The 144,179-nt window shown below is 38.3% G+C and overlaps 3 protein-coding genes, 1 long non-coding RNA gene and 1 pseudogene across 7 annotated transcripts; 4 read left to right on the forward strand and 1 right to left on the reverse strand.

Moving 5' to 3' along the window:
- Positions 1–1,809, forward strand: part of LOC100934938 — a 2,635-nt pseudogene extending 826 nt beyond the window's left edge.
- Positions 1,810–18,204: 16,395 nt separating this feature from the next.
- On the forward strand, positions 18,205–56,553 carry TPM4 (tropomyosin 4). Of its 4 annotated transcripts, none has more exons than XM_031947949.1 (9): positions 18,205–18,411; positions 28,923–29,048; positions 38,373–38,506; positions 42,373–42,490; positions 43,139–43,209; positions 44,424–44,499; positions 47,726–47,788; positions 47,866–47,935; positions 49,344–49,429. In XM_031947949.1, the coding sequence occupies exons 1-9, from the start codon at positions 18,298–18,300 to the stop codon at positions 49,424–49,426; spliced, it is 855 nt and encodes a 284-aa protein (XP_031803809.1). In that variant the 5' UTR covers positions 18,205–18,297; the 3' UTR covers positions 49,427–49,429. The 4 variants fall into 4 exon arrangements, with proteins under 4 accessions (XP_031803809.1, XP_003761041.1, XP_031803811.1 ...); XM_003760993.4 differs by lacking the exon at positions 49,344–49,429 and adding an exon at positions 54,911–56,553 and having other exon boundaries at positions 18,210–18,411; XM_031947951.1 differs by lacking the exons at positions 18,205–18,411; positions 28,923–29,048 and adding an exon at positions 29,098–29,782.
- Positions 56,554–64,470: 7,917 nt separating this feature from the next.
- On the forward strand, positions 64,471–93,712 carry RAB8A (RAB8A, member RAS oncogene family). The gene is given in 9 exon segments (XM_031947952.1): positions 64,471–64,734; positions 64,737–65,009; positions 67,562–67,622; positions 69,282–69,342; positions 70,612–70,689; positions 81,948–82,037; positions 88,374–88,439; positions 90,389–90,439; positions 91,278–93,712. Coding segments are annotated over 9 exon segments (840 nt in total). The 5' UTR covers positions 64,471–64,667; the 3' UTR covers positions 91,371–93,712.
- Positions 93,713–99,279: 5,567 nt separating this feature from the next.
- On the reverse strand, positions 99,280–104,753 carry LOC116420780. The gene is made up of 3 exons (XR_004231229.1): positions 104,450–104,753; positions 102,785–102,856; positions 99,280–99,433 (listed from the first exon to the last, which is right to left on the reverse strand). It is a non-coding gene; the product is annotated as an uncharacterized LOC116420780 (long non-coding RNA).
- Positions 104,754–112,355: 7,602 nt separating this feature from the next.
- HSH2D (hematopoietic SH2 domain containing) lies at positions 112,356–118,006 on the forward strand. The gene is made up of 4 exons (XM_031948195.1): positions 112,356–112,489; positions 114,664–114,753; positions 117,736–117,901; positions 117,992–118,006. Exons 1-4 carry the CDS (start codon positions 112,395–112,397, stop codon positions 118,004–118,006), a joined length of 366 nt encoding a protein of 121 aa, XP_031804055.1. The 5' UTR covers positions 112,356–112,394.
- Positions 118,007–144,179: the final 26,173 nt, after the last annotated feature.

The raw sequence follows: 144,179 nt of genomic DNA on the forward strand, positions 1-144,179 counted from the left end.
CTCTTAATGACCCCATGTTACACATCAATACTGTTTATGTAGCTTTCTTGGCAAAGATACTGGACTGATTTGCCATTTCCTTCTCCAGTGGATTAAGGCAAGAAGTGGTAAAGTGATTTGCCCAGGATCACACAGCCAAAGTCGAATTTGAATTCAGGTTTTCCAGTCCTATCCCCTGAGCCACAGAGCTGCCTTCCACGTTGAGCGTACCCTATATCTCTTATAGTAAAGTAAAATCTAAACCCTCTGTTTGATAAAGACTTCACAACTTGACCTAAGCATACCTAAGCAGCATCATATATCACTCTCCTTCTTACATTCTACATCCAGCCAAATCGACCTTCCCTTTCATCAAAGCTCTCATTTTCCCCTCTGCATCTACACTGACCTGGAATGCTCTCTCTCTTTACCTTTGCCTCATAGAATCACTTACTTCTTTTAGCACCATGTTCTACATCTTTTACACAAAGGTTTCCCTGAACCCAAAGCTTCAAGAGTCCTGCCTCTTAAACACCTACATTTACTTTTATTCATCCTTATAGATATATATGAACAACAAAAATATATTTATCATTTAAATGTATTTAAATGAATATATTCATAAACATTATGAATAATTTATTTCCCCTAAAACAATATAAATTTCTTTGAGAACAAGGACTGTTCATTTCTTGGTTTTGTGTCCCAGTGGCTGGCACATAGTAGGTGCTTAATAAATGTTTATTGATTGAATGAAATTGATTGATTTATTGAAACTTAATGAATTAAAATTGATATCTCATCCATGAGTACCTTTTTCAATTAAATGTTTTAAATTCTTTTTTCATCTCTTCCCACATGTACTTCCCAATACACCTATAGAAGGAAGAAATCATTCTAGAATCTCTGAGTTCATTCTCCTGGGCCTTTCAGACCAACCAGAACAGGAGAGGCTCCTGTTCCTGCTATTCCTGTTTATGTACCTGCTCGGCAACCTGCTCATCATACTGGCCATCAGGATTGACTCTCACCTCCACACTCCCATGTACTTCTTCCTTAGCAACTTGTCCCTGGCTGACATCTGCTTCACATCCACCACGATACCCAAAATGCTGGCAAATCATGTATCTGGGAATAAGGTGATTCCATACTCTGAGTGTCTAACACAAGTGTACTTCTTCATCTGGTTCGCTGGGATAGACAGTTTCCTCCTCGCCGCCATGGCTTATGACCGCTATGTGGCTATCTGTGTCCCACTACCCTACAACACAATCATGACTCCCAGGGTCTGCACACTTCTGTTCACAGTATCCTAGTTCTCAACCTCCGTTAATTCTCTAACCCACACCACCTTGCTGACCCGACTCTCCTTTTGTGGCCACAATGAAATCCCTCATTTCTTCTGTGACCTCAGTCCCCTGCTGAAGTTAGCCTGCTCAGACACCTTCATCAATAACCTGATGGTCTACAGTGGGAGTCCTGCTGATCACCAGCCCATTCATCAGCATCCTGATCTCCTACACTCGCATTTTCATGGCTGTGCTGAGGATCCCATCTGTGGGTGGGAGGTGGAAAGCTTTCTCCACCTGCAATTCTCACCTTGTTTGGTGTCTCTGTTCTATGGAACACTCATCCGAGTGTACTTCAACCCCATATCTACCCACACAACCCAAAAAGATACAGCAGCAGCTGTGATGTATACAGTGGTCACCTCCATGCTGAACCCTTTCATCTACAGCCTTTCATCTACATCTACAGTTCCTTAGGAACAAGGACATGAAAAAAGCCTTGATGATGCTCATCACCTGGAAACCAGGCCTTGCTCTGTGATTATGGGACATCTCCCTGGGCTTGGACACTTGTGTCTCAGACAATAACCCCAGTGATGTGAGAGGTTTGCAGTGAGTCTTTCACATCAGATGAAGTTAATCTGTTCCCTCTTGACCTGTACAGGACACAGCATGATATTAGGGAAACCATATTAAACTAAAGCCTTGGGTTCCAATTCTAACACTTCCTACTCATGTGACCCTGAGAAAATCAGTTAATTTTTCCAGGCCTCAGTTTCCTAATTTATAATTTATAAAACATATATAATTATATAAAAAGTAAAAATTTGTATAAAACTTTATAAAGGCTTAATCTGATTCTATGATCATTCAGTCACTGCTTATGGGATTTGGGGAAAGCTGTCTAGATTTCCATTTCATAGAATCATGAAGGAACATCAGATATCCCCTAGTCTAAGACCTTTTTTGTGACACAGACCTTCATGGGCAGTCTGAGAATACCTATAGTTTCCTTTTCAGAATAACTTTGTTACATTCATAATTGAAGAAAATACTAAATTTCAATTAAAAATTATAGTGAAAATAAAAAGTTTTTTTTCCTATCCAAGTTCATGGACCTCCCCCCCTCAAAAAAAAAAAAATCTTCTGATCTAGTCCAACCTCTAACTCAATAAGAATTCCCTGACAAATGGTTATAAAACACACCCTCCCAAATGAATTTCTTCATCTATAAAATCGTGAATCCAATTTAACATATATTAAGTATTAATAAATGATTTTTGTATGAATCAATAAGCATTATGTGCAAAGCTCTTTGATAAGCTCCAACAATACAAAACACATATGAAATCATATACAACCCCTTCCTTTAAGGAACTTATAGTGTAATAGAAGGAGTGAGATATGTCCACAAATAACTATGATACTTATAATAGGTTCAGATGTGCTAAAAATACAATGACCCCTGAGAGATTCAAGGAGGGAAGCATAATTCTAGCAAGGGTAATGGGGAAGCCTCTTGGAAGAAGAAGGATTTCAGCTGGGGTTTCAAGGTAGAAAAGATTTCAAAGAGTGGGAAATGATGCAGGGAGTCTATCCCAGGTAAGGGACGGGGAGGGGATCACTATGTGCAAATACAGAGATTTAGAAGTTGGCAGGACAAGTGCAGGGAGTGGCAAGAAGTTCAGTTTAATTGTAATAAAGAATAAGTAAGAATAAGAATAAAAAGCACTGTGAGTTGAGGCTGGAAAGGCAGATGGGGGAGCTTTTGCTTTTGTTGCCTTTGATCACAGGAAGATATTAATTACATTATTATATGTTGATGGGTCCCATGGAGACCAACGTTAATACTGTCTTTTTAAACTGATTTAGTGACAGGAGCAATTTTAGGACCCCTGTGCTTGAATTCAAGCCATTTATAAATCATATGACCTCTGCCAAAATACTTTCCTCTCAAGGAGCCTCAGTTCCCTCATCTGTAAAATGAGAGTGGTATTTCTTGTACCAATTACTTCACAGAGCTATTTTAAAGTGCTTCATTTAAAATTCAAAGTTCTGCAGAAATGTGAGTTATTATTCCCACTTAGGGACTACTTCAGAATTCCCAATTAGGTGCCTCAGGTTTCTCTATGCTATGTTCTCCCATTACCTTGCCCTTTTTCACTGGACAGCTGAACCTTATCCCCAGAGCCCCAGGAGGAGAAATCTGACCATCTGAATCTTAAGAAATGCCTTTGTGAATCTGTCTGGCCATCTCAGTCATTGCCCCCTGACTTAGTGAAAAGTGAGAGGAAACAAGCTGGGCTCTCCTAATAACTGGGGTTCCTCACTTAGGGAGCCAGACTCAGGAAGAGGAAGCCTACTAGAGATAGGGTCTGGAAAGTGGGAGGTCTCTGACTTGGCTCAACCTTCAATTTTAGCTTCCTTGGTCTGTGCCCTCCTTGCAACACTCATTAGCTCAATCAGGAATCAGATTCTACCTCAGAGAATTCCCAGGACATTCATCTTTCTCCAGGCCAGGCTTGACCATACAAGGCCATGGAGTGAACATGGGCCATTTCCTGTGGGAGGGATCCCATTTCCAGTATATTTCTGCCCGGGCTGTTCATCGACTTGGGTTTCAAGATAGCCAGTGAGTCATAGCTCTGGAGATCTCTAAACCAGTCTGGCAAAGGCTGGCTTCAGGACCCTCCTCCCTGCTGATACCTTCACCTTCCCACTCTCACAGACCTCATCCTACCTATAGCTATTCTGAATCTTGCAATGGCCACTCCAGGAGGCTACAGAGTATGGAATAGTGGATAGTTTGACTACAAATTCACTGTGTCAACTTGGGTAAACAACTCCCCTTCTCCTGGCCTTCCCATTGCTAAAATGGAGAAGATAATCAGCTTCACATGATTGTAGTGAATATGTGGTAAATATCAAATGAGATAAAGCAAGTGTCAAAGACCCTTGTAACAGAGCATTATACAATTATATAATATTATAGAATTATACAATTCTGAAGTACTATTATATCAAAACCTTTACTTTTGTCTCCTCTTCTAGGATTGTGCTCCAGCACCAGACTTACCTGAGTTCTGTCTTTTGCAGTCCAAAGGTTGTTCAATTTGGCAGAGAAAATAGAGGCAAAATAAGTGATCAAAGCTGCCTTCTCTTTTTGTCAGTTATTATGGTCCTATCCCTATCCCCATTCACGATATTATTTTTTAATTTGATCCCAACTTATCCCCCAATTCTACCAAGATGGGGAGGAAGACCCTTCTTGTTATTATCTTCCCTTATTATCTTCAGTTCCTTCTGAACTTTGGTATCCCTGATACTGGGGGAAGGGGGAAGAGAGGTAAGAGGGGGCAGGAAATTAAGGTAAGTGACTTGCCCAAGATCATCTAGCTAATAAGTATCAAGTGTGTAAGAATTCAAGTTCAGGGCTGGTCCTCTATACACTGAGCTGCTCCCCACACACATAAATTGGAGTCAAGTGACTTGCCCAAAGCCACACAGCTAGTAAGTGTTAAATCTCTGAGGACAGATTTGAACTCAGTTCCTCCTGACTCCAGAGCCAGTGTGCTATCCACTGCACATCTAACTGCCCCACACTATTCTTACAATGGTAGTCATGCTTTTGCTTTGATTCTCCATTACCTACCATTGCTGAAATCTTCTATATGTGTATATTCGGTTATTTTTCTATGCTTCCACATCAGCATCTTTTTATCTGTTTCCTTTTTCAAGTTTAAAATTTCATTCTGAGTCTTCCACCCTTCCTGGGTAGACTACCTCTGCAGAATTTTGGCCCAAGGTGTTAACGGCCAGAACTCTGAACTTGAAACAAAGGATTCCTACAAGGTGCTAAGTCAGTGGAATTGATAGAGACAATAGTTATCTATTTAACATGGTTCAGTATGGTTGATTTAATCTTACAATACATAATGGTTTCCTAATGATATAATGATTGGTTTATACTCAGTATAGACCATATAAGCGAGAAGCCTCAGTCAGGATTCATTCAGAAAGATTCAGAAGGCAGAGAAGACAGGCAGGAGCTCAAGCTCTCAGAACCAAGGAGAGAGATAGGCCTTTAAGAAAGCTAACTGGGCCCCAGGAAAGGAGACAGACTTTGAAAGAGATAATAAAAGATTTGGACTTTAACCCCTGGTGATTCTTGTGGTGATTAATGAACTGAAACGAAGACTGCTCCCAGAGACCCCAAGAAAACCAAACCCGAAAACAATATACCAAGGGATCTTACTTATTCTTCCTCTGAAATCTTTGAAATCTGCTTTCTCAAAATCTAAAGTACAGGTCAGATAATTCATTCCAAAATCTTTCTTCTCTTCCATCATAAATTCTAAAAGGGAGTGGCCAATTTCTCTTAAGGATCCCATAATTTTTGCACCCCAGCAACTAATTCCTCCCTATTGGTGAGAATCAAATGATAATAGAATTCTCCTTTTTGATTCTTGCACCTTTTTAACTAATTAAATTCTCATTGAGCTAAGCCAAGAAGCTATTATTTATTCTCTTCTGCTTTTAACAGAGAGATAAAGAGCTGCAAAAGATGTCTAAATAATTAAAATCCGACATCACTCTGATAGCAGACCCTAAGACAGAATATTACAAGGAGAAGTAACCTCAGAGCAAAAAATTGTGAGAGCTGGGAGATTCTTAGAACATAGAATGTCAGAGCTGAAAAGAACCTTAGAACATAGAAAATCAAAGTTGGTAGGGATTACACTGTCAGACATTTAGAACTGCAAAGGAAGCATCCATCAACTCTACCTCTACCTCTCACTACAAAATTAAAAAAATATATAGTCATGGTGAAATTGAGTGATTTGCCAACAATCCCACTGTAAGTATATGAGGCAACATTTAATCCCAGACCTTTCTTAGAATATTCAATGTCAGAGATAGGAGAGATGTCTAGTACTATCTGCCATCCCAACATCATTTTATAAATAATAAAAGAGCCTCATATACAAGAGGTGTCTTGCCTGGAATCAAACAACCAGTTAATGGTATATTGGGAGGAACCTTGATCCCCAAGAATCTTTCCATTACATCAGGTTTCCCCAAAGTACCAGCTGTTTAAACTTGGGCATGAAGCAGGGATCTTTAGAGTCTAGGCCCCTGCCAATTCTGTTTTCTTTCCAAGATAACTAATAAGTCTGCTTTTGGACTGTTCTAATTTGCATTTGGGTGTTCCAAGCCCAAGCTCTACTTAGCTCCAATGCTAATGATTCATTGTGGGGAGGAACATGTTTGCACTTCTCATATTAATAGAATGAGTTAATACCTGGGTATAGGTTCATTCGTTCATTTTAGCTAAAAAACTCCCATTGACCTACCTAAACTGAGACCAGTTCTTGAGCCATTGTACATGACACTGATTTCCTTTCACTCAAGAAATTTGGCAATGGGAAGCAGTTCACCCACTAACTTTCATGAGAGATAGTCATAAAGGAAAACCCTACCCCATTAACATCATTCTATTGGAATGATAGATAGCATTAATGATAATTCATGATTATATAAAATAGTAGGATTCAGAGTTAGAAGAGAGATTCAGCTCACCTAATCAAACTCCCTCATTTTACAAAGGAGAAATTAAGGACCAAAAAGAAAGGACTTAGCTAAGATCACACAGTAAGATTCAAATTCAGGTCATGTCACTATAGATAATCATAATGAATTATAATAATGTGATAATAATAATATGATAATAATGGTTATGGTGATTATTATTATTATTGATATAGAACTTTCATGTTTACAAAGTTTACTTTATTTCTATGGTCTCATTTAATCCTAACAACAATCCTGTGAAGGAGGTGCTACCATTATCCCCAATTTTTCAGATTAGGACACTGAGATTCAAAGATAAGAAATGATTTACCCAATTCACAGAGCTAGTCAATGTCTGAGATGAGATTCAAACCTGGGTCTTCCTGACTTGGAATCCAGTACTCTCCACTGTATCAACACATAGCGATTTTAAGACCAGTCTCTTTATCTGCGAAAATGAAGAGGCTGGGTTACATCACCACTGGAATTTCTTTCCACTCTAAATCTATAATCTTATGATCCTAAGATTCACAAACTACTTTTCTCACAACAATTCTGTGAAGTAGAACATAGGTAGATATCCCTACCCAGATCTCCTCTTACCAGGGCAGCATGGAGAATTATTATAAATGCATATGATTTGGAACTGGAAGGGATCTATTCCAATCCCTTCCACCACCACCACCTCGTTGCCACTTTGCATCTGATGAAACTTAAGTCATAAAGGACTAAACTATTTATCCATGGTCCCACAGGTAGCAAAAGGTCTGGGATTTGAATCCAGTTGCTTTGACTGCAAATGTAGTAAGTATTCTATACCTTGCAAGGTCACTCTCCCAGTGACTTCCTTCTCTTCCTTCATTCCTCCCCACAACTGTCAATTCTCATTTCTACAGAAGATCCACACAAAATTCCTAAAGTTGGAAAGGACATTGAGTGGCCATCTAGTCCCAAACATGCCTGAAAGGTTTTCCCACTATAACATACCTGACAAGTGAACATTCAGAGACATTTGTCATTCAGCCACACTGGATAGCAATTCATTTATTCTCCAAAAGATGCCTTGGTCTTTTTATACCTTGTTGGCAGCTGGAAATGAAAGTCTGGAGTTAGGGGAAAACTCAGGTTTAAAAATGTAAACCTAATAGAAATTTAAGCTATCTTAGTGAATGAGATTGCCAAAGGAGAAATAACATTAACTAACATATAATACTTTAAGGTTTGCAAAACATTTTATAAATATTATCTCATTTTATCTTCACAATGATCTTGGGTGGAAAGTGCTAAATTATCATCCCCATTTTACAGATAGGTAACTGAGACAATCAATGGTTGCATGACTTGTCAAGGGTCACACAATTGGAAAATAATATAAGTAGAATTGGAACTCAGCTCTTCCTGACTCTTAGAACCAACACTTCAGTCCCTGTACTACCTAGCTTCCAGATGCTAGGCTAGGTACTGGAGATACAGATACAAAGAATGAAGAATTCCTTACTTTCAAGAAGCTTACATTATCTTAGAAGTATCATGCACATATATAAATATATAGAGTAAGTGCACAGTGCCCCAAAAGTTTTGGTTCACTTGTGCAACTAAATTAAATGCAAAAAAAGCACAAGCTAGTTAAATAGTGTAAAAAAAGATCATGTAAGAAAAAGAAACAAGACAAGACTTAAAAACAACACTCACATTATGGATTCAAGAGAACCAGAGAAGACTGAGTAATGATTTAAAAAGTGAGAACACCCAAAAAGGGTCTCTGTCAGTATCTGTGAAGCCAAGGGAACAAAAAATATGCAAAAAAAAAGGACTGATAAAATGAATGAATTGTGTGATTCAGAAATGGTGAGCGGTCACCAATTAATAAAAAATGCTAGAGAGATCTAAGCAAAGCAAAATTTATTATATGTTCTCAGGAGAAGGGAGACTGTTCATCAGTCAAGGAAGCACCTCCTGTGGGCAGGGTTAATACTTTAATCCCTAAGGCAAATTCCCCCTCCCACCACTGACCCTCATCTTTATTGGCTGAGGGATTCACATTCTAAGCTCGGGAACTACTCAAGAAATTGAACTTGACCATTAAATACATAGTTACCCATATTTGACTGAAATAGGGAGAAAATGATGTCATGGGAGTATAGCAGGAAGGGGACTTAAGTATGCCCTTGGATCAATGCTCAAAGTCCTTCAGGCCTACTCAAAATCTGAAGTAGATGAAACCTTACTCGATTTTCACAACTGTTTTGAAAGATCTCACCTCATCTCGTTCAGAATGAATGAACAATCACTTATTAAGACTGCAACATATACCAGGCATTCCTTTAAGTGCTGGGAACATAAATACAAAAGAGAAATCCATGTCCTCCAGGAGCTGACATTCTAATGAGAGAAACAATGCATATGAGGGAATGATGTCCAAGGGAGAAAATTTTTGAATGGGTTAGCTGATAAACTTTTGATTAATAGATCTTTTCCAAAAGCAATAATGGTATTGATTACTGTATCCAGAAGAAAAGGAAAGAATGAGCAAAATGATAAAATAGATGGCAAATTTTTCCAGGTAGATGGCTGGAGGGAATATGAAATATGATCTGCAGTGGAGACAGTTAGGTATAATGAGCTGGGTAAATTTGCGCTCACCTCCTTACAAATCTACTCTTCTCAACTTCCAGGATAGACATTTTAGCAATGAATAGATTAGCAATTCAGGGAACTGAAGACAGACATACATGGTTTTTGGAGATCTGGTCTAAAAAGTACTGTGGCAAATGTTTAAGAGAGGTAAAAGATGTAGAGGACTGAGGGAAAGTTACTGAATTTAGTGGGTTATAAAGTCATTGGGGAATTCAAAAGAGAAGTTTCATGAGCCACAGAGATAAAGAAAGCCCACTAGTAATGAAAAATGGACACATTGATGGTTTAAAAAAAAAAAAAAAACCCTTCCCAACAATTTGGTAGTGAAAGGGAATAACAATAAAGAAAAGAAAAAGGAGAAGCTCAAGGTTAGAGGAAGATCTTAGCAAAGCCTTTTTAGAATGTGTAAAAACTAGCCTGACAGAGGGGAAAAGAGCCCTTAGAAAGGGTGAGATTAAAGACACAAGTAAAAAAAAAAAAGCCCAGCCTGCCAAGAAAAATGGGAGGATCCCCTCATTTGCTGCCACACCCAAAGACTTTGGGATCTTTCCACATGACTTGCAGCTGAAACTTTTATAATGTTATCTTCTCCTATTAGATCTGAAGTTTCTTTAAACCAGGGACTGCCTTGCTTTGCTATTTATATCCACTGCATGTAGCACAATTTTTGGCACATAGTAAGTGCTTAATAAATGATTTTTCATTCCTCTAAAAAATCTTTCTAAGGAAAACTATTGTATTTTCAAAGTCAATTCGGTTCAACAGGTATTTATCAATTATATACTTTGTGCTAGGCACTGTGCTTGATAGTAAGGGATATTATAATGATAGTCACAATAATACAATTATCATCTTGAGATCTACAAAGCACAAAATAAAGCCATGTCTGCACTAAAGAAGTATATTCTATTAGGGATGCACAATATACAAACAGATAAATAGACATATAGTAATTTGTGGAAAAAGAGAACTCTAAAAAACAGAAAGATCAGGAAAAGTTTCCCAAAGGACATTGTGACACATTAACTAAGCTGTGAAAAAAACCAGAGATGCTAAGAAGTCAAAATCAGGAGGAGTATATTTCAGGTATGGGAGACAGCCTGAACAGAAACAGAGAAAAGGAACATAAAATGTTGAATTCAGGGAATTATCTATATGAAAGTCTGGCTGCAACATACACTACATGAAGGGAAGAAATATAAAGGAAGCCTGGGATAGTAGACTGGAGCCAGACTGTGAAGGGCTTTGAATGCCAAATAGAGGCATTTGTATTTTATCCATGAGTCAATATGGAGGTGCTGTAAATTCTTTTAGGAGGGACAATGGCCAGATCTGCATTTTAGGAAGATCATATTTACACTCATGTGGGAAATGGGTTTAAAGAAGCAGATTCTGAATCTGGGAATTCCATTTTTAAAAATCTAATAATATAGGCAAGAGGCAAGAGAGTCTGAACTAGAATGGTGGCTGTATGAAGGAAGGGCGAGGTAGGAATGGATACTAGAGAAGTTGTAGAGAAAGAAGGAACAATACTTGGTAAATGATTCGATATGGAAGGGTTAAGATTAGAAAGAAATATTGAAGGTTGGGAATTCCAAGGTTCAAGTGAATGGAAGGGGCAGGAAGCAATAGATTTTGAGTGGAAAGGGACTTTCAAGGTCATTGATTCCAATACCCTCATTTTGTAGATGAAATAACTGAGGTCTCAGGACAGTCCCAGGGCTTGTGCTTCAGCCTCCAGCAACCACAAAGGTGGACGATGGAATGAATCTCTCTCCTTGGCTCTGAGAGCTTGAGCTCCCGCCTCCAGTCCTCTGGCTTCTCTGGCTCTGAATGAATCTGCCTCTGCATCCCAACTTATACGCTCTACACTAAGTGTAAACCAATCATTATATCTCTAGGAAACCATTATTTTTTGTAAGATTAAATCAATCATACTGAACTTTAGAGAACTATTAATCACCATGCTAAACTAGATAACCATTGTCTCATCAATTCCACTGAATTAGCATTTTGTAAGAATCCTTGTTTTAAGTACAGAGTTCTGGCCCATAACAAATAGTTAGGGAAAGATTGAAGATTAGATAGAAATAGGAGAATTATTAAAGCTTCCAAAGAAGCAAAGATTTAGGATGAAGAGCCCAAGTAAAAAGTCTGTCCTTTTGGTCTATCCCCTTATCAAAGACTGGATTAAAGAAAGAGGAATGAAGGATATTATTGAGAGGTTCTGGTATGCAGAATTAGGGAGAAGAAGAAACTCACATCTAATAGTTTTTATTTTCTCAGTATAATAGGGGGTGAGGTCCTCCATTGAGGATTCTATAGAAGGCCTGAAGAGAGATGCGACAATTTGCAATAGGATGCTAGGAGAGTACAGTAGAATTAATTAGCGACAAATAAAAGAATTGCTAGACAGCAAAAAAATCCAGTTGAGATGAGAGAGCTGCAATGGACCTAGACATCATAGTTGCTCCTCCCACAACATTCAGCAACATACCTGTAGAAGTAAACAATGCATGTTGTTAGGGATGCCATGGTATGCATAGCATGACAATGGGAGATGAAGGAGACAGAGGATTCACTCACAGAGGACAGTGTAAAGTCACACAGGCTAACTATAGATTCAAGATCATGAAGGGAAGAAGGAGAGTACAGAATGGGGATGACAGGGGAGTCAGAAAGATCATGAAGAGAAGAAGGAGAGTACAGAATAGAGATGACAGGGGAGTCAGAAAAGAATGAATGAAGGTTGAGATCAGGATAAAGAATAGATTTAAGAGGATCAAGACAGAGATAGGAAGGATAGGAGGTTGTGGTTGGGGGAAACAATTTCAGAGTTCTGAAGCAGGGAGGAAGAAAACTTAAAGGAAATGGTCATAGTGATCCTTGCTTGTGGCTGGGATGGAGTCATTCATTAAACATTTATTAACTATGTGTCAGACACCATGCTAGATAGAGCAAAAATATAGAAATATAGATATAGAAATAATATAAGTATAGATATAGAAAGAAAAGGTATAAGACAGATCTTGCCCTCAAGGAACTTAGGACTCACAATCTAATGGGCAAAGACTGCACATAGAAAAAAAAAATTTTTTTTAAGCTAAAAGAGGATGGTTGGGAAAAGAAGCTAGGTTGGGGTCATAATGAAGGATTATAGAGAGAGTGGAAAATAATGAAGTGAATCTCCTAGACTTATTCTTTTAATGGTGGAGGAACAGAGAGGAGTTCTCTGATGTCCATTCTAGAGCTTCTCCACATTTCAGAGAAATACATTTCAGAATTGAGGTCATCTTGCAGGATGGTCAGTTATGGGAGATTAGGAATTTCAGGATAGCAGGCAGGTGGAAAATAATGAAGTGAATGCCCTGGACATCTTCTTTAAATGGGGGCAGAGCTTTCTTAGGTTCACTTTTCACTCTCTCCAGTGAGAGAGATGGCATGAAAGTGCAGATCATAGGAAATGAAGAAGTTGATCAACTTGGAGGCTAGAGTGTTCAAAAGGACATCAATTTGTATATTAAAGTCCTAAAGAATCATGTCAAAGATTGACACAGAAAGAAAGAAATTGAGCCAAGTGATAAATCACTTGAAACCGAAGGGAGAACCACCTAAGAGTTAGTCAAATACTATAACTAAAAAAACAAAACAAAACAAACAAAAAAAAAAAACCTCACATTCTTCTTGTGAGGAAGATAGGCATTAATAAGCATTTCCCCAACTCCACATGGATAAGAGAACCCCAGAGCAGTTAACCTGACCCCACCCAATAAATCAATGGCAGAATTGAGAATGGAAGGGACTTAGTAGACCTTGCATATTCTTGTGCAATAATCTAACCTTGGGATCATTCACTGCTGCTGTAGGAGGGTAAACATAGAACTCCTGATTTCTTTCTTTTTTTGGTTGTTTGTTTAAACATTATGGTTAGAAGAGAGAAAAGCAGTTTTTTAAGAAAATATTTTCAGCAAGGTTGGAAGTCTGGGCTTGTCCCAAAAGACCTCCCACCAAGAGAAATCTGAACTAGGATACAAAACTAGCATGACATTGCCTAGGCAGATTATAATCCAAAAAAAGATGGAATAGGAGGGGTTTTAAGCCAAAAAAAGTAGAGTGGGGAACTGGAGGGAGCAGGAGAAGATTGGCATAGGAGCCAAGCAAAAAGACTGGTACCAAGGGTATTAGGGAAGATTCAAGTTTTCAGACAAATCAAGAAGGTAAAAAAAAAAAAAAAAAAAAACAGAAAAGACAGAGCAAGGCAGGATGTATGGACAATGACATTGAGTCAAAGCTGACAGAAAGTTTGGATTACTCTGAAGAATCCAAAGCCTTATTCCCAGTTTGTATTTGGAGTTGAAAGGGATCTAAAAGACCATCTAGGCCAGCTCCCTCACTTTATGGGGGGGGGGGGGGGGGGGGGGGGGGGGGGGTAATTGGAGTTAAGTGACTTGTCTAGAGTTACATAGCTAGTAAATGTTAAAGAGTCTAGGGCCACATTTGAATTCAAGTTTTCCTGAATTCAGGGCTATCCATTCTGCCATCTAGCTGCCCCTCTCTCATTTTTCATATGAAGCTTCTGAGACCCTGAGACTTTCCCCCCTGAACGAGAGGAACTTGTTTGAGTTCACAATAAGTAACTGAATCAAGATTTGAACTCAGACCTTCTGACTCAAAATACATCACTGTGTTTCCACTCTATCAATTTGTAGAGATTAAAAAAAAAAATCAGTGGCACAGTAGAACAACAAGAAAGGCAGAAGATATAAAATGAATGGATCCCAACTCTAATAAATCACAAAGAAAGGTAACCTGAGTGAAATAATAACCACCTTGTCATAAGTTCAAGGCAGAACTAGTAAGCAAAAATCAAATCATCTAAAATGTTATAGAAAAAGAGAGAACGTCAGGGCTGGTTTGAACATTAATGATCATCTAGTCACATCTTATTCTCCTCTATCACCTCCTTCAGTTCAGAAAGAGGAAAGAGACCCTGAGAGACTCTGAGACCGAGAGAAAGGAATAAATTTCTGCCCAGCATTCCAAGAGTTTTGCTGTTTACACAAGCCCATGCTATCACACAGTAGCATTTAGCCTAGAAGTTGTTACTTGCCCTTCTTTCTCAGAGGTCCATAATATCAGGGAGGTGATGTCATGACATGCAAGTGTATTGGATTTAAGCTAGGGAGGGTTGTGCAGAGTCATCTACTTCACTTTCCCCTCCAGAGCCATCTGGATATATGACCAGATATAGACCAAGATGACTGGAGATGGCCTTGGATGAAATGGGATACCATGGCCTTTTTAAACTAAAGTCTTTAACAGATCTCACTTTGACTGAGGCACCACCCATTCAATGATTATGGCTAGGTAGCAATTGAGGCAAATAATCTCCTGTTTTACCTAGGCTTAAAAAAAAATCTAAATAAAAAAATAAATGAATCTGGGAGGGGAAGACCCTCAGGACTTTTGACCAAAGCAAATGACCAAACGGGCCTAGGATTTGTTGGTGACCAATGAGAATCAAATTGTATTTTTTTGTTTTAAGACCTGGTCCTTAAAAAAGAAATCCAGCCAATAAACCCCAAGATATCTTGGGAAGGCAGCTAGATGGCTCAGTGGTCAGTGCTGAGCTTAGAGTCAGGAAAACCTGAGTTCAAATCCAATCTTAGACTTATTAGCTGTGTGACCTGGGCAAGTCATTTAATCTCCATTTGCCTTAATCCACTGGAGAAGAAAATGGCAAACCACTTCAGTACCTTTGCCAAGAAAACTCCATGGACAACAAAGCATGGTATGCTCTCCTGAGTCCTGAAGAATTGGACAAGACTCAAACAGCTGAACACAATGTAGAGGCCGCCAAGTGGCGCCATGGTACACTGAATGCTGGGCCTGGAGTCAGGAAGATTCATCTTCATGAGTTCAAATCTGGCCTCATATACTTACTAGCTATGAGGCCCTGGACAAGTCACTTAACCTTGTTTGCCTCAGTTTCCTCATCTGTAAAATGAACTAGAGAAAGAAATGGCAAACCACTCCAGTATCTCTGCCAGGAAAATCCCAAATGTGGTCACAAAGAGTCAGACATGACTGAAAACAACTGAACAGCAATAAATAATGGGCTACCTTGAGAGGCAATGAACTAAATGTTATTGAAGATCTTCAGACAGAGGTTAGAAAATAACTTGTCAAGAATATTATAAGATACAATCATCTTTTTATTGTACTACATTATGGAAATGCTTATTTTATTCCATACATTAAAAATAAAATTGGGGGGAAAGGGCAGGTAGATGATACAGTAGATAGAGCACTGCTCCTTAAGTCAGGAATACCCGAGTTCAAATCAGGCCTCAGACACTTAATACTTACTAGCTGTGTGATGTTGAGCAAGTCATTTAGCCCCAATTGCCTCAAAAATTTTTAATAATAATTTATTTTAAAAAATATTATAGGAAGAATTTCTGCGATGAGTATCCATTGGATTGATCTGCTTGAGGGTCACAGGGATGAATGAACAACAGTGGTGGGATCATAATTTAGTACTATAAGGATCCTTAGGAGTCATCTAATTTAATCCCTAATTTCATTGATAAGTAAAATAAGATCCAGAAATTTATCCACAATCCTTCAGGGACTTAGTAGCAAAACCAAGATTCAAAACCAGGTCCTCTGATTCCAAATCTACTACTCTTCTTGCCACGAACTCCTTAAATTCCACTGAGATAAATATAGATTCATTGACAGGAATTGAGCTTTTATTAATCAACAACTAACTACAATGGACTAGATGCTGGCATGACAGTGACCCTGCTTTTCTCCATTTCCTCATATAAAAAATGAGCTGGAGAAGGAAATAGCAAATCTCTCTAGCCTCTTTGCCAAGAAAACTCCAAAAACGGTCAAGAAAGGTCAAACTCAACTGAAAACGACTAAACAATAAAACCCTCAAACCCCAACTGAAAATGAACTCCCCAGGTTCTAAGATTCTGTAAATCAATTGTTAAAAAACAAAACAAAACAAAATCCTATACAAACACACACACACACACACACACACACACACAAAATCACTGTGTCAGGAGTACCAAAAATTGAAATAATCCCTACCCCCAAGGAGTTTACCTTCTAGCAGAGAAGAGAAATGTATACAAAAATACATGTGGCATAAATATAAAATAGGGTGAAAATTTTGGAACACAGGGTTTTGCAAGGGTGAATGTTGAAAATTATCTATATGTATTTTGAAAAATAAAAAGTTATTATAATAATTACATATAATAATATAAATTATAATACTATATTATTATATTCTAACATATACATTATTACTGAATATAATAATATAGTGTAAGTGATAATAAACAAATATAAAGTAAATAAATATGAATATATATGCCAAATAGTTCAATACAGAGATATTTGAGAGATTTGGGAAAGATATTAGCAGTTAGGGATATCAGTGAAGGCTTCCCATAGGAGGTGGTAAATGAACTCTATCACTTTGTTATTGGAGATACCATTTGGTTCTTCTCTCACCCCTTAATCACCAAGTACTATTATTTTAAGTTTTCTATTTAGTTTTGGGAAATTCTGCTTACTTCTTTCTTCCATCTTACTTAACTTTATTATATCTTCTAGAGACATTTTAATCCAATCATGCTTTTTGTGGCTGCTGGTTTTCAATAACAATGGATCCACTACCAGATCCTAACATCAAACTCAAACCTTTTCATCAGTCATAGCAATATGAGAGAGTCCTGGAAGGTATGGTTGTAAGGGGGAAAACACAGAGGGAAATGGAGACACCCCAATCAGGGGCCTAAAATCCATTTCAAACTCTTTTAACAACTCATTACACCCATTCTGAAAGGGCAATAACTAAAGTCACAGGTAGGTAGATTTCACTAGTAAGTAGATTTGGATTAATATGAAGAACTTCCTAACAGTTAGTTGTCCCAAAGTGAAATGAGCTGCCTTAAAAGACAGTGAATTCCTCAGCACTAGAGATGTTCAAACAGAGACTAGATGACCATTTGTTGGGATTTATTGGGCAGAGAAAAACCTGGACTAGGTAATTGGTCTTTGAAATCCCTTCAATTTCTAGGCCTCTACTACTCTGTGGATTATCTAGAACAGGGGTCTTAATCTTTTGATGTCATAACCCTCTTGCAGTTTAGCAAATCATAAAGATTTCTTCAAAGAATATTTGTTGCCTAAATTCATAATGGAAAAAAAAATGTTAAATTTCATTTACAGGTTCATGAAAATAAAGCTTTCTCTTTGTTTCCTGTCCAAATTCAATTGTGAATCTTGTTACAAACCTCTAGTTTGGAAAGAGATTCTCCCTTTTACCATCCAGCCAGTAGGAGAGTCTTAGGCCTGTCTCCTGCCTGGGATCATGCCAGACTCACTTCTCCAGTTCCTTGGGATAGATGGGTAACTAATGAGCTTTGTTCCCATCTCTGTATTCATGTGTCAACACTCCTGAGTCTGTCAGATGGTTAAAAATGGAAACAAGTTGTTTGCCTTTTTTTTTCCTTTAAGAAAACCTAACTATCCAAATAAGGAGAGGGTAGCCGGCTGAAGCTTCAGTCTGGGAACTGGAGCCAATTTGTTCCTTAGAAAGGCTAGGAGGAAAGTAGTTACTCGGCCCTGGGGACTTGGGCAGCCTCCAGGCTTCCCAGGAAGGGGCCTGGGAGGTTAAAAACCCCCTCCTGCTGCTGCCAGCTTGCACTTGGTCTCCTGGTCTCCAGAAGCTAGTCAGTCGGACTTCTCTCCTTTGCTATTTTGCACTCAGAGGCAACCAGTCCATCCTACCACCATGGAAGCCATTAAGAAAAAGATGCAGATGCTGAAGCTGGACAAGGAGAATGCCATTGACCGAGCTGAGCAAGCAGAAGCAGACAAGAAGGCAGCAGAGGACAAGTGTAAGCAGGTGAGCCTTGGGGCTGGGTAGCCCAGAGAGCACAATATGCAGGCCCAGGAGAACAGAGCTATAACCTGTCCCTACTGTTGACTTGCTATATGATTTGGGCAAAAACACTTGCCAGCTTTTGTCCCCAGTAAGGCAAAGGGTTCTGGGACTTCTTGTCTCTGTCCTAGATCCCTTGGGCAGCTGGTCTGGCAAAGCCTCCCCAGAATCATATTTGCAAATACATAAAATCAAATACAAAGGATTATAAAGAAATCCAAACTTATCAAAATTAAAAATAAAAAATAAGATCGTGGGCCATGGGGTTAAAAACCACTGGGGAGTCCCTAAATACCTAATATTCTATTCTATTGTTTTCATCTATTCTCTTCTCTTGATGAGGAATCCAGTTAACATTACCCAGATCCATCCCTCTTCCCTTCTTCCACTCCCCAAGATAAAGATTCCTTGTGCCTTTCTGCTGTTGTCAAGGAGAATTAGCTCAAGTTAAGCTGTCTGCTGTAGCAAGGGAAGGCTCATATTCTTGTTACAATGTGTCTGGTAGATGGCATGTATGTGTATTTGCAGAATCAGGTCCAAGTATGAATGTTACAAACTGTAACTTTGTAGTGAAATACAATGGCTTTATGTCTGGAAGCTAGAGGTGCATTCATAACTTCCTATTAATTTTTATATGGAGGTATATGTGTGTATGTTAATCTCTTAATTTTTTCATCAGAATGCAAGCATAGCTGTGGTTTTGTGTACAGAGTATATATTTTCTTGTATATACCTATGGCTCTGTGGATGGAAATTTGGGGAGGAAGTAAATTAAAGGAGTATATGTGTAACATAATCATTTCATCTTGTTCTCTCACCTCCTATACAACAATATTGTGACTTTGTATATAGGATGTATGTGTGTGAGTATGTGGTTATATACCTATAATTTTCATAAGATGACATATGGTGGGGAAATTGAGTGCTCTATGTAAATGCGGGAATATGTGTAGCCAGGTTTGTGTGGGGAGGGGATGTGTTCCCACCTGAGTGTGAAAATATGATTGGGTATACAGGAGTATATATAAGAGTATAAATTTCCGATGGTATATATGTGTCCGTGTGTGAGACTGTATACTTGTGGCTTTGTATATAAAGGTATACATCCCTGTGACGGTATATATATGTATACCCATAACCTTAAATATTAGGAATGTGTTCAGCATTTGTGTTTGTGCGGGACAGAGAGTGGGAATTGATTGAATATATATATGAGGCTGATCTAGGAGTATACATATGGATATATATGAGACTGTTGATAGTTGTGATTTTGTGTATAAGATTGTATGTATGTATGTATGATTTCAACCTACCTCGTCATATTTCTATGCAATAAAACAATGACTTTTAGAATAAACTGTGTGGACATAACTGTGAGTATGTGTATGTCCTTGTGATTTTATCTATGTGGTGAGAGTGAGATTGAATGTATACTTGTTACTATATATGGCAGTTTTGTGTGACTATGTGTCACATAGTCACACAAAACTGCCATATATACATATATATGTGTGTATATATATATGTATATATATATATATGAGTTTTGTGTGTAAGGATGTACATGTGTATGATTAATATGTGTATATCTGTAATCTTGTATACTGAAAATGTGCCTTGGATGTATGTGTGTGTGTGTATATATATATATATATATATATATGCAACTACATAGGAAAGAGGGATTGACCATACTTATAACTCTATGGGAGTGTATGTGGATACATATCTCTATGTGTGAGTGTTTATAAGGCTATGATTTTATATATACTGTAAATTTGGGTATAGTGCTATATATATAGCTCTGTATATGTTTATATTGTATATGGAATTAGTGTAAGTGAGCTGTGTGTGTGCCTGTGACCTTGTACACTGGAAGTGTGTGTATATGTATGTGTATGTGTGTGTGCACATTCATACTCTAAACTTTTTGTAAGAAAGTTGTACATAAGTATATATCCAGAAATGTGTATGAATATATGTTGGAAATTAGATTTTGTATGGGCAGCTAAGTGGCTTAGATAGAGCACCGGACCTGACGTCAGGATGACTTGAGTTCTCAGATACTTAACGCTGCCTAGCTGTGTGACCCTCGGCAAGTCACTTAATCCCAATTATCAAAGAAAAGAAAAGAAAAGAAAGAAAGAAAAAGAAAGAAAGAAAGAAAGAAAGAAAGAAAGAAAGAAAGAAAGAAAGAAAGAAAGAAAGAAAGAAAGAAAGAGAAAGAAAGAAATTAGATTGTATACCTGTGACTTTGTGTTAAGTTGTATATGTGTGTGTGTACCCTAATCACCTCTCATTCAATAGCCTTCTGATTGGTCTCCCTATCTCAATTTCTTCTGCATTCTAATCCATTCTCCATTCAGCATCCAGAATGATTTTCCCAGAGTGAAAGTCTGACCATGTCATATTCACCGGTTCCCTATAACCTCCAGGATCAAATATAAAATCTTCAGTCTGACATTTAACGTTCTTCACAACCCAACTTTTTTATATTATTCTCATTCTTATATTCTACTCCTATATTCTATAGTCCAACCATAGTGACCTGCTTTCTGTTCCTCGTACACAATATTCCATCCCCTGCCTTGGTGTCTTGGTGTCCCCATGCCTAATATGCCTTTCTGGTTCACTTCTGTATTTTAGCTTCTCTTGACTCTGGCAAGAGTCAGTTCAACTCCCACCCTCTACACACACACACACATACACACACACACACACACACACACACACACACACACAACTGGTATTTTCCCTCAGAGATTACCTTCCATCTACTTTCTCAAAAGAGTAATAAATCTTGTACATACCTAGTCAGATATAGATATATGTTATCTCCCTCATTAGAATGTAAGCTTGAAACAAAAAATTTTTCCCCTTTCTTTGTATCTTCAGGGCTTAACGCAGGTTCTGATACATGGTAAGCACTTAATAAATTTTTTCCGATTATGTGAGCAATAGAGTCACTTGTCTGTGACTGGATATTTGGAGTACATGAATGTATTTATGTGTGTGCAAATATATACATATATATGTGTGTGTGTGTGTATGTATATGTACACACACTCATGCATGTACATATATACTTGTGACCTTGTATAGAGAAGTGTGGAGAATATTAGCACCAACAAAGATGGCACAGGATGTTGAAGCTGGGAGGACCCTTACAACTCAGAAAGTCAGATCTGGGAGAGCCCTTAGAAGTCAATGTCAGACCTAAGAGGGCCCTTAGAACCCAGAATGTCAGAGATGAGAGGGCCCTTCAAACCAAAATGCCAGAGTTAGGAGGATCCTTAAAACTGAGAATGTCAGAGCTGGGAGGACCCTGAGAACCCAGAATATTAGAGATAGGAAGGCCCTTAAAACACAGAATGTCAGAGCTAAGAGGAACCTTAGAACCCAGGATGTCAGAGCTGGGAGGGCCCTTAGAATCTAGAATATCAGAACTGAGAAGACACTTAAAAAACTCAGAATGTCAGAACTTGGAGGGTCTTTAGAACTCAGGATGTCAGAATTTGAAAGGGCTTTCAATACAATTCAATCAACAAGTTACCCATTAAGCACCTACTGTGTGAAAGGGCTTCCATGAAGGTCCTCATAATGATCTGGAAGTCACTTGAGGTTCACCAAGACTCTTTTGCAACAAAACACAAATGCTAGCAGGTTCTATCATGCTACTAGTCTAATTAAATTTAGTTAAAATGAGTGGGACTGAGCAGCCCTGTATTGACTGCAAAGTGACAAGTGTTTCAGCTGTAGCAACTCCCCAACATCAGTCTCTAAGTCAGAGAGAGGCTACAGTCTTCATTGGTGGAAGGAATATTCCTGACCAAAGTGGGGAGGGGGGGAGGGGACAGGGGGAGGGAAATGAAGAGTCATCGAGATCCGTATACTCTCAGCAGGAAGCTCCTTGGCTTCAAGTAATTGACAGTAATAATAAAAAGTAAATTTTTTTTTTTTTTTTTTTTTTTTTTTTTAGAGCTTCTAAGGCTTAAGTGAGGCAATGTGGGACAGTGGCTAGAGCAGGACCACCTGGCTTCAAATTCTACCTCTGATGCATTCTGGCTACAGGACTTGGGGTCACTTGCCCCCTCAGTCTCCTAAGCTGCAGAGAAAATGTCAACATGTGTTAGCAGGGAAGATTTCCTCACCCACGAGTTTCCTAATACCGATGAAATCACAGGCTCAGCCCCTCACCTTTGAACGTTCACAAAATAAACACCTGGATTACTTAAAGCTCTCTAGATGGCGCAATGTATAAAGAATAGCATTTTGCCTATATCACGGCGAGGCCTCTAGGTGGCACAATTGATAGAAAATTAGACATGGAATCTGAACCACCTAAATTTGAATTCTGCTTCTGACACTGAGGAACTAACTATGTGATCCTGGACAAGTCACTTAACACTGTCTCAGTTTCCTTATCTATAAAATCGAGATGATAGTAATTATATTATATATCATATCAGAGTATGTTATATGTTATATCATACTACAAGCGATTATGTGTGTTATGTTATACTATGCTGTGCTATGTCATGTCACATAACATCATATAATGTCATTTTATATCAAATTATATCATATTAACTTGTATGATATTGTGGTGTGATGTAATGCGCTATGACATGACATGATATGATATGATCTCATGCTATATGACATAATGATACTATATAACAATGTATTGTTATTATTTGCCAAATCACTCCACTCCACCTCCCTGATATCATGGTCCTCTTCCAGAACGAAGGACAAACAACAGCAACAATATTGTTACTAAACTATCTCTGATTCCCACAACAATTCAGAGGTAGATACTATTTATTTCCCCATTTTCCAGATGAGGTAACAAGCCTGAAATGAGTAAAGTGACTTGGCCAGGGAGTGTCTGAAGTAAGATGTAAATCCTCCTGATAGCCAGGTCCAGCTCTCGCTCCACCACTCTGCCACTCAGAGGCCTAATAGGAAGGATACTAATTACCCAAAATAAGTACCACAAAGTAGGGAGGAACAAGAGCCGGGGAGAGGAGCAGAAGAAGTGCTTTAAGAGAAGGAAGAGAGCCCTTTTGGCTGAGGACTTGGAGGAGACAGTGAAGGCAGACTTTGATCAGTGGCATCTGAGCTGAGCCTTGAAGAGAAGGGTTTAGTCTCTGGCATTCTAGCCCAGGGTGACAGGCCAAGGGAATGCACTGAGGTGTGAGGAAGCAACATGAGATCAGGCCAACAGCTCGCTGTCCAGTTTGTGTTGGGAACATAGAGTTCGGGAAAGAGAAAAGTGAAAGATAAGCCTAGAAAGGTAGGTGGGGGCCAGATGGAGAGGGGCCCTCAATGCAGAGGAATCCATGTGTTATCTTCTGGTTAATGAGAAGCCACTGAAGATTTTTTGGTTTGGTTTTGTTGTTTGGAGAGGGTTAAGGGAGTGAAGGGGGAAGACAGTGTTGCACAGTTTGCTCAAATCTATGTCTTAATTATCTGATTTTGGCAGCTGTGAAAAAATAGGACTGGAAAGAAGAGAGACAAGAGATAGAGAAAAGGAGTGACAGAAAAAGACAAAAAGAGAAAGAGAGACAGAGACAAAGACAGACAGAGAGAGAAAGAGAGAGAGAGAAGGAGGAAGAGAGAGAGAGAGAGAGAGAGAGAGAGAGAGAGAGAGAGAGAGAGAGGAGACAAAGAGAGATAGAGATACACAAAGAGAGACAGAGAAAGAGAGGAGAGGAGACAAGAGATGGAGAGAGACAAACAGGCAGAAGAGAAGAGAAGAAGAAATGGAGACAGAAACAGAGACACAGAGAAGACGAGAGAAAGAAAGATTTGAAGCAGCTAAGAAGCCAACTAGTCCAAATCTTACAGGCAGCTCCAGATCACTTTACAATCCACTATCTCATCTGACCCATATAATAAACCTTTGAAGCTGATAGGTGAGAAATCCAGTGAGATAAAACATATAAAATATTTTCCAAATAGGGCATTATATGCACATCAACTATCATCATCATCATCAATATCCTCATTTTACATGAAAAAAACTGAAACCCATTCATTTAGCTTTTATACATAACTTGTTAATCAAAAGATTTTTTTTTTTTGATGTATTTACTACTTCCCAACAAAGAAACTCCCAAAGTACCATCTAGGACAAACACAGCTACACAAACTCTGCCCACATACAATGCATTTAGATGAAAATTTCTCAAGTTGCTCTGCCCTCAGAATTCATTCTCTTGCTGCCATCTGGTGATGAGGCTCTTAGAACTGAGCCATGTTGACCACTGGACAACAAGTACACAATTTCTCATACTTTCTCATACTTAAAATGGGCTCATACTTAAAGCTCTTTCACTTACTTCTGTGATTTTAGGCAAATCACTTAATCTCTATGAGCCTCAGTTTTCTCATCTTTAAAATGAGCTAACATCCCTTCCAAGCCTCTAAATCTCTGATCCTACAAAGCCTTTCCATCTTGGTGGGACTTCTTCTCAGATAGATTCACTGTTAAGAGCTCAAAGACACCTCACTTCCTACTGAATCACTACAGGATAAAAGTAGATTCTAGAATTGTAGCCTTAGATTTGGAAAAGACTTCAGAGGCCATTTAGTTTATTTTTTTTTAATTATTTTATAGATAAGAAAACTGAGGCATGAAGAGAAATGATTTTTTTTAAGCTCACACTGTTAAAATGGTAGATACTTAATACACATTGAATGAATGAATACCAGTTTTTCTCTAGGGCACCTACTTTTCTTCTCTGTGAAAGGGATATAATATCAACAAGAAAGAATAATAATAATAAACATTAGCACATATGACAAGCGATAGATTGAGGATTACAATCTGAACCCTTTGATTCCAAATGCAGGACTCTTTCCATTGGGTCATGCTGATTTCAATATGTCATTATTAATGTTCCAGATTCTTCCTTTGTTGGTTGATCAAGTAAATCCAATCTGATGTTGTGAAGATATTATCAATTGAATGTCAAGTTTCAGTTTATCTTTAAATATGCCTCATTTCTCACAGATAATTGTCTTGACTCTCATGCCAACCTGGGAGAATCAGAATAATATTTTTTGAAGCTTTTTTTTTTTTTTTTTTTTTCCTGAGGCAATTTTGGTTAAGTGACTTGCCCAGGGTCACACAGCTAGTAAGTGTTAAATGTCTGAGGTCAAATTTGAACTCAGGTCCTCCTGACTTCAGGGCTGGTGCTCTATCCACTGCACCACCTAAGCTGCCCCCAGAGTAATATTTTTTGAGTTATAATCAAGTCAGTTTCTTTAAGGACTCATATTTGTAGCTTTAGGCTCAACTAAAATGAAAGAGATAAGAAAAGAAAAAATATTATTTCTGTCTTCAGAGAGCTTACATTTATTAATAATGATGATCATGGAGATAATAATAATGATAACAGTTTACACATGAGACAAGTGCTTAATTTATCTGAGCCTCAGTTTCTTCATCTGAAAAGAGAGTCAGACTAGATGACTTAGGTCCATTCCAGTTCTATCTAGTTCCAGATCTTTCATTTTATGACATGATACATTCATCCCTTTCCTTTCTGTCTTCATGTCTATTCGTGTCCCTCTTTCTTTTTTTTTTCTTTTAATCATGTCCCTCTTTCAAACTCTAACTTAAGTATCACTACCTCTATGGAGTCTTCTACTATTACCCCTAACTCCTCCTTCCCTCCAAAAAAAAAAGTCACTCCAAATTACCCTTAGAGATAGAACTACCAATTCTAGATCTTGAGTACACACAACACGATTAGTGTGCTCATTTTTACCTTAGATTCAAATGCACTTGAAATCAGAAGGTCTGAGTTCAAATTCTGATGCTAAGATTTACTGGACATCACTGGACATTACTGGGATCTAAATGTAGGCCCTCTGACTTCCAGTCCAATGACTTCCCATCCATTGTACTTCCCAATACACTACAAGATTTAGAACTGGAAGGAATTTTTTTAAGTAACAGCTTTTTATTTTCAAAATATATGCAAAGATAGTTTTCAACATTCATCCTGGCAAAATGTTATGTTCCAAATTTTTCTCCTCCCCCTCCCCCCATCCTCTCCCTTAGTCAGCAAGCAATCCAATATGTGCAAGGAATTTTTGAGATCATCCTCATCCAACTTTCTCATTTGACAAATACAGAAACTGAGGACCAGGAAAGTTAAAGTGAGCTGCCTAAAATCAAATTCTGCACTAGGACGGTTATTTGGCCAGATGCTCTGCCTAACTAGGGATGGGTTAAATCACTCCCTGCCCAAAGTGCTGAATGTAGGAATAAGACCAAGGCATTCAGCTGAAACTGCTGGTCCAAAGCCGGGACCAAGGCCAGGCCACTTTATCAGCCAAACACAAACGTGATCCTGGAAATTCCTCAGAGCAAAGACCTCTCACAAAGGCAACATAAACAGACTTGAGGCAGAACACAACCAGACAGACCCCACAGACGCAGAACCTTAGATTCCATTAGTGCCAGTCGAGCTGGCTCCAGGAGGAGAGAATTAACCTGGCTGACAGCCATACAGAAACCCGCATGTTTCCATTCATTGATTCATTCATTCACTCGACAAACATTGAATGAAGGTAGAGGCAGGGGCATCCCAGAGCTCGGGGAAAGAACACTAGGACTTTAGTTTGAATGCTAACTCTCCCCCTACTGACTGGATCAAGCAAGTCCATTCTCCTTTCAGACCTCAGAAGTTGATCTCGAAAGGTCTAACTTTCTAAGCCAATTCTAACATTCTATATTCTAAGGCACATTTCAGTTCTAGAATTTTTTTTCAAGAGTTCTCCCAGGTCTGACAATATGAGTGAGGGAGAAAGAAGAGGGGACTTGAACTCTAGGTCTTTGGGAGGAATAGCATGGAAAGCAGAAAGGCCTTCTCCTAGGTGCTCTGGGGTGTTTTCTGCAAGGGAAAGGCCTTTTGCTAGCAAAAAAGGAGAGTTTTATCTGGGGAAGAATATGAGAGTGGGTGGGAAGAGACATCTATGCTGTGCTGTTGTTTCTTTTTTTTCCCCCTAAAGAAAGAAAAGGCCCATCTTCTTCATGTTTTCAAGGGGGAAGAAAGAAGGCTGATGTGGACAGAGTGGTCGCAAATGGGGAGAGGGGAGAGTAAGGGCAGTATAATGACTAGGAAGGAATGAGTTTCTACTATGTACATTTGGGGAGACACTGTCCAGCTTGTACTAGATTTGGTTATTTGTATTTCTAAGAGAGAGGAAAAAGATGACATTATACATGTTTGTGGGAAAACATAAGAGATTAGAAAAGAAAGGGTCTGAATTGTCATTATTAAGGAAGACAGTATGGAGGATACAGAAGAGCAGGATATAGGGCATTATGGGAAGTTAGTTGGAGAGACACTGGGCTGTGGGGGAGTAAGAGAAAGGGAGGGTCTCGATAAGGATATGTATGTGGATTTGACATAAGACACTGTGTCCTGAAAAGCTCAGGCTGGCTCAGACTATACATCTTCTAGGGATAAAGCCCCCTCTTAAAGGGGAAGGAACTCACTGTTTTGTGGTTGAATAAATACCACAAATTGGTTACTCTCCTATGTGTCTTCATCAGCAGACTATGCAGCTCCTTCATCCTTAAAAGGCCACTTCTTCCAGGAAGCTTTCCCTGGCCAACCCATTCCAATAACCCTCTCCTCGGGCTTTCTATAATGCTAACAGTCTCCATCAGTCTGGTTCCTAATTTAAATGGCATTTGCATTGTTTTCTTCATCTTTTCTGCATGCCTTAACTCTTCCATGAGACTCTGAGCTTCTTTGGGCAACAATTGTATCTCCTCCTCACATCTCCCCAATGGGGATAAATGCATGCCTGGACACCAAAGATGCACAAATTGCATTCCCTGATGATATGCTCTTTTCTCTTTGCCTGGGCTCCTCCTCTTTAGTGTAATTTCTTTTAAGTGTATTCCAGAGGTATATGAGAACAAATCAGGGAGACATATGTGGAATAAACCTATCCCTGGCTCTTAATGATTAAGGGCATTGGGTATAATGGGATGGGAGGAGGAAAGAGACAGTAGGAAGGACCCTTCCCACATTTCTGTAAAGGCCTTCTGTTCTCCCTAATCTGACCTTAGCTTTAGACTGTGTTGGTAATTATAGGATAGAGGCACAGTTGGTGAAACAAGCATGAGGGGTTGAGAGATAAGGGTGATGTTGAAGTCTAGATAGAAGAGACTGTAGGGGTCCGAAGGGTGGTAAAGGTAATGGGTTGGGAGGAGATTAGTTAAGGGCCGGGGAACGTATGGTGTAAGGGTAATGAGGGATGGGAGTGTGTTGTAGGGTGGAGGGGGGGACCAGGGGAGGTTTGGGGGGGTGAGTTCTGTGTGGAATTTAGGGAAGGGGTATGACAGAGGATGCAGGTGAGGACTGGGGGACGGATTTGCTGATCGACAGAAAGGAAAGATGCTCTAGTGAGTATACTCATTTTTGTTTTGCCCATGACCACAGGTGGAAGAAGAACTGGTGATCCTGCAGAAGAAGCTAAAGGGAACAGAGGATGAGCTGGACAAGTACTCTGAAGACCTTAAGGACGCTCAGGAGAAGCTAGAGCTGACCGACAAGAAGGCGACCGATGTATGTGCGCTACCAGGCGTCCCCCGTTCCCCGATCCCTCCCCCAGGCTCTTGCTGCGCAGGGTTGCCCCCTGGCGGATGAGGAACCGAAGCCACCTCGCTGTGGCCAGCTTTCGGCCCCACGGTGAGGGGCGGCGTGGTCACATCCCTCCAGTCCTGGGGGAGCCGGGCTGGACCAGCCAGGCTGGAGCAGGCCGGAGACCTCGGCGCCCCCAGCCTCGGCCCACCTCGCCCCGCCCCATCTCACTGCGGCCACCCCGCTTCCCTCCGCCCAAGGGCGGGCTCCGAGGCCGGGGGAGGAGCCCCGCTGCAATCTTTCTCCTAATAAGTCCCGAAAAGGGGCATTTTCCAAGCAGCTGCGGCCAGCGGTGCTTACGTCACTGACCCTCCCCCAGCTGTGCTGACGTCACCGCCCCCAGCCGCGGTGACCTCATCCATCCCCCCCACCGTAAAGCCGCCCGGCAGCAATAGGGGTGGGAAGGAGGCGGGGGCTCCGGGACCAGGGCGGCGGCTCCTTTCCCTAGTGCAGACCAGCGGCGCCAGTCCCGCCAGCCCCAACGCTCCCAGGCCGCCCTGCCCTGTGCCCCGAATCCCCTAGTCCCCATGGCCGGCCTCAACTCTCTGGAGGCGGTGAAAAGGAAAATCCAGGCGCTGCAGCAGCAGGCGGATGAGGCGGAGGACCGAGCCCAGAGCCTGCAGCGGGAGCTGGACGGCGAGCGAGAGCAGCGGGAGAAAGTGAGACCCCCCCAGCCCCAACCCCTGTTCCTACCCCCATCCCTCCATCCTTCTCCCTCTGCTCTTGTCTTTGCCCCAACCCCAGCCTAAGTCTCTCTCCGAGGCCCTCCGCCTCGCCTCTCCGCTCTGCCCGTCCTCCTTTCATTCCCCTTCTCTCCTCCATTCTTTCTCTGCTCCTCCCTCCCTTCCTGTTTCAGACCCTCCTTTCTCACTGCCTTTCTACTCATTCCGCTCTCCCTCCATCTCTGATCTCTGCTATCTCAGCTCTCCTCTCCTTCCATCCTTCTCTGCTCTCTTCTCTCTCCATCTCCCTATATTTTCTCTCCATTTCTCCTGCTTTTCTTCCCTTCATTCTCTCTGTCTTTCCTCCATCTCCCTTTGCGCTCTCTCCATTTCTCTCCTCTCCTCTCTTTCATTCTCTCTCTGCCCTCTCTCCAACTTCCTTTGCACTCTCCATTCCTCTGCTTTTCTCCCCTTCTTTTATCTTTCTACCTCCTCCATCTCCCTTTCTCTCCATCTCTCTGCTCTCCTCCCCTTCATTCTCTCCTTGCTTTCCATCTCTTTTCTGCTCTCCCTCCATGTCTCTTCTCTCGACTTTGCCTTTCTCCAGTCCCCCCCTTTCCTCCCACTAACTCTTTTCCCTCCCCCTTCCCATTTTCCTGCCCTGTACAGTCTATTCCCGTCCTCCCTCCCCCCCCTTCCTCCTCTCTCTTCCCCTCTCTGACTCTCCCTCCCTCTTCCTGTCTCCCTCTCTTTCCTTTCACTCCCCTTATCCCAATTGCCTCCCCCCACTTCTCCCCGCCCTTCCCGTTCCCGCTCTCTCCTCCCGCTCTGTCTCTCTCTGTCTCTCTCTCTCTCTCCCTCTCTCCTCTCCCGCTCCCTCTGAAGGCTGGAGGTGGTTCCTGCCGGGAGGTAGCCCGCCTGCCCTCCAGGACTGTGTATCTCAGGAGCCCCGTCTGCCGTCTGCCTGGCTCCTTCTCCAGCTCTGTTTCCGCCTCTCTTTGGCCTTCCTTCTGCCTCTGTCCAGGACCCACAGTTGGTCACCTCAAGATCCAACAGGAGTTTTAACCACTGATTTGTGAGGTCACTCATCCCAGTGACCCCCTGAGCACATTCCTCCCATTCACCTCCCTCCACTTAAATATACTGCATCCCTGAGCTGGGAAATGTGCAGAACTAATAATCCCAGGTTTGGGGAGGAGGGGAGAACTCTCACTAGAAATTAATCTAAAAGCTAATTGCCTTGAGTACAGGGAATCAAGGGCCAAGGTAGGAGGGGATGGACAAAGAGAAGTAGGGCTTGACCAAGTGAGGGAGAATAGGGCCAAGGGAAGAGGAAAGGGACAAAGAGACATAGGATTTGATCAGGTGAGGAGGGGGAAGGGCTTGGGGGTTGGGGAGTGGAGAGGGCCTAGGGGAGAGGAAAGGGACAAAGAGAAGTAGGCATTAAACAAGTGAGGTGGAATAGGGCTAAAGGGGGAGGGGAGAGATAAGGTTGATCAGGTGAGGTTGGAAAAGGCCTAGGGGAGAGGAAAGGGACAAAGAGAAGTAAGGCTTAAATAAGTGAGGGGGAATAGGGGCAAGGAGGGAGGGGAGGAACAAGGAGAAGTAGGGCTTAACCAGATGAGGGGGGAAAAGGGCCTAGGGAGGGGATAGACTAAGAGAAATAGGGTATCTTCTCTAGGACCACTGGATCCCAGGTAGTAGGGTATGGGGGGCAACAGACTGGACTGGGAAAAATTCCGGATTTGCAAGTCAAAAGATTTGTGTTGGAAGTCCCAGCTCTGACATTTTCTGATATCTGACTGTGGGCAATTCACTTCAATTTTTTGCACCTGTCTCTTTTGTAAATGTATATGCAAGGTTGTTATGGCAAACTTGAGAGAGATGAATTAATACAGCAATCTAAGGTGGAAAGTCACAGGGACCTAAGGGCCTTCTGATCTATCTCCCTTTGTCTCCCTGTCTGCCTGGAAAAACCCTTATCCAACTCTGGGCCCTCCTTCCTCCCCACTACCACTCCACCCCCAACACACACAGGAGGTGAGACACCACCTGGGAAAAATCCAGGTGCCACCACCGGATGCAGAGCAGTTGACTCAAAGGCTGTCATTCTTCCCTCTGACTCAGAACTAGCCTGGGTGTGTCCCAAAGCACTGATCTCCTCCCCACAGAGGGGACACCCGCCTAGTTTTACCTGATTGGTTTCAGATTCATATTGTGTAGAGGGGAGACACGAGTCCACCCAATGCATATGGCAAAACCTAACAGTCCCAAAGTATCTTTTCATTTCAGACATAACTGGACTAGGAACAGGGGGTAAACACTTAAGGCTTTGCACACATGCACTATAGCCAAGCTGGAAGGCAAGCAAGATCACCTGAAAGTCTTGGGATAATGAGGACACTGAGGTCTAAGGATATTAAATGACTTTCCCAATGTCACACAGAAAGTAGTCAGAAATCAGAGGCCATCCAATCTAACCCATTGGTTTTATGAATCGGGAAAATGAACTTTTTACAGATTAGGTTAAGTGACTTGTCCAGAGCTTCACATGCTAAGCAAATGGCTAAAACAAGTCTCCATTTCAGACCCTTGGACTCCACATCCAGGACTTTTTTCACTGTGTTCACCTAGATTACCTTTATTGCTGTCCCCTGGATAAGGGTGATGCTTATCTTCTTAGCCCCTGTTTCTAGTGTTTCCCCCTTGATCTCTCTTGGGGGCTTTTTTCCTGACCCACCAGTCTTTTTTCCTCCATTCCCTTTTGTTCTTCCCTGCTACCTTCTATCTGCAACCATATTCCACCCTGTAGGAGCAGTTGCCAGAAGTTCCCTACTCTCTCAAGGAAGAATCACTATAGATTTCTGACACACACCTCCCAGGTTTTGGCAGGACATTAAGTTAGGAGTGAAGACCTGGATTCTATCCCTGGCTGTGCCACGAATAGGCTATGTCACTTCTTGCAAAGGTTGCAATTTTCCTTTTTTCAGTTCCTTCTCTATAAACAGACAGAGTATCTTGGACTAGATGATCTCTGAAGTCCTTTCCAATATTAATATTCCCAGCCAAATGTATATGCAATGCTCTTTCCACAAATTGGACAAGGATCTGGGTCTGGATTCTGATTATCAGGCTCTGAATTTATTTCTGTTCTTTTTCTAACCATGTGGTCTTGGGAAAATAATTTAGTCACCATAGACCTAAATATCTTCCTTTACAAAATAAGATATTTGTAGAAATGGACCTTTCCCACACTAAATCTGTGATTGTAGAATTCTAATCATGCTTTTATCTTTGACTTTATGTCTCTTTGATACATAAGGATTCTTTTAGTCTTGATATTCTGATTCTTACTTCACGATTCTTTTTCAAGGGAAACCCCCCTCCCCCAATTCCATCTGGGAAGTAGAGGTCCTCCTAACCTTATTTTCAAATTAGGTCTTTGAAAACCATGGTATTTGGGGAATTCCATTCAACTATCATTTATTCAGGACAGTGTCCAAGACAGCACAAGAGGGTTACAAAGATGAAAAGGGAATTGTCTATGTTCTCTGGAGCTAATTATCTAACAAGGTACTTGATACTGACACAAATAACTTTCATACGAATTAAAAAATGGCTAAACCCATAAGAATTTAGTGCAGTGCCTAGCCCAGAAAAGGCACTTTAGAAATGCTTGTAGATTAATTGATAGGAGAGAATCCAAAATGCAACCTGGGGGATTCAAGAAGGAAGGGAATCCTTTCTAGCAAAGGTAATCAAAGAAGACTTCATGAAGGGCGAATGTGTATACTGGGCCTTGAAGGTACAGAAAATTTTCAGAAAGGATAAAATAAGCCAGACAATTTATTCCAGACATGAGGGAGGGACCACATGTGTGACTGAACTTAGTGGAGAAGAGTAATGTGAGCTGAGACTGGAAAGGCAGGTGGGAGTCAGCATACAGATGCCACTGGAGCTTAGCTGCCAGGGAAGGTGTTAATTGAATTATTAACTCTTAGCAAGCTCAAAGAAAATAAAAGGAGAGAATTTTTGAGTGCCTTTTCTAGATTGGTGAGGTAGCAGAAACACCAGGCTGGGAGGGAGGAAGCTTAGCATTGAGATCCAGGGTCAGTTTTTTTTTTCACCTCAGCTTCATCATTTCCACAAATTCTTCAATGGCTTTGCCATCTCATTGATGTAAGTACTAGACTGAAATCCAGAAGAAGCAGCAAAATGTGATAGCAAGAATACTAAACTTTGAGTTTTAGAACCTGAGTTCAAACTCCTGAATATGTTGAAATTTTCTAGCCCTGAGTATCTTTTTGTGCAAAATGGGAGAGAGGCGTTGGGTGAGATTACCTCTAAAGCTATGTTCCCTCCAATGACTTTTCATCCTATGTCACTCTTTGTCTCTTAAATCCTTCAATCTAAGCCCTCTCAGCTGTAAAACAGATAAAAATACAAAATTTAAAAAAAGAGAGAGAGAATTATTGTTAGGCAACTCAGTATTCCTATTTTGGTCTTAATTAAAGCATCAACTATTAGGCACCCCTCTTTATGCTGCCCTGGGGACATTTAGAAACATGTTTTCAGTCTGAAAACAGTAGCAGAGTTGGACTTTTCCCACCACATTCAACCATCTTAAATCTCCTGAGTCCTGTTTCCTCTGTGATCTCATAGCAAGTCATTCCTTCAGCTGTAGAAGGATGACTTTTGCCGAAAATGGCCTTATGCTTAAAAGCCAAGAGACAGGGATGGAAGGAAGGATATTTTTGGAAAGTTGATGACTTTTGAAAACTTCATGCAAAAGCAGCCCACAGTGGGGAGGAGATAAAACTTGGAGGTTTCTGGGAAAATATAGCTGAACCCCAAGCAGGGGGAAAAAAATCCATTCTGGCATCAACTAGAAAAGTGGAGAGTCAAACATTCTGCAGACACTGCATCCAGACAGCTGGTTTCATTTAGATTTTTGTGTGATTAGCCGACATCTTCCTGTTACTTTACCACTTGGATTTAGTGAGCCTCTTTTACCATATAAGGAAAATCCTCTGTAGAATGTGGAAGGCTTTGATTGCAGGAAGAGGTGGAGTCCAAGAAATTACTAGCAGTGAGTGACTAAAAGTGATTGGGGGGGAATTTTTCTTAAGTCTACATCTCTGAGAGACCATTGCTGGCTTGTTGAAAAGAGTTCAATTGAAGAATTTTCTTTACTAGTAAGAATTTGCTTTTTAAGTCTTGATTAATTCTAAGAAAGAAAGGGAGAGAGCTCTACCTCAACTACCCCCTAAGAAGACAAGAATTTGATGCTCCATAATTTAATAGAGCAGAAGCAGTTCCTTAAAACAGATGTTTAGTCATTTTAGTGAAATCTTTCTTCAGATCAGTGATTGGTAGAAATTGAAAATCAGAAAAAACTATCAAAATACCATCTTTCTCTGCTAATTCTGAGTTGTGTCTGGCAACAGTTATCCCCTGCCTTGTTTATTTCTCAGGGATTCAGTTTTCCCTCTATTGAGCAGCCAAACCCCATGGTTAAAAAATGCTTCTTGATAGCCACAGCAAACACACAAACACACACAATCTTTTCCCTCAATAGTCTATTCCTATACTTCCAGATTTTGCTTTTTGAAATAGTTTCTTTCCCTGGATTTCCATGCCCCGCCCTAACTTGGAGCTACATTGTAATACCTATCTTTTCTTCTATTCAAGGCACAGTTACAGTGGCTAAAGGGCTAGACTCCAAGTTGGGAAAGTCTAGATTTAAACCCCATTTAAGACATTTATTACCTGGTTGTCTCTGGAGAATTCACTTAACTTTTCTCAGCCTCAACTTCCTCATTTGCAAAATAGAATTATCAGTAACACTTATTGTTGTTGTGAGAATCAAATAAGATAAAGCATATAAGGCCATTAATTCATTACCAGTAAATGGACAATTAGGGTAATCCCCATTGGCCTCAATCCATCCCTAAAACCCTGGGCCCAGAAAATACAGTAGTTGGGGGACCAGAATTCTAGGACTGGCTTTGTTGCTAAGTGATGATCTCCATTAGTTGCTGGGACCAAAAAAAAATTTTAACTTCCAGGAGCCAACCTTCTTCTGTTGAACACTGCCACATTTAGCTTGGTCGGTCCAGTTTTTCAGTGCAACCTATGTTGGAAGCCCATTACCTTGGTAGTCCCTAATTAGAGAAGTTTAAGTCTGATGGCATTGTCTTCAGGAGCTCAGAGTCATTTTAGTGCAATGAGGAAGATTTAAAAGAAGACTTTTGTGAAAGAACTGAGGCTAAATATATATAGTTGACTAATTAAAGTCCATACTAACAAGACACATGGTTCTAAGTTAGCTACTTTTGGATTCTGTGCCTCAGTTTCTCTGTTGTTAAAACAGGGAGGCTAATACTTGCCCTAACTGACCAGAAGTTCAGATTTCTATCTCTAATATTCTCTATTCTAAGGTATCTTCCATACCTGAGAATTTCATAATCCTTTTCAGGTCAAACACCCTCTGTGCTAAGATCTTGGGCAAATAGTGTGTAGTAGACAGATCACTAGCCTGAATCAGCAGTCTGGAGTTCATGGCCTGGCCCTCCCACTTAGTATCTATGTAATTTGGAGAATGTCACTTTCTCTTTTCAAACCTTAGTTTCCTCTTCTATAAAATTGGGGGAAGTGTGGGAGAGACCATGATACTTGCACTGTAACATTCCTTACATCTTTGGTAGCTGTGTGACTCAGTTTCCTCATCTGTAAAATGAGCTGAAGTAGGAAATGGCAAACCATTCCAGGATCTCTGCCGAGAAAACCCCAATGGGGTCACAGAGTCAGACACAACTGAACAATATCACAGCATCGTTTTAGTGGCTAAATGAGATGCTAGAGAGAAGACACTCTTTAAAAGCCTACACAATTTTAAAACATCTTGACATAGAGGTGGCTCTGGCTCCTTCAAGCCAATGCCAGTTAAGGACAAACTCTGCTGGTTCTTGCCAAGTTTCAAGAACAGACCCAGCAACAATTTGTACTTCACTGGCTTATAACCAGAAGGCTAGCCACAAAGCAAGCCAAAAAGTCTAGAATAGGCTTCCATGGAGCCAGTGTCCACATTAGCTTCTATTAGCCTCCTCCTTTCCTTTCCCCTTTCTCCTCCTACTTCTCATAGGGTGGGAAAAGTTTCTATTTCAAACTAAATATGTATAATATTCCCTCTTTGAGCTAAATCCAATGAGATTAAAGTTCCGAGCAATGTTCATCCTCGTCATCCACACTAATAAACAGAAGAACAATCCTATTGAGATCTAGATCATAGATCTAAAGCTAGGAGATACCCAGAGGTCCTGAATTTTTTAAGTGAGAAAACTGAGATATAAGGAGGGGACCTAGAAATAGTGACATAACCAGGATTTGAATCTAGATCTGACTCCCAATCCCATCATCTTTCCTGCCTTCTATACCATTCTAACACAGACTTAAAGTTGGAAAGGAAAGGCCATTTGGGCCAACTCCCTCATTTTACTAATGGAAAAACAAGCCCAGGAAGAGAAAGGGATTTATTTGTCCATCATCACATAGGTGGAAAACCTCAGAGGTGAGAATTGAACCCGAAGGTTTTCTGACCCCCAAACCATCTTCTTTTCCCTTGTACTATTCTGCTCTTATACCTTTGCTGCTCCTAATCCAAGGGGAAGGGAAAAGTAAAGGGTGCTTATATTTTATCATTTCTGGTCACATTGTGGCCTTTCTTAACTCCTACCCCTAGGATATTAATTAATGTTCTTCTCTCCCCTTCCCTACCAGAATTACTCTGAGTAATGAAGGCAAGACCTGTTTTGTTCTGGTTTTTATATGAGTCCCTAACATAGTGTTTGGCTGCATGGGTGCTTAATAAATACTTAGTAATTATGATTGAATTGAAGACAAATTGAAATAAAGAAGGAAAGGGATAAAAAAAAGTTTTGTTTCCTTTATACATAAGCATAAGGAATCTCTGATCTTCTAAGTAGACAAAAGCAAAGTAGGCACCCTCATCCAAGACTCTGCACAGATGCATCTGGTCTGGGCTAGGGGGCCTGGTCCTAGAATGCCTGTGCTCTCGAGGAACCTTACAGCCAGCCCTGAGACAGTTGCTGACTTTTGATTTTCAGGGAAGTCTCTGGAAGATCTTAAGTTCACACTGTGTAATTCCCTTGTGGATTCCCAGAGATAACAGCTGGTCTTTAAAAGAGCACAAAGCTTTCTTGTCCATTCCCTAACACCTGGCGACTCCCTTCTGTAACATCATAGGAGGGGAATATTTATTTGTTCTAGGATCATAATATATATAAAGTACTTTGCAAGCCTTAAAATGCAGCATCACCATACGCTATTATCATTATAGACAGGAAGAGCAAGAGTTGATCCTACTATTTCCCCCATGCCCCACTCTTGAGCACTTCTGGATCTCCCAGTAGGCAACCCCCTCTCTCTAGGAGTCTGGTCAGCAGAAACAGAAATAGACTTACTGAGTTATCTCAAAAGTGGTTGCTGAAATTGAATCCCAGTCTGTGGATGGTGTTTTTGTTTTGATTTTTTTTCTTAACCCAAGTGTTTAATGTCCACTGTATAGGCTGAAGGAGATGTGGCAGCCCTGAATCGACGGATCCAGCTAGTTGAGGAAGAGCTGGACCGGGCCCAAGAACGTCTGGCTACAGCCCTGCAGAAACTGGAGGAGGCAGAAAAGGCAGCTGATGAGAGTGAAAGGTAGGACTCTCCCAGCCTGTGACAAGAAAGAAAGTCCAGGGTCGGGGTGGGGCTCCCCACAAAGGGAAAGAGGAGAAGAAAGTGAATGAAAGGCATGCTGCTATTGAGTTGGCTCCATAGTTGTAAACTGTTGCCAATGTTCACTGGAAAAACTTCAGTATAAAAAAAATTTCTACTGTTCTGCAACATCCACTTTTCTTCCTGGAATTCTTATAGTTTGTAATCTTATATGTAATGTAATTGCAGAAGGAGAGAAGGTGCAGTTTTAGAATATATGAAATCAGAGTCATAGAAATGAAATGAAAGGGATTTCACAGGTCATCTTGGCCACTTCCTGCCACAAATCACAAATTGTCCCTACCATATTCCCCCACAAAGAGGAACTTTTGGGAGGATCTTACTACTTCCCAAGGCAACTTATTCCATTTTAAAGCAGGTCTGATTGTTTGGAAGTTCTTCCTTAAAATTATTGAATCTCTAAGGCCATCTGACCTTATCCCTTTTCTGACCTATGAATCATAACAGCACAACCCCCTGGCAAAACCTCGAGTGGTAGGGAATTGATTCTTCTTTACTGTGGCATCCGGGGTCCGCATTAACTTTAGATCTATGATCCTGAGGCAACCCTCTATTGTTGGATAGATCTCATTGATGGAAGTTTTTCTTTTTATTTGGCCAAAAAGTTCCCAGCAAATAGATGTCATTACAAAATCTGGAAGGAACTTTAAAGGTCCCTCAGATGAGTCCTCTCATTTTACAGAGTTAAATGACTTGCCTAAGGCCACACAGTTAGTAAGTGCCAATAGCAGGATTTGAATCCGTTCCCAAATAACTCCAAATTCAGGGTTATAATCTCTGCCTACTCTGTCAGGCATCTATTCCATCATTCTCCCTTCTCATTTTACACGTGAGAAAATTGAGGTCCAGAAATTAGTATCTCTACTATGTTCCCATACCTAGAAAATGGCAGACTCGAACCTGGGTCTGATGATTCCAAGTCCAGTATTATTTCAATCATTCCATGCTTTTGGTCTTATTTCTGCCCACCAAAGCCAAGCAAAATGAGCCTAATTCTTCCTTTAATTGGAGGAAAAAAGCCATATACAAATGATTATGAATAGCCCTTTGGCAATTTGTGACAGCCAATTGGAGAAGACATATGCTAATTCCCATTAATAATTTCTCATTTGATAAAGTCTAAGTAGCTCCTGTTTCCTTCCAATGTGGGCAGCCATCGCCATTCAGCAGCACCCTGTGTAGTTGGCAGGGAGTCGAGGGGCTGAGCCTGAATTATGTTGTGTGACTCACTTAAGGAAAAACCTTTGTCATGTTAAACGGGTTCCTTATATAATGACAATGTCAGCCTTGCTACCTCAGCCTTGTAGAGAGAGGATGGCTCAAGTCTGAAATCCAGAAACAAAAATGTTCATCACTAGGACTCTGGTCTGCCTGATAAACTGGAAAGCTTTCACATCTGATTTCTCTGCTGTGACAAAAAGAATCCCAATCTGACATTACAAATTGGATCTCTCCCTGGGTGGGATCCCAGAGAAACTAAGGACCCATGCCAGGAATGGACATCCATGTCATTGTTCTTCAAAGACTGAATTCTTAAGAGAATTCTTAAAAATTCCTATTTTATGACGAGGGAACTGAGAGAGAGGCATCAGATGGGAGTTCATCCCAAGGGTTCTGATTCCTAATCCAAAGCTCTTTCTACAACAATACAGCTAGCTCCTCCCAGTTGAAGGATATAGGGAAAATGTCTCTCACACTTAGGTACCCAGTATATTTAGTCTAATAAGAAATATTCTCAAAAGGTAGGTGAGGTAGACTTGGATCTTGGATCTAGAAGACCTGGGTCCCTGTGGTTGTGCTTCTACAATTGTCAGTTTCCTCATCTGTAATATCAGAATAATATTTGGATAACTTGTCCCAGGAATGATTTTTCCAGCAGATAGTAAGTAGCTAGATGGCATGGTAGAATGCCAGAGCTGGAGACTAGAAGACCAGAATTCAAATATCAGAAGCCTCTAATATTAGCTGTGTGATCCTAGGCAACTCATTTAACCCATTTGCCTCAGTTTCCTCAACTGTGAAAGGGGGATGATAAGAATAGCAATAGATTGTTATGAGGGGAAAAAATGAGACATTTATAAAACACAGCACAGGACCTGGCATGTAGTAGATGCTTAATAAATGCTATCTCCTTCCTTCCCATAAATGGGTATCCTGCTTAATTTGTGTCATAAAAGAGACTGAAGTTTTTCTATTGCTCTAAAGCCCATCTTCTAGAAAATTTTGAACATATCAATCTACCAAAAACCTTAACCAGGAAATCAACTTCTTGATACTTTGATATTAGAGAAATAATATGGCATATTAACACCACTAATCCTTAGTCTCCACATCAGTAAAATGGAGACATTAATACTTTTAGGACATCCCTTATAGGTTTACTATAAAGTTTATATGATGAAATGTATGTGAAGCAATTTGAAAATTTTAAAAGAGCTATGTGTCAGCTATTAAATTTATAGTAATAATATGGCTAATGGCAGTGGACAATAATTTTTTTTAAGTATAATGCCACACAAGCATGTTGTTTTATTTTTTTTATTTGATTTTTATTAGCCCAGCATATAGCCTGATTTTTTTTTTTTCAAAGCTGTGGGCTCATGGCTGAAAGGTAATTTTGCATATGGCCCTAAATCAATATAGGAGAAGAGAAAGGGCCCTTCAATTGATAGAAGAGAGTAGACTTGTAATCCCAATGCTACTGCTGATTTCCTGTGTGATAATAAATTGGCCACTTCCTATTCTGCCCTCCGTTTCCTCATTTTCCAAAGCTGGAAAAGTACATACAGCTGGAATAGTATTAGCAGTGAGGGATCATAGAGCTTTTGCTGGGTTCCCTACATGGGCCAGTTGAAAGGACACTAATTTTGAAATCAGTGGACCTGGGTTCAAATCTTGTCTCTGACTGACATTACCTCCATGATTTGGGGTAAGTCAGTTAATCTCTCTTAGGCTCAGTTTTTCTCTTTTGCAATATGAAGAACGAGGTGGATTCCATTACTTGGTCTCCTCCTGTTATTAAATCATAAATGCTGGAACTGATGATTTCTAAGGCCACTCCTGACTCTAACATTCTATGGTCACAGGTTTCCTTCTGGCTTCCATGTCTAAAGTGGTGAGCTGGGAATAAGGAAAGCTTGCCTTCAGACTCTGCTTCTGATACTTAACTGGCCATATGTCCATGGGCAGTCACTTATTTCATCTCGCCCTCAACTGGAAGTATGATCCGGTGTTGTCAGATCCCTTCTGCTCAAACATAGAGTCATGAGGTCACTTCCAGCCCTTATGTTCTGCTCTTCCAACTCTACATTCTAAAGTCCTTTGTGGCTATAACATTTTAGGTTTTACATTCCAAGGTTCCTTCCAACTCAAACTTTCTGATTTAAGGATGCACCCCTAGCTCTGACATCTGACACCCTGGGTTCTAAGGGCCTTCCCAGCTCTGACCTCCTGGATTCTAAGGGCCTTCCCAGCTCTAACCTCCTGGGTTCTAAGGGACCTCCCAGCTCTGACCTCCTGGTTCTAAGGGCCTTCCTTCCCAGCTCTAACCTCCTGGGTTCTAAGGGTCCTCCCAGCTCTGACCTCCTGGTTCTAAGGGCCTTCCCAGCCCTGACGTCCTGTGTTCTAAGAGTTCTCCCACCTCGGATACTTGAATTTTAAAGGCCCTGCTATTTGTGCTCTACCATATTAAAATTGAGTTAGTGCATTTCTGGGCCTGGGCTATTATTTGAAATGATCATGTAATGAAAAGGCCTGGACAAAGAGGAGTCTCTGTTGGCTCTCTGCAGAGGAATGAAGGTGATTGAGAACCGGGCAATGAAGGATGAAGAGAAAATGGAAATTCAGGAGATGCAATTGAAGGAAGCCAAGCATATCGCAGAGGAAGCTGATCGTAAATATGAGGAGGTAAGGCTTGGGGACAGTGTCACAGGAAATGGAGGAAATGAAACTGTTGATAGAAAGAACCTGAAGGGTCCTTCCTAAAAGGAAGCTCTTGGTGAGCTGAATCAGCCCCTTATGTTTTCATGTTTGTTTGTCCAAAGATAGTTATTTGGATACAAGCCATTTCCACAAGAGGCTTCCAACAGCTGGCAATTAGGGGAGTGCTGGAGTAAAGCCACCAAAGTGGCCATTTGGTTCTGGTGTTTAGAGAACTGGGTGATTCCATTTTCTAGTTTATAGCTAGTGATTATAGCATCTTCTAAATAAAACCTATTATGAAGGATCTGAAGGGCTTTTGTTGAGTTTCCCATGCGTGATTCAGTGGAAAGTGCTAGTTCTGAACTCAGAGGATCTGGATTCAAATCTTGCCTCTGACACATACTAGCTTTTTAGCCCTCTGCAGGTCACTTAACTCTCTGTATCCCCCAGGAAATTCTCTAAGACTAAGTTATAAACAGGGCCATGATTTTTTAAACTATATTTTAGTGATAACTACAACAAAACTCTATTGTCTTCTTAGCCACTTAAGGAAATTGTGAAAATGTATCTAGGAAAATAGGCAGGTGCCGGCATAGGGGAGGAGAAGCCCAAACCTTGGTTCTGTCTTTGCAGGTAGCCCGTAAGTTGGTCATCCTTGAGGGTGAGCTGGAACGAGCAGAAGAGCGTGCTGAGGTGTCAGAGCTGTAAGTACCAGAGCCTTGGGAGTCCCGGAATGTGGGCAGACACAGGCCATGGCTGAGGTCTGGGTGCTTCTAAGTGAGCTCTTTGTCCACAGTGAACAGATATGTTCTAGAACAGGGCCTTGAGGGGCCCGCAGTCCCGATGTTTATCCACTTCTAAGCCGAGGTCACCTACCCCATAGGCAATTCCCTCACCCCACCCTACCCCTTTACAGAACCCTATACTGCTACTAGGAAATGACGCAATATCAAGATTGGGATCCAGGAGGCATGTTGTTAATTGTAGTCTACGTGGCTGGCTGTGCTTATTAACCTGACAGGACCAGCCCACATGTTGATTCTACTGAAAAAGATTGAGAAATAAGGGATAAAGAATATAGACTAGCCCCCAAGAGAGCCTAGTTTCTTTAATGAAGAGCCAGGCAGCTCTACCTTTCCCCTAAGACACTATCTATGGAGAGCTGCTGATCCAGGTCCAGCTTATGAGAGGCAGCTTCTCTGTTATTCTTGGTGTCTTTAAGGGAAGCAGGAAACTAGATCCAGATCTAGCCAGCTCAAAAAAAAAAAAAAAAAAAAAACTCCCTACCTCAGATAAGAATGTGAGCCAAGTACAGGATCTTAAATAAATGGAAATCGGTTTTCATTAATTTATCCCAATTTTCTCTGCCTTCTCCAAACTACCTGATCCATATTTCTGATCATTGTCTTTCAATGGACTTTTTACGTTCTTGCATCTCGCTTGAGTCCCAGTTAGTGGATGGGATTCATCAGTCCTGATTTCACAATGCCTGGGCAGCCTCTCAGCCCCACCCTTGGCAAGAGCCCAGAAATTCTTAAAAGGGGGAGGAGGAAGCCCTGCAAATACTCCTGGGTCTGCCACGCCTTTGCATGGTATGGCACAGTTTTGATAAGTGTGTAGCAAATATGTCTCAGGAAACCCATTTTTTAAAAAAGGAAAGAAAGAAAATCCTCCAGCTAGTAGCTGAGTTTGTGGCTGGTGGCTGGTCTGTCAGGGCCTTGACCACAAGAGTGTTCCCCTGGATGAGGAAGACCCTTGAATAGATATAAATAAGTTTTTATAAAGTACCTACTACAGGCTGGGCATTGAGCTAGGCACTGGAATACAAAGACAAAAAGAAGCAAGTTCCTGCCCTAAAAGAGCTTGTGTTCTTTCTCTGGAGCCAGTCTCATCAGTTTCTGCTTCTCTCTTTGTGCAGTAAGTGTGGCGATCTGGAAGAGGAGCTGAAAAATGTCACCAACAACCTGAAATCCTTGGAGGCTGCATCTGAGAAGGTCAGGGGGTCCACTAGTTTCCAGTGGGGGATTAGCTGAACCTTGTTTACTCTGTGGTTAGAGAAACATTTAGGATCAAAGAATAGGACAAAGTCTTAGAAACTATCTTGCCAGATCAGCTTAGGTGGGGCAGTAGGTAGAACAATGGCCCTCGGAGCTGCGATCAAATCCAGCCTGGACACTTAACACTTAGTAGCTGTGGGACCCTGGGCCAGTCACTTAAACCTGGCTACAAAGAAAAAGAAGAGAGAGAAATAGAAAAAGAGAGAAAGAAAAAGAAACACACAAAGAGACAGACAGACAGACAGAGAGAAAGGAAGCAAAGAAGGAGAAAGTGCACCTTACCCTGAGCATGCTTCTGGTTCCCGTTCTAATGGGATTTTCATTTTCTTCTCTATTCTATCCCTTGTAAAGGAGGGTAATCTGGAACTTCCATGGTCTGGATTTATAATGCCGTCTTCTATTGCCATTAAACCTGACAAAAAATATTTTTGGAAGGAAGAAATTTAATAACTGGATATAGACATATGTACATACATGGTCCACTAAAGTAACCTCATTCTCAGAATCCAGTTATTAAATTTTTATTGTGAGCATTTGCTCCTCAAAAATTATCTAAAGATTCTTCTCAAGGGTATTAAGCTAGATAGTTATAAAGCCAGGACTGTACCAATATCTTATCTCTCAAATGAAGCCTTGTCAATCAAATCTCAGGTAGTTTAATAGGGGCAAGTTGGAGGGAGCTTCTTTTAATGTTCTTTTTCTTTTACAAAGAAATTCTTCCTTCCAAAAATATTTTTTTTCTGTCTGGTTTAATTAAATATTGATTAAATATATAGAGCATTGTGCAAAGCACAAAGTTTGGATGAAAGTAGGTTCCTGGCCTCATGAAGTTATAGCGTAGGAAGAGGATAAAAAATAGAGAGAATAAACACATGATGACTACAGTAGACACAAATTGTGTTCCATGAAGTGCAAGAGACAAGGTCTTAGAAAATGTGGAATAGGGACATAGATCAGTGAGGCTTCAGGTAGGTGGTAGCATTAAAATATGGATCAGAATTCCGGCAGGCAAAGAGGAAGAAAGTCCTTCCAGACCTAAAGAATAATGTGAGCAAAGGCACAAAACCAGGCAAATGTAAAGAATGTTCAGGTGGATTATCGTCCAGTTTGCCTGAAATGTAGTGTAATTAAAAGCGAGTAGATTTCAAGGAATCTTAAAGCCTGAGATTATGGAGAGCTTCGAACGCAAAGTTTGAACTGTATTCAATAGACAACAAGGAGCCACTGGAAATTTATGAGCAGTAGAGTGAGGTTATCAGATTCATACATAAAAATTAGTCTGGAGGCAAGTAAAGGATGGATTGGATGGGACTGGGGGTTGGGAGAGAAGAGTATCGGGGTGGATAGAGCAGCAGATAGATAGAGCTCAGATGCAATCTCAGACACTTAATATCTGTGTGATCCTGGTGAAGTCACACAACCTTGTTTGTCTCAGTTTCCTCATCCGTAAAATGAGCTGGAGAAGGAAATAACAAACTATGCCAGTATCTCTAATAAGAAAACTGCAAATGGGGCCATGACTGCTCAACAAGCGAGAGTAGAGACAGAAAGAATTGACAAAAGGCTCATGCAGTGATTCGAGCAAATGAGAATGAGAACCTGTGCCAGGGTAGTAACTTTGGGGACTGAGAGGAGGAGGCATATTTGAGAGCTATTACAAAGGTGGATCGGCAGAACTTGGTGACTGATTGGGTAAAAGAAATGAAGGAGAGAGATTAGAGTCAGAGATAATCCCAAGGTCACAAACATGGGAGCCAGAGGTGAATAGTGGTGCCATGGAGAGAAGTGGTAAAATCAGAAGGACAGGGTTAGGTTAAAAGGCATATATACATATATGGCATGCTTATTAAATTTATAGATGACATGAAACTGGGAGATAACTAGCACACTGGATGACAGAAGGAACATTGTAAAAGATCTTAATACCAGGCCAAATGTAATAAAATTTAAATGTATTTACTAGGAACCAATAAGTCAAGCTCCCAAGAACAGTTTAGAGGAGATATAACTAGATAGCAGTTCATCTGAAAAAAAAAAAAAAAAACAAACGAAAAATCTGGGGGATTTAGTAAACTCCAAATTCTTTAGTCAACAGTCAATATGATGGCCAAGAAAGTGAACAATGGGGGCTGCATTAAAAGAGGTATCAGCTGTAGAACAAAAGAGTTGAAAGTGCCATAAGTACGGTCATTGGGTGCATTGGGTTCCTATCTGGGAGTCTCATTTTAGGAATGCCATTGCTAAGTTGGACAGAGTCCAAAGGAGGGTCACCAGAATGGGGAAGCAACCTAGGTTCATACCACATGAGGCTTAGTTGAAGAAACTGGGGGTGTTTAGCCTGGAGAAGACTTGGGTTCTTCAGGTCCTCAGGCTTTCACGTGGAAGAGGGATTAGATTTATTCTGCTCCATCCACAATGGCAAAAGGAACCAGGGGTGAAAATTTCAAGGAGGCAGATCTAGGAGGAGAACTTTGTGGTTCCTCCTTTGTAGGAGGAACACTTTCCTGACCATGGGTGCTATCCAGATGTGGAATAGGCCGTCTTAAAAGATGGTAGGCTTGTCTTACAGGGAGCCTTGCATGGTACTTTTTCAAATAAGATATAGAAGGGACTCATTGATTAGACTAGATGGCTCCTCAAGTCTGCAGGGGTATTTTGTGACTCAAGATGATGAATATAAAGTACCTTGCAAACCTTAAAGCACTCTATAAATGCCAGTTACTATTATTATTGTTAGCCTGCAGTTCCCAGGCCTCTAGTTCGGGGATGACTTTATTTCTGAACTTTTCTATTGTCCTCTTGCTGAACTCAAGCAGTGCTTAAAGAATAATGCAAGAGTAGTAGTCAATATTTAACAACTGGGCTCTTTAAGGGGATAAAAATGTATGCTTACATTTTTAACTTGTATCTGCATTGTTAACACTTTAAGCCTAAAAAAATCAACAAAACAAAAATCAAGATCTAAATTGTAGTGATTACTGATTTCTGAAGTATAAACTCTCACACTGAAAATTTAACAATTCTAGCAGGTTAGAGCCACCTCTAGCACTAAGTCTCTACAAGTTTGGTTCAGAGGCTAGTCTCTGCATGGAATAAGGAAACTATCTCTTTCTCTCACCATTTTGAAATCATATTGAGGTGTTCTTTTTTTTTTTTTTTACAGTATTCTGAAAAAGAGGATAAATATGAAGAAGAAATCAAGCTTCTGTCTGACAAACTTAAAGAGGTCAGTTTGCTCATAACAGTGACTTATTTTTTCTCCCTGTGCTGGCTTTAGTTGCAATGGATTTTTCTTTTCCCTAGGCTGAGACCCGAGCTGAGTTTGCAGAAAGAACTGTTGCAAAACTGGAAAAGACCATTGATGACCTGGAAGGTATGACATGTTCGTGTAAATATGTTCCCATCCCTCTCACTAGAAGATTAGCAGGAGGTCCTCAGAGAAATTGCATTTTCCTCATAAAGATCTTAATAGGCTGCCATTAAGTAGCTACCAAATTAAGGCTTCTCTGCTAGGTTATGTTCTGGTTCTGCCTAGATGACCTTGGGTGAATTTCACTGCCTTTCTGTGACCTTCCGTTTCCCCATCTATCAAATAAGAGATGAACTAGAGCAAGGATTCTTAACTTTCTGTCATAGACCCCTTTGGCAGTCAGTCTGATGAAACATGAACACTTTTTCATTATAACATTTTTAAATTAATAAAATAAGAATATATGACATTACAAAGAAAAATAATTACATTGAAACACAATTATCAAAAAAAAAATTTTTTTTTTTGATAAATTCATGAATTCCAGGTTAAAAACCCCTGGCTTAGAAGATCTCTAAGGTCTAAAAGAGATTGCATAATTGAAAACAGATTTCTTGGAAATTTTAATTTAAATTTTTCAATAATAACTTAACTAGTGTTTATATAATATGTGCCAGCACTGTACTAAGCATGCAAATACTTTATTCAAGGGTGCTTTGTATTTATGATATGAATGTACGTAGTTATATTTGTATGTGTGTGTGTATACATATATGAATATATTTATATATCTTTTTAAAGCTCATAGTACTTGTTAAAACCATTCCATTTTACAAGTGAAAAAATTGGGGTAGAGAATTAAGACCTTACTTAAATATGAATAAGAGAGTTAGAATAGCTTTGCCAGTATCTAAGTGACTTAGGATCTAACTTTTCCCATTTTAAAGAAAGATGCTGGACTAGGTGATCTTCCAGGTCCAGCTTTAGCATTTACTTGTCCCCATTCACCTTTACCATGGGCTGCTTTATTCAGAGCAGGTTCAGAGAACTTAGACTCTAAAGAAATGATAGCTAATATATATACTATTTGACAAGGAAGATGACCTATATTGATATGTTATTATACAATATGCATATAATATATAATAATTATATAATTATTATGTCTTAAAGTATATTCTATATTCAATATTATATAAAATATAGTATACATGTAATATTTAATAATTGGATGAAATGGTGCCATTAGAAATTTGGGAAGGTGAAGTTTGTCTCCCTGAGAGATCTAAGTGTTTGAATCATGTGGAACACTAAATAATGTTCCAGTGACCAAATCCTCCATTCAACTTTAAGCAAGTTAGACATTATTTCATGAACTTTGGTTTTTCTTTCACTTTCTCTCATTTATACGTTTTCCTCACTTTTTTTTTTCTCCCATTGCTCATCTGTTATCGCTTTCTTCCAACCCCTGCATTCTCTCCCTTGCATTCCTTCCCCCTGTTCGTTCTCCACCGGTCCCTGTGTTCGGCAGATGAGCTGTATGCTCAGAAACTGAAATACAAAGCGATCAGTGAGGAGCTGGACCACGCACTCAACGACATGACCTCTCTCTAAAAGGCATTTCCTCTCTGTCTCTACCATCCTGCCTCCTGTCCTACTTAGCCTGGATTTGGCCCCTTCACTGTGATCAGGGTTCTTAGGGGGTTTCTAGCCTTTACCATCTTTACTTTGCTCACTTACATCATCCTCCAGTAACCATGTCTATAAAGGCCTATTAAAATAAAGACAAGCAGTCTGAATCTGTAAGCTTTCTTCTTTCTTTCCCATTTTCCCACTTGCTACTTTTTGCACCATCCCCAGGGACCCTCTTTCCATGCTTACACGCATGGAAATTTGACATCTTAGAGAAGGGCTGTTGTGATACGGGAGCCACTGTCCAGTGGCTGCTGGAGGTCTTAACTCAGACCTGTAGAATGGATCTCTTCATGTGAGAGGAGAATGATGATACAAGAAGACTGAGAGGTAGTTGCATTGTCTCACCTCTCTTCTCTTCCCTCTTGCCTCCAATTTATTTCATTCCCAATCCACAAGGAACATAGCAGGTGTTGATCTTGTGAGATGTCATGGAGGCAAAGTTTCAAACGGAGAAGAGGACTATAGTCAGAACAGGCATTTAAGTCTCTCATCAGTCTCCTGGCTCAACCCTTTGATGTGTTGGCCCATTTAATTACCCTGACTAAAAAAGTCTTACCAGGTATCTTCTCCCTTTCCTTCCCATGGGTTACTGAAGGAACTCTGGAAGGATCCTACTCACGCACAGCTCTCAATTGCTGCTGCTTCCTTATTTCTTATGTTTCCTCTGTCCCACTTTTGGGCACCAAAGGGCTCTTTTCAGATTCATTTCTCTGAAAGTTGATTTAATAAAACCAACAATTTCCATTTAGATTTAAACTTTCAAGTTTACAAAGCACTTTCCTGATTTTGGAATAATATACTAATTAAAGCCATATTTGCACAAGTCCCTAAACACAGAATTTTGCTAGGGTTCAGCCATTATGGTGATATAGTTAGATGACAATTATAAGAGTAACTTTTATTTCTATAATGTTTTTAATAGTAGCAATGGTGTTTTCCTCACAGCATCCCTGTGATGTTGGTATAATGTCAGGTAGCATCATCCCTGTGGTATATAGATGAGGAAACAGCTATAGTGATGAAAGGACTTGGTTAAGGATAAACAAGTTTATACGAAGCTTCTTTTTAAGGATAGTATTAGGGACTGGATCTGTGATTTCAATGGTATGGGAAACTCCCAGCTGAAGGCATTCCCTCAGCTAGTGCAAGTGAGTACCATCTCTACAACTGAATTGCCTAAAGCACTAAGAGTTTTTGACCCCCCCTCCAAAACCTGGATATGTCAGAGTTGAAGCTTAAGCCCAAGGCTTCCTGGCTTCAAGGCCAGTCTTCCATATCCACTATTCTCTCTCTTTTTTTTAATAATTGCTTTTTATTTTCAAAATATATGCAAAGGTAGTTTTCAACATTCACCCTTGAAAACCTTGTGTTCCAAATTTTTCTCCCTCCGTTCCCCCACCTCCTTCCCCTAGACAAGTAACTCAATATATATTAAACATGTATCCACTATTCTCTATTTACCTCTTCTTTCTTTTTAAATGTATAAGAATTTGCTGTAATTTTTCCAAATCCTACAGTAGGCTTTCTTAAATTTTTTTCTACTTATAACCCCTTTTTGCCCAATAAATTTTTATGTGACCCTAGTTGTATATATAAAATAAATATGTGAGAACCAATCATTTACTGATGATAAATCATAATTTGACAGCCTCCATATGGGGTCCAGACCCACAGTTTAAGAAGATGGGTTCTAGAGGCTTCAGATATATTAATTGGGAAGAAAGGAGACACCACAAAAGCAGGACCATTTTAACTTTAAGCTGGTGGTGCTATGCAGAATTGTAACTAAGATAGGGCAATGGGTTTTTGTTCTTAAAATCTAGAGGATAGTATTTGGAGTCCTGGATGATTTAAAAAAAAAAAAAAAAACACCTGAACTAAGTGCTAGTTAGCAAAACAAATTGGTTAAAATAGGAAATTAGCAGGTGGCCTATACTTCCTCTGCTACTGTCCCTGGTATACTCCTCCCAGTCTCATCCCCACCCTTTCCTTTCCCAACCCCCAGCAGTGACATAGCAGAATTTTAGAGACCCTTCTCTTGCCCCGACATTAATTTAGGGTATGTTTGATGTTTTATGCCCCCAGGGATAAAGTTGCTTTTGTGAGTACTGTACGACTTGGAGTCCAAGGGCCTTTTGAATCTCAGCTATCTTTTTTATTCACCTGTGTAACTAAGCATGTCACTTCCTCTGACCATCTCAGTTCTCACATTAGTTATATGAAAGATTTGGGCTAGACTATCTAAGGCTGCTTCCAGTTCTAACTTGCACAATTCTGACCCTGGAGGTAGATTGTTCTTGGATAGAGAGCTTGTATTCTAAGTTCTACATTTTAGTTTCATTTCATTTGTTTTTCTTCATCTTTTATTCATGCACACTTTTAGTAAAAGGCACTGCACAAATCTTAATTGATAATGAAGTATAAATCCTGCTTTTAGTCTTGGTTAGGTTGGCAGAACTTCCTAAATTAAGACTCCAGTGAGATTTACCTATTCATTTTCTGGCCCCTAGAGAAAAAAAATTGGGAAGGGAACCAATAAAATGTATGCTGGAAATTAAGGGATGATTCTTTCTGGGGGATGACAATGTTCTTTGGGGAGGGGGAGTAATGTGGCTTTCTCTTTCCATTGACTCTTAAGGAATTAGATTGTCCTCTGTGTTTCTAAGCCCTATAAATTCAAAGAACCACTTAGATAAACTAGGATGGCTCTCATTTCTGTGCTGATTTGTAGTTTACAAGGTCCTTTACTCATAGTATCTTCAAAAGGTAGGGACCACAGAGAGAATTAGCCTCAACATGCACAAGCGGAAACTTGAGGCTTAGAGATATTACTTAGCACAAAACTAGTCACATAGCAGGGCTGGAATTCAAATCCAGGCTTTTGGCTGCAAGCTTCTTCCATATCACAAGACTGAGAAGCCTCCCCTTATTCTTTTGACAGTCTGCCAAGACTGACTTGGAGACAGAAGGACTGAGTCTGAGTCCTGATTTTGTGACCTTAGGCTAATGTCCTCATTTGTCAGGTTAGACTTTAAGGTCCTATCCAGCTTGTGTAGCAAAAGCCATTTTTCCCTGTCTGAATATCAGTTTCTTCTGTAAAATGGAGTAAATATATTTGTCTCACAGGGTGGGGTTTAGGAAAGTGCTTTGTCAACCTTAAAGTGCTATAGAAAGTGAATTTCACCCAGATTCTATTATGTTTCTTTCTCTTCTCCCAAACACCATCTTAGCTCCAGTTGCTTTTTCCTGGTAACCATTTTCTTTCATTCTAACCCTTAACACACATTCTACCCATTCCCATCATATATATGTATATTTGGATAAGTTAACGAACAGGATGGGTTTGGTTGCTGTTTTTTCTCATATGAATTCAAGTAGAACCAGCCCAGCCCTTCTCACATATTTGTCCTCCATCTTTTTGGACATCTGTAAATGCTACTCTTTAAATAATTGTGCAGCCACACCTGGCCAATCACTTTGCAGAATTCAACATCTGGAAGTACTTCCTTAAAAAAAAAAAAAAAACAACTATATTTTAGGGAGTCTGCAACAACTGAACCCTGTTTCAAATTTCAGAACTAGTTCTAACAAAAATACTTTCTAATCTAATTAAAGATGTGTTAGTATCAGTCATTCTCACAATTTGTAAAAGTTAATCATCTAAAAAGATAGGACATTCAATTTAATTCAACCAACATTTACTATGTGGAAGATTCTATGCTTGGCATTGGGAATACAAAGATGGGGGGAAAAGCCCAGTATCTGCCCTCAAGAACCTTATAGTCATTTATGAGAACTATAAAAATAACTAATACAAGGCACAATTCATTTGGGCAAACTTTTATTAAGTATCCATAGTGTGCAAGAATTGATAATTAAGTACATAGGCAGGAGTTAGAGAATTGACATGAGACTTAAAGAGAAAAAAAGAAGTCACTAAGAAATGGAAGATCAAAAAAGCTTTCCTGGAGGAGCCCATTGAGGAAAGGACACATGCAGAGATAGTGGCCGAAGTCAACTATCATACCATGGTCAAACCATGGAATCACCCAACATAGTAGCGTCGTAACTATCAAGTTAGAAAGGACCTTTGAGATTATCTAGTTCTGTTCCCTCATTTTACATGAAAAATTGAGACCCAAAAAGGAAAGTGACATGCCCAGCAAGTACAAATTATAAGAAGCAGAACCAAAATCCAGAGCCATTCCCTTGACTTCAAATCCAGTTGTCTATTCCAGTAGTCTACATAGTCTTTGCAAAGTTCTCCAAATCCCTGATGACTCAACTTTTTAAGTAACCTTTAGTTGAGAGCATTGTCAAAAGACTTTGGAAAGTCTAAATAGTTGTAATAAAAAAAATTCTCTTCTCCCAACTTTTAAGTCAGATCTTTTTTTTTTCTGCAATGTGCCTCCATTCTTTCAGCACTAGAATTTCTTTTGCCCATGTTCTTTCTGTCCTCTTTTCCAAACCATTGTTTTATCTCTTCCTGCTTATTCTAACACAGCACTAAATGGAAATCCTTGGACTTTTCTTTTTCATTTGTGTCACCAAATTAGGACTTTAGTAAAATGACTAAGGTATAATTAAAAGTGAAGTCATCGCATTGCTTTATTTGGGGGAGAAGTAGGAGAGAGAGGAGGTTGATTGTATTTAGTTTGCCCAGTAGATTATATTTAGTTTGTTCAGTAGCTGACCCTTCTGTGGTGTAGAGGAGACTCTGTCCACTGGAGCCTATATTAATGGATCTGGTCTTACCCAAGCTGGAAAGGCTTTCAGAATGAGATGGATGAGAGATTCTGAGCCTGTCACCAGATGACCAGCCTCAGTAAGCATGGAAAGGCTCATTTATTACCAGATGGCTAACTATCAAGTGTTGGGAGGGTTTTGTTGGATTTTGGGGTTTTTTGACCATAACTTGCAAAGACTGTCTATTTAGATGTGAAGGGGCTATTGTGTGGGAGGAGATTTTTAAAACAATGAAATCATGCATCTTTTTAGTATTGAACAGTAGAACTCATACATAAAAGTGTGATTTGTATATCTGTTCAGTGGAGAAAATTTGCAATTGTCATCTCTAGGACCATTTTCAGTACTCAAAAGAAAAAAAAAAAATTACAGGATTGTGCTTCTCAGTTGGAAGAAGTAACAAATATTGCCTGCAAAAAATGTATTTAACATTGTGCCTGGGAGGATCAGGCACAAGTTTGAAATCACACAAGTAATAAGTTATCTAACAAAAGTGCAATCTGGCAATGAAAGAGATGTAGTTAGCATAAGTTTTGTTAAGTTAATTAACAGCAACTATGATTTCCCATGTAGGTCTTTTGGTAAGCTTGGGTGGGTTTATTTTTTTTTTTTAATGTGTTTTAACCTTTTTTCCCCCCTACTCTTAATCCTGATTAGAAAAACTTGCCCAGGCCAAAGAAGAGAACGTGGGCTTACATCAGACACTGGATCAGACATTAAATGAACTTAACTGTATATGAATCAAAAAAGAAGAATTTTGTTTGCCAGAAACTCAAGATCTCCGTGTTGTTGTCCCCTTCCTTTGTAAGAAGTTTTCTCTCTTATTGCATCTTTTCTTTACTGGAAATGTCAATCAAATTATGATTACCCCTCTAATATTTGTTATCAGAGAGGCTTTGGGCACAGTTAAATCTAGTTCCTTTTTTCAAATGGCACACTAAAGCTTTTAGTTAGCTTTTTTTTTTTTATCCTTAAATTGCATTTTTTTTTTCCTTAGGCTGGCAGGGTATTTAACTTAGGCCAAAATCTCCAAGATTGAGGGCATTCTGTTACACTCTAGGCAATAACAGGGAACCCAACTGAGCTACTGGATCGTGCTTCAATTGATTTAAGAACACAAGCTTTCTATGTCACCCTGAGCCATTTTACAGAAGGGCAGGGACATCTCATAAAATGGGCGGGGACTTTCCATCCACAGTGAAAAGGTTGCTTTAGGAAGTCATAAACCACAAAGAATGGCCTAATTATTGTGGCCGTTCCTCCCACTCCATACTTTGGGGCAAACATCCTCTGAACAGTCACTGAGAAAATACTTTTTCAACAACATCTAGATTTTTTTTCTGGATGAATACTTGAGGTTCTGTTTTTATATTGGTCCAAATATAGATGACTTGTATAAAAACCCAAATGTAGCTTATAATTTCTATTACTTTCAGTGTATACCTAGATTTTTTTTTTTTTTTTTGCTTTAAAAGAGATCTCATTTTAAAATTTTAGGTGAGATCAGCCCATATTTGGACCAATATAGTACTTTGCCAACTTCTCTTATTTAGGAGTTGACTTCTGCAAAGCAACTGAACGTTTTATTCCAAATAAGGAACAATATTTGTTCTCTTCCCTGATTCTGTATGGCTGAACATCTGTAACAAAATCAGCCAGCAACGTAGTGGAATTTAATATGGCAGCCTGTCTTCCTGATGGTCTAGCATGGTATTGCTTCCTATCATTGATTCCAGCCTTTTTCCATGCTACTTTCTGTGTCCATGAATCTTCTGGCTAGAAAGACAAGACGAAAGGAGCCTCGTTGTCACTAAAGGAAAAACAAAATTTGAATTGTTTTGATTTTCTCATAGACTGACATTGTATGACAAATGGAAGATTCTTTTTCTTCTATTCCAGAGGGATTTTAATCCCTATTTTGGGACCAACTTAATAAAGACCAAAAACCTGATTTAACTGGATTCAGAGAATCAAATAGGCAGTACCTATTGTTGTTGGTAAATGGTTACCTTGTGTACAGCTCAGTACTAAAACATTCCTTATTCCACAGCAGTGTGGAACAGATATGAAGACTCAAGTTTACAGTTGTGATTAAAAATTACCCTGCTTCTAGCATATAATCCCAGTCCAGATTCCTATTTATTAAGCATCACACTACCCAGAAACACACTAGGAAATGTGAAGCTGAATGAAACCAATGCTTTTCATTTAGATCTTTACCAAATGTATCATATTATTGTAATAGTATCACCTTTTTCTAGCTTTGGTCAAATAAATTTTTACATAAACTTTTGAGTTTTTGAATGTGGTGTGGTGTGTGAATATGTATGTAATGGGGGGAGATATAGAAATACCAAATTCTTAAATTGTCAATGGTATACTCATAAATGGAAACATCTGTGATCCACTTTTTGTCATGTAAGAGCCATCTCAGGTAAGTGGCCACTGAAAACTAATACACAAGAAGGCTTTTTTATGTGTAGATCCTATAAATTAATAGATTACCACTCTGCCTTAATCATTTGGAATTTTCTCCTTACTCTGTACTACCAAAACATCAAAATGGCCAGCTACAATATATATTGCTTCATCTCTTCCCAAAAAAATTTTGAAAAGCCTTCCAAGTGTAGGGTTCTAAGATAGCTACAAAGAAAACATGATCTCTAATAGAGTTTATATTCTGGTAGAGGAGAAAGACCTAAATACAAATAGTAATACAAGGTAATATGTAATACAGATGAAAATAAGGGTAAGAAAAGAATTCAGAGGAGGGAGAAAACCCTTTCAATGGAACATATCAAATTCCAGCTCTTACAAAGAGTTGTGATCTTTCATGTAACTGGTTTATAAATGAAAATAGGCAGAGCCACTAAAAGTTTACTGGAATTTAAGTTGGTCTGGAGAATGCATTCCATTTCAATTCAACAAAAATACCTCTCCTCTGTGAAAGGCATACCTAACACATGTGATAACAGTCAAGGCAAAAAGATCTTGACAGATTATAAAATTGGCCAAATTAAGAAGATAAAATTTAATCGAACTACATGGAAAATATTCCACTAAAGATTTAAAAAATCAACTTTACAAACAAGTACAATATAGGGAAAGCATGACCAAGTAGCAATTTATCTGAGAAAGATCTCTGGATATTTTTTCATGGGCTGCAAGCTCACCATGAGTCAACACTGATATGGCAGTAAACCAATGTAATTTTAGACTGCATTAAGAGACTTAATGGCCAAATAGCCCCAAAAAGAGATGAAAATTCACCTCCCTTCTTTGCAAAGGTGGGGACACGATGAATGTAGGATGTTGGGATTTTTTTATTGTTAAAAGAGATGGCTTTTTGAAAAGAGGAGAAGGAAGAGAATCATTAAGTATAGATGATATAAAAACTAAAGATACCAGTACCTAAAAAGAATACTCTCTTTGTGAATATGAGACTGGGTGTGGAACATTCCATATCTCAGGCTTGATTGATGTATTTGTTTTGTTAACTAGTTTTTTTTTTTTTTTCCTCTTTTATTCTTTATTTTAGGGGATGTTTTCTGGGAGGGAGAAAAAAAAGGAGGGACAAATTGGGGAATTACAGGCTATGTAAAAACAATATGTCAATAAATATGTTTAAAAGAGATAGGCAGTTGTCCGGGACTCTGGAGGTGATTATAGAAATCGACAATTATTAAGCATTTACTGCATACTTTAGACAGAACACATCTAGAGTATTGTGTGCCATTCTTGTGTCACATTTTAGGAAGGGCATTGGTAAGTTCCAGAAAAGAAATAGATTTTTAAAAACCCTGAAATCATGCATTATGAGGACTGGTTGAAGAAAATGATGGTATTTATCCTGGAGAAGACTACAGGATCAGGTTAAGAACAGAAAATCCAGAATGATTCCATGTTCAAAATTTAACAGAAGCAAGCAAGTTGAAGAGGAAAGTATATGAGTCCATTTTAGTCATGTTAAAAGTTATCTTCAACATCTAAAGTCCAGTAGGCAGATAACAAGTTCAAGAGAGACTTGAGCTTCCCAACCAACAGAACTTCTTAAAGCAAAAGTAGATTGGGATGCTTTGGGTAATACAGTGAATTTCCTAAAAGTTTCACAAAGCAAAACTAGATTGGGATACCTTGGGTAACATAGTAGGTGAGTTCTCTAGAGCTCAAAGTGTTCTAACGATTACCACTTTCCAGCAAAGTAGTACATGAAAAAGAAACCAGTACATGTTGGCCTAGGCAAACCCTGGATTCCTTTCCAAACTCAAGATTCCAGGATTCTGGGCAGTTTCTTTATCTGCATTTTCCCTTCATCTCCATTTCCCATAGTGCTTTGAAGAAAGTAAGCCTGCATTCATTGTCTGTTAAATAAATATCTGCACACCTATTTTCTGGTACTCTTTCTTCCTAGCACTTAAACCTTGTCTCCTAAAACAACCCTTCTTCCATGCCCCTTTTCTCACTGTCTTCTATGTCTGTAATGATCTCACTTTCTCCTTGATTCACTGAATTCCTATGGATCGATTATTATTCCTTTAGTGCTTACCATGTGCCAAGCACTAGAAAATAACACTGGTATAGTTCCTATTCTCAAGATGATACTGGAAGAGAAAGTAAATCTGGTGACTGCTCACAGCCCCACTCTCACTTAAATCCAATTTATTTGCACTGCCACCATGTACCAAGCACTAGAAAATAATAATGATACAGTTTCTATTCTCAAGTAGCTTATATTATATTGAAGAGAATATATAAGTATATAAAATTGGGTCCTCAGTTTGGCAAGATGATTGCCAAAGTATCCCAATAGCTTTTTGGTTATCCCTGCCTTCTACACACCTCATGTATGGGTTCAGTTACTACAGTAGTTTTTGCAAACCTCATTCCTCCTCAAACATCTCAGGGAATCTTTCCTCACCCTCTCTTAGCTGCCACATATTTAACTGAGAAAAAAAAAAAAAAAAAACTATGCTTTTCTCCCCCTTCATCTCACATCCCTCAGATGCCTTCTGCCATTATCTACTCTATTCTTGTCTCATATGAAAAAGTGACCCTTCTTGCCAAGGTAAATGCCTCTATGTACACAAATGATTCCATTCCATTTTACCTTCTCCAGCAGATACCCTCTATCCTTATGCTCACTAATTTTCAGTCTCTATTGGCTGCTTCCCTGCTGCCTATAAACATACCTATATCTTAGCTATTCTGAAAAAAAAACTTTTAAAGTACTTTATCTGTCCCTCCTTCCTACTTATCATCCCATCTCTGCTCCCTTTTGTGGCTAATGTCCTTGAGAAGGCTATCTATTACTGATGCCTTCATTTCCTTTCTTCTCTTCTAACTCTGTAATCTGGTTTCCCATATCACTTGACTGCAACAGCTCTCTCCAAAGATAATGATCACATCATGCCTACTAAACATAGTTATCCCCAAAGGTTCTACTAACTCTCTTTTGCTTGGTGATCAGCTGCTATGGGTTCAGTTGTCATCTCTGTGCAGAAGATTCTCATATTTATTCAGTCCTAACTTCTTTCCTGACTTTCATTCTACATCTAGAACTAGTTGCCCCATAAATATCTTATACTTGATATGTCCAAAATAGTAATGCATTATTTCCTCCCCAAACATTATTTCCTTCTAAATTTCTGTCAAGGGCATCATCATCTTCCCAGGCGCCCAGTCACCCAAGCTTGCCATATAGATGTCATTCTTACTCCCCTCATCTAATCTGTTAATAGTACTGTGGAGTCTCCCTTCACCTCTCCTTTGATGCGTCACAACCCTTTTTCATGGCCCTGCTGTAAGTACCTATCATCTCACAACAGAAGTATTGCAATAGCCTTCTGATTGACCCTACCTCAAGTCCCTCTCGATCCCAGCCTTCTCTCCCTCCACTCATCTACCAAAGTGATCTTTCTAAAGTGGTCTGAATTCTCAGACGAAGAAATTGAAACTATTTCTAGCCCTATGAAAAGATGCTCCAAGTCATTATTAATCAGAGAAATGCAAATTAAGACAACTCTGAGATACCACTATACACCTGTCAGACTGGCTAGAATGACAGGGAAAAATAATGTGGAATGTTGGAGGGGATGTGGGAAAACAAGGACACTAATACATTGTTGGTGGAATTGTGAATACATCCAACCATTCTGGAGAGCAATTTGGAACTATGCTCAAAAAGCTATCAAACCGTGCATACCCTTTGATCCAGCAATGTTTCTACTGGGCTTATATCCCAAAGAGATTTTAAAGAAGGGAAAGGGACCTGTATGTGCAAGAATGTTTGTGGCAGCCCTCTTTGTAGTGGCCAGAAAGTGAATGGATGGATGGATGCACTTGCACGAACTGATGCTGAGTGAAACGAGCAGGGCCAGGAGATCCTTATATACTTCAACAACAATACTATATGATGATCAATTCTGATGGATCTGGCCATCTTCAGCAATGAGATGAACCAAATCAGGTCCAATGGAGCAGTAATGAACTGAACCAGCTATGCCCAGCAAAAGAACTCTGGGAGATGACTAAGAACCATTACATTGAATTCCCAATCCCTATATTTTTGCCTACCTACATTTTGAATTTCCTTCACAGGCTAATTGTACAATATTTCAGAGTCCGATTCTTTTTATACAGCAAAATAACGGTTTGGTCATATATACTTATTGTATATCTAATTTATACTTTAATATATTTAACATCTACTGGTCATCCTGCCATCTAGGGGAGGGGGTGGGAGGAAGGAGGGGAAAAATTGGAACAAGAGATTTGGCAATTGTCAATGCTGTAAAATTACCCATACATATAACTTGTAAATAAAAAGCTATGGAAAATTAATTAATTAATTAAAGTGAAGGTCTGATACCATCACATTAAAATGATACCCTTCATTAAAAGTATAAAATCTTCTGCTTGGGTTTTATGGTCCTCAACATCTCCTCCCTTCCTAGCTTTCCAGTCTTATTTCATTTTACTCCCCCAAAGAAGCGATCTCCTTACTAATGCCAGCTTCCTTGGTTATTCCTCAAACAAAAAGCTCCATACCCCAACAGATCAGTCTGTCCATTTTCACTGGCTATCCCCCAGATCTGGAATCTTTACCCTTCTCTACTCTGCCTCCTGGCTTTCCCAACTTCTTTAAAGTTCCAACTAAAATCCAAAATCCTATCTTCTGCAAAAATCTTTTCCGGGTCTCTTGTCACTGCTAGTGCCTTCCCTCTGAGATTATCTCCAATTTATCCTGTATATATTTTATTTATACATAGTTATTGACATGTTGTCTACCCCATTAGATTGTAAATTTCTTGAGGGAAGGGACTGTTTTGACTTTTCTTTGTATTCCTAGAGTTTAGTCCAGTGCCTCACTAAATGCTTATTGACTTTACAAGATATAAAAAGCAAGGTGGAGCAGCATAAGTTAGTCCTGGACTTTCAACCAGGAAGGCCAGGTTCAAGTGCTTCCTGATACATATTGATTTGTGTGACCTAGACAAGTCACTCAAATTCTCTATACTTTAGGCAATCCTTAACACTTTACACAGAAGACAAAATGCTTGGGGCAAGATCCCTCATTTAGGAATGAATTCCTTTTATCCCTGAAACCATAGTTGGCACGAGTCTGATACAAAATAAAAACAAAAGTAATAGAAGGTATGAGAGGCTAAGGTAGCCTGAGTCAGGATGATCTTTGTTCAATTAGCTTCCAGTTCAAAATGGCTGCTTCACTATAGGCAAGTCACCTAATTTCTTTATACCCCCTCCTAAGACCTAAGGGCAGAGCAGGTCCCTCTCTAAATAAGTTTCCTTCCTCCAGGTTCATGATATCAATGAAATCAAAGGTTCCATTAAAAATAAATTGGAATGGGAACAGTGATACAATACAATTCATTCTTTCACCTTCAAATAAAATTCTACTTCCAACAAGTTTTCCCTAGTGGGAGGAAGAGGACAGGCAACTATCTCCTCCTACAGTCATTTGTTTTGCACCTCTCTAAGGCACTTATCATGGGATGTTTTACATATTTCAGTTATGTGCCTATGTCTGATACTTCTTTGATTTGAAAAAGGGTGACCAGTCAGAAGGGAGCCAGACTGCAGAGAGCCTGCAGGGACAACTTGCACATGTCATCGGGTAGGATGACATATGTCATCCACTGAAACTGTTTGAAGAGGAGAGTGACTTTTTTTTTTTATTCACCCTAGAAGTTGAAGCTCTGAGGATGAAGATGTGACTATTAGTCAGTAGGTCAGAAAGAATTGAGGGCCAGACTGGTAGATACCAAGGAAGAACCAAAAATGGAAGGGAGGGAAGAAGGAAGAAAGAAAGGGAAGGAGAGGGGAAGGAAGAAAGAAAGGGAGGGAGGGAGAGAAGAAGGGAGGAAGGAGGGAAGAAGAAAGGGAGAAAGGAAGGAAAGAAGGAAAGGAAAGAAGGGAGGGAGGAAGGAAAGGAGGAAGGAAGAAAGGGAAAAAGGGAGGGAGGGAGGGAAAAAGGAAGGGAGGGAGGGAAAGAAGAAAGGAGGGAGGGAAGAGGGGAGGGAGGGAAAGAAGAAGGGAGGGAAGGAAAAAGGAAGGGAAAGAGGGAGGGAAGAAGGGAAGGAGGAAAGGAGGAAGAGAGGGAGGAAAGGAAGAAAGGAGAGAGGAAAGGAGAAAGGGAAGAAGGGAGGGAGGAAGGAAGGAAGCAAGGAAGGAAGGAAAGAAAGAAGGAAGAGAGGGAGGAAGGGAGGGAGGAAGGAAGGGAGAGAGGGAAAAGGGGGAAGGAGGAAGGAGGGAAGAGGGAGACATAGAAGACAGACAGAGAGAGAGAGAAAACAGAGAGGGAGACAGAGGAGGAGAAAGGGAGGGAGAATCTGACCAAGTATCTGACTCAAATTCACTGGAGGGAAAATAAACTCAATACATGCAGCCTTGCACTAATAGGACCAGGCTCAGAGTTGATGAAGACCTGAGTTCAAGTCTCAGGTCTGCCTCGAGGATATTGTATATTTGTATATGTGGTCCAAGGCAGTTAACAGAACTCCTTCATGTTAATAAATTACAGAGACACTGGTGCAAAGTCGTGGAAGGAATTCGAGGAAAACCAAAAACGAGGGTGGGGGAAGAGAAAGAGAGAACAATGGATAAATGAAGGGATGGTTGGAAGAATGGATGGACGGATGAACAGATGAATGGATGCATGTGGATGTATGTTGGATGGAGATGAAAGGATAGATGAATGGATGGACAGAAGAAAGGATGGATGGATGGATGGATGGATGGACAGAAGAAAGGACAGATGGACAGAAGAAAGGATGGACGGATGGAGGAAGAAAGGATGGATGGACAGATGAAAGGATGGATGGACAGATGAAAGGATGGATGGACATGAAAGGACGGATGGACAGAAGAAAGGACGGATGGACAGAAGAAAGGACGGATGGGCAGATGAAAGGATGGATGGGCAGAAGAAAGGACGGATGGGCAGAAGAAAGGACGGATGGACAGAAGAAAGGACGGATGGACAGATGAAAGGACGGATGGACAGAAGAAAGGACGGATGGGCAGATGAAAGGATGGATGGGCAGAAGAAAGGATGGATGAACAGATGAAAGGACGGATGGACAGATGAAAGGACGGATGGACAGAAGAAAGGACGGATGGACAGATGAAAGGACGGATGGACAGAAGAAAGGACGGATGGACAGATGAAAGGATGGATGGGCAGAAGAAAGGACGGATGGACAGAAGAAAGGACGGATGGACAGATGAAAGGACGGATGGACGGATGGAGAGACGGATGGACAGATGAATGGATGACTGGACAGACAGATGAATGGATGGACTGAATGAATGAATGAACGGACGGATGGACAGGATGGACGGACGTATCAGTGACTGAACGGACGGATGAATAGCACCTTCGGAGGGACTAGGGCCTCAAGGAGCAGCCCTGGTCTCTAGGGTCTGGCGGCCGGCTCGGGGACCGCGGTCTCGGGATGCTCCTGGACGCCTCAAGCCAGCGCCAGGCCCCGCTCGCTCCCTTTTCTAGCCCCAGGGGAGGCCGAGTCGCAGCCGACCGCCTCCTGCCGGCAGCTTCGGTTAACGGCTGCGGAGAGCGATTAACGGCTGCCGGGGACAGTCCAGAGCTCCCCCCTCAGTCCCCCGCCCCTCAACCAAGCCCCACCCTTTCCTCTCACGTGACTCTCCTCCCGCGCCCCATAAAAAGGGCGGAGCTTCGCCGCGGGGCGCGGGAGCCGGGCTGGGTCTCCCCCGCCCAGCTGAGGGCAAGGGCGGGTTCTCTGGGCTTTGCTCGGGGAATTAGCGGTACCCTCCCTCCCCTATCCCCGCCTCCTTCCCATCTTCTCATTTGAACCTCGAGTCCCTACCTCTGGCCAATCCCAAGGCCGTCCTGTCGAAGTGAACGCGACCCCAGCCAATGGGAGGCACGCTCAGGGTTGCTTCCTGCTTCGTCTCCCCATCTTCTTCCCGGAGCCCGCCGAAGGGTCTGGGGGCCGGCGAGGGGTGGGCGGAGGCTGCCGTGACGCGCAGTGGGATCTCGGCCAATCGTGGGCGGGAGCGCCGCAGATTGACAAGGGCGGCGGCCAGTGTCGAGGCGCCGCCGGCACTTCCCGTCGAGGAGGTATAGTGTGTAATATGGCGAAGACCTACGATTACCTGTTCAAGCTACTGCTGATCGGGGACTCGGGGGTGGGGAAGACCTGTGTCCTGTTCCGATTCTCCGAGGACGCCTTCAACTCCACCTTCATCTCCACCATAGGTAGCGGGGCCGGGGCGAGGGGCAGAGAGGCGGGGCCCCGGGTGGCTGGGAGGGAAGGGGGTCGGGGACGGCCGGCAGGGCCCGGGGGACGAACGGGGAGCCCCTCGAGGGGAGAAGAGGGGAGAAGAGGGAACGGGGCGACGAGGGTCGCGGGTGGGAGGGAACGGGGCTGACCGGGAGGGAACCACCGGAGAACAAGACGTCCGGGCTGACGGAGAGGGGCCCGAGGCTGGGTGGGGGCGGGGGTCTGGGAGAGAACTGGGGATACTGGCAGGGGCTGGGACGGGACAACGGAATCAAGTGATGGTTAAGCAGCGGGCCCCTCATCCTCCATGATTGGGGCGGGGAGGCGGTCCCGGCTGAGGGAGGACGGGTCTGGGATGGTTGGGATAGGATCAGGGGACCAGGTAGCGGGGGAAGCTGCCCTACCGGGCATCAGTTTTGTCCCCGGTTCCGAGGCTGACAGGGGAGCCAGGCAGCCCGGGAGGACAGAAGGGGCTCCCCGTCCTCTTCAGCCCAGCTTCCCCGACTCCCGAGCTTCCTTAGTCAGTGCCACCCGACCCTGCTTCATGGCTCTGGGAGCCGAGACCCGGGGAGAACAGTCACTTGTCCAAGGTCACAAAGAGAGGGGCTGTGGTGACCTAAGGCTGTGATTCCTTCCCTCCAGGTCCCCTGCCGGGCAGCCGTTCTCCGGCTGGAGCTCTTTCTGAGCTCGAACTCCACACGCAAGCACTCGAGGCCCGATCACAGCCCTCTTTCTATTAAGTTTATTAAGTTCTATTGAATGTCTGTTTTGGCCGGGAAGCCCGAAAGTTGGTCACCAGCTACCACCGGAGCTGGGTTCCCGAGGCCTCGGTTTTCCAATCTGTAAAATGGGGGACTGGACTAGATGTTCTCTCAGGTGTCTAATAATAGTTGACATTTGTATAGTCCTTTATGGTTTATGACATTTTGTCGAGAGTTGGTGACTGTTTAGTTCCTGTTTCCAACCCTCTCATTAATATAAGGTTAAAGTAGTCCCAAAACTAAGATGAAATGATAGTACCTTCCTGTGTGTCATCAAAAGTAGATGACTATCAGATAAAAGCACCCCACTGCACCTTTATCAGCTTCAGCCAGACTTCCCTATCGGCATATTCAGAAAGTACAGTTGTCACTCCTTAGAGGGACTTTCAGTTTAGAAAACTCCTGCTTTGATGTTGAATGAGACTTGTTGAATTAAGATGTAAATATGGAAAAGTATTGACTAATGGGTACTTATTGAGCTGCTGGCAGTGCTTTTCTGGCTTTTAGAGTAACTTGGTCAGAGCTGGTTCCATTCAGAAAATTGTTGAATGGAGAGGCATAGTAGCGCACTGGAAAGATTGACTTTTTGAGTCAGATGGTCTGGACTTTACTACATGGTTGGTTTTGCTGTTTAACTACCTGTGTCATCTTGGGGGAGTTCCTTTAGATTTCAGCATAAAAGTTTTCTAGCTTCTTGTCAGTGCTACTGAGATCCACTCTAAGGTTATCATTTAGGAATCCTAACATTTTCAAGAGCAGTGGGTCTGGAGATCCTTTGGTTCCAGCGTTTCATTTCCCCAATGGAAAACCAGCCTAGAGAATGACCTTTGGTTCAGATTACCCAGAAAGAAGTGGCAAAGCCCAACCTAGACCCCGCCAGCTCAATGAAGTTTAGTTTCTCAGTTATCTTAATCTCTGTATTGGCAGGAAAGTTTGTACTTTGTAATTTGGAGGAAGAGGTAAGCATGAAGACTAAACCTGTGATCACTTTAGTTTTGGGGAACTCCCTAAGAACAAACTCCTTCTTCCAATACAGATTGCCATTCTGCATTTCATAGTCTTAGTTTCCAGAGCCATTGAGAAGTTAAATGACTTGCCCAGGAGCCCACTGAGATTGGACTCACACCCAAGTCTCAGTGACTTTAAAGACAGCTCTTGTCTTGTCTCTTTACCTTATAATTAGGCCTGATTCTTAAGGCCAATAAATTATACTTCTTAATTAAGCTTATGGTATTAACAAAACCAAAGAAAAGTATGAAACAAAATGTTGCCTTAAGGGTAGTACAAATTCTTCACCTCTAATCACATATCCCTTTAAATTCTTGTCACAAAAAATGAAGAAGAGTTGAATTGTTGAGTTGAAGAGTTGATTTGAATTGAAAGAATTGAAAGTGAAGAAGCAGTCAAACTCTAGAATATAGAGGAAGGCAGAGTCTATGAGGACCATCTAAGAAGATAGTCTTTTCTGTTGCTTTGCTGTGATATTTGCCACTGTTTTACCTTATATATTTTCTTTGGTTACCCTTAAGAGTTTTATCATTTAAACTTCTGCCTTTTGCCCTTTAGGAATCTATTCCCAATATTCAGGCTCTAATTTCAGATAGCCCCATAGGAACTTTTGTGTAAATGTGTAGTTTGTATAGCTGGGTAAGGGTGTGCAGTTGATTTCAATGAGGTGAAAAGTGGGCTTGGAGGCTATAATGAAAACATATCACGAAAGCAGTTGTGAACTTCTGAAAATGTACTAGTAATATTTTTTCTTTCAGGCATTGACTTCAAAATTAGGACCATAGAGCTAGATGGCAAAAGAATTAAACTACAGATATGGTAAGAATCTTCATATTGTTAGTATTTTTATTTTTTTAAATTATCTTCTCTTTATGCATTTTACTAGTACCTTTAATCTCTGTAGTATGTTGATTTGAAGAATTCAGTATCAGTAATACAGGGCAACACCCCTTATGAAGCTTTTCTTTCCCCTCCCCCTCCCCTAAATATCTTGACCATGTCTAATTGTTTACACAACTCTGGCTAGTCATTTGAACAAACAGGTTTTCTTCAAAAAGAGTTTTGTGTTTCACACCCAGCTCAAAGGAGCTATTTTCCTTTTGGCTCTCAGGCATAAGCTTTGTGTTGTTAGGACTTATGAGTACTCCATTAGGGTTTTCTTTAAGTTGAACTTTTGCGATCATATATCATTCCAAGATTATCATGAGCTAGCCAGATATACCCTTCTTCCATGTGTGTATGAACTGTCATTCCTGTCTACTTGTGTTTAATTTGGGGGATAGCCTGTATCTTTAGAAAAGTAACACTAGCTCAAATTGTGTTGGGATAATATGAATGTGTAGTAGACTGCTTTAGCATATTCCACTTTATTCTCTTGTTGAAAATCCAAGGAGAGACCTATCACTAATGCAAATATCACTTTGCATGTTTTCCTGAAATCCTAAAGCAAAGTTTAAAAACAGATATGTCTTGCTTAAAATACATGTTTTCATTTTCAAGACCTTGGGAGTGAATTCCCATAATGTAATAAAATGTGCCAAATTGGCCAGGACTCTAAACCTTGTATCTAAGAATATTGTAGATGGATTCTTGGCATACTTAGGCATATCTATGATGTATACGTTTTGTTTGGCTGCCAGGAATGGACGGTTACGATAAAATTGTATTCAGATTTTAACATCTGAACAGATGCTACAAAGAGATTGTTTAGTTTTAGACTTTCCAAGTTGGTACAACTCAAATTAATAACTTTTTAAAAAATACCTACATTATGCTAGAGACACATGGTTGAGTTCTAACATAAATAATCCCAGGTTGCATTATTCATTAAATATTCATATATCTCTCCTCTAATCTGTCCTTCACATGTTTGTCTGCTTAGTTATCCTTATGCGTAGACCTGGCCATAGCATTCCTCTACTCAGAATCCTTTGGTAGCTCCCCTTTAGCCAAATAAAGATCAGATTCTTTATCCTGACATTCAAGACTTTTTCCAGTATTGTCTCATACAACTTCCTTCAACACACTCTTTCATAGCCCAAATGGACAATTTGTGGCCCCTTAATATTCCACTCACATTCCTACTTTATGCCTTTTTCATACACATTTCATTACATCTTAAACTTACCATTTCCCCACCCTTCTTATTGAAATCCAATCTGTCAAAGGCTCAGCTCAAATGCATTCTCCATGAAAATCTTTTCTTACCTTTCCTAGATAATACTCTCTTTGCTCTTGGACCTCAGAGAGCCTTTATTAGCTAACACCTTTTTATGTATTATTTTGTATTATGGTTAACTATGTGTTATATTCTTCTTTTAGAAAGCAAAGACCATTAGCTAACATTTCTCTTACCCCCAGTGCTAACATAGTTCTCTGCATACAATAGATCATTAATAAATATTTGTTGAAACATTCCACATGAATGTGAGTGAATATAATTATATGTTTTAAAAAACTCACTTTTTTTTATTTTAGGGATACAGCTGGTCAGGAACGGTTTCGAACAATTACAACTGCATACTACAGAGGTGCAATGGTATGGATTTTTTTTTTTTTAATTGAAATCATCTTTTTTCTTTGAGTATACAGGCCTTAAAAATACAGAGTATTTCGTACTTAGAAGGAAAACATCTATTTCTAAAGAATTGGCTGTGTGAATAATATAGAGTCAGGGAAAATATGGGTATTTTTCTCTAGCTGTTCTCAAGAGTATGTGGTGATTGACAAAGAAAATCTTGAAGAAACTGAAAAGGGATATAGCATTTTAAATCTTAAAAGAAACTTTGAGAATTAGAAAAGAACATCAGATGTGGAATCAGAAGATAGAAGACAAAAAGGGATATATTTGGGGTCAGAGGGACCTTAGTTCAGTTGCCACCTTAGCCATTCTCTACAGGTAAGCCATTTGATTCCACTGGGCCTTTGTTACTTCATCTCTAAAATAAGGGATTAACTAGACAGCCCCAAATTCTCATCCAGTTCCAAATATCTGTTATTGTATAGTGGATTCTGCTGCTGCCTCTGACATTGTGTGACCATGGGCAAGTCACTTCCTATCTATGAACCTGTTTCATTATCTGTAACGTGAGAGTGATAATATTTATGCAAATCTTGTGGGCCCTGAGGATTAAAATACTACTAAACTGCAGAACACTTATTTAAAATTCAAGCTATTAGTAAGTTAGGCAGAATGAACCTAGTAATTATTCCCATTTTATAGGTGAAGAAATCTCATTTCAGTTGAAATCATAGATAGGCTCATAGCTTTGACACTGGGAAGAAGCTTAGAACTCTGATCCTGGTTTGCCTGTGGTTATACAGTTAACAAGTAACAGAATAGGGACCAGAACTTGGTCCCCCTGACTCCATTGTTCTCTTCACTACAATCTACTGTTCCTATCTATTATTGATTTATTCATAATAAAACAATTCAAAACAGTGATTTTTCTCAGCTGATGAGATCCCCTTTTGTTCTTTAATAAAAGTACAGTGTCAGATAATCCAAGCTGAACTCTCTCATATCCTTTTTATTCCAGCTATTTGGCTTGTTTTCAAGCCCCTGTTGCTTCATTACAGCCAGTTTTTCTGGTCCTTTCTGCTTTAGCTTGAGCTGAGTTTAATGTGCAAGTTTCCCATGTAAACTACTCTTTTCTCACTGATTTCCATCTCCACCTACAGAAAGGCTCTAAGCACTAGGTTGTGAGCAGTAGGTAGGTTGAGGTCATAGAATGATACTAGGATGTGGGTCCAACTTTCGAGATTTCTTAGTTTTTTTTTAACAGAAGCATTTATTTATCTTTTATAGGGCATCATGCTGGTCTATGACATCACCAATGAGAAATCTTTTGATAATATCCGGAACTGGATTCGGAACATTGAAGAGGTAGTTAACTGCTGGTACTTTTAAATTACTTGGGGATTTTTAAATGTTTGTGAGTAAGTGAATGATTTAATTTTATCTAACTTTTATATAAGCTAGGATCCTAGCCTTAGTTTTATTTTGTGATCAAGAGGAAATAATTTGTAGCAAGTAGTAGAAAGGAGTTGGGAGCTTGAAGTAAGAAGATCTGGGTTCAAAAATCCTAGCTCCACTACCAATACCTCTCTGAGGCTCAATCTTTTTTATTTATATAATGAGAACTACTATTTGTGCTTTTGAAATTTTAAAGAATGATAAAAATATAAATTGCCATTGTTACCTGGTATAGGTGGGGCTGGGAAAAACAAGGCCACAAGATACTTTTTTTTCTTTTTGAGGTCCAAACTTTTTAATAAAACTTTTTTAATAGTCAAAAATTTAGAGCTAGAATTTGCTAGTTTTTTCTTGGTATCCCAGAGCAATAAGCCCCTTGGACAGAAGTGACCTTGGAACAGCATATCAGCTAGCATTGATGACTAATTGGGAGGTGTTTCAGGCCTAAAGCTCAGCAAGAGGACTTCAGTCAGTCATAAAGCAACAGGAAAGTATTGTCACTTCTTTGTTAATAAGGGCCTTAAAAACGCAATTTCTTCCTGCCTTTTCCCCTGTATTCTCGTTCCTACAAGCTCACAAAATGTAGAGTTTGCTGAAGTGCATTGCAGCTAGAGAAGTGGTAGTATGTCTGCTAACTTATAATTGAAATTCCAAAAGTCTATTTATTCAAGATAGATGAGCCATAATGCTATGTCTGTTTCAATCAGATTAAAAATTAGACTAGTGAATAAATGTGGCTATAGGATGTAGATTTTGATATAATTCTGTGAAAAGCTGACTAAAAGAGCTGTCTTTCCCAACCCAGCTCATCTTAGCACTTAGAGGTTATTTTCCAAGGAATAGTTAGTGTGTCCTCATTAGTGTTCTTGAACCACATCCTAGTGGTAGTATTTCCTGCAGGCCAAGGACAATTTCTCCACACCTTAGGAGAGCACAGCTTCCTGCTTTGTTGTGGGCCAAAAGAAATTCATCAGGCTTCTAGTGATGAGTCTCTCCAGATAAAGCTAGTCTGGTCCTTAAACAACTGACACACGGTATGTCATCAGCCTCCATATGCAAAGACTTTATTAGCTCAGAACATAATGACTGTGCTGTTTATTCATAGCATCCTCTAGTTTTTCAGTTAGGCTGTTTGTTTTTTAAGAAAAGCAGGTTGGGCAAGTAGAAAGAACATATAAAACTTTTGAGGCAGGAAATCCAGCTCTGCCATTATCTGTCACTGTGGCCAACTCAGTTTAACTTTTCTAGACTTTAGTTTTCCTCATCTGTAAATATGAGGTGATATTTAATGTATTTCACAAGATTGGTGTGAAAATCAAATGATGTATCTATTTAGCCTCATATTATAAATAATTTCTCTTTTAAAAAAAAAAAATTGTAGCCTGGGTTCTATTCATCCCTAATGGTTTTTGTTATTTCTAAGTAGAATCTATTTCCATTGCATTTCTCTAACTTTGTCACTGAAGACAGTACTGCAATTCAGTTTTGTGTATTTATCCTTATAATTTTGCTGAACTCGTTTTTGACTTCTATTAATTTTTTGTTTTGTTTTTCCCAATTTTCCTATATGTACAGTGATATCATTTTCAAAAAGTAAAACTTAAATTTAACTCAATTTATGCCCATTATTCATCTCTTTACCCATCCCCACTATATTAAATACAACTGCTAATTGAACATCCTTGACTTGTTGCTGATTTAAAGATCCCAAAATGAAAGAGTATTTTAAAATTGTCTAGTTCAGGTTCTTCATTTTATAGACCAGAGAACAGAAAGCTAATTATCCTCTAAAGAATACATATCCCTCATACCCATTTTTTAAAAAGGTTCTAATCATAATTAGATATTGAATTTCTTAATTACCTTCTCAAGTATCTGTTGAGGTAAGGTAGGATTTTTTCCAATTTTTTTTTTTAACAATATGATAACTTATACTACCATTACATTCATTGTAAAGCAAAGATTAAATGCCTCTAGCTTGGGAAGATCTAAATAAGTATAAAGGAGTTGAGATCATTGACCTCAAGGATTTTTTCCATTGAGAGAAATCCAGTTTGGCTTTCTATTATATTCTAATTCAGAGTGAGTAATATTTTGAAGTAAATCTGTATGATGTTTACTCACATGTTACTTTGGATTTTTATATGCATGCTCATTAAGTATGCTTGAACTGTCATTTTTCATTGTTCTCCTTGTCAGGTTTGGGAATTTAAAAAAAAAAAAAAGATGTTTCTAACATCATATTGTATAACTTTTTTGATATTTTTGAAGCATTAATCTGGAATTGGAATATTTCTTCCAGAATATTCTGGTTGGTTGGGGGTGGGGTGAAGAAGAAGCTTTATGAAATCAGGATGGCTCAGTTCCAACCTGGGATTTAGGAAATCGGAGTTACAGTTATGTATCTGTTACCAAGTTATTCCCTTTATTGGGATTTCAGTTTTGGGGAGCATTGGACTAAACCATTTCTAAGCACCTTCAATCTCCAGAATTATTGTCTGTTACTTTACTGGTACTAGTTTCTTTTCTTGGGATTAGGAGGGGGAAAGGGGTCCCAGTGAGTGGGAAGTTCCTAGTCATTCATGTCTATTGAATTATCAGCTGTATTGGCCTAGGACTGAGAATAATAATCCCACTTCCTAATGTTTTATTAAATATTTTGGTAGTTGCTATAATCTATTGATTTTATTTAATTGCATTTTCTTTTTTTTTTTTTTCCTTTAATTTGACTATTGATTCATTGGATTCTGTTTAATTTTTTTTTTTCTCAAAGAATTAATTTTTGATTTAATATGGTTGTTTTTCAATTTTGTTGGGGGCTTTTTTTTCCTGTACATTTATTTCCTAGAAACAAAATGTTAAAGCTGGAAGGGACCTTAGAGAAAACTTTCTTTTTTGATTTTAGTATAAACTTAGAAGGAAAAATGTAAGCTTAGTAAGAAAAACAAAAATTCTTGACATACAAATTATAGTAAAAAGATTCTGAAACTATGAGTTTCTGTTTAGATTAGTCTTTTTAAAATGAGCATATTGTATGTATAGGGTTTTTTTCCTTTGTTTATTCTGCTCTCTTTGTTCTGCATAATTTTATATAATCCATATTACTTTAGATTATTTATGAATGATGTTTTTTGTAGGACAGTATTTCTGTTGATTCATATTCCGCCATTTTTCAGGATATCTTCCTGTAAAAATAAAACCACCTTAAGATTTGGTCCTGGTAGCAATATTACTATATGCAAAAGTATAAGCAACAATTCTGTGGAATGCTCTGTAATTTTTTGTTTAAAAAAAAAAAAAAAAAGATTGTGGCAATTCTTAGTCTCTAGCAGCAGAGTAATCACATGCCTATTAGTGACAATTGTCATTTATATAATACTTTAAGGTTTGTATATAATACAAAATGCTGTATATGTTTTGTTTATTCTCAGCATAGCTCTGTGATATAAGTGCTATTATACATCTATCTCTCCATTTTACAAATGAGGAAACTGAGATTGAGAATTTAAGCAATCGCTTAGAGTCATTACGCAATTAATAATTACCTCAAGTGGATTTGCTCTAACACCATCAGACTCCTCAGTCTAGCTTTCCAGCTACTTCTTCACCTTTTTTCTTTTTATGATCCCACTAGCACTGAATTTTATTTTATTTTTTTTTTGTCAATCTTTAACAACTCAATAAGTGCAAAGTGATATTTCAAAATTGTTTAAACTTTCTTTTCTTGAGCTATTAGAATGTTTTAACAAATTTTCAAGTGATTATTGATAATTTATGGAGGAGGGGGAGGTTCCCTGAAGAGCTACTTTTTTCTGCCTTTTGACCTATTAAGGAAGTAATCTTACTCTTATAAATTGGAATACCAGATTTTTATTAGACATTTCATGGCATAATTTTTGGGTTTCTTTTTCCATTTTGTTTCTTCATATTCTGGACACCTTGCTTTTTGTTCTGTAAAAACATAGGTGCTTAATAAATGTTTGTATATCTGCATCATCAAATCCATCTAATTTATTTTCTGTAACTTTTTTCTTTTTGTTGGAAAGCTTAAGAATTTTCCTCCTTTACAATTACAATAGAGGCCATTCAGTTTTCTTATTTTTTTAATAATTAGATTATTGATCCATTCCAAATTTTTTTTTGCTATATGGTATGAGATTGTGTAATCCCATTTTTCACCATACCACTATCCAGTTTTCCCAATAGGTTTTTTGTTTTGTTTATAAGAATCCTTCCCCAGTGTTTTATGCCCTTGGATTTTGCAGATACTATAATATTCTATATGCCTTTGGTTCTAATTCTAGATTGTCCATTCTTTTTTCATCCTGTAGTATAATTTAATATCTATCAGGACAAGTCTTCTTCATTTTTCCTCCCAGGTGTCTCCTTATATTGTTTTCTACTTATTATTCTACATACATTTTATAATCACAATCTAATTCTAGAAAGAAATCCATTAATGAGAAATAGCATGACTTAGTTGATAGTGAGCTGGCTTTTCAGAGACTAGAAATCATGGGTTTGAGTGGCTGTGCAAGTCATTTAACCTCTCACAACTCTGAGTTATAGCGCAGGTATTAATAAAATCATAAATCCAATCTCTCAAAATTCCATTTGGGGTGGTGTGTGTGTGTGTGTGTGTGTGTGTGTGTGTGTGTGTGTGTGTTTCATTACTTCAAAAAGGTATGGGTTTTTTGGCAGGGACATTCTACTAATTAATCACAGTCACCATAGTAGATGGTCTTGAAGGATGCTGTACCCAAAATATTTATCAAAATTGCAGGTGAATTGGTAAGCATCTTCTTTGTCAAACAAGCATTTTTTTTAAACAATTACTATTTGCCAGGTATTATAGTACCTGGAGATAGAAAGAAAGGGAAAAACACTGTGCCCCTTCTCATGAACCTTTCCAGATTGATAAAGCTGCCAGGATCTGTAGTGTTTTACCATTTTCAGAGGATCCCTTAAGATTGGTAGTGCAGAACATTTTATGGATTAGGAAACTGAGGCTTATAGAGGTTACATAACTTGGCAATGAGCAAACAACTAAGTATCAGAAATAAGAATTGAACTCACGTATTCTTATTCCAGATCTAGTGTTCATTTCCACTGTACCTTGCTGCTCTTTTAGAGCATTTTACTATATGAGAAAATTAAGCCTTGGAGAAGAGGTTGTTCTTCCTGATTTTATTATTTTTCTTTTTCTATTTTATTTTGACTTTGTCAAGTGGTTCTCTTTAAAAGTTCTTTATGTAAGAAATTCATCAATTAATAATTTTTTTTCTTTCTTAGAGCAAGGAATTTTACTTTTAATTCTGCTTTGACAACATTCAATAAAACTTTATAGGGACAGCTAGGTGACACAGTAGATATAGAGCAGTCATCTTGGAGTTGGGAGGACGTGAGTTCAAATTTGGACTCAGGCACTTAAACTTCCTAGCTGTGTAACCCTGGGCAAATCACTTAACCCCATTTGCCTTAAGGGGAGGGAGATTAAAAACCCCTTCATGTATTATTCAGATTTGTTGTTTTCCTAAGTATTTCGGTTATTATCTGGCGATCTTTTTTTGGAGGCATTGGAGTGTTAAGTGACTTGTCCAGGGTCATGTAGCTAATGTCTGAGGTCACATTTGAACTCAGGTCTTCCTGACTCTTAGCCCAGCAGTTTATCTACTGCACACCCTAGCTACCCTTTTGTGATTTTATTTTTTGACCAGGAATTAAAGACGGTTTAAATTTCTATGTGGCTGGGTACCTTTTAATTGTGTGTTTCTATTTTGATTGTATGTTTCTATTTTTAATGTAAGATATTCTGCAAATATAGTGTATAGAATTTCTGCCTTTTTTCCCCCCCACTTCACAAAGCATGTTTTTATGTCTTAGTATAGAATCTTAAAATTTAGAGCTGACTGAGGCTTTAGATATGGTCTAATTCAACTTTCTGACTAAGGCCCAGGGTTGGTCACATAGCAAGTTAGAAACACATTCTGCCACATTCTGAACCCAGTTCTCCTAACTGCCAGGCCAGTATTCCTTCCACTCCTTCTTCATCTTATCAATTAATTCCACCTTATTTATTATGTTTTCAGCTCTTTAATCCTTCATTAATTCCTTATCTACTTAGTAAGTTATTTTCTAATATTATAGTTTCTAATTCCGATTATTTTCTTCTCTGTTTCTTTCTCCAAAGTATGCAGTCTTTCATTACTGTTTTTTATTTGTTTGTTGTTGTTGTGTCATCTGGGCCAGAGAGATTCAATATTGCTAGTTTTTCAGTGTTTAATGTTACATAGTGTCCTTGTATATAGTTTAGTGCTTTTTGCTCTGTAGTATACTTTTATCTGCTAGTCACCCCTGCTTTTATAGTAATTCTAAGGGCCCTTATCTTTCTCTTCTTTCCCTTTGTCCATCTAGGGTATCATATCCTAAGTCTGCTGAAAAGAAAGTAAATTTTCATCCCAGAAATCTTACAAGATATCTTGGGGTTTACAGACTAGGACTGTTCCTTAAACTTAAATCAGCCTCATTTGGTCACTGTTTTGACCAGAAACTCTAAGGGTCTTCCTCTCCCAGATTGATTTTTTTTAATATTTAATTTTTTTAACTAGGTAAAACAGACTATTCCCTATTTCTTACCTAACCTTTATCATTGATTGAGTCTTGCTTCAATCAGAGATCTATTGAAGATCTTAGCTTAAAAAGGTCAAGGTCTTTCCCCACTGCAGCTAAAGCCGTATTCAATCATTCTGGCTAATCTTGTCACTGGACCCAGGTGGCTTTAGAGGAGAAAGTGAGGCTAGTAACCTTGCATAGCCCTCCCTCACTTAAATCCAGTTCACTTACATGTCATGGCATCACCTTCCTGATATCATGGTCTTCTTTGGGAACAAAAGATAAACATCAGCAAAGCCCTTGAGGATTGAATATAAACCTCATTTTCAGATAAGGAAACTAAGCCCTTGAGAATGATAGTAATTTGACCATAATCATCCCAGCAAATGAGTGACTGAATCAGAGGTAAAACTCAGTTCTTCTGAATCTAAGTCCATTGTTCTCATAGGCAACAGATTGAGATTAAAGACAAACTCTAACTAATGGTGATTCCCTCTGACCATTATATTAATAGGGGAATTGAGCCTGTTTTCTATCATGTTAGGTTTCTACTCATCCAATAAGTTTATTTTTATTGTTCTGGGCATTTTCTTCTCTTTATGCAATTTCTGTAGTATATTTTAAACTCTTTATTTCCCATATACCATCTCAAAACAAATTTTGCTCACTTTGTAATACTTTTAACTTCAGTGATTTCCCAGACATTTTATTTCTAACTATTGGTTTTTATTGATAACTCGAAAAATCTTGAGGTTTCTATAGGGACAATATGGCATTTAGCTTTGGGAACTAACCATCATCAACCTGTTCATCCATGTTATGTTTCTATTCTTTCACATTTTCACGCTGTTGTGTAATTTTTTTTTAACATTAGATTTCTTTATTGAGTATGTGTCATCTTTTGTCAGATCTCCATAGTTTCTTTTCTTAATCTTTGCAGATGTGAGACTTGAATGAAATATTTCCTTCATTTCTGCATAATCTTAAAATAGTTTCCAAATTCAGCTTGCAATCCTCTGGTTCTAAAAATGAGCTTGAAATAGGGTCATCTGTTTGTATCTTCTAGCTTGGTACTTTACTAGTGGTATAATTCCTGTTTCTCTTTTGTTCTTTCTGGGTTCCTCCCTCTCCCCTACCCTGGCCCCTGTTCTGTCCTTCTCCAAGGTCTTTGGGGCATGTCCCAAGTCATTTCTTATCCTCAAATCTCTAAATGTTCTCTCCTTTCTTCTTGGCAGCTTGGAAAATGCCATCTTTGTCTCTTAAAATTTGCAAACTTGCCAGGTAAGTGTCTGGAGGGCTGTCTTTGAGGATGGTTCATGGAAGAGACTCTGTGACCCTCTCTTCATGTTCAGGCTGAGACCATTCTTAAGTTTTGGAAAATGTTCTTTAATCATTTCCCACACTATGTTTTCTGTAGTACTGGCCTTTTCCATCTTTTTTTCTTTCCTTTTAAAAATTAAATTTACCTACCATCAACAAACATAAATCTGCAAATAAGAACCAAAGAAAAAAATTATACCTAAACCAAAAATCTCCAGTATTTGTAGTTTTTAAAATTTAAGTAAATTAATTTTAACAAAGTAATAACAAAAATCATCTTTGTTACTGCCCCCTTTAAATCTTTGCTTTTTTTCCAGATTTCATTACTACTTTTATTTACATAATTACAGCCACTGTCTATATTCTTTTGGTCTTGCTTACTTCACTCTTATCACTGCATATGTCTTCCATATTTATTTGTGTCCTATCTCTTTTGGTATTCTTACTGAATCATTATAAAGCTCCTTGATTTATTTTCTAGGGTCTTGAGTTTCTATTATGAAACTGTCATCCATTTATATGTCCTGGCTGTAGCACAGCTTTGCAACCTCTAGTGTAGCTTTCAATGTCATTGTTGAGACTATGCTGCCTCAGTTCTCCTCACATACTTCATCCCTATTTTAGAAACTTTGCTAAGTCATCTTTTTATTTTAGCCTTTACATTTTAAGTTCCACTTAACCTCTCTATCTGTTTACCTTACTCACCTACTCTACATTTTGGCCAAAATGAATCACTTTTTTTGAGTTCTGCTACCTCAATGAAAACAATCTCTCCCAAATTTTCTTAGAGTTCATTTTTGGATCTCTCCATTACTCATATGACATTCTTTGTGTACATGAACATGTACATGTACATGTTCTTGAGAACGGAAGCTATTATTTTTCATCTTGTATCCCTGTTGCCTAGCAATCTGTGTTGTTACACATACTTATAATGTATGTTAAGTATGTTGTGTATGTATGTTAAGTAGAATTAAATGTTTTATACGATTTTGTACAATCTCCCTGAGCCTCAGGTTCATCATTTGTAAAATGAGGCTGAACCAAGGTGATTTCTTGAGAGCCCTGCCATTGTTTAGAATCTATGATTCCTTTGGTAGTTGCTAACACTAATTCTCTGTACTTTTGTCTCTTGCTTTTGTCCAACATCAGAACCCCTGGATTCAAATCCTAGCTCTGCCACATTGCCAGTTTGACTTCAGACAAGTAACTTCTTAATTGACCTCAGTTTCCTCATTTAGATAATAATTCCTACTACCTTAATCTCACCAGGTTGCCAGGGTAAAATTAAACAGTGTGTGCATGCACATTTTGTAAGTTGCTCTACAGATTTAGGAAGTAGAATATCTGCTTCCTGCTCCCCTCTCTTCCTCTTTGTTGATGCCATAATTGAAGGCTACCTTTGTGGTTGCCTCAAACAGAAGTTCTATGTCTCCTTTTACCTATCACCTTCCTGAAAGTTTCCCAATCCCAATTTATAGTCATATCTTCCATGAATTACCAGTCCTCAAAACAATGACCGTATGTTCAACACAAACTAAACCAAATTCATCTTTGCTGAAATGTACTTGGGATCTTAGATTATTGTGCCTCAAGAAGTTTATCCTTAGCATCACTGTACTATGGAAGTAATTAAAGTTGGCTGACATTTCCCATTGATAGAATATTGAATTAAACAGCTTTTCATTCATATGGTTCTGGAGTCTTCATAATGCCCAATAGCTTTCTCTTTTATTTAAATCAGGAATAAAATTGGTTTTAATTGAATTCTGTTTGTTACCTCATTCATACTACTTATTAGACTTAGTGATAAGCATTTGACATGTTTATTATTAGAATCTACAAATGTATTTTATACAATCAAGATTACACAAAGAGAGTTAACCTTCCCAGCTTTTGGAGCATGGAGGGAGGGGGATTTTAATATTTTTTTTTTCCCAGTTACATATGAAACAATTTTTAACTTTCATTTTTGACCATTTTGAGTTCTAAATTCTCTTCCAATCTCTTTCCCTTCCCCTATCATTGAGAAAGCAAGCAATTTGATAATGGTTATAAATATGCAGTCATGCAAAATATATTAGTCATGTTATGAAAGAAAACACACAAAAATAAGAAAAATAAATTTAAAAAACAGTATGCTTTGATCTGTATTTAGATTCTATCATTTCTCTCTCTAGAGATAGATAGCATTTTTCATCATAGGTCCTTCAGAATTATCTTGAATCTTTGTATTTCTAGGAATACCTAAGTCATTCATAGTTGATCATTATACAATATTGCTATCACTCTGTGCAATGTTCTTTTGATGCTGTTCATTTCACTTTGCATCAATCAGTTCATGTAACTCTTTCCAGGTTTTTCTGAAGTCATCCTGCTCATCATTTCTTACAGCACAATAGTATTCCATCACAACTTATTCAGTTATTCCCCAATTGATGGTTTTACCCTCAATTTCTAATTCATTGCCACCAGAAAAAAGAAGCTATGCTTTTGTACATATGGGTTCCTTTTTTTTTTTTTTTTTTTTTTTAATTTCTTCAGGATATAGCCCTAGTAGTGGTATTTTTAGATTAAAGGGTATGCAATTTTCTGGCCTTTTGGTCACAGTTACTGCTTTCCAGAATGATTGGACTAGTTCACACTAGTTCATAATTTGTGCCCCAATTTTCCCATATTCCCTCCAACATTTCTCATTTTTCTTTTCTGTCATATTAAACAATCTGATAGGTGTGAAGTGGTACCTCAGAGTTGTTTTAATTTGTATTTTTCTACTCAAGTGATTTAGAGCATTTTTTCATTTGACTATAGCTTTGATTTCTTTATCAAAAAATAGCCTGTTCATATCCTTTGACCATTTATCAATTGGGGAATAACTCATATTATTATAAATTTAACTTAGCTTTCTGTATATTTGAGAGGTGAGGCCTTTATCACAGAAAACGTGAAGACATTTTGTTTTGCTAGTTTTCTGCTTTCCTTCTATTGTTGGCTGCAAAACCTTTTTAATTTAATAGAACCAAAATTAATTCATTTTATATCCCATATTGCTCACTATTTCTTGTCTGGTAATAAATTCTTCCCTTATCCATCAATCTGACAGTTAAACTATTCAATGTTTCCCTAATTTGCTTATGGTATTTCCCTTTATGAAGAGTTAGAATTCTTCTTGAAAAAAGTTTTCTGAAGATTAAACTGATATTTGCCTAATTCTTTTGGCTCTTTATTTCTTTTAGCATGCCTCTGCAGATGTGGAAAAGATGATACTTGGAAACAAATGTGATGTGAATGAAAGAAGACAAGTTTCCAAAGAACGAGGAGAAAAGGTAGGAATGATGTTTTGTTCAGTCATGTTTAAAGTAATGACATTTTTGTAGGCTGTGTTGACTTAAATATGCTTAAAAGACTATTTTTTTTTTCCTCTTCCTAACAGTGAAAAATTGTCCTTATCTGTCGACTTCAGCCACAAGCTGCAAGGTAGTTGCTTTACCCAAGTGCATGTGTTTGTGCATATGTGCAGGAACATAGATCTTTAGAGTAGTAATATGGGAGGAGCACCAAATTTAACTTTCAACCCTGCCTCTCCCATTGATAACCATGCAAAGACAGAAAAGCTTTCTCATTCCTCTGAGCTTTTAGTTTCTTCCTTTGGAAAAGATAAGAAGGAAAATAATAACAGCACTTATTTGGCACTTTACATGTGGTTCATACTTGCCCTACCTAATTCGCAGAAGCCCTAAATTAAGAGAGTGAAAGTGATTTAAAAAAAAAAAAATACCCATAGTGGCCAACTGAATAGTATTCGTTGATATTAAATGCAAAAAAAAAGTAAAAATGAAAATCTTTGCCTTACTTTCAAAGCAGAAATAATTTTCTTTTATGTAACATTTTCAAACGATTCCCAAATATCCCATCAGTTTACTGACACATAGTGGGCAATTAATAAATAAGTAGCTTACTGATTAATGATTGATTGAATACTCAATCTCACTAGAGTTGCTCTGGCCATTCTCAAATACATCTAGTAGATCCATGGAGTATATGTGGTAGGAGAAGGAAAAGAATCATATAGCATGTAATGGAGATAATAACTTTTTTTTGTATCCAGGTTGACACAGCTAGACAAATTGGTTTAAGTAGTGAATAAGACCTAAAATCTTCTAACAAGAACCAAACAGTGATCATTACGATTTCAATCAGTAAATTGATGAGATGTTTGGGAAGCATTTGAAAACATTACACAAAATGAGGAAAAAGAAAATTATTTCTGCTTTGAAAGTGAGGCAAAGGTTTGAATTTTTACTTTTCTTTGAGTTTAATAACAATGAATACCATGAGGTAGAGTAAGTCACTACTGCTCAAGTAACATCACTTTAGCAGCAGTTTGGAGAGTGAACTGAATTAGGGAGAGATTTGATGAAAAAAAATCAATTTTAGAACGTCATTGGAATAATCTAGGTGAAAGATGATGAGATGAACTAAGATGGTAGCTGTTTGAATAGAAAAAAGGGATCAGATATAAGAGATGCTAATTGATTAGATGGTATAAGGTGAAAAGGAGGGAAGAATATAGAATAATGCTGAAGTTATGAACCTGAGAGACTGGAATAATAATGATGCTTTCAATAGAAACTGAGAAGGTGGGGAGATGACTGGGTATGAGAAAAGAGACAATGAGGTTTATTTGGAGTAGATGGACTTGGCCATGTCTCCAGGACATCTGTTTTGAAATGACAGTAGACAATTTGTAATATGGAATTGAAGTCATAGGGAAAGTGGTTAAGAGAAGAATGAGGAGAGAAGATCATCACAAAAGCCCATAAGTTTGGAGAAATGATATTTGGGGGCAGGGGGGGAGTGTTCGGTATCAAGTGTAGCAGATAATTCAAGAAAAATGAGGACTTAATTAAACCAGTGAGATTGGGCAATTAAAGGATCATTTGGTAATTTTGGAGGGAGTAGTTTCACTTTGAATTTAGGATCAAGTTTGAGAGGAGAGGAAGTGCAGACAGTAAAGGTAGACAGATTTTTCCTGAGTGTTACCTGAGGAAGGGAACAGAAAGAGAAGATGATAGTTTGATGTAGGGTAAGGCCTTAATAAAAGTTTTTAAGGATGAGAGAGGTTTGGGCATGGTTGAAGACCTTGAGGAAGAAAACAATAAGAAAGAGATGTTTAGTTTTTGTCCTTTGTTCTCAAAAAGGACCAAAATGACATCACCACGTTGGGTTCAGAGTACAATGTGTCTGACAGTGGCTGATCAGACCAGTACAGCTTGGAAGGCTCTCCCGCTGATTGGGCATGCTTGTTGAGTAGAGTGTAGGAGGAGATTGAAGTTGTAATCTACAGAAGAAAATGGGAGGGGATGGGGTCAAGTGTACATGTAGAGTCATTGATCTTCCCAGGAGAAAGTCCATCTCATTGTCAGAGACTAGGAAGGGACAGGGGTGACAGAGAAAGGGGAGATTTGTCAGTGTCTTCAGTCTTTTTAATAGAGTGTCTCAGCCAAGAGAGAAGGGAGCCTTTCTCATTTGTGTAGATCAGGGGGATTGACAATAAAATGTTTGGGAAAATGTGGAGCAATTTTCTTTTAAACTTGGTAAGAGCCTTTTAAAAAGCAATGAAGTTCTCCTTACTTCCTACTACTTCCCTAAAAAAAAGAAAAAAGGAATCACACAAACAGGTTAACTTTGAAAATTACATATTGGATTTATTATATACTTGAAAAGTAGGTTCTACTTAATAGAGATTCACAATTTTTATATGTAGTCCTTTCATTTTCTACAATGTGTGTAGAAATGCTCGTTTTATTCAGTGTTTATTCAGCAAAAGAATGCAAAAACATTTTTATGGGGAGTAAACCAAAGAATATTAGGGAAGGATAAAGGATTACCTTGCTACATCAAGGGCCCAAATGAAGTTGAATAATATTATGTGAATTTATAATGTATCCAGTTAGCATAGTTGTGGAACTTCCTCCAGCTCTCTTCAACAGCATATGAATAGGATCAGAGGAGGCAGATGGCAGACTAATCTTGGGCTGAAGTTTGTCAAGGGATAAGAGGCAGTAGGGATTCAAGGTAAGAAGACAGTGTAGACTTGAACTAGCTAATTATAGAGTCAGTTCTAAAGAAGGAAGTCAGAAAAAACCATTACATTGAATTCCCAATCCCCATATTTTTGCCCACCTGCATTTTGGATTTCCTTCACAGGCTAATTGTACAATATTTCAGAGTCCGATTCTTTTTGTACAGCAAAATAACGATGTGGTCAGGTATACTTATTGTGTATCTGATTTATATTTTAATATATTTAACATCTACTGGTCATCCTGCCATCTGGGGGAGGGGGTGAGGGGAAGGAGGGGGAAAATTGGAACAAGAGGTTTGGCAATTGTCAGTGCTATAAAGTTACCCATACATATTACCTGTAAATAAAAGGCTATTAAAAAAAATAAAAATTAAAACAAAAAACAATCTATGCAATGTAGTTTAAAAGGTTAAAAAAAAAAAAAAGAAGAAGAAGAAGAAGGAAGTCAGAGCAGTGGCAGGGGTCTGAGGAAATACCTATTGGAGGTTTCAACATGGGCCTTTGTCCACACCGATTTTATAAGTTTACAAGAGGTAAGACATAGGAGAGATGTGTGATCAGGAAAATGCTGAGGTTTTTCATTATTCTCTTTTTTCCAAGAACTACCTTTGGCTTTGCCCAGTTGTAAAATCTTGAACTTGTTTGTGTTTTTACAACAGGTGAATTAAAGGATTTTTTTTAATTGTCCTGGACTGTTGTATTAGAAGGTAATTAAGCTAACCTCACCCGAGCTAGCTAGATGACTCAAGAGGAAAAAGTGCTGAGCCTGAAGATAGGAAGACCTGAGTTCAAATCTGGCCTCAGACAACTGATTAGCTGTGTGACCCAAATCACTTAATTTCTGTTTGACTTAATCCACTGGGGAAGAAAATGGCAAACCACTCCAGTATCATTGTCTTAAAAATGCCATGACCATCACTGGTATGCTAAGATCCACAAGGACACAATTCAAGAATAATAACCTAACATTTTCTATCAACATTAGATATCAAGGATGATATCTAAAACTTTTTAATATACCACAGAAAATTATGTAGAAAGATTATTAAATGGCTACTATTGCCTTGCAAATCCTTAAATGAATTCCTCTGAATTCCAAAGGCACAGGTCACAGCCCATCCTAGCTTCCTTGACCTATCCATTCTTGTCCATGACCTATCCATAAGTCTGTCAAAGCATATTCTTAAATCTCCTATTTAATGTAGTTATAAATATGGCACAAGATATCTCTATTTAGTATCTCTACTCTACCTGCCTATCCCCATAGAAAAGGGGAGATTTAATACTTTAATACTTTAATACTCTTTAATACTTTGTGCCACTTCTTTCTCACCATTCTTCATTTATAATACACTTTAGCCTGTGCAGTCTCATGGAGCCCACAAGGACCTTACCTTTTCCAGTCCACCCACAGTAGCCCACATCATAGTGGGCTACTGGGGTTCCAGTAGTAATGAGCCAAAGAATAGGACAATTACTATTGGCAATCCCCTTCCCTTTCAAATCAATGATGATCACTTTCATCTCTATTCCTTCTGGATTTATCCAATGAATTTCAAGAAGGTCATCATACAAAGTTAGTTATATAGTGCTTTTCAAGTAATCTGATTTTAACATTCATAAAATACATCTTCTTGGAGGAGAACCTTAAAGATATAACTTTGTTTGTCAAAATGAAGCATTTTTTTCCTTACTTGTCAAACATTAAATTCAGTGGGATCCTGTATTCTACCTTTTATTAATTGCATGACTATGAAGATATAATCTGCTATAGAATATCACAAATTTCATTTTGTATTTTCAAAAATGACTTCAGTATATGTATGTTATTCTTACAAAGCTTTTGTAAAAATGAGAAAGTAGATATATGATTTGGTAGTTGTCAGTGCTTTCTTGGTGACTTTATTTGATAGTAATAATACCTGTGGGAGTTGGGAGAAGGTTTCCTGTAGTTTCCCCCTTTCAGATGCTTTGAGATTAGATCCCTCACAATTATCATCTGAATGGACTGCAGTTAAGGGCCAATTAGGCATCTTCACTTATAGAGAAAACTATTTTATTTTATCTAAGAAATGTTGATAGAGCTTTACTATTTTTCATTTTCTATCTTTTCCTCTCAGTTTTATCCTTGAATACTTTGGGGAAAATCATACTAATTTTTCTGCAAACTTGTTTTAGCCTCTAACACTTCACCATTTGTTTATATATATTTTTCCCTAATCTTCCATAAGATTTTGCAGAAGAGCTTCTATTTTCCTAAGCTACTGTTGCCTTTGGCTGTCACAGTTCTCTGCATGACAAGATCAGGTGTTTGAAAGGCTTTCTAGCTTCTTTTGGCCTTGCTTTACATTGTCTACATTTTCTTAGCAAATGAGGACAGTCTGTGTCTCATATTTTATCTGTGTCAATTCAGTGTCTAAATCAGTGAGGTTGGGTCTGTTTTGGTAGCATGCTATAACTTCTTTGACTCCAGATTCTTCTGATTTGACAAAGACAGGAAATGAAGTGCAAGCTAATCAAGTGTCACATGAAATAGTTTTTGTGGTCCTTGGATTCACAGTAAAACCAGCTCTATAAATACCTTTACTTGCCAATTTGCAGAACCTCTGAACCATCCTTCCGTGTAGCTACAACTTCTATCTTCTGGTTTCATTTTTAGTGATATTGTTACTGTTAGTGCAATCCAGCTCCTCTAGTAAAATGTCAGCTCATTGCTCTTTGGGCAAAGATCTCACATTAAAAGAATTTACCAACAGTTATTTATGTGTAATCTAAAATCTGTGGATTCTTAGCCCATCTTTCTGCATTCCTTTCCTTCTCCCTTCCCCCCCCCCCCCCCCCATTCAATCGTCACTGCTGCACAGAATGAAACGGATTGGAGACCATCTCTTTTTGCTTTGGTAACCATGATAAAAGAAATTAGCACCTAAGTGGCTGTCAATGAGCCTCTTTGTGCTTAGCTTGGCTGGGAATGGGGCAGCAGACACAGTGTTTTAACTAGCACCATGCTCATTTCCCTAGCACTATATCTGGTTGGCTATAATAGAAATGTCGGTGTTTAACAAAGTGGTAAGTGAGTGGCCACACTTGATCTGGCTAGAATATGCAGAGTGTCTTCTGATCCCTAGTTGTAGTATCTTAAACTGGCCCAGAAATTTAAATTCTGTTCTCAGACACCAACTTTCTAACTGTTCATTTCCCCAAGTATTCCTTTCTTTTTTAAAGCCCTTTCCTCAATCAGGAGTGATAGGGGGAAAAAATTTATGCCCAACTTGCAACTCCCTCTGCTCCATTTGTTGAATTTTGCACTGACTTTTATCTAGTTTCTAATGTGGAAGGTTCTTTCAGTGTTGGGACACAACTAGATCTGGACTCTCATAACCTGGATTTGAATCCTGTCTCTCTTATATACCTCCTAGAGCTTCATTTTTCTTGTCTAAAATGAAGATTATTGAATAATTCTTGTAATCTGCTTAACAAAATTACAAGAAAAGCACTATCAACCTTAAGATATTCATAGAAAATATAAGCTAATGCTTACTAACCTGTATTGTGTTCTGTGGCTTTCTTGTAGCTAGCACTTGATTATGGAATTAAATTCATGGAGACCAGCGCAAAGGCCAATATCAACGTAGAGAATGTGAGTATGTGACAGAGTAATACATTATATTAACCTGCTCACCACAGTTTTTTCCACTTTACTGAGACATCCAAATTGGAGTTAAAACTCTTTTAATCACTTATGATCATAGCTTTTTTAATAACTGCAAGGCCTTCCTAGGGACTTATTTCCAAGGAGTGTTCTACAAAGTGGATATGTTCAGGAATTAGATTCAAATTAGGTCTTAATTCCTGTTCCTGATCCTCACTTATGATCTGTTATAAATAGATTTAAGCTTTGATTCTCTTTTTCTGACACAAATTGAGTTAAGGAATTAAATTGACCTGGCCATAGATAAATCTGTGAGTTCTATCTTATTTCTGTGAATGTATCTGTCTCCATGGGCAAGAAGACGTATATAAAAACTCCTTGCTCTAGCCTCTAATTGTGACACTGGTAGAGAGATGCCCTGTGTTTTGACAGATCTTTTTCAAGGTGAATATTCCACACTTTAATTTATGAGAAAGCTTGGTATATTGGGAAAAGGAAATTTGGTTTAATTTCTGCCCTTTGGTACTTTGATCAGCAAACATATTAAGTGCCTTCTATATGCTGGGTAGTCTGGTAAGGGATGAGTTACAAAGAAAAAGACAAAATAGTCTCTAATCTCAAAGAGTTTATATTCTCTCTCTTTTGGGGGGGAGAGGGGTGAGACAGTTGGGGTTAAGTGACTTGCTCAGAGTCACACAGCTAGTAAGTATTAAGTATCTGAGATTAGATTTGACCTCAGGTCCTTTTGACTTTGAGGCAGTACTCTATCCACTGTGCCATCTAGCTGTCCCAAGTTTACATTCTGTTAGGAGAGAAAACGCATATTGTATTAGAGACTATTCAGGATAAACTTGGCTTATTAGCTGTCTAGTCTTTAGTAAGCCAGCGAACTTCTTAACCTCGGGGGTTTTTTTTAATCTATAAAATAGGGATAATAATATCTCTTAACAAACTCAGGATTTTTGCCAGATAAAATCCAATAATGGATATAAATTATTTTCTTCTTGTCCTTAATATTTAATATTAATAAAATTGTGGTGGGATACAGAATTGCTTCTCAGCTTTGTCTAGGCCAAATGATTTATAGTGTGTTTGGTTTTGAATGTCCTTCCATTCTGATAGCCCTGAGAAAAGTAGTGGTTTTTAGACTCATTTCTTTAGGTAGACTCAGCTAGGCCACAGAGTACTGTGGAGATAGCTAGTTCTGGCGTGGAACCACTGGCAGGGAAACAAGCACAATTCACTTGCTGTTGTCAAGGAGTCCACAGTATATCTGAATTGATCAGACATACATCTAGATAATTATTCGTAATCACAAACCTCCAATGAGAGGTGCAGAATAAATGCAGACCAAAGAAAGGAGAGATGCCTCTGGACAGAAATAGTCAGCAAAGGGCTTCCTAGAAGAGGAGGTGAAATTTCATTAGATCTTCTGTGAATGATAGATAGGATATAAATAGAAATAGGGAGAATCAAAGCTGGACAGTGAATGGCATGACCAAAGTCATAGATGCAGAACATAAATTCAACAGATTACCTATTGTTTTAAAACATTCTGTTTAGTGTTGGGTTCATTAATTTGGAAAATGTAGTTCATGGTACACTCTTAATGAAGAGAGCACTTTGGCACACACAAGAGGTTCATTGTAGAGAGTGTTAGAAGTTAAGATTAGAGAGGTAGTTTGGACCCAAATTGAAATGGGTCTAGAATTAGCCAGACCACAGAGTTTGGACCTGATCCTGTAAGTAGATTGTAAAATGTAAATATACACGTTCTGAACTACTACAAATTGTTTTGCATTGCAATTAGAATTAAGTTACACTCTGAGGAAAAGCATACTTAGTATAACAGACTAGAAAGTCTTCAAATGGATTTTAAGTCATTTGTAACTTCCTGCTTATGCAGTATGGATAGTAATTTTTCTTTCCTACTCTAGGCATTTTTCACTCTTGCAAGAGACATCAAAGCAAAAATGGACAAAAAATTGGTGAGTAATGATTCATTCCAAATCATGGAAAGCATCATTACAGTAATGACTGGTCCCCTGAGGACAAGTTCCTTCTTCAATAAAGTGTTAGTTATGGCAGATGTTTCCTCACTGTCTACAGAATTAACTGGGGCTTGCCAAGTTGAGCTGAGACTAGCATTTGCTGTGTTTAGGGAAATGTAATAACAACGTTGAACTCCATATGCAGCTACTGGAAAAAGTTAGGTGAAAAGGTTCCCATTTGACTTTTCAGCCTTATAGCATCATCACCTTGTTAGTAACTTTACAGTAATGCAAAAAACAAAACAGCAAGGCTGTGCTTACACAGAATGACAGAGCTGGGGAATAAGCTGTCCAGGCCATACAGTTCCTTAGAGATTATCTGCCCAAACCTTTGTGTTATAGATGAATAAAATGAAATAGAGAGAAAAGAAAAGGCTCGTCCTAAGTCACCCTGGGAATCAGTAGCAGATTCAATGCATTTTTCTTGCTGGCTTTCCATTTCCTCCTATGTAAAATAAGAGAAGTCTCGACAGCCTCTTGGGTCCATTTCAGCCCCACTCTCCATCTCTGACCAGTTATCTTTTTTCTCTTGACTCTCTCTGGTTCATTATTCTCTGTGCTACACCCCTCTGGCTTCCTCCCACCCGCCCTTGGCAGACTGCTTTTTGATGTGCCCCCTAGAGAGGTCAAGCTAGTCCAATGTGGGAGATGAGAGTAAAGTGTTTATGGAGACCATGTAGGAAGAGTTGTTTGAATACTAAGGGTATGTACTGTTTCAGTATCTTTTTCTCCAGCTTGCCCTTTTTCACTGGGAAAAATCCTTTCTATTTTTCAGGAGGGTAATAGTCCACAAGGCAACAGCCAGGGCGTCAAAATCACTCCTGACCAACAAAGGAAAAGCAGCTTTTTCCGATGTGTTCTTCTGTGAGGAACACTGTCTTAATCTGAGCCTATGCTCAGCTGAACTGGACTGTGCCCGTTCCGAGTGAGTTTTCCTCTATCTGTGGACTTCCCACCTTCCAACACGCCTGTCCCATGGCTCCGTGGCTGCTGCGGGACCCCGGCTGCCGGAACGAAATTGAGAAATTGTTTATTTTAGTAACGGTCTGATTTTTCCAACTTTGGAGATGGAATAAGTTAAAAATTTACTATTTTTCCTGTAATGTTTGCCATATCGGCTCCAGCATTGTATGACCAGTGAAGAGAAACAGTTGAAAACTGACCAACAATAGCACCTTTCTAACAGGATTCAGTCTCTGAGGGTGGTTTGGCGTTTTGGTGTGTTTTGTCTCTCTTTGTTTTTTGGTATCTGGAACACGTCTAAACTCCAACAAGAATACCAGCCTGGTCAGAAGAGGGCACTTAAATGCCAATATTGATTAAAGGTGTTTGTATACATGATCCCCATGCACCCACTGTACAGAGTCATGGACTCAGGCATTTTATCTTACAAGCATTTCTGTCTCAGGACCCACTGCAAAAGTCACTCATTTAAGCAGCAGAGAGCTGACTGTTGAGAGTGGGGAATATATTAGCCTCAACCTGGGCTTTTCCAAATTACGCTTTACTATTCGGTCATAAGGCTACATTCATAGTTCTGGACAATCTACCAAATCAAATCCATTTTTTAAATGTTTTGTAAAAATAAACCAAAGTGAAACATGAATTTATTGAATTCTTTGGAGAGTGTTTCAAGGGGGAACTACTGGTTTTCTCCTCTTTGGTGCCTGGGTTTCAGTCTCTTGTCCATAATCCATTCAAGTTTCTTGTTATCTGTAAGCCCGTCGGTGGCTTCTGTGATCTCTGACCTTTCACTGTCTAAAGTAATGCCTTTCTAGCTGTGGTATAAGTAGCTCCTGATGGTGATCCTCACATGACTTAGGAAACAGGGATCACCCAGGGACCTTTACCCATTTCCTTCTTTGCCTATGATTTGGGGGAAAGGGTTGCCTCCCTAACATTTAAAAACCAGAATGGCCAATGTTCCTCTGCCACCTCCAGTCGGGGACATCAGGTGGCCAAAACACATTCTTCCTCATGTATACAAACACAAACAGCCCCACGCTAGGCAGCAGGTCACCCTTATCTCCAAACGGGATGTCCTTTTTAGCAGAGATTTATTTTTTAAATTCTTAGTGCCATGAAGTAATTCAGTCTTCGATTCCCAAGAACAGGTGCAGACGATTGGGGAGTCTGTGCTATTCCAATTGGCCGTGGCAGGAAGAGAAGAGTCCTCTCCACAGGCCCCATTCCCACCCCCAAGGTGTGCCAGTGACACACAACACATTCCAATGTGAAATACTAACAGTAAAACAGTTTGGGGTTGGGGTTTTTGTTTTGTTTTGTAATTATCATTATTAGGTTCTCTTTGACAGCTAGTGGCTTTCAGCTTAGAGCCTGTACAATTGAAAGTAGTTTACTAGGTTGGAGGTAACGTCAACAACTAAGTTGTTTAGAAGCTGCTGTCTCAATCAAGTCATTGGCATAGTTCCATAGTTTCTGAATTAAAACAAACATATCAACAATATCCTGCTATTCACTGGAATCTCTAACATGCTCTGTTTACATTGATAAATGCACTTAAGGAAAAGAAATTAAAGCTCATTTTAAAGTTAATGGACTTTATTTCCCGTCGTCTCCTTTTAAGAAGTCATAATAGATTTTTATTGTAACTTTTGTTCACCTCATTTGAGCCCCCTAGCCCCTTGGAAAGCTAGCAGGATGGATACTATTTTTTAGTCCATCAAACTGAGAAGTAGAAAGGTCAAATGACTTGCCCACTATTGCACAGATACCAAGTAGGAGGGAGTTGAACCCAGTTCTTCTGACTCCCAGTCAAGCTGTCATTCCATTATACTCAGCTGCTTCTTTGAATAGGTATCAGTGTTTCAATGAATGTTTGTTGATTTGTTCATTTATTGTGATTTGAATCCTTTTTGAATGCCAGAACTCAGGTTCCATGAACTAAGAACCATAAAAGCAGCTGAGAGGTCAGAGTGTGGGGTTGGTGATTTGGTTTAAATGTATCTCAGTCTTAAGTGTCACCTTTTCCCAAAGAAGCCCATCATCCTGTACTTGGATGGTTTATATGTGTGCCTGGGCCTTGGAGGCCAGAGGCACAACTGGGCAATGGTGCCAAATACAGAGGTGCCAGGCAGTGGCATGGGGTCCCTGACTCTAGTATGTCTCTGGCTGGCAAATCAAGCAGTCAAAGAAAAGTCCAGAGTTTCTGTTTCAAAGTTCCCCATTGGAAGTTTGTGGATCATGAAGTTCAGGAAAAAACCAATCCTTGGCTGTGGGTGGGGCAACTGCCACAGGACACCTACCTTGGTAAAGATAGCCCCTCCTAACCCATGTTCTTAATATAAACAAGACAAGCCACAGCTACAGTCAGCCATCTTACGTTCAGGATGTCACAAATGGGAATGGCCCTTTCATCAGAGAAGGTTAAAGCTGGAAGGGATCGATGGCTAAGATAAAAAGTTCACCCAATAATAAGCATCATTTCACAAATGGAATAGACTCAAAGGCATTCTAACCTGGTGCCAAAGCTGGGCCTTGAACCCAGTGCTTTCTGCATCTTCTATCTCTCCTGCTGGATTTTATCTCCACTCTCTCGATTAGATAGAATAAGATTGAAGTTGTCCCATGTTCTTACAAAGAACTGTGTGGTACGGAGACCGAATTGTCCAGGGGCGGGACAGGGTCAAAAGGTAAGATGGGAGCTGGTGAATGATTTACACTTCCCCTCTTCTGCAGGGCTACACCCTTAGTCACTGGCCCTAAAGGGACAGATGGCCTTGCTCAGCAAACTGGAAATCATTAGAGGATTGGGACTTTGGATATCCCTGATTTAAAATGGACCTAAATGCTTTGACACAGGTGAAATTGTTTTTAGTCTAATTAAAAGCTGTCAGCAGCTTTTGACCTTTTGAATAAGGTCCAGATTTCTTTGCCTGTGTAAGCTGGTCCCAACTATGCTTATCTCATGCTCTCCTTTTTATATCTAACATACGTAAGCCAGTAGATCCTGTGCTGCTTGTTTATCATCCTTTCTTACTCCACTCCTTTACTCAAGCTATTGCTTTAATATTAAATGGTCTTTTCTTCCTCTTCATACTTTTCAAGGTTCAACTCTATTTCAAACTTGTCCAGGCAGCCTCAAACTCCAGTCCAAACGACCTTTTCCCCCTTAGAAGCACCTAAGTGTCACAATGCATAAAGACTAGACCCAAGTCAGGAAGACCTGAATTCAAATCAGTAGCTTTGTGATTCTGACCAAGTCACAACCCCCTTCTCGACTGTAAAATGGAGATATACCAGCATCTAACTATCAAAGCTATTGTCAGGATCAAATGAAATATTTGTGGAGTGCTTTACATTGCCTGGAACATCATAGGCACTATGTAAAATACTTGTTTCCTTCCTTCTGACTATTTGCTGTTAAAACCAAAAAAAATTTTTTTTTGTTTTTTTCTGTTACAAAAAATGTAACAAATTATTACCTAAAAAGTATTTGGATAAAAGGATCTTTCTGAGAAGATTGAGGGGAAACAGGAAAAAAATAGAGGTAGAAACACTTCTCCATTTCCCTTCCTCCAAAGAAGGATTATTTATAAGCAAAGCAAACTCCAACATGGGAGAATTAAAAGAAAGAGAGGAAGAAAAAGAATCTGTAGGTGGTGTCTGGGCAAAGGAATGACAAAAGAAAGAACAGAAGTAGGTTATATCAAGTAGCTGCACACTTCTCATTCACCAACTTCCTGTTTGTGAAGGAGTCCAGAAAGCAAAAGAGAGAAAAAAGTGTAAGAGAACTAGATGGAGGGAAATCCACAATTATCATGACTATGAAAATGAATGAAATGAATTCATCTATAAAATTAAAGGGGAGAGCAGAGCAAATGAAAAAGCAAAATCCAAACAATATGCTGTTTACAAGAGGAAAAAGTCCCTAAAACATCAAGACTCACACAAAGTTAAAATAAGAGGCTAGAGTAAAATTTATTATGGAGAAATTAAGAAAATTATGAGAAATATTTTGCCTAAAATATGTGTCAAGGAAAACAAAGGAATGGTTGAGTATTTACAAAAATATAAAATGACTAAATTAACAGAGTAAGAAATAGAGAATTTAGGGTTTTAAAAAAGTATTAAATATGTCATAAACTCCTGAAAGGAGGGAAAAAAAATAGGGCCAGATGGATTAATAAGTGAAACCTAGCAAACATTCAAAGAAAGTGTTACATAAATTGTTTGCAAAAACAGCAACATACAGATCCTACTGGATTCATCCTATAATGTAAAAATGGTCTTAATACCATTATGAAAGTCAAATAGATGAAAGAAAACTAAAGATCAATTGGCTATGTATTAGGGTATAGAGATATAGTAAATGGGAAAAACCAAAAAGCAGAGATAGAAAATATATCATTTACACTTCATTTGTTGTTGAGTTGTTTTGGTCATGTCCAACTCTTTGTTTTCTTGGCAAAAATACTGGAGTGAGTTGCCATTTCCTTTTCTAGCTCATTTTACAGATGAAAAACTGTCACATAGCTAGTTTCTGTGATGAATCTTCATGATTCCAAGTCCAAAAGCTTGGAGACAGAAGACTATCCATTGTGCCATCTCGCAGCCCTTTTATGGACCACAATGCAATTTAAAAAATTAGTAATCAGATGAAAAAAATGAAACGAGGCACTAAAAAATGAAATTAGACTATGGGAAGGGAGGGATTGAAAGAAAAAGTAAGTTGGAACAGAAGTTGGAAAACATGACCCAAGTAGATTATTCATTGAAAAAAAAAAAAAAATGAGATAACCAGAATTCAATGATTCAATGATACCACAAAAAATATTCAAAATCAAAAAAATGAAAAATTAGAACTTGTGAGTTTACTAGATTAGCTTCATTGGTTATTACAACTACCTAGAAAACAGGTCAAGGGGAGATAATTAAAAATCACTGATCACTATAAAGCCATGACAAACAAAAAATATACATACCATATTTGAAGAAATCATGAACAAAACCTATCCAGATCTATTAAACCAGAAGGCAAAGTTAACATAGAAAGAATTCACTGGTCATTTCCTAAAATAAATCCTAAATTGAAAACACTCAGGCATGTCATCAAGAAAAAACATTGCCAAGTTTTCAGAAGGAAATACTTCACGTACCAAAGAACTACAGTTAAATCACACAAGACTAAGCAGCAACTATATAAAAGAGAGGAAAATCTTGGAACATGATAAAAATTTTACAACTTACAATAATTTATCATTAAAATTTGACTATAATCCTTCCAATAGATAAATGGATTTTTAATAGAATAAGGCAAACATCCTGATTTAAAAAAAAAATGATGAACTGATTAGAACCTTAAAAAATGCAAACACAGGAAACCAGAAATCTTAAGGAGTAAATACAACTGTGGGGCAGCTTAGGTGGCACAGTAAATAGAGCACCAGCCTTGAAGTCAGGAGGACCTGAGTTCAAATTTGACCTTAGGCACTTAACATGTCCTAGCTGTGTGACCCTGGGCAAGTCACTTACTCCCAATTGCCTCAGCCAAAAAAAAAAAAGAAAGAAAGAAAAGAAGGAAGGAAGGAAGGAACAATTGAATACATTTTAATATAGGGAGAAATATGTCTTTAGAATCCCTCTTTCTTTAAGGGTCACAAAGGAAGTAAAGAAGATAAATACATGGCTTAGTATAAATTTGTTCCATTTTATTTTTAAAGCGGGAAGAAAAAGGAGGGAAATAGAAATATAGAAAAGGAAAGAAATAAGGAAAAAAGAGAAAGAACTTACTACTTCTTGGGGTACATCAGAAGAAGGGTATGCAAATGTGAAGGAGGGAATTGGAGGAGTAGACATCTCTAAAAATTAATTCTTATCTGAATATACACATTCACAAGGACACATTTTTAAACACAAGTGTGTTTAAAAAATAAACTTCAGAAAATCAGTTTGGACAGGAGAGAAAAGAGGATGGGTAAGAAAGAGAGTGGAATTGAAGAGGAATTAATCACAAGTTAAATAAACTTCAGCTTCAGAGAGCAAATCATAAAAGGTAGGTTAAAAAGTTAAAAAGGAAATGTAAGAACTAGTGATTGGAGTCTGCATTGAGCAAAGCGAGGAAGAACAAAGCAGATATCAGAATGTTTCAATTGCAGATTACTTGGGTGGGTAATATTCATTTTTTCCCCCTCACCTTTTTTCTTGGTAAAGGAGAGAGAGAGAGAGAGAGAAAGCAAAGAATAAATTTTATTAGAATACATAATAGGTTAAAAAATACACAATAGTAACCATTAGTTATTTTATTCTTTAAAAGAGAAAGGAAAACCAAATTGTTGAAATGAAAAGAGAGAATTCACAACAGTTGAAGGGAAAATAAAGAAAATTATTAGAAACTATTTTGTGCCCTACCCACTGGAAAGTCAAACAAAATTATATCAATTATACATGTGAAATCATGCAAAATATATTTCTATGTTTTTGGTAACATTGCTAACATTTTGGTAACATTATAGTAACATTGCTGTTACTATACACAATGATCTCCCAGTTCTCACTTCACCCTGCATCAGTTCATACAGGTTTTGCTGTTTTTTCTTAAATCACTCTCCTAATCATTTCTTATATACTCCATCACAATCATATGCCACAATTTGTTCAACCATTCTCCAAATGATGAGCATCATCTCAATTTCAAATTCTTTGCCACTGCAAAAAAAGCTGCCATAAATATTTTTGTACATATAAGACCCCATTTTTTTCTTTTTTTTTCTTTTTTACCATTTTTTTCTTAATCTCTTGAGTACAAATCTAATAGTGACATTAGAGGTCAAAAGGCCTGAAAAGTTTGATAACCCTTTGTGTGTTGTTCCAAATTGTTCTCCAGAATAGTTGGACCAGTTCGGCAGTCTATCAACAATATATTAATGCACCTATTTTCCCTCATTCCCTACAATATTTGCCACTTCTGCTAAGTGTGATGTGATACCTCAGAGTTATTTTAATTGTTATTTTTCGAATCAATAGTGATTTAAAGCATTTTTCATATGACTATAAATAGCTTTGATTTCCTCTTCTGAAAACTGCCTCTTTATATTCTTTGACCAATGGCTCTTTTTTTAAAAAAAAATTTGATTCAGTTTCCTTTATAGTAGAGAAGTTAGCCCTTTATCAGTCTCTATCAGAAAAAGTTTCTGTACATTTTTTAATATTAACTCATGGTTTATGATATCTATTAGCAAAATGTAGTTTCCCTGATTCTCTCTTTTAATTATGAATCATTTACACCATGTTCTGAGAAACTTGCATTCAATGTTTTGTTGTTTTTGTTTAGTCATGTCCAACTTTTCATGACCCTATTTCAGGTTTTCTTGGCAAAGATACTAGAATAATTTGCCATTTCTTTCCCCAGTTCATTTTTTAGATAAGGAACTGAGGTGAAAAAACTTTAAGTGATTTGTTCAAGGTCACACAATTTGTAAGTGTCTTTGGACAAATTTGAGGAAGATGAGTCTTCCTGACTCCAGGCCCATTGCTATCTGGCTGCATTATACTCAAAATCAAGTCTGCCCATTACAACAGTGACATTATTTATTTTGGTTCTTGCTTTTATAAGCTGACTTTTGCCCTATATGGCTAAACAAAGGTTGGAGACTTGGGATGACAGACCTGTCTAGCTGAATAAACAATACTCATACTTCCTAGCTCTTCTTTTCTTTATTTTGGTTAAGGAATCTTGTGAGTTGTTGTTTAGTCATTTTCAATTTTTCTGACTCTTCATGGCCCCATCTAGGGTTTTCTTGGCAAATATACTGGAATTGTTTGTTATTTCCTTCTCCTGCTCAATTTACATATGAAGAAATCAAGGTACATGAGCTAAGCGACTTGCCCAGGTTACACAGTAAGTGGCTGAGGATGGATTTGAGGAAGATGAGTCTTCCTAACTTCAGGTCCAGCACTCCATCCACTGCACTACAAAGCAAGTAGAATCAAGGAGGAAGCCATTACATGCAGGAAAAAACCAAATTCATGCAATACAAAATTGAGGCTAGCTACTGACAGAAAACCCCTGAGGTTTACTGAAGGATCACAACTTTCCTAGTTCCAAGGAAATGCCAGTGAAAAAGTAGAGCAACTTGGGAGTTGCAACTTCAAAGAGGTGAGAACCTGATGAAGGGTTAGAACAAATTCTCTGACCCCTTTCAGTTCCTGGCAAAGATAGCCGATCCCTTTCCATTTATCCAAGTAGCCAAATAAACTTATATCTTTCTTGTCTTTTATTTTTAATAATTTATTTACTTAACCATATAAAAATTTGTTAACAAGCATAAATTAGAAGTTGTGCATCATGTTTTGTTTTTATTTAATTTTTTTCCCAATTATATGTGCAAAAATTTTTTAACATTCTTTTAAAAAAATTTTATTTCTGAATTCTCATCTTTCACTCTCATTGAGAAAGCAAACAATTGAATATAGGCTATAAGCATATTTTAGTTAATTGTAATATAACAGGAGGTTGGTGCATAGGGTGTATAGTTGGTGTATAGTTTATAGTGTGCTTAGTTAATCCAATTCCCACATGAAAGCATTAGAGAGCCTGCTTCCAGAAAGATATGATCACGTAAATGGAAGGACCTTGTGTCCTGATTTGGAGCCTACACAAGCACTGGATAACTGCTTCTACTTCACTGATCCCATGGAGAGAAAGAACCTTTCTTATTGGTTGTAAATCCTGAATTGGAATGCATTCAAAAAGCACTAACCAGTCAGAGTAATTCTCTTGGCCACTATTTAGAAAAAAAGGCAGGACTAGGAAAAATAAAGCTTCTGGCTCTCCCCATCTTAAACTGTAATGCTGGAGAAATTGAGCGAGATAGAGATTAGAGAACAATTTAATAATTTATTTAATGGAGAGATTTACTAGGACCAAATGGATCCATGGTTTGGTCCCAGGGCTGAATGAGACTATCGTCTCAAAGAATCCAGCCATGAATGTCGCATACAAGATTCTTTTATAGGGTAACAAGAACAGTGACATAATGGGGGAGGTACCTGGATGGGGATGACCTAATTGGGGAGGAACCTAGGATGACATAATGGGAGATACTGGAGAGGCTTCTGATATTCTAATGATGTCTAAAATGGATAAAGACCTTTATCTCACCAAACTTTAAGAGGGAATAAGTATAGCCTAAAGTCTAAAATATAAGACCTTTATCCTATTAAACATTAAGAGGGAATGGTTATAACCTGAAGCAGAGTAACTGAATAGGACAATTAGGGAAACTGGGTCAGTCATTAAAAGGGAACTGTGGTACAACAAAACTAACATGTGATTTGTGAATTCAGCTCTCTTTTCTTTGCTTCTTTGTATTGCTTTTTCTTGCTCTCACATAAAGAAACATGAAAAAAAGCTATAACCTAGTGAGCTTCAAAAAAACAAAACAAAACAAACAAACAAAAAAAAAAAACATTCAGAATGGACCAGATGTCTAGGAACCACAATCCATGCTTAGTTTTTCTGTCAGCCCACCCAGAACTGAAACCATGAGAAGCTCAGTAGCAAGACCCTGAAAAATTAACTAAACAATCCAGAAGAAACAACAGCTGAGACTAGGATGTATCCAGTGGCTCTGCCATATTTGACAGAAACTTGATGGGATTTGTGCTACATAAAAACTACTTTAATTTTTTGAGTCTATTCTCGCTAGGGACTAAGGTAGTACAGATGTTAGAGGGAAATGTTTGTAATTATGGAATTGCTTTATCTTCACAATAAATATTCTTTTTAAAAATCTTATTGACATTAATTGGTTAAATGAAAATTAACTAATTACTTGTGGCTAGCATTGGGAGCATATGCTAGAGTGGGAGCTAAAACTGATAGCATTAGAGAAAAGCTACCCATTTTCTAGGCAAGTCTGATTACATTGTCCCCTCAGGGTACTCTTGGAAGCCTTGGTGAACTATGTAGTCAGACTTGCTCTGAAAGAGGGAGTCCAGAGTCTTGCAACAAATTGCAATAAATAAAAGATAAAGAAGAGAGAAAGGTGGAATCTTTTTTCTAGAGAAAGTATCCCTTGTTTAAGATACAAGGCCAGACCTAGGGACCAGAGCTGTTAAGGAAAATTGGGGACTCTGGTAATAAATTTACAAACTTGGTCCAAAAATTTATAACTGATATTTAGTTTTTTAAATATGATTTCTGACGGAAGAAATGTAATGAGGCATTCATTTTTTTAAAAAGTACTCTGTATTTGAAAAGACAGTCACATCTCCTGAAAGAAAAGCTAAAGAAGCTCCACTCATGCACTGAGAGTAGCAAGACGTTCCTGGAGCATGATCATACAGGCAATTTGGTTTAGGGCATGATTAACAGTTGAGCCTACCTTTCTTATCAGTGCCACCTAGTGACCATGTTTATATGTTACAAATATTTAACTTTTGAAGTATTTTATCAATAACTCTCTGTTGTATTTTTATTATATTTTCATATGTTGTTAAAATTATAATGTTTTTGTTCTAATTTCTGTTTTTTATTTTGTTCTAATAAAATACTTTTTACATTTTTATTATTATATTATTTATTAAAAGTATGAAGTGGGTCCAATCTTTTTTTCTTTTTTCATAAAAAGAAAACATTAGCTATATAAAATTTGAAAACTACTGGGTTAGTGACTTGCAGTTTGACTCTATGAAATAAGATTCATGGCTCAAGTTGCCCCCACTAGAAACTCTGACCTTCTTTCTATTTCTTCTGTGTTTTAATTAAAACCAATCACAAAAGTAAACTGCGTATAGCTGTTAAATCATAACACTGAAAGGAATAAAACCAGATATATTAAGGCAATCAGAACTGGCATTTCCTTGAAAACCAAATAGCCTCCATCCTTTGTCACAAGGAAAGACCAATTCCAAAAACTCAGTTCTTCATATTAGCTCTTTCCATGGAGAGTTTGCAAAGATGTTCAACACCAGGGATTTTCCACTCACCAGAAAAACACATAAGGGTCCTACCAAAAGAGGTGATTCAGAAACTCAAACCAGTCAATGATCACTGAATCCATGCAATCTGATGAGATTACTAAGCAAATTATTACAGAGGAAGAAGAAAAGCAGACTCAGGATAAAATTTTGGGGTACTCCCTTGGTTAGTAGTAACAATAAAAAGAAAGATCCAACAAAAGAGATTGAGAAAGAACAGTCAGACAGGACAAAAACCAGGAGAGGTCAGTGTCATTTTGAACTTAAGTTCAAAAACCGGAGTTAAAATAAAAATAAGAAGGTAAACGATAAGGGATTGAACAAGGATAAATTGCTTACCTTCAAATATGGGGAGATAATACATATTCTTTCTGATCCCTAACATCATCATAGAGTCCAATTAGAAAAGACCTAGAAAAGAATAGAAAAATAGAGCAAGATGAACATACTTTAGTGGGGGATGGGGGAAAAGCCGAAGAAGGAAAAGAATGTTAAAGAGAAATTTATCTCACATAATTAGTGTACACAAGTAGACATCCATACAAATGAGGAGGAAGGAGTGGTTGATGATTGAACTTTACTCTTTTTTGCCCTGGCAAAAGAAGGAAGAAAAAAGACAGAAAGAGACAGAGAAGAAGACACAGAAGTACATTTTACTCTACAAGGGAAAGGAAGAAAAGGGAATAAAGGAAAAAGAGTAAGTCATGGAGGAAAAAAAAACACTTTTTACTATATATTTACTATATATACTATATATAAACACTTATATACTATATATAAGGAAAAGGAAGGAGTGGGGAAAAGTGAGGAGAGTAGATTAAGGGAGGAATAATTCTAAACAAAACAAATAATAAGGATTTATCCAAAAAAATCTATAGGTCTTTTTGAGATAGCAAAGAATGGGAATCTGAGGGAATACCCATAAATTTGGGAATGGATGAAGCAATTATGATGTATAAACATGATAGAATATTATTGAGCTGAAGCATTATCAATGTAATGACCAAGCAACATTCCAGAAAATTAACGATGCTTCATATTACCTGCCTCCTGACAGAGAGGTGAAGGATCTAGGATATTTTTTAAGACATGATTAGTATGGAAATTTGTTTTGATTGACAGAGAAGTGATGGATGCCAAATTCAGATAAAGACACTTTTTTAGACATGGCCAATGAGAAATTTTATTTTGCTTGTCTATACATGCTTTTAACATGGGATTTGTTTTTCCTGCTTTTTCATGGTGGGGGTGGGGAGGAGGAAGGGAAATTAAAGGGAGAAAAGACTTTTTCTTGATCTTTTAAAAAAATTTTTTTTAAACAATTTCAAAAGAGGATTATTGAAGAGGGATCAATCTACGGAAGAAAATGGAATGGAATAAGATCATTCAAGCATATAAAGAGTATGGATGGCAAGAAGAGTCATCTCTTCTTGTGAGACAGATGTGAAAGAGACAGTGAAGGAAGGCACCTGAGTAATGTGATCTGAGAAGGGAATAAGAGGGTGTTACAGTCTTAATTTTTTCAATAAAATATAAATCTAGTTATAACATCAATGCGTTGAGAATCAAGGGGTGACCTTCAGGATCCCAAGGCAGTAGCAGCTGAGATAAGACTCATCAAGAAAAGATGCTGTTTTGGGAAATGAGCTAGATGGAACCAATGCTAAATTATGAGCTTGCATTACCCCAGAGACAGAGGTGTTATAGGAGAGAAAATAACCACAAGGCACTGAGGAAATTTGTTTGTCTTTTGTTCTTATTATATCTTCAAAGTAAACACCTTTTTAGAAAAGCTTATCAGTGTCAAATGGTTAAATGGATTAGGGTACTAGTGGCCCCCCTCTAACAGTGGAGGAAACATGTTTGGGGCTTGAGCCAGTGAAAGAGAAAAGACACCCCTTTCTTCAGGATTATTTCCTTGAAATTACCCCAGAATCTTTACCAAGAAAACCCCAGAATGAAGGTATAGAGAGTTGAAAAGTTACTTGTCGAAGATTATACAACCTGTCGGTGGCAAAGGTAGAGTCTGCACCCAGGATTCAGAATCTAGACTTTTGTGGCTTAAATCCAGGTTTTGTTTCACCATATTAGCCACACAAGCTGCAGGCGGGTCAATGGTCCTGGCACTTCAGACAGATGATGTCCCTGGAAGATTTCATCCTCTGCTGCACCCCTGCGGTCTGGCTCAGGGCCCAAATCACCTTTTCCTGCAGCTATGGGTAAAAAGTGTAGCCACAGCTACTTCCTGGACCACTGGTCTTAGAGAGAGCAAAAAAAGGACTTTATTTCCTCCTCCATACACACACACATGTATCAATTACCCCCATTCCTACCCAGCCCACACAGACTCACAGGAAGATGATGGGGGAGGAACTGTCAAACACCCATGGCACCAAATCTGGGTGACCTGGTCCCTCCCTACCTGTCAGAGAGTATGAGGAACAGAAAAACATCCACCCAGCCACTAAAGCAAGAACCAAGTCAAGCTCTCCTCCCTCCCAGAGTTTCCCACAACTTGGTTCCTAGTAGTAGAGGATTAGCCCAGGAGGAGAATGTGTGGCCTACAATTCTCACTTGTGGCTATGAGTTTTATGACCAAGTTCTATGAGTTGTATCAGAGGTATCTCTCCCCTTATTTTTTATTGTGCAATACAATTTCGGCTTGATGGGTGTGAAGGTAGGAGCCTCTTGAAGGGAGGCAAATCCTAATACTTAAAACCATTTGAAAGTAGAATATATGACTTGCCTTATGAGGAAGGAGTTTCCCCCACACTAAAGGTTTTAAAGCAAAGACTTGATAACCACTTTTCAGGAATATTTGAGAGATTCATGGAAATACTGTTTGATACTTTCTCAGTCTCATTTTATAAGTCTCAGACCTGGCTTGGAATCCTAACTCTGACACTTCTATAATGCTTGCCCATGAGCAAGTCAGTTTTCTTATCTGCAAAATGAGAATAATAATAATGGTACTACATATGTCATTGGATTTTTGTGGGGGAAGAACTCTGGAAACCTTAAATTGTTTAAGAAATGAAAATATTATTGTTATTTCTATAACAATAGCCTCTAGAGTTTCTAGTGGTTACAATAATTGAGAATCAGAAAGAATACAGAAGGGCCCTTAGAAATCATCTATTCTAGCTTTCTCCATTTACAGATGAGAAAACTGAGACCCAGGGAAGTTAAATGACCTCCCTCAGGTCACAAAAAGAGCTACTAGGTAGCCTACCCCAGCTACCTTAATTCTCAATCAAGTGTCTTTCCTGCCATACCACAACCAATTTCTCCAGGATGTCTGTCCACTGTAGATATAGGCGTAATATTTGGTGCTATTGAGTCAAGATGGGAGGGGAATGTGAAGGGTTCAGGGTTTTCTATGGGTTTCATAATAGTCATGTTTGGGAAATGGAAGAGGAAGAGAGATGATCAATGGCAATTACTTTTTGATGGCAAAACCAAAGAATCTGGGGATGGGGGGTAGGGAAATTTCGAAACCATCTAGGTCCTAAAAACAACACACAAATAGTGCTACATATCCTTGTATGCAACAGATGCACTTTTGAAATGATTTTGGACAAAGAAAACTTTTGCAATTGATTCATAATTTAAAAACACTTTTGGGAACCTTCTGATGAAGCCCCTTCTAAAGTCCAAGAGTCATTTTCAAAGATAAGAATCACATCATTAATCCCAAAGTATCTAAATGTAAGCTGTTTCTAGTATTTATTTTGTAGATCCATCTGTATGATGTTTCCTTAAAAATCTGCCTGTCAGGCAAACTTAGTATGCAGTTAAAATTTTCAGAGCTAGCTTATTTCATGGAAAATGTAACAGAGGCTATGTGATGAAGCAGAAAAATTACTAGATTAGTCAGGTCCAGCACTCCCTTAATTTCCTGTTTGAACTTTGCCAGAACCAGGTAATCTTTATGGTTTCTTCCATCTCTAAAGTCCTCTGAGTTTTTGATTCATCAACGAGCATTTATTAGGCGCTTGTTAGGGAGGTTGACACTATGGGATACAAAAACAAAACTAAAACATTCAAAGAGCTCACATTCTGGGGCTGTCTTTATATCATTCTTGATCTCAGTTTCCTCATTTATAAAATTAGAGACTGGGCTCTAACATCTTTTCCAGTTCTGCCATTGTGTATTCTAAATTTCCTCCCAGTGGAGGGGGTAAAGGGAGAGAAGGGAAAAATCGGAACAGAAGTGAGTGCAAGGGATAATGTTGTAAAAAATTACCCTGGCATGGGTTCTGTCAACAAAAAATTAATTAATTAATTAATTTAATTAAATAAAAAATAAATATAAATAAATAATTTTCCTCCCAGTTCCACTCACTCTGAATTATAACTAGTCTATTAATTTTTAGATTTAACAGTACCATTTTGTCCTCATTCACTTCCTGAACCTCAAAAAACCTGCTCCCCAGGCAATCATCATCAATTCTCTCTTGATAACTTTATAGACAAAAATATTTCCCTATCTTTCCAGGCCCTTTTAGAATATGAGAAGAATGATTGTTTTTCATTTTGTTTTTATATAATCCTAGCATCCCTGTAGTCCAGGGTATTTAATAAATGCTTGTTGAATTGGATTGTAGTGGAAGACAGAAAGATTTAAAGTGACCCATAGTACATTTAAGTGGATTCAGAACTGATTAAATAATGAAATCCAAAGAATATTGGCTAATGATTGGTAGGGGGGTTGGACTAGATTACATCTTAGGTCCTTTCCAGTTCTAAATCTATGATACTATGATTAATCATAATAGGAATCTCTAATGGAATGTTCCTTGGTTCACGGGGGCATAGTACATAGTACATTGGACTTGGAGTCCTGAACACTTCAGTTCAAATCCTGCATTAGGCACTTAATAGCTATTCAAGCAGGCTGTGTCCCTCGACTTCTATCAACTTCAGTTTCCTTATCTGCAAAATGGAGAAAACATACATATCAGAGTTACTATGAGAAACAAATTAAATGGTACACATAAAGCACTTGGCAAATCTTAAAGTAATATAAAAATGCTAGCTAGGACCAAATGAGATAATATTTGTAAAAAGCTTAGCTCAGCATCTGATACATCATAGGTTTTTAATACCTGCTTTTTTTCTCTTTCCATCACCTTTCCTCTAGGTATCATTATTATATCTACCTTTAGTCCTCTTCTGCTTAACATTAATATCAATGACATGGATAAAGGTATAGAATTATATTTACCAAATTTGAAAATTAAAAAGCTTGGAGGGATAGATATCATGTTAGCTAACAGTCCATTCTTGTCAACACCTAGCAAAAAAGACAAAAAAGAAAAGTAATTGTTGGGGGGACTTTGGAGAAATTGGAACTATATTCCCAAAGTCACTAAACTGGGAATATCCTTTGATCCAGTGATACCAATACTAGGCCTATAGCCAGAAAAAATCAAAGAAAGTATCATATGTATGAAAATATTAATATCAATATTTTTATTATGGCCAAGACTTGTAAATTGAGGAGGTATCCATCAATTATGGCATGGCTGAATAAGTTGTGGTATGAATATAAAGGAATATCATTGTGTTATAAGAAATGACAAAAATATAGATTCAGAGATAGATATCTGGGATTTCTAGGAACTGATGCTAAATGGAGTAATCAGAACCAGGAGAACAATTAAATAAAAATAAATATAATGTAAAGGAAAACCTCGAAGGACTTGAATAAATGAATGAAAAGGCATTTCTTAAACTCTTTACTATATGCAAAGCACTAGAAATACAAATAGAAAAGCAAGACTGTTCCTGCTCTCAAAGAATTTATATTCTATTCTAATAAGGTGAGATAACACATATAGGTTTCAGCCACAAATCAGATAGATTCCCTAGTCCTTAGGGTACAGCAGAGCAAAGCAGATGGGAATGCATCTTCTTTAATGTTCTATAGATAAAACCGTTTTTATTTCTGATATTCAACTATTTGACATTGTCAAAGATTTAGTGTTTGAGAAAATTTTTCTAGGCTTTAATACCAGCTGCCAGGGGCTGGACCCAGGGTTCTGGGCTGTTTCCATCCGAATGTGAAAGGAAGCGATGATTTGACCTGCCTGACACATGTTGCTTCCTGTTTCTCCCACAGCCCTACGGCTTCAACTAAACTGAAGCTAAGCCTGCCCAGTGGGTTGAAATTATTCAGCAATTATAATAGGACTGGTTTTTCCCTTCTCCAAAGGGGTTGCTGCCCTAGAAGGGGCAATCTGGAAATAGGCTGGTGGTCCTAGGGGTACTATTATTTCTTGGGCTCTTGGGCTTTTTCTCACCATCAATGGCAATTGGTCAGGTAATCAGTGATTGGTATAGATTGTCTTGAAGATAATAAATCCATTATTCACAGAGTTTATTCCTCTTATTATTGGTTGTTGGGGGCTAAGTTGGAAGCAGAGGAAGTGGTCTGGAAGTTACAGTCATCCCTGGGACTTTTGGATTCATCTCCATGAATGTGTAAGGGGAGATGGAGGCAGTGACATACTTGGTATATACTTCTTCCTGTCTTTCTCATATAGTATCTTGCTTCTATTTGAGAAAAATTGCTTTGAGATTTCTGATATTTACAATAACCAAATAGAACTTCAGAAGACTGATGAGGAAGCATATTTCTTGTCCCTTTGGAGACGACTGATGAACTAAAAGTACAAAAAGAAGCATCGTTTTAGAGATGATATCGTATGAATCTGTTTTGTTTAACTTTGAATATACTTGTCTCTATTGTCCATTATAATCCACACTAGATACAGCTGCCAAAATAATTTTCCTTCAGTGTTGATATGAACACGTGACTCCCCAATTCAAGTGGCTTCCTATTGCCCACATTTCCCTTCAGCTACACTGCTTTTGAATGTCATCATTTCTTCCTTCCCCAGGAAACTCATCATTGGAAAGTCTTTTTATTTTCTAATCCATCACTCATACAGTACAAAGAATAATCTGAATCAACTCACAAGAAAAAAATGCTCTAGTATCACTGCTAATTAGAGAAGTGCAAATTAAAACAACTCTGAGGTACCACCTCATACCTATCAAATTGACTGATATGAGAGAAAAAGGAAAATGACATGTTGGAAGGTGTGTGGAAAAACAGGGACACTAATGCATGGTTGGTGGAGTTGTGAACTGACCCAATTCTGGAAAGCAATTTAGAACTATGCCCAAAGGGCTATAAAACTAGACATATGCCCATCATTTGGGGCATTGATAAAGAAGTTATGCTACATGATTTTGATGGAATATTATCATGCTATAAAAAAATGACAAGGGGGATGGTTTCAGAAAAAACTGGGAAGATCTTTGTGAATTGCTGTAAAATAAAGTGAGCACATCAAAAGATCAAACAATATTACAACAATGATCAACTGTGAAAGATTTAGCTATTCTGATGAAAACAATGATTCAAGGCAATTCCAAAGGCCCCATGATGGAAAATGTTATCTACCTCCAGAGAGAGAATTGATAAACTAAATCCAGATTGAAACATATTTCTTTATTTTATTTTTGTTTTTGGTCTGTTGGTTTTCCTTTGCAACATGGCTAATAAGGAAATTTTTATTTGAGTCTTCTTGTACAAAATGTTAATATGGAAATGTTTGCATAATTGCACATGTATTGTAGATTGCTTATCATCTCAGGGAGTGAGTAAGAAGAAAAGGGAGGAAGGATAGAATTTGGAACTCAAAATTTGAAATAAAAATGTTAAAGAAAAATTTTAATAAATATTTGTGAACTAAAAAAGTGAATGCTAATTTTTTTACATTTAATTGGTAAATATTTGACCAAATACATAAAAATATATTTGGAAAATAAATATATATATATTTTTTAAAAGAATGAGCTGAACAAGAAATGAATTAAGAGCATGTCTAGGGAATTAAGATATTCAAATCTTCCACCATTTTTAGGGTGGGGAATGTCTGGTATTTGAAGGCTTTCAACTTTTAGTCTTTTATCTTTTATCCACTACAGACCTTCAGTTAACATTTGCATATTTTGCACACTTTGGTATGTATTTACTTTATGCTTTCTGCATTTTTATATATGATTGTTATTTCCCCTATTAGAATGTAAACTCCTTGTAAATAGGAATGATTTCACTCTCTGTACTGTTTCCCAGTAAGTGCTTTAATTGATTGATTTGTTATAAACAAAGACTTTCATTTTTCTTTTCTTTTCTTTTTTTTTTTTTTGATTGAAGGAGAAGAGAAAAAGAGAGAGAAACTAATAATAATAATACACAAAAGAGCATAAAGAAAGATAGAAGGGGACACAAATAAGCATGCCCGTGTTGAAACTACCATGATAAATTTAATATAAACTTTATTTTTTAAAATAGACTTTTAAAAATGAGTTGTGTAATAGAGATTCACAGTGTCATGTAGAGTTCTCTTTTTCTGTTCAGTATATAAGGAAACATTCATCTTTGTTAATGTTTGTCAAGTCTAGATGAAGTTGATGGTAGGGTGATTGATGATGATGATGATGATGATGATGTTTATTCTGGTGGTGATGGTGATGATTATTTTGAAAGAGAAAAGTAGGAAGCAAGAGAAAAGGAGAGAACTAGAACAAAGAAGTGTTGATAAGGAAGAGACTTCACAGAGAGACATGGCCAAGATTCCTTGAGCTTCTCCAGGGAAACTCCCAGGAAAAGAGGGATCCATGTCTCCCCAGTAAAGGCAGAGGCTCATAGCAGTAGGACAGAGAATCCCTGGGCTAGGCCCAAAATCTTAGGAACATGAGCTGGCCAGAATGAATTCAGTGGTGAACCATTGAAAGCTGACAGGAGAACTCTGGGACCAAGCTACCTGTATGCTAAAGAGGAATTTCTAAATAACACTAAATGCTTGGACCACGTCACCTGGAGGGAAGAGCAAGAGTCTCTGGACAATGCCCAGTTCTTGCAATCAATGTCCTGGAGAGAAATAGTTTATAGGTAGTGGTAAGCTCTTGGACTAAAGAGAAGCATTTGGGTCCAAAATGGAGCTAGAGTCGAGGAGCTACAAAGAGACACTTGGACTTTACTCTGCACTTGCTCTGTGACTGCATATTTGAAAGGTTTCAATTCTTTGGCAAGCCCAAGACTGAACAGCTCACATTTGACTATCTAGTAATATTTAGTAATTTCCCTTTATAATGAGCCCTCAGTCTTGAGGTAAATATTATAAATCTAGAAGACCAGATACTTCTCTGCAAAAAGGAAAGGCCCATTAAAGAAGAAAAGAGGTTGTTTTGATAGTTCATGAACTTGGGCGTAAATCCTTTGTTTTGTGTTTCTGTTGAATTAAATCAAGTCTGTCCTCTATTCAATAACCTTTTTTGGGCCTGAGTGTTTTCATGGGAGTTTTACCTTTTTTGTAGAGCGCTGGACATAAGCTAACTTCCGATATTCCTAAAGTCAATCTACCAATAAGCATTTATTTAGCATTCATTTTGTGCCAAGTATTGTCCTTATTGAGAATCCAAGCCAAAGGGTATTTTGTCAGAAGCTGATTTATGAAACCCAGTGCCTTTAGTTCTGGGCCAATGGCCTGGCTCTTTACTATTTATCCATTTGCTTGTCAAACAGGCAAACCCCTTAATAACCCTTAACACCATATACTCTTAACAGAATGTGACCTCCATGACTAAAGGGATCATGATTCATTTAGCTTTATTTCTCCCATAGAGTCCTGAATTTACTGTGCCTTTCATAAAATGTATATTGATTGAATATATGAGCAAAAACCAGTTTGTAATCTTATATTCCCAGATCCCTGAGATCAATATTTATATATTCACCAGTGACTCCAAAAGATTCATGGCTGGAAGGGGCATACCTTGAAGCAGAGGAGGATCCTGGAATTGAGCTAATCAGACTTTCATGTTCCTTTCCCTTATAATAGGTGGACTCTAGAGAGGTAACACAGAAGATAGAATGCAGATGCCATCACCTGCTTCTGGAGGGATTCAGAACAGCAGACTGGTACAAGATGAGATCCCCATATGGTACCACGGAGCCATTTCTAGAGAGTGAGTTTACCTCCTCTTGTATCATCAGAGTGGGGAAAGGGAAGCATCCTCTTCATCTTGGCTAGTCAGAGGGGCAAATAGCTGGGAATCCGGGGTGCCCATAACCCAGATGTTAGAGAGAAAATCCCCAGAAGCTCTGTGCAGGGACAAAGCAATCCATCTCTCAGCCTCAGCAATAGATGATATTGCAAATGTGGAGGAGGGCAGAAGCAGATGACCACTTGATGTACTACTCCCAGCTCCATGTTTCTGCTAGCTTCCTATTGAACTTCTCCCTTTCCATGCATAGAGCAGAGCCCCAGAAAAAATTATTAATAATAATGATAATGGCTGGTATTTCTATAGCCCTTTAAGATTCCCAAAGTACTTACATTTATAAATAAACAGAGTCAGTAAACCCTGAGTTCAAATGCTGCCTCTGATACTTACTAGCTGAGTGGAAAGCAATTTAACCTCTCTGTCTCAGTTTCCCCATATGTAAAATGGGAATAATAAATAAGTTGTTGGGAGTCTCAAATGAGTTAACATATAGAAAGTGCATTCTATGCCTTATAGTGCCATATAAACACTAGCTCTCATTATTATTATCATTATTATTTGATCCTTACAACAATCCTATGAGGTAGGGTTATTATCTCCATTCTGCCGATGAGACAACTGAAACACAGAACAGTTAATTGGCTTGTCAACAAGGCTAATAAGTAACTGAAGCAGAATTTAAACTCAAATCTTTTTGACTCCAAGTCTAATGCTCTATCCATTGTGAAACTTAGTTGTTTAAATCTCCATAAACTGAACTTGCAGAATGGGGATAAGAAATAGTTTTGAAAACAAACATTTCAAAATGCTTACCTTTTATGTCATGTATATCTATTGTACAGAGAATGGCCCACATCTGTCCTATCTCATTCCAAAACTTGTACTAAAAATTATATAATCATAACAGATGTTTAGGACCATCAAACCAACAGCTGCTATAGAACATTATATATGCAGAGCTTCAAAAATGGAAGAAGATCCCCAGAAGCAGCTGGTCCAGCTCCAGAATCCCAGTCAAGTCATTCCCAGACTAAGGCAATCATGCTTATGATGAGGCCTTCAATATTAGGTGAGATTAGCAGAGAAATTGATAAAAAATGAGTCCCTAAGGCAGGCTGGGAAAAGGCACTGGTAGAGATCAGTTTAGTTCTGTGGTCCTACCCTCTCTAGGGGTCTTGAGCAGTCTCACCTTGCCATGTCATATCCCTGCGGTTAAATTTTCCCTACAAAATCTACTTATGGGCCATCTCATAGCTGCTGCCTTCCTTTGGGTCAGTCAGCCATTGGCACTCAGCCTTGTGCTGTATTGCTCCTTCCCCTTCTTTCATGTCCCCCCTTCCTCCTCCTTTCCCTTCTCCCCTAACCCCACTCTGCTTCCCAACCCCACTTCTTCTCCTTACAGCTATCTCTTTTAGGGTATTAAGTCCATTTTAGGATTTAGCCTGCCAGCTAAGGGCCTGCCCCAACCTCATGGGGGGCTCCCTTTCCACTGGATAATTGTGAGTTCCACTAAGGAACTTGTCTTTCATAAGCTCTCCCACCATTCATGATATCTATTGTATCCCTTTATTTTGTCTGTAATCTCTTCCCTAAATAAATCTATTTTTTGCCAGAGAGAATGGCCATTGTGAATTCTTCACATCATTTATACTAAAGAACTAACAAACTAATAAACTGCCTCCAAATTAGATTGCTTCTGTGAAGGTATACATTAGGGGAAGTTGACAATTGACAGATGTCTGACCAAGAACTTCTTTAGCAATTAAAACTTGCCAGCAATTCAATAAAGTAATGAGCCCTCAGTTATTAAAGTTCTTCCAACAGAGGTAGCTTGATCGGATTTTTTTTTTTTTTTTTTTTTTGCATGTTGGGAAGGGGATTCCAGCACTGGCAGGGGTTGAACTTTTGAAGTCCTTTCTACCTCTATAATTGGAGTGGGGGCAAGAAAGGGGATTTGCAAGTAACCTGAGTTTACAAGATTTTATTTTTTAATGGGGGGTGGAGATGGAGAAGTGCTGTTTTTGGTGGAGAATTATTTGGGTGAGGGGGTGGGAGGTGGGCTTTAAATGAGTAGATAGAGGTTGATTGAATCCTGGGATCTGGCCTGGTTCATTTCAGGCTTGTATATATTCTAGATCCGCTGAAAGTTTGCTCCAGAAGAAACCTGCAGGATGTTTCCTAGTACGGATAAGTGAAAGTCATGTGGGCTACACTCTGTCCTACAGGTAAGGAGACAAAACCAAAAGGAACAGATCCCTCCCTTCCAGACCCAATGTAGACTATAAAAATCTAGCTAAAATCCTAAGACTTGAAATGAAATCCCAGTTTTTTTCCCTTTATAATCTATGTGATGTTGGCAAAGCCATTTAATTTCCATGGGCCTTTGTCTCCCTGTTTGTAAAACGAAGTTTGACTAAATAACTAAGACTCTTCCCAGCTTTAAATTTATGATCTCTAATCCTGCAATATTTTCAATCATGTACTTCATGGCTACATTTAAGGTTTTCTTGGCAAAGATAAAGGAGTGGTTCACTAGTTCTTTCCCCAGATCATTTTAAGAGGAGGAAACTGAGGCAGATAATCTTAAATGACTCGCCCAGGGTCACACAGTACTAAGAGTCTAAGGCTGGATTTGAGTTCATGAAGAGTCTTCCAGATTTCAAACCCAGTTCTTTATCCACTGCACCATCAAGCTGCCCTTATTAATTCATAATACTAGAAAGGTCGAGTTTGACTTATTCTCCCAATTAACAGGTAGAAGGAGAGGAGGGGGTGGGGGACAAACTCCTTCTAATTTCTCATATTTGCATATGAGAGAGCCTAACCTGAATTAGTTATAAAATTAAAACTTTAAATAATTTGTGTAAATTTTAGGAGCTGTTTAAGTGAAGAAAGTCTCATCAAAGTTCATGTGGCCCACTTTTTAAACAATGCAGAAATTTTGCCTCTTTTTTAATTTCTTGCACTTAGAACAATGGGTGCTTAATAAATGTTTAAAAATTGAGTAATTGAAATTAACATTCTTCCCTGAGAGTCCATGTCTATAGAGATTATACTCACCTCCAAATACATGCTTCCACAAACACAAGCTCTCATGGGTTTCTACCTGTCTTAGTACTTACAAAAGTCTTCTTAAATACAAAGACAATAAAGCAGAGAAAATAGAGGAAAAAAATCAAGCTTTCCCTCTCAGAGGGAAAATATTTTCCCAATAAGGTCTCAAACAGTACTAGAGGATTTGAAGTTGCCTGGAGGTTATCCCCTTATTTTAAGGATCAAATTGTTGAGGTTGGGAAAGGGGAATCGCAAAAGGTTGGAGTCCCAGACCAGTCTTGAGAGATGTTTCAAAAGAATTTGCAGGCTTGAACCCATCTCCTTAGCCAAGGAGCAAAGCTTTATTGCAATAGTAACCCAGCACTATGCTTCCCTGGAAGGCATATCATATCAAAATACATCATATGACCAAAATGCTTAATACAGTACATGGTAAGCATTTAATAAATAATTGTTCCCTTCTCCCCTTCAAGTAAGAAACAAATTTGTCCTGAATGAAAATTCTTTTGCATTTTTGCAGTATAAAGGACATGGGGAATTTTTCCAGAGAATTATACAAGGAATTCTAACTAAAGATGTGAATAACATTTTCAATAAATGAACAAAAATTTAAACAATTATTGAATGCCAAGCTCTGTGTTAAGTAATACAAATACAAAAACGATCCCTGCTCTCAAGTAACTTATATTCTTTGTTTTGTTTTGTTTTTTTTGGGGGGGTGGCTTTTTAACTTAATTCTATTTTTTTCCAACTACTTTCTCTCTTTCCCACTTCCCTCTCCCATTTAAACAAAAACAAAAACAAAGTCTTTATAATAAATATGGCTAGTCAAACAAAACAAATCCATATATTGGCTATGTCCAAAAAATATTTCCTCCTACCTCCTCTCAATTCTGCACCCTAGGTCTATCACCTCTCTTCCAGGAGCTAGGTAAGCTCACAGACTAATGATGGAGTGACAATATCTATAAGAGATTGGTAATGGCAGGGGAAATGGGGAACGGATAGTTTGGTTTATAAAGTTATACGGATAACTAATAGAATCATTGTTCTATCATATCAGTTGTGTCCAGCTCCCTGTGATCCCATCTGGAGTTTTCTTGGCAGAGATACTGTAGTGGTTTGCTATTTCCTTCTCCAGGGATCTGCTTTAGTGAATAGATAAGAACACATATTTCAAACCTTAATTATTTATATACAAGTACTTGACAGTCTTGTTTTCCCTGGAGTTTATGGTAACAATTGTTTCAAAAAAGCCATTCTCCACAGGAATGACACTTAGGCCCAGCTTTGGAGGAATTATTGTTATTAAATAATAGCTTTTTTATTTTTCAAAATACATGTAAAGATAGTTTTCAGTATTTACCCTTGCAAAACTAGGGTCCTAAATGTTTTTCCCTCTCTCCTTCCCTCCCCCTCCCATAAATAGCAAGTAATCCAATATATGTTAAACATGCAATTCTTCTATTTATATTTCCAAAATTATCATGCTGCACAAGAAAAATCAGATGAAAAATGAGAAAGAAAAAAAATCAAGCAAACAACAATAAAAAAGATAAAAATACTATATTGTAATCCACATTCAGTCCCCATAGTCCTCTCTCTGGATGCAGATGACTCTCTCCATCACAAGTCTATTGGAATTAACCTGAATCACCTCATTATTGAAAAGAGCCACATCTGTCTCGTTGTTGCTGTGTACAATGACTTTTTGGTTCTATTCATTCCGCTTAGCATCAGTTCATATAAGTCTCTCTGGAGGAATTATTAACAAATAGAAATGGGTACTGATTCAGAGAGCTGTCATGGATTGTAATTAATTAACAAAACAAAAAGCCTTTTTCATTAGGAAATCTGCTTTCCCAGACCTTTCTTCTTCCTTCCCCACTTTTCCCTTAATCTCCTCCTTCCTTTCTTTATCTTTTCTCTCTTCCTCCACATAAAATGATACCTGGTCCTTGGTCAAGAACTGAGGCATGATAACTTTGACACATTCCCTTAGAGAAAGAGGACCAATCCTCTCTCATCCCTCAGACTGGGATTTTGGAGAGTTTGGTTTCCATTCTTATCCCCAACCCTGAGCTTTAAGAGTTCCTCCCCTCAACTACCCACCCCCCCAAATACAAATTTGATTCGTGGTCTCTTCCCCTCAGAGCCAGGGACTGCTCCCGCCATTACATGATCAAGTGTTTGTCTGATGGCAACCTGGTGATCCCTGGAGAAATGGAAATCCACCCAACATTAGTGGAACTAGTGAGCTTCCACCAGGAAACTCCCCTCCATCCTCACAAAGATCTGCTAACTCTGCCATGTGGCCAGGTGAGAGGGAGAGGCTTTGGGTGGGAGGGTATTTGCAGGGAGCCTCTGCCACCATATGGACAGGAGGCGGCTGGGGTCACCCTTTCCCAGGAACCAGAAGCATGAGCAATACCTACAAATAGAGTTAAATAGCTAGCTAGTAGAATTGCTCCTTCTCCTAGCAAGATATCTGAAGATCTCATGAGGAAGAATTCCTTATAGGTCTAGACCTATGTCCCAATTCTGTTGGTCACCTCTAAACATATGTAGAAGAACAACCAGCTAGCGGGATTAATCTAGCTGACTAATAAAGAGTTCTATTGTAATAACAGCTAACATTTATAGAGTTCTTTAATGTGGGCAAAGCACTCCACACATGTCATGTCATTTGATCTTTACAACAGCCCTGAGAATTAGGTGCTAGTATTGTTCCTATTTTACAGAGGAGAAAAATGAGGTTGGAGATTAAATGACTTAGTGGGATCACACAACTAGTAAATGACTAGGAGCTTGGGTGATTGAAGGTTGGCAGGGCTTAAACTCAGACCTTCCCAATGTCAAGTCCAATACACTGTCCATTGCCACACTCTAATTATAGGGTGTTATGATCCTAGAGTGTAATAATTCTTGTTGTTGTTGTGGCAAGTAAGAAAGGTTTAAGGGTTGTCATTTCGGGGTAATTTAATTATTTTACTAATAATGCCAGCATTTAATAAAAGCATGGCATTTGGCCATCTCTCTCTTAGACTAAAGATCATTATTGTGGGGAGGGCTCATGACTTATATGTTCTTTTGGAAGAAAATGTTTAAAAGGATGACAATCAACTCTGATTGGTTGACAAATAATAAAAAAATGAATATTATAATGAGGGAGTAGATTTGAAATTCTCCCCAGTCTTGAGCAATCTATTCAAAGAATTTATGCTCCCCCCAAGTTGGAACAGAACACAATGGCTGCCCCACCTGGATGGGGTTTGAAAAAGAGAGTTCATTCTCATTATCATCAATATCCTTCAAGAGACTAAACTTTTAAAATCAGGATTTTAGAAAAAGGGAGGAACTCTGGATCTTCCCAAATCGTTGGTTATTAATAGTCATTTCTCTCATTGTTTTTTGGTTATGTCTAACTCTTCATAACTTCATTTGGGGTTTTCTTGACAGCTACTAAGTGTCTGAGGTCACATTCGAACTCAGGTCTTCTTGACTCCAAGCCTGGTTTTCAATCCACTGTACCATCAGCTATCTGAAATAATTCTAGGACATTATAATTAATGTTCATATAATTAATTAATATAATGTAATATGTAACTAATGTAATTATAAATAATTTTAGACATATTATTCTGGAGTTCTACAATTCTAGGATCCTATAATTCTCAGGTTATATAATTACAGATTTTGTTGTGTTAGAATTGACGATTGAATCATATAATTGATTCTGGAGTAGTATGGTATTTTTAATTCTGTCAATCTAAGCTTCTATAATTCTTGTACCTCTGATGCTAATGATGTCTGATTTAGATATTCTATTTTCACAGTAGTCTATTGTTCTTGTGATGGTCACTACACAGGAACTCCTCCTGGGTATTTGCTAATCTCACCACACTTCTCTCATATTCTCATATGCTGAAGTACCTTCCAACTAAAGAATTTTAAGCCTAACCACTGAGCATGAGTGTCCCCCAAGGACCAGTCCTGAGCCCTTTTCTATCTCTCTAAATTACTTGGTGATATCATCAGCTCCCTTTATGCATTTGCATATGATTCTCAGGTATATAAATCTTCTCTCCTGAGTTTCTTTCCCAAAACTATTATGATTGTTGAGTCATTTCATTTGCATCCTGTAGAGGGCTGGAACTCTGAAAAGGTGTATTGAATCTAAGACAGCATCTAAGACAGTTCTATAAGCATATTCTTAGATGATATGGTGATGTGATGGCTCTCCTCAGGATTGGCACTTGCTGAATGTGTGGTGGAGGGCTGAGGGAGAGAGATCAGAGTTGAGGAGAGAAGATTTCAGGCTCCAAACTCAAGAGTACAGGATTCATCTTTAATGAGCCGAGTGGCAGCTTGCCTGCCTCCTTCACTTCTCCTCCTAAAGACCAAGGACTTTGACTGATCCTGATTCTGACTGATCCTGAGGCCCTCCAAAGAGCTAGCCTGGACATTATAGCATTCAACTTTTGGTAACCCCATTTAGGGTTTTCTCAGCAAAAATACTGGAGTATTTTGCCATTTCCTTCTCCAGCTCATTTTACATTGAGGCAAACAGGCTTACATTGCCCAGGGTCACATAGCTAAGAAGTATCTGAAGCTAGATTTGTACTCATGAAGACAAGTCTTCCTGATTCCTAGCTCAGTGTTCTATTATTCCCTTAGACATTCAAATTGGCTATCTCATAAACATCTCAAACTTAACATGTCCAAAACAGAACTCACCATTTTCCTACTAAATCCTCCATTTTTCTTAATTTTTCTAATGCTATTGAGGATACCATCTTCCCTTCAATCACTCAGACTCATAGCTTCATTGCCATCCTCAATTCCTCACTTTACTCACCCAATTCTTCCAATCTATTACCAAATCTTATTGCTTTCTACTTTCATCACATCATAAAAAAAAAAAATATATATATATATATATATATATATCCTTTCCACTCATTATTTCATGCCCTCTCCATCTCACATTTGGACTACTGCAATAGTGTTGTGGTTGGTTTCTCTACCCGGTCTTCATCCTCCTCTCAGGGGCTAAAATGATTTCTCCTCAGTGTAGGTCAGCAAACACCAGTAGCGCCTTATTACTTCCAGAATCAAGTATAAGATCCTCAATTTGGCATTTAAAGCCCTTCACAGTCTGGCTTTTTCTACTTTTCCAGTCTTCTTACACTCCTCTTCCTTCTGTACATCCCACAATTTAGCTACTCTAGCTTTCTTGCTATTCCTAGAATTCAATACTACGTCTCCTATCTCTATATTTTTTACATAAAGGAATGCTATCTTTGTGCTTGAAATGCCCCCCTCCCTCATCTCTATCTCCTGGATTCCCTGGCTTTCTTCAAGACTCAGTTCAAATCCCACATTCCCTAAATTGCCTATTCATTCCCCTCTGAGATTACCCTCCATATATACTATACAATTTGTATGTACCTAGTTATTTACATATTTTCTCTTCCATTAGAAAGTCAACTCCTTGAGGCATGGGAATATCTTTTGCCTTCGTTTGTATGCTCAGTTTTAGCACAGTGCCTGGCACTTAGGAAGTTTTTGGTAAATGATTACTGACTGTGAAGTTGATTTCTCAAATCCAAGTTTAAGACTTCATGTTTATCCCTAAAAATTACACCTCAATGAAATTCAGCCCAATGCTGTAGTCTGTCAAGAGCTCCTTGACTCTACCATAAAATGCTATAAATTCTTCTTCCCAAATTTGAGCCAGCTTTAAATGTGATTAATTTTTATTTCTTGCAAATTATTGAGAAAACTGTTCAACACCAAGTACACATCCCTGAACTGCTCAGCTGGAGTTCTTCCAAGTTGGTAGGAAATCATTAATTTCTTTTTTTAGTTTCTTTGAGTCTAGCCCTTCAACCAGCTCTGAATCCATCTAATTTTATCAGAGTCTAGTCCACTTCTCTCTTTTTTATTCACAAGAATAACTTGAGATACTTCATCAAACATTTTGATAAAATACAAATAAACTTTATCTAGATTAAAAGCTCTCTATAGTATTCCCTTGATGGATCAGATTAGTGTTCCTGTCCAAGAAAGACATAAAGTTAGGTACTATTGACCTGTGTGGGTTTTTTGTTTGTTTGTTTGATTGGTTGTTTTTTCCAGCATAGGATATTTTATTTTTTTAGTTTTTTATTTTCAAAATATATGTACAACATATTTAACATGTATTGGATACTTGCTATATAAGGAAGGAGATAGGAGGGAAGGGAGGGAGAAAAAATTTGGAACATAAGATTTTGCAAGGGTGAATGTTGAAAATTATCTGTTTTGAAAATAAAAAGCTTCAATTAATAAAAAATATGCATAAATAGTTTTCAACATTCACCCTTGCAAAATCTCATATTCTTATTTTTTTCTCCTTCCCTTTCTTCTACTCCCTTCCTTAGATGGCAAGTAATTCAATATATATTAAACATGTGCAATTCTTCTATACATATTTCCAGTGTTTATTTTTTAAGATGCTTTGTTTTTAGTTTAATTTTCTCCAATTCATAAAAATCTATTTCCCTCCTAGAGCAGGTAAGTGGCACAGTGGGTAGAGTGCCAAGTATAGAGTCAGGAAGACTCATTCTTCTGAGTTCAAAACCATTCTCAGACACTTTGCTGTTGTTTCTGGGTAAGCCATTTCATCTGTTTGCCTCGGATTCATCATCTGTAAAATGAACTGGAGAAGGAAATGGAAAATCAGTCCAGTAGCTTTGCCAAGAAAACTCCAAATGGAGTCGAGAAGAATCAAACACAAGTGAAAATGATTAAACAATAAATTTTCTCTCCCTTCTCCCCCACACATTGGAAAAACAATAACAGCAACAACAATCTTGTAACAAATGTGCACAGTCAAGCAAAATAGATAGCTGTATTAGATGTGTGTAAAAAATTAGTCATTTTGCACCCTGAATTCATCATCTCTCTGTTTAGCTATGGATAACATGCTAGAATCATGGTTCGTCAATCGGTTGATTAGTTCTTAAATCATTCAAAATTATTTGTCTTTACATTCTTGTTGTTATTATATAAATTGTACTTCTGGTTCTGTTCATTTCCCTCTGTATCAATTCATATTAGAATTTCCACATTTCCACCATTTTGTGGCCCAATAATATTCTATTATATTCATATAGCAGAATTTATTCAGTCATTCCTCAATTGATGGGTATCTCCTCCCTTAGTGTCATCATGATCTGTTCTTGATGAAGACATCTTTTTCCTTTAAGATTTAAGATCCTTTAAAATTCTTGTGTTTTAAATATTCATTAGCTATCTCTTGAATAACATCAAAGAATTTTATCAAGATTTGAAGTCAAGATCACTGGCATGTAGTTTGTAGAGTATAGTCTCTTTCCATTGAATAGATATTTTGACAGGTTTTTTTTTTTTTTTTCTCTCCTGTAGTCTTCTCTCAATAGTCATTTTTCCCTAGATAATTCCACCATCTCTAGCAGCTCATATCTAATTGGCTGTTTCCCTCTCTTTAGTCTAATAGGGGATACTTGTAGCTCCTTGCCATCAAGCAGTCCAGGGCTTACTAGGGAGATTTTAATAGCACCAACTTTTTCTGGGCTCATTGTTCCATTGACTATTAATCTCTGGACAATCCATTCATATTCAGTACTAATTGTGAGGATTTTTTTTCTTTATACTAAAATGTCTCATCTCTATGGACTCTGTCCTACCAAACACTTCTCCAGTCTTTGAAAATAAATATTCCAAAATTCTGACATCAGAATCCTGTGATTTCAGATTTTATTTGAGATCAGATGCAGGTCATTTGAACTTTTCCATTGGTCTTTTGTTTCTCTCCATCAATACCAACCGCTGCCTTCATATTTCCAATGTATGTCCTCCAATTCAGAATTCCAACAGTTTCTCTTCGTGGCTCTCCTAAGAAACTTTCTAACTTGCTACTCTACCCAACCTCCTCTCAAATTCCTGATGTTATCTTTCCTCCAGACACATGACTCATGATATTTTCAGAAAATTCCTCCAAGGAAGGATAGTCTTGAGCTCTTTTTCTGTCTCCTCTTTTTGAGGGCTGAAGGGAGTCTAGTAACCAGTTTCCAGATATTATCTCCTTGGATACTGGAAGGTACCACTGTTTCAATTCACTTACTTATTTGCCTCCTTGTAGAGGTGAATCGTGCACAGGTTTTTTGAGGAATGGCAGCGCCTCTGTCCTTATCCTCAATTCCAGGAGACGTACTAATATGAAAACCTCTTAGAAAGATTCAATGCCATAGCCTCATACTAACATTTTAATTTTTTATTTTTTAACTGAAAACCAACATATTTATTATATTTATTCACTTTGCATTTGCATTCACATTGCATTGCACTTTGCATATTCACTTTGTTTTTATATGCACTTATCTACCTCATTAGAATATGAATTCTGCTTCATTCTTTACATTAGAATCGCAAATGACTGACATATAATAGATTTTATACATATACATATGTGTGTGTGTATATATGAAAATTTTTTTTTATTTTTTCCAATTATATGCAATAACAACACACAATTTTTTTTCCTCCTGAGGCAATTGGGGTTAAGTGACTTGCCCAAAGACACATTAGGAAGTGTTAAGTGTCTGAGATCTGATTTGAACTGTGGTCCTCCTGACTTCAGGGCTGGCGCTCTTAACCACTGCGCCACCTAGCTGCCTTATAATACGCAATTAAAAAACAAAACAAAACTGAATTCCAAGTTTTCTTTATTCCTTCCTTTCGTCCCTCCTTGAGAAGACAAGCAATTTGTATAGATTATACGTGTTCATTCATGCAAAACATATTTCTATATTGATTAAGTTATGAAAGAAAATACTCCCCCCCCCCGCCCCCGCCTCCTCCCCACATAAACACAGAGAAAAGAAAAAGAAAAAAAAAAGTTTAAAGTATGCTTCAATCTACATTTAGACTTCACCAGTTATTCCTCTGGAGACAGATGGCATTTTTCATCTTAAGTTCTTTGAAATTGTCTTGCATCATTGTCTTGCTGAGAATAGCTAAATCATTCATAGTTGATGTTCCTACAGTATTTTGGAAGAGGGTATTATTTAATATTTTCCCCAGTTACATTAAAAACAATTTATTGTTTGTTTTTAAGATTGTTGAGATCTAGGTTCTCTCCCTTATCCCCATTCACAATTAAGAAACCCCATAAGAAGTTAGGTAAAACCTTTCCATAAAAGTCAAATTGTGAAAGAAAACATAGATCTCCTACCCTAATGAAAATAAAAACTCTCAAGAAAAATTAAGTTAAAAATAAAGAGAGAGATAGAGAAATAGAGAATGCTTCCATCTGTTTTCAGACTCAATCAGTTGCTTCTCTAGCTATGGATAGGATTTTTCATCATAAGTCCTTCAGAGTCGTTGTAGATGATTGTACTACTGATAATAACAAAGTAATTTATAGTCCATCATCCCAAAACATTGCTTTGATTTTGTATATGGTATATTTCACTTTTTCATGGAGGACTTTCCAGGTTTCTTTTTTTCCCTAAGAGTGTCCTGCTCATCATTTCCCAGAGAACAATAATATTCCATCAGAGAAACTTACCTCAAAATTTCTTTTACAATTACTGTTGCTAATTGTATTCCCCCCATTTATTCTCTCTCTTCTTTCACCCTGTCCCTCTTCAAAAATGTTTTACTATTGACCACTCCATCCCCAATATGCTCTCTCTTTTATCAACCACCCCACTCCTTCCCATATCCCATTCTTCTTCTATTTTCCTACAGGGTAAGATAGATTTCTATACCCCTATTGCGTATGTATATTATTTTTATTTGAGTTAATTCTGATAAGAGTAAAGTTTACTCACTCCCCTTCTTCTTCCCTTCTTCCTCTTCATTGTAAAAGCTTTTTCTTGCCTCTTTTTTTTTTTTTTTATGGCAGATAATTTGCACTATTCTACATCTCCATTTCCCTTTCTCCCAGTACATTTCTCTCTCACCCCTTAATTTCATCATTAAAAAAGATATTATTTCCTAATATCCAATTCATACATGTGTCCTCTGTCTATATATACTCCTAACTACCATAATAATGAAAACATTCTATTGAGTTACAAGTATCATCCTCCCATGTAGGAATGTAAACAGGTAAACCTTATTAAGTCCCTTATGATATCACTTTCCTGATTACCTCTTTATGCTTCTCCAGAGTCCTGTATTTGAAAATCAGATTTTCGATTTAGTTCTGTTCTTTTCATCATGAATGCTTGAAAATCCTGTTTCCTTGAATGACCATCTTTTCCTCTGAAGGATTATACTCACTTTTGCTGGGTAGGTGATTCTTGGTTGCAATCCTAGTTCCATTGTTCTCTGGAATATCATATTCCAAGCCCTTCAGTCCTTTAATGTAGAAATTGCTAGATCTTCACTCCAACATTTTAAAGATTTAATAGCCATTCTCCTTATTTTATCTAAAATCATAATCATAATTTACACAAAAGGATGATAAATAATACATACTTAAGCCCATAACCTTTCCTTCTAATTGGTCTCTCCACCTTACCTCCCGATCCCCACTAATCCATCCTTCAACCCCTACCAAAGTGATTTTCCCAAAGTATAAAACTGACCATGTCATGCCTAGGAAATAATATAAGGTATTGTATCATTTCAATCATGTCTCATTTTTCGTGACCCCATCTGAAGTTTTCTTGGCAAAAATATTAGAGTGGTTTGCCATTTCTTTTCTCCAGCTCATTTTTTTTTACAGGTGAAGAAACTGAGACAAATAAAGTTAAGTGAGTTGCCCAGGAATACACAGCTAATAAATATCTTAGATCAGATTTAAATTCAGGTCTTCTGACTCCAGGTTGAGTGCTCCATCCACTGTACCATCTAGCTACTCTATAAAATAAAATGCTCTGGCATTTAAATCCCTCAAAAGCTAGCTTTTTTCCTATCTTTCCAGTCTTCGTATAATCTTCTCCTCCCCATTTACACTATCATCTAGTGACACTGGCCTTCTTATTGAGGCTCAAACATAACACTCTTATTTTCCCAACTCAGTATTTTTATCTGGAATGAACTTCCTCCCCTCAGCATCCATCAAGATTCAGTTCAAATTCCCCCTTCTTCTAGATCCCTCCCATATCTCCTAGTCCTTCCCCTCTGAGATTACTTTGCACCTACTCTATTTATCTGGGAGTTACTTTTATTTTTGTTTCTTCCATTGGAATATGAGATCCTCAAGAACAGAGGCTATGTTTGCCCTTTTTTGGGGGGGCAGAGGGAGTATCCATGGTACTTAGCACCTGGTATAGAATAAGAACTTAATAAATGCTTATTAATGAGCTAACTGGGATCTTAAGATTCTATTGGGTTCATTTGACTTTAAGACTCAGAGAACAATTCTATGACTTTGGATTCTAAGATGCTGCAGTTCTATATTCCAGAGTCATTAATTATTCCTGCTTTACTTATCTTACATACATAACTCCTTTAGATTTGTGCCATAAGTTCTGTTCTAGGTTCCTGCCTTCTCTGCTAACTTTCATTGTGGACTTCAGGAAGACCTGAATTTGAATTTTGTCTCAGACATTTATTGACTGTGAATCATTGAGTAAATCACTTTACCTCTCCTGGCTTCAGTTTCTTCATCTGTAAAAAACAGGTAATAAGTTTATCAATATCATAGAGGATCAGATAAGATGATCTGCATAAAGTGTTTTGGAAACCTCAAAGTGCTATATAAATGTTAACAATTATCATTATTTATTTGGTCCCCATTGATATGCTTGCTTGGTAGACATTGCAGGCCAAGAACATGCCTTTTTTTTTTTTGCATTACTATCTCCAGTGCCTTTGGGGCACTCCAGTGCAGTGTCTGGGGCATAATAATTCATCAATAGAGATTCAATAATCATTTGGCCTTTATTTAGCACCTGCTATATGCCAAGCACTCTGCTAATCACTGTGAAACAAACACAAAACCGAAACTGTCCCTACTTTCAAGGACCTTACATCTCTCACACAGTAGGCACTTGATAAAGACTGTTGAATGATTGGAAAGAAATGACTATCTTTTTTTCTTTTCAGGAGAATGAAAACAATGAATACTATGAAGAGATCTCCCCTTACTCCAACGTGGTAGTGAATAGTAAAATCAGACCAGTGGACAGCTCATTTACTTATATACCCAAGCTCAGGCAGATCTCATTTTCTCATGTAAGTCATCTTTCCCCATGTGAATGTGATCTAAATGATAAACAGTTAGGAAGTCATAATCGGTGAACCAACATCAACCTGGAGGGAGGTCCGTAATGAATGAAAAAATCACAGGGTCTTAGAGAAGAAAGGACTTTTAGAGGCCATCTCATCTGACCTGGTAAGCAATCTTCCCTACAAGACCTCCAACAACTGGTCATGAAGCCTTTCTTCAAATATCTCTAGGAAAGAAAGACCCGTTACTTCAGGAGTTATCCCATTCCACCTTTGGATTATGTTCATTGTTATGAAGCTCTTCCTCCTATCCAAGCTAAATATGCCTCTGCAATTCTCACCTTCTGTTCTTGGTTCCTACTTCCATCATCTATCTTTGGCCCTGTTCCAGTCAATGGAACATTGGAGAGAGTAGTAGAGGCAGAAAATATAGATTCAAATAGTCTCTCTGTCACTTACCACTTTGGGGGTAAGTCACTTGATCTCTTTAGACCTCAGTTTTCTCATCTGCATCATATAAGTGTTGGGGTAAATGTTCACTGAAGTTCCTACAAATTCTCATCTATGGTCCTATGCACAGTCTTATCAATGATTTCGAGGAAGGTGTAAGTGACATATTTGGCCAATTTGCAGAAGATATAAAATTGGAAGAGATCCCTAATACATTGGATGACAGTATCAAAAGCCAAAAAATAATAACAGGAGGTATTTGAGGTTTTATGAAGTGCTGTAAAAACATTTGGGCAGCTAGATAAATGGTGCAATAGAAAAAGTGTGGGCTTGGAGTCAGGAAAACCTCAGCCTCAGATACTTCCTAGCTAAATGAGCCTGGGCAAGTCATTTAATTCTGTCTGCCTCAGTTTCCTCTTCTGTAAAATATGTAGAGAAGAAAATGACAAATCACTCCAATATCTTTTTTTTTTTTTTGGTTTTTATTTAATAGCCTTTTATTTACAGGATATATGCATGGGTAACTTTACAGCATTAACAATTGCCAAACCTCTTGTTCCAATTTTTTACCTCTTACCCCCCCACCCTCTCCCCTAAATGGCAGGATGACCAGTAGATGTTAAATATATTAAAATATAAATTAGATACACAATAAGTATACATGACCAAAACGTTATTTTGCTGTACAAAAAGAATCAGACTCTGAAATATTGTACAATTAGCTTGTGAAGGAAATCAAAAATGCAGGTGTGCATAAATATAGGGATTGGGAATTCAATGTAATGGTTTTTAGTCATCTCCCAGAGTTCTTTTTCTGGGCATAGCTAGTTCAGTTCATTACTGCTCCATTAGAAATGATTTGGTTGATCTCGTTGCTGAGGATGGCCTGGTCCATCAGAACTGGTCATCATATAGTATTGTTGTTGAAGTATACTTCAATGATCTCCTGGTCCTGCTCATTTCACTCAGCATCAGTTCATGTAAGTCTCTCCAGGCCTTTCTGAAATCTTCCTGTTGGTCATTTCTTACAGAACAGTAATATTCCATAATATTCATATACCACAATTTATTCAGCCATTCTCCAACTGATGGACATCCATTCAGTTTCCAGTTTTTATCCACTACAAAAAGGGCTGCCACAAACATTCGTGCACATACAGGTCCCTTTCCCTTCTTTATAATCTCTTTGGGATATAATCCCAGTAGTAACACTGCTGGATCAAAGGGTATGCACAGTTTGATAACTTTTTGAGCATAGTTCCAAACTACTCTCCAAAATGGTTGGATTTGTTCACAACTCCACCAACAATGCATCAATGTCCCAGTTTTCCCACATCCCCTCCAACAATCATCATTAATTTTTCCTGTCATCTTAGCCAATCTGACAGGTGTTCACTCCAATATCTTTGCTGAGAAAACCCCAAATGGTCACAGTCAGACATAACTGAAAATCACTGAAAACAAATACAAATGTTATCTCATTTAATTCTCATAACAACCTTGAAAGCTGTTACTATCCTCTGGTTTCAGTTGAGAAGATTGAGGTAAAAAGAAATTAAAGGACATGCCCAAGATCACAAGCCTACTAAGTGTCTGAGGTAGGATTCAAACTCAGTTCTTTCAGAAAGGACATACTTGATCCACTATGCTACCTGAAACATTCTGTGGTTATTTCAAGAACACATCACAATATGTATGGACCATTTTATATTTAGCACACAATATCTCAATTTCTTAGAATTGACTCAGTATCTTAATTCCCTATGATTACTTGATTTAAAACAAAATAAAATGAAAGAAAATCACAAAATGGAAAGAACCAAACAAAATGGAATTCGTTTTGGATTTCATATTATATAGACATGTTGTTGTTCAATCAGTTCAAATTTTTTGTGACTCCATTTGGGGTTTTCTTAGCAAAGACACTGGTGTAGTTTGTCATTTCCTTCTCCAGCTCCTTTTATAGATGAGGAAACTGAGGCAGACAGAGTTAGGTGATTTGTCCAAAGTCACATGCTATCTGAAGCTGCATTTGAATTCATAAATTGACTAGACTGTAGACCCAGAAATCTTTCCACTATGACATCTAGCTGCCCCTATATAGATATAGACACAGACATGGACACGGACACAGACATAAACATAGACATATATATCATTAAAGTTTCAAAACAATTCTGTGAGGTGAATGCTAAAGCAACTATTTATCCCCATTTCACAAGCGAGGAAACTGAGGTTTCAAGAGTTTCTAAATCATGAATTCTTAACCTTTTATATATCATAAACTCCCTTGGTAGTCTAGTGAAACCTATGGACTCTATCTCAGAATAATTTTTTTATTAGTATTTGATTAATTTATTTAATATTTCCCCCAATTATACTCAAAATATTTTTTTTATATTTTTTGAAATTTCTGAGTTTTAGGGTCTCTCTTTTATCCCCATCCACAATTAAGAAACCACATCTAAAGTTAAGAATAATGTTTTAAATGCAGGAAATCAATTCTTTTAAAATATAGTTATCTGTGGTGTTCTGTTCTTTTGTATAACATAATGGTTCTCCAGGAGCAGGTTTCTTGGGGAGGTTCTGGAGGCAGCCTTAATTTCGGTTCAAAGTAATAATCACCTCAAATACAACTAGGAGTTAAAATCCATTCTTTTATTGTCTCTTCCAAAATAGACCAGTTAGCTTTCTTTGGTTCTGAGAGCTCTCGTTGCTAGCCTTTTGCCTCTGCCTCTGCCTCTGCCTCTGCCTCTGCCTCTGCCTCTGCCAGCCTCAGCCTCTAGATCAACTCTGACTCCTAGAAATCTTCTGAACTGAACTGACTCCATTGACTCAGCTCCTTTTTATGCTATTTTAGAGGTGTAAACTCAAAGGCTGATTCCTCCTCCGAGAGTGGGATTATGGGAGGTGTAAACTCATGAATCTCATACTGAATACTAAAATCTCTCAATTTGTGAACTCCAATGTGTGAGCCAATGTGTGAACTCTCAAAGGTGTAAGCATTGTTTCTATCAATTCTAGTGACAACACCTTGTAAAGATTCACTCTAATGTGTAAACCAATAAGCATTGTTTCTATCAATTCCATTGAGTTAACAGCAGGATTCTAACAGTTATCAATAGAAAAGGGTTTTGTTTTTGTTTTTGTTTTAAGAAACTTATGGTTCCCAGGTGAAGAACCCATTCTAAATGACTTGCCCAAGATCACACAGCTAGTAAAAATCAGGTGCGGGGAAGAAGGTTGAGGAACAAATTTATGTTTTGTTGAAAACAAATTCACTTTTCCTGGACTCTTAATAATCTTTTGGTTAAGATCAAGTTCCCTCTCTGCCTTGGCCTTTCTGTATAAGAATACCAGTGTCTATTCTTGCTCTTGCCTTTTTAAAAACTCACTTTCTACTTTTCATGCCCCTCTTGCCAACTCAGTGCTTTGGTTTAAATCTTCAAGTCTTTAAGGAACCCTTATTAAATTGTATTACTTGGCTACTGGATTTCTTTAAAATATCATATTAGAATAGCTAGGTGGTACAATGGCCAGAGTACAATGGCCAGAGTACTGGCCATGAAATCAAGAGGATTTGAGTTCATATCCAGCCTCAGATACTAACCGTGTGACCCTGAGCAAGTCACTTAACTTTGCCTCCAAAAAAGTAAAATATCATATCATAGGGAATTCTTTTGTCAGACCGAACAATGGAATTGAGAACACAGAACACAGACCAGAGAATTCAGAGTTGGAAGAAATCTTAGAATCTAACACTTCAAATGTCAAACCTTTGAGGAAGCATTAGAGAAAATTTAGTCTAAACCCACCTTTTACAGTTGAAGAAAAAGTCCCAGAGAATGGAAAATTACTTCCCCAAGATCACAAAGCTAATTAGTGGGGGAAATGGCTCTAGAACTTGGGTTTCCTGATTTCTAGCTCTGTGCATTTTTTAGAAAAGGTCCAGGAAGGGTTATTTCAGAGAGCTACCCTAACAAAGAATACTGGGCTTACCCTTCCCTATGTCAGGGAGGATGTTTAAAAGGGGAGGGAGGAGTAGAAAAGTACAAAGACCAACTTTCCAATATTTCTAAGGTCTAGGTCAGAGTGATGTGGCCACTCACGCTGAGCTCTGTTTACAGAAAATTTTTCAGAAAAAAATGGCAAAGAAGTCCAAAGCTGACAAATCACATGGGTCATCCCAGCCAGAGATCAAACCTGAAAAGCCACATCCAGCCCCAGGCCATACCCAGAGGTCTGAGAAGGCCTTGGTGAATGATGCGCCACAAGAAATCTGGAATAATCTTAAGAAAATACTCAAGAATGAGAAGAGAACAGAGCAAGTCGTTTCTGAAGTTAATTTCTTCTTTCCTTCTTCAGCAGTACCTGAGAGCCCTATAGAGAACCAACCCAGAGGGGCCCCGGGCTTAGTGGGAGATGAATCTGCCACCCAGGTGGACTATTCAGCACAGGACCTTCCTAATGATATCAATATATATATCTAAAAATCTATATCTACATGTGTCAATGAGCTTCATTTCCAAAATACACCTCTCCCCCCAAGCCTCCAGAATGGTTGGGACATCAGCTACCCCTATTTTAACTTCTAAGGAAACCATCTTTCCTGACTTAGAAGGGGGTAGTAATCTCTGGAACTACATGCTGTATTTCCCAGAGGAATACCAGCTATTATCAGGCATAACCAATTCCCAGATTATCCTGTTTGTATAGAGTGATTGTAAGGAAGATACTCTTTACCAACCTCCATGACCTTTCCTCCAGCCTCTGTGCATCTCTTAATAACCTTTGAGATATTGATTAACATTAAGCTTAGAGAGATCTGGGACCTGATCTGCCAGGTATTTCATCTGGCTCCCCTGAGATTTCTGGCACTTCCCCCCACCTTGATCCCTCTCTCTGAGTTCCTGCTTTTACTTCCTTGGTTATACCCTCAAGATTATATTTCCACTATAAAAGATCTGCTTATGATGAAGATCTTTGCTAAGTCCTCTTCAGGACTAAGTCCATCATAAGATGCTCTCTCTCTCTCTTCTTCCTCATAGTGTCTTCCCTCTACTGTCATCTTTCTCCTTACTCTAGCTAATTCTGGTTAATCTGCTAAACTCTGTGGATCTAACCTGCCAGTCAATGACATATCCAGGTCTTATGGAATATTCCTTTAATGGATTCTCCCAAATTCCCTTCCTTGGTAATTCTATTTCTCTCCCAATTCTATTTCATATTGGCCACTCCTGGTGCTTATTTTACTTCTTATTTTTTCTGTAACCTCTTCCCCTAAATAAAACTACCTTTTGCCAAAGAGAATGACCATTGTAAATTTGTCACATTTATTTCAAAATATGAACTGCTACCCTCCACCCTGTGCCCCGGGGATACTGAGGGCCCTGGAGAAACAGGGAATGACTCACAATAATAGGTGCTTTGTCCTCCAGGTGTTCAATTCTGGGCATCCCATTGTAAGAGACATTAACAAGCTCAAAAGAATCGGAAGGGGAATAATTAGTTGATAAAGAAACCAGAAATCCATCCATACAAGTTGAAGGACTAAATAAAGAATTTTATCCTGGAAAAGAAACTTTCCTGGGGATATCAACTTTTTGTCTTTACATGTTGAAAAGACCATTATAGCAAAGAGGTAATAATCATTTGCTTGACCCCAAAGAGCAGAACTTTGACTAATGGCAGAAAAGAACAGAAAGGCAGGGTTGGGTTCCTTATGAAAAAGATCTGATTTTAAGAAAATTTGACACAGCCTTAGTATATGACCTTGAGCAAGTCAGAGCCTCTAAGCACTAAAACCATCAGTGGCAGAAAAGGTGCAAACCTGCATGAGTAGCTGGAATTTCCTCACCAATACCAATGAAATTGCAGGTTCTGTCTCTATCCCCATAAAAGAAGACATTTTTAACTATGGAATAAGTTATTTTGGGTGGGTAGAGATCACAGAGAGTCTTTAGAGAGAACTGGATAACCACTTTGTTAGAAATGTTGGATTTACCTATCTATGTACATATTATTTACCCCCAGTAGATGAATTATAAATTCCTTGGGGGCAGGAACTATTTCCTTTCTAGGTGCTGCAGCAGGTTGGGTTCTGGACTCGAAGTCAGGAAGAGCTGAGTATTAAGGATAATAATGATACCTACCTCACAGGGTTATTGTGAGTAGTAAAAAAGATAATATTTGTAAAGTGCTTCACACAGTGGAGGCACATAGTAGGAACTTCATAAATACTTATTTCCTTCCTTTCTCTCTTTTTATCCCCAGCAATGTTTTTATAGGAGAATTTTTGAAGTTGAATTAGAAAGTGAATTAATGCATGAAATAGGAGTTTAAACCACATGATCTCCAAAGTATCTTCAAGCTATTGGAGTTTGTGATTTCATAGTCTTAGGGGTGGGGGAGGTATGAAAAAATAGAACCCTGAGTGTGGTGATTCCCTGCAGCTCCCCACCCCAACATTAAGAAATTTAAGCATATAAGTTAAAGCTACCTAAGAACTGGAAAAAATTCAAATAAAGAATTCAAAAATCAACTTATATTCTGGTATTTTTACTCACTCAGGTAAAGTGATTTTTTTGTTTTCGGGAAAATTTTTTCCCCCTGGAGCTACAAACCAGTCTCTTTATTCTGCTTAAGCAGAATTCATTCATCAGACTCCTCAATTAACTGGAACTGTTTTAACACTCTTTTATTAGGAGAATGGAACAGGTAACAGGCCTGGGATATTAGCAAAGACAGGTGGCCAGTATTGTCTACCCCACTGAAGCAGAGGAGACAGGGTTCATGGCTGTGATTCTCAACATGCAGGGCTGTAATTAGTAAGAAAGAGTGACAAAATGGTATTGATGCATCTTGAGTTTGGCTTATGCCAAATGAAAAAGGAGGGAAAGGTTAGAGAAGCTGTCACACATCTCCTAGGCAAAATGCTCCTTCCTGATTCAGTAAATAATTAGGATAGTGGAAAGCAGGATGGATTCAGTCAGAAAAAGGAGATCCAAATCTTAGTACTCGTGATTTTGGGGGTCATTTTATGTTTTGAGTTCTTAGTTTCTTCATGGCTTTTTATGAGTTAATCCATGAATTTTATAATCTTATCATTATGATTTAAGGGGTAATTTCCAAATCAGGGATTGAAGTATCTGTTTAAAATGGCCCAATCAATTTTTTAAAGTAAGTTCTTTGAATATTGTAATGGAAGGCAATAGTGACTCCTCGGGGAACGATTAAGTAATGAACTATACTTTTAACGTGTTATCTGAGAAGGGTATACAAGGGACCAGGATGGAGAATGTATACCATGCTATGTAAGGACCAATTGATACAACCAAAGATGTTTAGCCTAAAGATTTCCATCAGGGGTTCTTAACCTGATGAACTTGCTTTTAAAACACACACACACATATTTTGATCATTTTATTTCAGTACCCTTGATTTCCTTTGTAATCTTATGCATTTTATTTATCAATTTAAAAGCATCTTTCTGAGAAAAGTCCATGGATTTCACCAGACTGACACAGTCACAGGGAGCCATGACATGAACAAGAACCCCTTATTCTCTCTAGATGCATATGATAACTATCATGGGACAGAGGAGTTACACTGGTTTTTCTTGGAACCAGTGGGGCAGCACAAGGAACGATGGGCAAGAGATATATAGAGAAAGACTGAAGGTCAATGTGAATGTAGACCTTTTTCCTCCCTGCCTTTTCACCCTGAAATGTTGCCTTGGAGACTTGGTAAGTCTAGAAGATGTCTGCACAATTGGTTATATACATTTTTCTAAGGATCCTTAAGTTTTGGAGGGCTTTTGACTTTGGATGTAAATTCCTTCCCTAAAAACCATAGGACCAAGACATAGAGAAATCAAAGGAAAAGATAGGAGAGATGGCTTATGAGCCTCAGTGGAATGGACCTCTATGTTTCTTCTGACAAGGTGGCAGACAGTGGAGGAATTTGTCACTGTCTCTGTGGGAGAAGGAAAATTCATAGTGTGACAGAGCACAATAGAAAGCAGGAAGAGAAGTAGGCAATCAGACTGGTTAGTACCAACAAACTAGAACAGAAACCAGACTATGGTTGATGAGACTATGTATGGGATTTCAGTTTAGATCATTCTCCTTTGCTTCCCTGGAACTGGAGAAATCCCAGAGATGTAGGAGTAGTGAGCTGCTTAGAGAATTTCTTCTGTGTTAGTAATCTCTTAAATATTCACAATGCAGACTGCTTTGAATGCAGAGACTTATTAAGGAAATGAGCCAGTAGCAGCTAGAAGTAGAAGTTAGTATATTTATTTAAATAAAGACCCACAGGTCATTGCACTAGGACAAGCCCTCCTTGACTCCATGAGGAGAAAACTTGTTAGCCCTTGGAGCTGTCCATAAGAATGGACTGCTTTGACAAGATTAGAAGGGAAGCAATAAACTGGGAAAACATTTTACATTCAAAGGTTCTGATAAAGGCCTCATTTCTGAGATATATATATATATATATATATATATACAGAGAGAGAGAGAGAGAGAGAGAGAATTGACTCAAACAAGAATTCATGCCATAGTCTAATTGATAAATGGTCAAAGGATATAAACAGACAATTTTCAGATTAAGAAATTGAAATAATTTTTAGTCAAATGAAAAAATGCTCAATCACTATTGATAAGAGAAATGCAAATTAAGACAATTCCGAAGTACCACTACGTACCTATCAGATTGGCTAAGATGACAGCAAAAGATAATGATGAATGTTGAAGGGATGTGGGAAAACTGGGACACTAATACATCATTGGTGGAATTATGAACTGATCCGACCATTCTGGAGAGCAATTTGGAAGCATGCTCAAAGAGCTATGAAACTGTGCATATCCTTTGATCCAGCAGTGTTTTTACTGGGCTTATATCCTAAAGAAATCATAAACTGTAACGACTGTGCTCGCACCCAGGATACCCCAGAATCAGCCAGAGTCAGGATAAGTAAAAGTCCGTCTTTATTCTTGGTCTTTAGAGGTAGAAATGAAGGGGATGGAAGAGAATCTCTGTAAGCACCTTCTTCCTAGTCTACCACTGAGAGTGTGTCCCTGGCTAGCTTTTCTCCACCCCCTAATCCCTCTTACAATCCTTTATACACCAATCATTGAGCCAGTACGGATAGTGGAAAGGACCATTTTCCAAGCATATGCCCATAGAGTATCATCCAATCAGAAGTTAGCCTCAAGTGCTTAGTAGTCCCGACCTCAGTGCATTGAATTCAGTAGTTTCAGCCCTCTACAATAAACAAGGGAAAAGGACCCACTCATGCAAAAATCTTTGTGGCAGCCCTTTTTGTAGTGGCAAGAAACTGGAAACTGAGTGGATGCCCATCAGTTGGAGAATGGCTGAATAAATTGTGGTATATGAATATTATGAAATATTATTGTTCTGTAAGAAACAACCAGCAGGATGATTTCAAAGAGGCCTGGAGAGATTTACATGAATTGATGTTAAACGAAGAGAGTAGAACCAGGAGATCACTGGACGTAGCAACAAGATTATATGATAATCAATTCTGGTGGATGGGTATCTTTACAACAATGAGATGATTGAAAGCAGTTCCAATAATCTTGTGATAAAGAGAGCCATTTACACCCTGAGAAAGCAATGTGGGAACTGAGTATGGATCACAATATAGCATTTTCACTCTTTTTCGTTGTTGTTTACTTGCATTGTTTTTTTTCTCATTTTTCTCTTTTTTGATCTGATTTTTCTTGTGCAGCACAATAATTGTATAAACATGTATACATATATTGGATTTAATATATACATATACATATATATTTAACATATTTAACATGCATTGGATTACTTGCCATCTAGGGGAGGGAGTAGAAGGGGAAATTTTGGTATACAAAGTTTTGCAAGGGATAATATTAAAAAATTATCCATGCATATGTTTTGAAAATAAAAAGCTTTAATTAAAATAAATAAATAAAAGAATGGGCTGCTTCAGAAGGTAGTAGAGTTTCCCTTATTATTAGACTTCAAGTAAAGATCATGGTCTATGTGAGTTGTAAAAGAGATTTCTATACAAATATGGTTTGAGCTAAATGACCTTTGAGTTCTCCTTTCAATTTTGTAAAATTATAAATAAGAATAGCTTTATTATTCATCCCCTCCCCCCTCCTGTCCAAGCAATACTTATGTTAATGGTAATATTGTTCTGTTATGCCCAACTCTTCATGATCCTGTGGACAAAAGCATGCCAGTGCTGTACATAGGGTTGTCTTAGCAAAGATCCTGGAATGGTTTGCCATTTCCATCTCCAGTTGATTAAGATAAACAGCCCAAGATCATAGTGTTAATAACTATCTGAGGCCAGATTTGACTCAGATCTTCCAAACTCTGGGCTCAGGGCTCTATCCACTGAGCCAACCAGCTGCCTCTTGTTGCTATTTTTTGTTTAAATTCACAACTCTTAGCCCCTACCAATGTACATCTTTATACCAAATCTGATGACAGATTAATTAAAAGCAAAAATAATTAATTATGCAACCCATGGCCCAGGGTTTCCCAAGATTTTGGGCTCACATGAATTGGGTTTAGTCCTAGAGAGTGACCTTAACAGGTCATCCTTTTTCTTTTTTCTTTTTGGCCAATAGTATTTTATTTTCCAAATACATGTAAAGTTAATTTTCAACATTCATTTTTGTAAGACTTCATGTTTCAAATTTTTCTCCTTCTCTCCCTTAGCTCCCACCTCCTCAAGACAGCAAGCATTCTGATGTAAGTTAAATATGCAATCCTTTTAAACATATTTCTATATTTGTCACGTGCAGATCATTATTTTTCATGGGCTCATTGCCCTTATCGGGAAATTTCCCACAAAATTTCCAAATATGCTTCTAGAGGTCATCTCTAAGTTTCCTGAATTGTGAATAAAAGGGGGTCTTAGCTCTTCTACAAGAACTTAAGGAACTAAATGTATATCAGGTAGTGGAAAATCTCTTGTGCCCCACATAAAATTAAAACAAGATGTAAAGAATTCATAAGAGTCCATAAATAGATACAAAAGTATATAAAACACTCAAAAACTCAACCCCCTTCAGAGCGAAGCTAAGCAGTGGAGGGGAGGAGGCAAGAATTGTTTTTAGGGAGGCCCTTTAATATTTTGGTGACATTCTTTCACAGAGAATCTACTATACAATTTGCTCAAGAACTATAGCACCATCTTGGGTTTAGATCCTCTCTAGAAGGCAAATGTCCTTCGGGGGCTATTAAGCAATCTCCCCTTCCCATCAGACCTGACTTGTCCAGTAACTCTAGTTTTTATCTTCAAGGACACTGTGCAGAAATTTGATGATTCTCTTCTTTCTCCAAGGAGAACGGTACATCAGAAAGTCTCTTCTCTTTAGGAGGTCTCATTCTCAAACTCATAAAATGGGGATTAACCATAAGGTAATTCCCAAAGTTGATGCTAACCTGGAAATCTCTTTAAGAACTAAAAACCACTTTTCCTCCACACCAGAGCTGGGGATTCACAAACATTGTCCATGAACTCTGCTTTCAAGCACATATTTACCTACCCCTACCACACACTTCTACTGCCAGTTGCCATCCATCACTCCTGAATTAAAGGAAATATGGATGAGACAGGTTCTCTTTCCACATCACCCCCAGTCCTTAAACACAAATCTGCTCTGCTTTATATTGATCTGTCTTCTCAGAGTTCAAGAAAGCAAGAAAGGCAACAAATTGACCTTAAAATGTTCTTTTATACAATCAAGATGAAGAGTCCATCACTCTGATCCAAATATATTGAAGCCAGCCTCAATCTCAAAACCCTGAAGATTAAGATGTCAGTGTTCATGCCTATCTGTCCATTGGGAAGAGCCCTGAAAATGTCTCCAAACAAAGGTTCAAACACTAGAATCTCATTTAGACGAGTAACAAACTCTTCAAATTGTTCAGACTCCTCTAATTAATCACTCTTGCAATTAAGACAGAAAAACTATATGATAATAGGGGATTGAATTGGCACCCAATCCCAAAAGATTACTCCACAGGCATGTCTCCTGAGAGTGCTAATTGACTCCTACTTCTCCCAATACAGCAGGAGAGGATACATCAATTTACTTGGAGAAAAGTGATAAGGCAGGATGATAAAAAGTAATAAGATAAGATGAAAGGATTGTAGAAATTGTGATTTATTTCTCTTAATGCAACAGCAACAGCAACCTGATGGGTGCTGACCTCTCTCAGGACTTCAACCATTTCTGCTAGCCATGCTAATCCCAGGAAAGAAGAGTCCAGATATAGCTGCCATTTTTTCTTATCTCTCATCTTCATTACTTTAGTCTCCTTGTTTCATAAGACTTCCTAACCTTTTGAACTGTGCACACCATAAGTGTGTTTACTCAAGCTAAATCTATGTGAGGTGATATCACCAGGCTGTCAAGCCTACACACAAGGTTTTGGATTATGTATTCCAAAGAGAATGCCCTTCAATGAACAAGACTGACTCAGCCCCAAACACTGTGGGAATATGTGTCCTGTGCATTTATCCACTCCCTTACATTAGGAAAAATTTCAAAATAATTAGAGCTATTCAGAAATAGAACCAGTTTTTTTGAAGGGTAATGAGTTCCCCATCATTAATGAGGCTCAGGTGGAATCTGGATGACCACTTATCTTAAGTTGTGAAGAGAGTTTGATTATTTACATTCAGGTAGAACTAAAAAACTTGTGAAGCCCCCTCCAATTTTATGTCTATCATTCTATGCCATTTTGAGAGCAAAGATTTGTTTCATTCTTTTGTGATTGTATCCCTAGTGCCTCACGCAGAGCCTGACACATTGTTGTTGCTCAATTGTTTCCAATTCTTCATGATCCACTGAACCATACTGTCCTTGAGATTTCTTGACAAAGATACCAGAGTGATTTGCCATTTCCTTCTCCAGTATATTAAGGCAAGCAGAGGTTATGTAACTTGAGCAGTCACAAAACTAGTAAATGTCTGAGTTCAAATTTGAACTCTGGGTTTCCTGACTCCAAATCCAGCACTCTAACCACTGGGCCACCAAATTGACACATAGTAAGCACTTAATAAACACTTGTTGAGTGATTGATTAATTGATTGAAATCAATCAGTGGCAACTGTATATAGATGATACACTGAACTGGGAATCATGAAGATCTAAATTCAAATCCAGCCTCAATTTTTGCTAATTATATGATCTTAGGCAAATCACTTAAACTGCCTCAGTTTCTTCATCTGTAAAATGAAGTTGCAAAAACCAACTTAGGCTTGTTGTGAGGATCAAATGAAATATGTTTGTAAAGCCCTTTGCACATAGTAGGTGTTATACAAATATTATCTATTGCTATGATTATTAGAATCTATATTATAAAATCAGAATTCCTTGATTTATAGAGGCAAGCCCTATGCAGAATGACTGATCTTAGAAAGTGTGGCAAAATGAGTCTGGAGTATCAGATCATCACAGACCAGCTAGTTTCTCATTGTGTCTGCAATCCCCCAACAAGTCTAGGAGGACCAAATTAACCCAGTTGAAGGAATGGCACATACATACCATTGAGCAAAGCTGCATAGACTGAGATGATAAACTGTAACTGGTTCCACCCAAGAAAATGGAAGCTTCTTGTTGTCTGTATTATAAAGATTTTGGTTGCAGAAGATGACCAAATGATGAAACTTACCTTGACAAAAGAGATGCTTTTGAGTGCAGCAAGGGATGAGAAAGCAATCCAGATGGAGAGGAAAGCCCAGGGGAAAGGGGCAGTTTTCAGGGGACAGAAGCTTGTCCATAATGTTTTCAGAACACTAAGATTGATTTTTCTCAAATCTAATCAAATTCCCAAGAGTATACAATTGCATTTCTGTGTATCCCTCTACTCTCTTTCCAATGCAGAGACTGATAATTAGAAGTCTTGTTTCTCTAGGGCAACAGATATGGTCAACTCAGAAGAATGGAGCAATACTCATTTACTGAGGGAATTTGCCTTTGATTTAAAAGGAGCCCCTGTACTTCCATTTGAAAGACTTCTGTTTATATATATTAAATGAAGCCTTCCCACCCTTAGGGCAGCTACCAGAGTAGACACCACAGACACCTAATAGAGAGTGTTCTCCAAGTTGGAGCTTCTGGGAAGTCACAGCCTCCCACCAGATATATCTCAGGGGACACTAGTAAGACATGTTCTCCAGGGAGGGAAGGCAAAAAATATATAGACTGGAAAAAAACACATGTTCACTCAAATCCCTGAGACATAACAGTCATGCCTTTCTCTCTATCTGTGTCTCTCTCACTCTCACACATTCTCAGATCACAGAGTTATGGCTTGCCTGAGGGTCAGAAGCCAGTAAAATCCTTTGATTGTTTTCCATGATTTAAACATACCAGCTGTTTGTAACTTCTGGCAAAACAGAAGCCCCAGAGATAAAGAGAGCAGAGTTCTATACTTAGAGTCAGAAGTTGTTGGTTCAAATCCTGATGTTTACTAATAATATGATTTTACCCAAGTCATTTCCCATCCCTGAGTTAATTTAGTAACATTGTGATCATAAAACTGAGAAGGATTTCAGAAGTCATCAAATCCAACAAATGGGCCTACTGAGGCCAAGAAGAGAAGGCTCATGTCCATGAGTCACCTTTCTCACAAGGGGAAGAATCAGGATTCTCCCTTTCCCTTTCCTCTAACTCCAAATCCCACACTTTTTCCACTTTACAATGCTATCCTGGCACACCAACCTTCGGGGGCTATTATGAGTCAAGTGTTCCATAAAACTCATTATCATAATCATCATTATTCTTGGCACTCAGGCTGTAGTTACTTTTCCTGACCTGCCTAGCTCAGCTACAATACTTACCCAACGATGCTAAAAACAAGTCTCTAGATGGGTTAAGTAGGGTCAAGAAGATTGGCAAAAATTATCTCTGCCAGGAGGTCAGGGCAGGACAGCAGAGCCAGATAGGTTGATGAAGTGGATACAGATGCTTATGGCTAATAATACATGTCAAATGAAGATCAGCTGAAAAAGAGAAGATTCAGAGGAAATAGGGAGAAAGAGGGAGAGGAATATCTGGCATCTTGTTTTTGATGGATGAGAGGTTTAAATTTGTCCTATTTAACCTCAAAGGGAAAAAAATAGCAACAGTGGGTGAAAATTGAAAAGAAGTCAATTTCAGATTTAATTCAGGAAAAACAAGTTAACAATGAGAGCAGCCCCAAAATGGAATAGGATGCTAAGAGAGGTGATGGGTTTTCCCTCCTTGGAAATTTTCAAACAGAAGCAGATGATTACCGATCTGGTATGTCATAGTGGGGATTTCTTCCTATGCAGGCTGGACCTCACAATGGAGGTCTCTTCCAACTCTCAAATTCCATAATCTTATTTCAAAAATTTAATTCTAAATCAAAATGGGAAAATATTTCCCAGAGGATGGCCTCTACTAGGTAGGTGAATAAGGTGGCTTCCACCACTTCATGAACAGCATAAATTGATACAGAACCTGGAAGGTACAGAAAGTTGTAATAGGTCATAGGGAAGATATAAGGGATAGAGATTACATAATCCCTACCCTCATGGAGTTCACAAAATAATAGAGGGACAAGACACCACTTATGGAATGAGGAAGTTGGACAAGATGGACTCTGAGGTCCTTCCTATCCCTAAACCTGTGATCTTATGAACTTATGACCAATACGGATAACTAGAATACATAATGATTCTTTGTAAGTACATGAGAGAGACATAAAGAGCTTTTGGAAGAGGCTAGAGAAAGATTTCTGAAGAGATGGAATTTCTACTGGGTAGGAACTGGTGGAGAAAAAATAGAAGCATTTTATATATGGAAAACACATAAACCAAAGTGTGGTGTTCTCTTCTTTTTTATAATATATGATGGTTCTCTGGGAGCAGGTTTCTTGGAGAGGTTTT

Source organism: Sarcophilus harrisii, chromosome 1 (genome assembly GCF_902635505.1).
Source record: "Sarcophilus harrisii chromosome 1, mSarHar1.11, whole genome shotgun sequence".
Taxonomy (NCBI): Eukaryota; Metazoa; Chordata; class Mammalia; order Dasyuromorphia; family Dasyuridae; genus Sarcophilus; species Sarcophilus harrisii.

What these genes read in the sequence shown, in the direction of transcription:
- HSH2D (XM_031948195.1), top strand. Translation starts at nt 112,395, where the DNA reads ATGCAGATGCCATCACCTGCTTCTGGAGGGATTCAGAACAGCAGACTG. An exon ending in CACGGAGCCATTTCTAGAGA is followed by an intron (nt 112,490 to 114,663) that starts GTGAGTTTACCT and finishes TATATATTCTAG; the next exon opens with ATCCGCTGAAAGTTTGCTCC. An exon ending in GGCTACACTCTGTCCTACAG is followed by an intron (nt 114,754 to 117,735) that starts GTAAGGAGACAA and finishes TCTTCCCCTCAG; the next exon opens with AGCCAGGGACTGCTCCCGCC.
- TPM4 (XM_031947949.1), top strand. Translation starts at nt 18,298, where the DNA reads ATGGAAGCCATTAAGAAAAAGATGCAGATGCTGAAGCTGGACAAGGAG. An exon ending in CAGAGGACAAGTGTAAGCAG is followed by an intron (nt 18,412 to 28,922) that starts GTGAGCCTTGGG and finishes CCATGACCACAG; the next exon opens with GTGGAAGAAGAACTGGTGAT. An exon ending in CGTGCTGAGGTGTCAGAGCT is followed by an intron (nt 43,210 to 44,423) that starts GTAAGTACCAGA and finishes CTCTTTGTGCAG; the next exon opens with TAAGTGTGGCGATCTGGAAG.